At 48.0% G+C, this 113,552-nt stretch overlaps 1 protein-coding gene across 6 annotated transcripts; it reads right to left on the reverse strand.

The window, feature by feature from the left end:
* Positions 1-4,342: 4,342 nt before the first annotated feature.
* PDE4DIP (phosphodiesterase 4D interacting protein) lies at positions 4,343-107,232 on the reverse strand (the record flags this gene model as incomplete). 6 transcript variants are annotated; one of them, XM_082226637.1, is made up of 44 exons in its annotated part: positions 4,343-5,325; positions 6,258-6,304; positions 7,159-7,276; positions 8,532-8,663; positions 9,623-9,798; positions 11,425-11,549; positions 11,893-12,070; positions 12,855-12,986; positions 13,771-14,061; positions 15,280-15,468; positions 16,811-16,945; positions 18,177-18,415; positions 19,141-19,192; positions 20,420-20,655; positions 21,358-21,805; positions 23,326-23,442; positions 24,212-24,386; positions 24,810-25,182; positions 26,816-27,027; positions 27,611-27,699; positions 41,050-41,186; positions 42,704-42,816; positions 43,349-43,486; positions 43,841-43,957; positions 44,208-44,299; positions 45,170-45,251; positions 45,776-45,916; positions 47,133-47,327; positions 47,626-47,805; positions 48,496-48,633; positions 49,095-49,208; positions 52,089-52,247; positions 54,755-54,973; positions 55,405-55,497; positions 55,995-56,114; positions 57,726-57,845; positions 65,743-65,860; positions 66,791-66,966; positions 68,448-68,556; positions 70,367-70,443; positions 83,961-84,071; positions 85,295-85,533; positions 92,853-92,902; positions 107,217-107,232. In XM_082226637.1, 43 exons carry the CDS (start codon positions 92,881-92,883, stop codon positions 5,278-5,280), a joined length of 6,531 nt encoding a protein of 2,176 aa, XP_082082763.1. In that variant the 3' UTR covers positions 4,343-5,277. The 6 variants fall into 6 exon arrangements, with proteins under 6 accessions (XP_082082763.1, XP_082082764.1, XP_082082765.1 ...); XM_082226638.1 differs by lacking the exons at positions 47,626-47,805; positions 107,217-107,232 and having other exon boundaries at positions 92,853-92,895; XM_082226639.1 differs by lacking the exons at positions 15,280-15,468; positions 107,217-107,232 and having other exon boundaries at positions 92,853-92,894.
* Between the last annotated feature and the right edge of the window lie 6,320 nt (positions 107,233-113,552).

Consider the following 113,552-nt stretch of genomic DNA (forward strand, 5'->3'; position numbering starts at 1 on the left):
GCAGTGTTTCCCAGCCTTTTTTGGGCAAAGGCACACTTGTTTCATGAAAAAAATCTTGAGGCACACCACCATGCCAGATGGGGAAAGGTCACTTTTTACTTATGTAAAAAAAAAATTAAAAAATAGTAACAGCATAGAAGGTAATGGTTAGGCTAGCATCCCTCTTCCAAATATGCTAGGTTTTTATTTGCAGGGACTGTTCTACATGGGAATGGGGAAAGGAAAGTTAATAGAAGGAAAGGCGGGTGGGAGAGAAAGAGAAAGAAAGAGGGAAGGAAGGGGGGAAGAGAAGTGGAAAGGAGGGAGACCGAGGCGGGGGAGAAGCGTCTGGAGAGTTGCTCCGAAGTTTGGGGGGCTGCGGGGGTGGGCGCACGTCCCAGGAAGCAGAGGCCAGCCCGGGCTGGGAGCCGCGCCGCGGCCCGGGGGCGGAAGGCGGACCGCGGCTCCTAGGATGTGGAAAGGGGACGGCGGCGTAGGGGGAGGAGACCCGCAGGGCTAGGGCAGCGCACAGGGGGAGGGGAGCGGGCCGGAAGCGGGCGAGGGGGGCCGCGATGGGAATGGGGAAAGAAAAGTTAATAGAAGGAAAGGCGGGTGGGAGAGAAAGAGAAAGAAAGAGGGAAGGAAGGGGGGAAGAGAAGTGGAAAGGAGGGAGACCGAGGCGGGGGAGAAGCGTCTGGAGAGTTGCTCCGAAGTTTGGGGGCCGCGGGGGTGGGCGCACGTCCCAGGAAGCGGAGGCCAGCCCGGGCTGGGAGCCGCGCCGCGGCCCGGGGGCGGAAGGCGGACCGCGGCTCCTAGGATGTGGAAAGGGGACGGCGGCGCAGGGGGAGGAGACCCGCAGGGCTAGGGCAGAGCGCAGGGGGAGGGGAGCGGGCCGGAGGCGGGTGAGGGGGGCCGCGATCCCGCGCGCCGCGAACATGGCCTTCCCCGCGGGCCCCGCCGAGCCCCCCGGCCAGGGAGGGCGGCGCGCCCCCGCCGCCGGAGGAGAGCAGAGGCAGGAGGAGGAGGACGAAGGCGCTGCCGAGGAGGCGCGCCAACTTCTGCCAACTTCGGCGCCCGCCCCGTCGCCGCAGGCTCCTCCCGGCCGAGAGCCAGAGGACGGCGGCGGAGCAGGAGGAGGAGGATCGGGTTTGGCGACGGCTGCTGCGTCCTCTCCAAGTGCGGGGCTGGCCTCCGCCGCGCCCGATCCTCCGCGCTCGCCGCGCTTCTCGGCGGAGCAGGTCTCGTGCGTGTGCGAGGCGCTGCTGCAGGCGGGCGACCCCGGCCGGCTGGGCCGCTTCCTGGGCTCGCTGCCACCCGACGCCGAGGCGCCGTGCCTGGAGGCGCAGGCGGGCGAGAGCCTGGCCAAGGCGCGCGCGCTGCTGGCCTTCCAGCGCGGCGACTTCGCCGAGCTCTACCGCCTGGTGCAGAGCCGGCGATGGGATGTGGGAGGGAGCTCGCTCACTGCCCCACGTGTGCCTATGTGGGGCACGTTACAGCCCCGTGACGTCAGCGCCACGCAGGCAGCCAGGCAGGCAGACGGCGAGAGCCCCGCGCTGGGCGGCCTCTCCTCGCCGCCGCCGCCCCGCCTCTCGCCGCCCAACTCGCCCGCCTCCCTCCCACGGCACACCAGGCAACGTCTCGCGGCACACTAGTGTGCCTCGGAACACCGGTTGGGAAACACTGGTCTAGAGAAGCTGGGGGCACTGTTATACAATGTTTCCGCTCCTCCCTTCTGGGCCGTGTCCAGAAAGTGGTGTGGGGGATGAATGTTTGGACCCCTCGGCTCTCACTTGTGGGGTGCCTCAGAGTTCTGTCCTCTCCCCCATGCTTTTCAACATCTACATGCAGCCGCTGGGAGAGATCATCAGTGGGGTTGGGGATGATACCCAGCTCTACCTCTCTTTCAAATTGGAACCAGTGAAGGTGGTGAAGGTCCTGTGTGAGCGTCTGGGGGCAGTTGGAGGATGGATGGCGGCCAACAGATTGAGGTTGAATCCTGACAAGACAGAAGTACTGTTTTGGGGGGATGGGGTGGTCAGGTGTGGAGGACTCCTTGGTCCTGAATGGGGTAACTGTGTCCCTGAAGGAGCAGGTGCGCAGCCTGAGTCATTTTGGACTCACAGCTGTCCATGGAGGCGCAGGTCAATTCTGTATCCAGGTCAGCTGTCTACCAGCACCATCTGATACGCAGGCTGAGACCCTCCCTACCTGCGGACTGTCTCGCCAGAATGGTGCATGCTCTAGTTATCTCCCGCTTGGATTACTGCAATGCGCTCCATGTGGGGCTACCTTTGAAGGTGACCTGGAAACTACAACTAATCCATTATGTGGCAGCTAGACTGGTGACTGGGAGTGGCCACCGAGACAACACAACACCGGTCTGAGCACGTTTCTGAGCACAATTCAAAGTGTTGGTGCTGACCTTTAAAGCCCTAAACGGCCTCGGCCCAGTATACCTGAAGGAGCGTCTCCACCCCCATCGTTCTGCCCCAGACACAGGTCCAGCTCCAAGGGCCTTCTGGCAGCTCCCTCACTGCGAGAAGCGAAGTTACAGGGAGCCAGGCAGAGGGCCTTCTCAGTAGTGGCGCTTGCCCTGTGGAACGCCTTCCCATCAAATGCCAAAGAAATAAACAACTATGTGACATTTAGAAGACAACTGAAGGCAGCCCTGTTTAGGGAAGTTTTAAATGACTGATGTCTTGATGTATTTCTAATCATTTGCTGGAAGCCGCCCAGATGGGCAGGGTAGAAATTTGTTGTTGTTGTTGTTGTTCATTTCCACAACCTCTCCTGAATCTGATGAAAATAAGAAATGGAACTGAGTGTCATCAGCACTGTAAAAGGTAAAAGTACCCCTGCCCGTACGGGCCAGTCGTGTCCGACTCTAGGGTTGTGCGCCCATCTCACTTAAGAGGCCGGGGACCAGCGCTGTCCGAAGACACTTCCGGGTCACGTGGCCAGCGTGACAAGCTGCATCTGGTGAGCCAGCGCAGCACACGGAAACGCCGTTTACCTTCCCGCTAATAAGAAGAGTTTGGATATGTAAGTGGTCCCTATTTATCTACTTGCACCCGGGGGGGCCTTTGAACTGCTAGGTGGGCAGGAGCAGGGACTGAGCAACGGGAGCTCACCCCGCCGCGGGGATTCGAACCACCGACCTGACGATCAGCAAGTCCTAGGCACTGAGGTTTTACCCACAGTGCCACCCGCGTCCCGCATCAGCACTGTTCTGATACATTATTCCAGATTCTAAGATGACTCAAGTAGTTGTGGGTGGGTGCTAAAGTGGAGAGACCCCACAGGAGCTCATACCATGGGGGGGGGGCAGGCTGTAGTCTCCCAGCACCCTCTCCAAGTATCAGCTAGCCAAGAATGAACAGAACCACTTCCTTATGGCGCTTTCAGCTCCGTCTGGACATGGACATGTTTAGGGGAGCGTGATTGGAAGCACAGGCGGTGCCACAAGTATGATGCTGAATGGAAGGGAGGGAGGTGCTGAATTTTGGCATCGCACAAGATGCTGCTGAAATTTGACCACAAGGTCCACCACTGCTGGACAGCACATCCAGAAGGAAACTCATCGAAAGCTCCTGAGGTCCAGGTAAATCAATAAATTTCCTTTCTCCTGTACTGCCAGCAGATATCATCTATCCAGGTAGCCAAGGCACTTTGTGGCAAAACCAGACCAAAAGCACCAGGGCTGCTTAAGACATTTTTGCTGCATGAGGTGAACCAGAAAACGCCCATCCTGTCCCACTGCCATGCAACCTGACTAGGACCAAGTGACAAGTGACCAAGGTTTTATCTGAAATTTCTCTCTCTCTCCTGGGTAAGGCTGTTAGGATTGCAGCCCAGACCTCCCAACATCTGCATCTGCCTGAACTAAAGAGTGGTTGTGAACATGTGTAATAGTCCTCCTCAATGTCAGCTGAGAGCTGCCAGGTAAAACTCTGCAGTTGCACTCATAAAAAGACCTGTAGCAGCAGCCCAGTGCATGGAGCTGGTGGCCGAGTCATCAGGAAAGAAGGCTGCAATCCTGGGTGCAAGAGGGTCTTGGCAAGCAGCAGGGAGAGAGAAGGGCTGTGGAACAGGCAGGCGGTTTTGCCGGGACTCGGAGCAGCTAGAGTCACCCCTCTGTCTTCTCCCACTGCAGCGGCTGCCTCACCAAGTCTTCTGACAGCTCTGGTCCTGTGATGCCCAATTGACATCCAGCTCAGTAGCTATCCATTAGCTCCTGCAGGAAATAGAACTGAGGTAACTCTTTCATTTAGCGGCTCCTAGAAAAGGTTCAGGGACTGGCCCAGGCCCGTCTCGCACTGTGAGCAAAGATGCAACTTGCCGTTTCCATCATAGACAAACTCCATTCACTTTTAAAAAAAGTTTTATTGGGAATTCAAATAATACAAAGAAAACATGGTTCATGTTTTTCAATAAAATTAAGCAAAGCCAAATTTCATTTCTCCCCATCCTTTAGAGCCCTTCTTAACAGCATACAGACTATAGTAAGGACTCTTTAATCCTTTCACAATTAGTTGTTGTGTGCATTATATGTAAACTGGTGTTACCTGTTCCAGGTAAGCAACAGTCACAAGAAGTCTTGCAGAAGGTGACTTGAGATACACATCAGAAAACAGCCTGTGGGCTGATGGGGCTGGCTTTGAGTTCAGAAGTAACTTCAGAAGATGAAAATTAGTAGCTGAAGAGTCAAATGTTGCCGGGGCTAAGGGAGCCTTGCTCTCTCCCCTTTTCCCAATAACTCAGCATAATTACATTTTCAAATAATATATCTCAAGGCCGTACTTCTCTGGAGCAAGGAAAGCATTGCCTTACATTCTACACCCTGATTTACAGCAACATACACAGGAGAATGCTAGAAGCGGCTGAGACTCAGCCAGCCAGCCTCACAGAGTCAGACGAGCGCAGCTTCGGATGAAGCCACATTTAGAGCACTCCCTTTCCCCCCCAGACAGCAGCATTTATAGCAGTAGTCTATTTTTAGTATAGTATTGCACTTTTGGCTGGATCATTTCCAGGCAAATTGCAGCCTGATCCCTAGCAGCAGTCACTCCAGAGCACACACAGGCAGTGCCGCACCCTGAAGGAGATGGAGTTGGCAAGTCAGGCAGTGGTTGGGTTCCAGGACAAATCCTAAAAGTCAGGGCTTGCTGGACCACGAAGAGCTGCCGGTCTGGGGCAGGGTCATTTCCTGATGCCTGGGTTTGGGTGATGAACTGTAATTGAATTTCGTTTTCTTCCACCTGCTTCTGGGCACTTGAGCTGCTAGGTTTCCTTCTTCGCTCAGGCAAGAACATGCTCACAGGATGGAAGAGGCTGGGGGGAGATCCCCTAGAGAGGATAGTGCACAAAGCAGAGGTCTAAGAACGGGGTTAACTCCCTCCCTCTCATCCTTCTGCTTAACCCTACCCTACCATGCCGCGGGGACAAGGAGCTCGGAGGGCTCTAAAGGGCAGGAGTGGTGCACTGGTGCCATGGGACAGTATCTTTTGCAACACCAACTTTGACTTGAAATCCATGGCTGCAAATGGTGGGGAGTAAACACAACCCACTGCTGACTACAAAACTGGCTTGGGGCCCCCTATATTCTGGGTACAAGGCTGCTTAGCCCACATGAAAGCCAGGGACCAGCACTATCTCAGCGGGTGTGGAGAGCGGAACAGGACCGCCTCCCTCTCTAAGCTGGTGATAGTCTGGATTTGAAAGGCAATAAGGCATTTGTGCAGCAGGTTGGAGGTTAAAGGTGCTCCCCAACAGTCTGGAGAAGAGGCAGCGTTTCTCTTCCTTGGAGTAGCAGAAAAAGAAGCAGCACACGAGTGACAACCTGGTCTTAGGACTTTCTCAGCTGCTGTTCCTCACAGTTCTCTCCCAGCTTCTATGATTATCTTGGAGAATTTGCTGGCCTGGAGCAGGCAGGGAGGGTGGTAAACTGAACAAAAGCCCTTGAAAGTAGGAAAAAGTCTGAGTGTTTCTCTCCCCATTATGGGGATGCCTTTTTTCAAGAACATGAGCCTGGGGGGTGGTGACCCTGTGACCCAGGGGCCAACACCTGTGTGGGTAGTTAAGAAGTGTGAAAGGGTTTGTAGCCTTGCACAAGAAAGAGGGACAGCAGTGGAGTAAGGCCTTCGGAGCAAGCCCTGTGGTGCTCAACAGCAACGCCACCACGACTTCTGGCCAAGCGAACTCTGCCTAGCCAGGCCTGCACTCCTCTGTGGCCTCCTGGCTCACCTGTATCACTGTGCAGGTAAGTGGGCGGGACTTACCTCCAGGCTCATCCTTGCTTTCCTTAGCACATCGTATGTCCTTGTCACTGTAAGCAAAGTAACAATCAGGCTTGTCTCTGAACATTTCCTCCCTGACCCCTTCATCGCTTTTCCTTCATTGCCCAGGCACCTTGTGAGATTTCCCTTCGTGCAGTGGAGGGCAGTGGGGGGGCCGGCCAGCTACACAGAAGCCCAATGTGCCTCACCGCTTTTGGCAGCAGTGCTGTAAGTCAAAGAACCCAGTGCACTGATGGGGATGCATGCACCTGTATGTGCTCTGCATGCGTGTGCATGTGAGAATGCACAGGACAGTAGCCAGCCCACTGCTAGGATACAGCCCCAAGTCAAAGAAAACAATGTCTGTGACATGTAATAACAATAGCTTATGCAGTGGGGCTGGGAAGACTTTATCAAACATACCATTAGAACTAGGCAGGCATTTGAGTCCAGGCACTCCCTGAGCACCTCTGCTCCGATTACTGGGAAGAGAATAGAGGCCGGCACCCAGCCCAGGAGCAGGGGCCTCTGCCCCCTCTGCCCCATGACAAGCACCCAGATGTGGGAGGCCGTGGAGGAAAAGGCCCTCCAGACTTCTCAAGTCTTTGATTGTAATTTCCCGAAACCCCCCAAGTACTTCTGAGGCAAAAAGGAGGGCAATCACCCATTCCTATTTTTAATTACAAGGATGTAAACTTGTAGTGTAAACTTGCAGTTTTCTTCCTCTCCACTCCCTTCCTGCCCCAAAACAAGACCCAGCATTGTTTTCTGGTTGCTGTGGATTCAGCTGCAAAGAGGGCAGGAGGACCCTAAGTCTTTAGGCTGGATGAATGCCTTGAGGGCTGCACAGCCAAGCCACCCACCCCTGCCCAACCAACCACCTCACAGCTGGGAGGCAGCTCACAGTGGCTAAGGAGGACGCTCTCCATGCTCTCCTTCCCACGGCCGGCAGTCTGCAGGCGACTCTCTGGCTCAGCTAGTCTGGCTCTGAGCTCCTGGATCTCCTCCTTCCCAGATGGCTCCTGAGAAAGAAGCTGGTGGTTATTTTCCATGGCATCTCCAAGAGTGACGCAGTCCAGCCATGAAACAGAACGAGGCTATGGACTCCTGCAGGTAAAAGAATGCGCTGCACCTCTTCAAGCAACATATGAGTAAAAGACATTTTATAATTCTTCACTTTTCAAAAGTAAAACAGCATTGTAGCTCATGCGTTGGTAACCTCTAGGACAGACTACTGCAATGTGCTCTCTGTGGGGCTGCCCTTGGGTCTGGTCTGGAAGCTCCAGCTGGGGCAGAATGTGGGAGCCAGACTGTTGGTGGAAGCTTCTGACTGAGGACAGGTCACACCATTGCTAAAACTGCTGCTCTGGCTGCCCACCTGCTACTGAGCCAGGTTCAATATCCTTGTATTGATTTACAAAGCCCTGAACAACTTAGGTCCAGCGTACCTCAGGGGACACCGGAAGCCTTATAGTCCAGCTCGATCACTGAGATCATCTGCAGGAGTGTCTCTTGTCATTTCCTGAGTTGGTGAGGCTCATTTGGAAACAATGAAAAGTTGAGCCTTTAGGATCATCTGCCCAGTCCTGAGGAACTCCCTGCCAATAGAGATTCAGCAGGCATCTCCCTGTGCCAACCTTTAAATGCCTGCTGAAACCATTTCTGTTTCATTAGGTCTATGCGGGCAATTTAGAGTACTTTCCCCAAATGGTCTGATGATGTTTGCTTAATTTTTTATTTTATTTTATTTTTTGCTTTTAACTTGTTTTTACCATTCTATTATTTTATTGTCTGGTTTTATGTTTTTATATTCTTGTAAACAAACCTCTGTGATATATTTTTATGATACAGTGGTATATAAACGCGATTTTCTTTGCCGAATTGAATAGTCCATTCTAGCACTCATTCTGTTGCACATATAAATCAGTCCTAAGAGATTAAGTTAGGAATGCCTGCAGCATGACACAAAACTACTTGAGATGCCACTTCCTAAGAGCAGTCTCTCTCTCTCTCTCTCTCTCTCTCTCTCTCTCTCTCCCTGCACCACATAGAATACGCCGTCCTTTCTTATGTCTCCATCATCCCCTTTCCAACATGCAAAACAAAAACACCCGGCTGCATGAGGCAGACAGCGCACAAGGAAGATCTCTGGTACGTATTCTTAGCTCTTCTTTTGAAGTTGGCAGTGCCTGTGCATTCAAGGAATTTTGCTCCTAAAGGAAAGGAGGAGGATGCTTTGCATGGGAAGAGGAAGCGTCTCCCTGCTGCCTGTCATACTTGCGCAGAGATGTGAGGGCCGGGAAGGGTTGCTCTCCAGAATGTTGCCAGGAGCGAAGCGGACTTCTCCAGGATCTGGTGCAAAGAACTCATGTTGGCAAGCAGTTGCCTGATCCTTTCTTGGCAGAAGATCTACAGCAGCAGAGAGAAGAAACTTTTATCAACCTCTTGCACAACCTCAGCCACTTTGACGCCCCTGTTTAACTTTTGCATACTCTCAAACATTCCTCAGATGAAAATAGGGGACATTTCTCACTACCTGACAACTGGCCCTCCTTGACCCGCCCCCCCCCCATTTTTTGCATCCCCCGCCCTGCAGAGCATTTCCTGTCAGAAGAATGGTGAGGACCACCAGCACCACCCCAACGGGGCATGCCCCCCCCCACTGTCCTGAGAAAACCCCTCAATCCAGATTTTATTTTATTGGTAGACTTACAAAAAGAAAAGCACACGCCAATCAATAAATTTTAGAAAGCAGCAAGATTAAACACAGACACATAAAGCATTAAAAATCAAAATCAAGACTCCTTGTGCTCTGCTCCCACTTTCTCCCTGCCCTCTCCCTGCCCCTGGGAGCCAGTGCACCATGGGGCGCTGGGCCTCAGCAGCCAGAGCCTCTCCTCCCCCTTGGCTGCCCTTCAGCAGCCACTACAAGCTGCCCAAGGGAGGAGGCCAGCAGTGGCAGCCATTGAAAGGCCATGAAGAGGCAACCGCCACTCGGGACAAGCACCAGCTCACCCTCCTCCCTGAGCGTGGGGGCAATAGCACTGGCGGGCAAAATGGGGATATTCTGGGATCAAATCAGGAGCTGGGATGGTTTTTTAATTCTGGGACTGTAATTCTGGAGAGTATGCATTTGGTGGTCCTCAAGCTGTCTCAGTAAGTCCTCCCAGGAGCACCTCTGTCCTAACATGAGGGAGTAGCCTTTCTTCTCCCCATGGCCCAGGTGGGCTGGAAAGATACCCTGTGATAACTGTTGCAGTCCCAACGACCTGTGGCCATTCCTGGGCCTCGCAGTCTCGTGATGGTGTGGCTGAGAAAGATCACGTGGCTCCGGAGGAGTTTATATTTTCTGCATCTTCCCACTTTACCTTGGATTGCTGTAGTTCTTGGCCAGGATGCAGGAGAGAGGCCATTTTGTGGATCAGAGTCTTGCCTTCCAGAATCTGTTTCTTAAGGGTGCTGTAGTCCTTGAGGTGGCTGACCACATGGGACCCCTGGCTGCTGATATCGTCTAACAGCACCGGGTTCTCCTGCTTCTGTGTCCCTGAAAGCAAAGCACCAGACTGGAACCTAATTGGGTCAGCACCTCTTTGGAGTTCAGATCACACAGGCTTTGCTCTCTTCAGCTACAGCCAGATGCAGGACTGGCTCACCTATGAGGTGGGGGGAGGCAGCCACTTCAGGCAGCAAAAGCCCAAGAGCTGTTGCCCTCGTGGTCATACTGCCCCACCCACCACCACCAGTGGAGAAGCAGCGCCAACTTCTGGCAAGATCGCAGGAGATCTTGCTAAAACTTTGTGAGAGTTGGGTGAAATATGAAGATCTGCAATTTCTGGCTATTGCCTTGACCTGCATCCACACAGGTCAGGTGTGACTTTCCTTGCATGTGTGGAGAGAATTAGGCTTAGTGAAAATTCCAGGGAGGATCAAGGAAGACATCCACCCTAAAATAATCCACTGATGGTGTTGGCTGCTCTGTTTAGGTATATTAGTTGTCAGCTTTTGAGTTGCCAACTCAAAAGGTATATGAGGAAAGACTTAGTTGATTTATCTAGCATATTTATCTACAGGTTCCATTGGTCTGCAGCTAATCTTTTGAAAAGTCGCCCTTTTATGTCCATTTCCTAATCTTTTGGGATGTTGCAATACTTTATGATCATTATTATTGTAATCTTCTGACTATGCTAGACTTCTCACCCAATATTACACAATATTCTCATCCAATACCTGCTCTGATACTGCACAGCCCATCAAGCAATACTGTTCACAATGCATTGCAACTTCCCAAAAGATTAGGGAATAAATACATGCTTAATTAATTTCAGTCTGGTCATGATGAGAACAGGATCAAAGAGTCACACGAATCTTGAGGAGGAAGAGGAATGATACAAGAGTCACAAGGCAAATTACTCAAGCCAGCATTCTGCCAGCATCTAGGAGTGAAGGGAATTGCTAGTTCATTATTATGTTTTTACAGATACAAGCAAAAAAATTAGTACCAAACAACACTAATAAAATAATAAAGTGGAAGAGAATGACATGCCTTCTCTGAGAGCCCCCAATAACTGTTGCTGAGTTTATCTAAAAGATAAAGCAAGGATGGGGAACCTGTGGCTCTCCTGCTATTGCTGGACTCTCCTCCACCCTGATCCACCTGACCAGCGGCCAAAGGGTCTTCCGTGCACTGCAGAATGTGAGGCAGAAGCAGCGGCCAGCTTTAACCCCCCCCCCCTCATTCAGCAGGCATTCCTGGGCTCATGAGATTCATCATGTTGTTCTTTTTCATTACTTAATGATGTTGAACTGAATGTTTTGTTGATAGCTTCTCTGTTTTTACAGATATATTTGTATTTTTTGCTTAAATGTTGCATATGCATTCTTTTTAAATTATCTCACTGTGTTTTATGTAAAATGCTTACAGATTCTGCATATTAAGGGGTATACAAGTATTAATGATGGTGATGGTGAACAAAGTAAGCGGGGAACCCTATGGCCCCTGTGAAGACTTCCTAGGAGCTCCGGGATAGATCTGTTCCACTCCGGACTTCCCAGAGGCAGATCCGATGTCCTGCCCTCTCAGCCTCCACCTGCTTCTCCAGTGCTCAGGCCCAACCAGCCAGCGCCCCCAGGAGCATTCCAGGGGTGTCCCAGGAAGCAGCTTAGTACCCACCTGAGGCCACCTTCAACTGCGGGCCACACAGCAACTTATAGACCTGTAATTCAGCCTGCAGGGTCTGGAAGTGCAGCTGGTTTTGCTCGCACTGCTGCTGAAGCAGAGCCACTCTATGTTGAAGCCTGCAAGGAGAACCCCAAGAAATGAATGGAAGTTTGCCATGTCTGGCTGGGAAGTCAGAGGTCTCTGCAAGGCCCATCCTGAAGGGACAAGCAGAAGCAGAAAGCCTAAAGGCAGCTTCATCAGAGTTCCTTCTTGTTCTTCACGCCACACTAAACCTGTTAGTCTTTGCTGTGGAGATGCCTGCCGTTGTAGGGAACCTTGCGAATGGCTCCGAGAAAGCCCATCCCTCCACCCCAATTCCTAGTCATCCAGCCTCCACACCCAACAGCTCCCATCTCCATAAGACTTTGAGGGCAAGGAGATGCTCCATCTCCTTGACTTCTGCCATTCTGTTTGGCCTACCTGGAATTGTTCTTCTGCAGAGCCAGAAACTCCTCCTGGAGGTGCACAAAGTCTTGCTGCTTGCTTCGGATTTCCTCCTGTAACCGCTGCTGCTCAGCTAGCTGCTGGTGCAGCTCCATCTCGCCATCATGCCGTTTTGAGTGGGATGCCAGCAGAGCTTCCTGCAGCCGCTCCAGCTCTGGGGATGGGAGAGAGTCAGGGGTGCTTTTATCTTACTAAAAAGTCCTCAAACAGAATGCAACTACACTGCCATTATTTCTTTGATTAAAATAAAAATGTTAGTGCCTTTTCACATGTGACCATCAGAATCTCCAGCTGCTGTAGAAGGGAGGGTGGCCTTGACATGGAAAGGCCAGCTGTCCAAGCTGAGCTTTGATCTCCATCTCCTGCCAGCCTCAGAGCTTCTCCCTCCCCATATGGCACAGAGACTGGCAGAAAGGGAAATGACTTTGAAGGGTCTGCTTTCTGGGAGGCAAGCTGGACTTCACTTCTTTCCATTCGCCATCCAGGTACACCAGAAGACAGGGGAGGGGAGAGATCCCTTGCACTCTGAATGGCTGGATGCAAGGAAGGAAAAGTGAGGGGCATTTCCTACGAGCATTTTGTACTTGAGTATGATCTGAAAGTATGAAATATACAGAGAGCCCCTTAGAGCTTTTCAACTTGGAGCGGAATTAAACAGAACTTTAACATACTGCTATTTTACCCAATAACACTCTTCTGCATTTCCAAGATTATTCTGTAATGTCTAGTCACTCATGGTCCCATTCAGGAAAGGTCCCTTCTAAATTAAAGTCTTCCTGTATAATGCCTTCGGTCAATTTTTTTGCTTCCTCTGGATCCCAGCTGAGGGGGGGGTGTGACGGGTGTGATATCTAGACACCAACAGAGCACTTTGGGGTTGAGTGCCATCTGTGGCAGATCTCTCCCTGAGGAAAGGGTGAGGATGCCTTTCCTCTTACCATGACTTTTTGGCACCAGGGACAGGCGTTTTTCCAGTTGCTCCCGCAGGTGATCATTGGCAGAGATGGACTCTTCTAGGCGCTGGCGGAGAATCTGGATCTCAGAAAGGTGTTCCTCCAGCAGACCACCAGCTGTGCTCAAGCAGCAAGGAAGGGCACAGATGCAAGAGAGATGAGAGCCAAGGTAGGATGTGCCGAAAGTAATTCTGAAGCTCTGGGAATTTCCTGGCATAGGAAGGAGACCTGACCTGTGCAAGCTACTATCATCCTCAAATTTATAACCTGGCATGAAAAGGTGGAACTACACATCCAGTTCTACAAGAGCAATATTAAGGCAAAGGTAAAAGGTAAATGACCCCTGGATGGTTAAGTCCAGGCAAAGGTGACTATGGGGTGCAGCGCTCATCTCGCTTTCAGGCCAAGGGAGCCGGTGTTTGTCCACAGACAGCTTTCTGGGTCATGTGGCCAGCATGACTAAACCGCTTCCATCACAACGGGACACCATGACAGAAGCCAGAGTGCACAGAAATGCTGTTTACCTTCCTGCCGCAGCAGTACCTATTTATCTACTTGCACTGGCATACTTTTGAATTGCTAGGTTGGCAGGAGCTGGGACAGAGCAACAGGAGCTCACCCTGTCATGGAGATTCGAACCGCTGACCTTCTGATTTGCAAGCCCAAGAGGCTCAGTGGTTTAGACCACAGCGCCACCTGCGTAATACCAGTAATAGTAAGAGATGCTGGTGAATCTCACCAGACCTAGGCCCGGAAATGCCCGTTGATCCAGAGCAGGATGTCACTCATGATCCAAGGAATACTCAGTGGTTTCTTACACTGGAACCATGCAATCAAAGAAGGCTGGTAAGCATGGTTCCCATGACTCATGCAATGAAGAGGACAGGACCGCAGGGTTTACCTGAGAGCTTCTGGCTAGAAAGTGTTGCTAAAGAACATGATGGCAGGATTCCAGAGACACATCTCTCCTGTGGCTCTCTGAAGTTCAGGTGCATACAACAGGGGGGGTTGCTCTCCCCCACCCACCCCTCAGATTTCCTGTTCCATTCAGCAGAGTTTTGCATGGGAAGCCACTGGTCCACATGAGGGCAGGCCTGGAGGCAGGGCTTGGAAGAGACAGCAGGGAAGCCCGTAGAAAGGCAGCCAGCCGGTGACCCTGATGTCACAGGAGGTAGAGCTGGCAGCTGCACACCTAGGCAGAGGGGACAGCAGAAAGTCAGAAAGAGGAGGGCAGGACACCATGCTCACTTTTATGTGACACTGCAAGCTTTCCATGGGAGTGGGGACTGCTGCGGCTGTCTACTCCATTCAGCCAACTTCCCCACTTTCTGCCTACAGCATGTGTCCAGGTATTTGGCATCTGAAAACCAGAACACAACTCTATATTGGGTGCAATTCTAGAGAGAAAAATTAGGCACCTGCTTCTTGCTGGTGGAAGATTTGTTAGTATTCAGGAAAAATCCTGCTGTCTATGAAACCAGTCTGGGTTTTCTAGGCTACGACAGTGTTTAAGGGCAAAGAAAAGCAGATGCAATTCAGAGCGAAATAAAACAACATGACAGCTAGTAAGTGCAATAAATAACAACAACACATTGTTTCTTGATATCGCCCGCAAGTCCTTTCAGCTGTCAAGTTGCCAACAATAAGAAAGACTCAGAAAGCAAGGCAACTCAAACCACACTAGATGTAACATGGGAGATCTGTAATCAGAATCTCCTGTGGGAGATATAGATACACACAGAGAGAGAGAGAAAGGGAGGGAGCTATGGGTGCTCAACTCACACTGGGGATCAGGGAAGGGGGCTGACCCCTTTCTCCTCTATGTTCTCCTGATTAAAATCCTTCCAGAAGCTGGGGAGGGATGGGGAGAAATTGTTCTAATTTGGAATATGGTGCGGGGGGTAGGGTGGGGAGGATTACCTGTTAAAATTGATCTGGATCCTCTGAGATTAAAGATTCATTTAAAATACACACAGAGGGAGAAGATCCTAACTGGGGATCTATTGTGTGATGATGTGGCATCTCTGTTCCTCACTGTGGCCCAGAAATAAAGGTTGGCTGAGGGAAGCAAAGATGTTGAAGGATGACTGTATTCGGTTCTCATATTGTTTGAGAAGTGTGAATTCAGTGGCTTCACCTTTAAATGCAAACTGAATCCAATTTCCCCCTCAGTCCTGCTCTCGGCAGTGAGCACAGTCCATCCTGCAGCGTCAGCGTCCATTGCTTTTCTGGAACCCTCAAAATACCAGCCCCAAATGAACATACAAAAGTTGGTCTGCAATGGCCTCTGCTATCCTAGGAGGTGGTTCGTTTCCCTGCTCTAAGAGGTGAAGCCAGGCCGTGCAAAGATGGTTGTTCACCAAGCCATGCAAGCCGTGTGGGACGTTGGGGAGGGAGGCAAAGCGCTCACTTTCTCCCAGCTGATTCTGCAGCATCTGCAGCTCCTGCTGTGCCTCAGCCAGGGAGAAAACTGGCGCCCTGCAGCAGCCAAGGAGTGGAGCCGGGGCTGGAGGAGAAGGCCCCAAAGGCAGGAAGGAGCAGGGCCTGGAGGCAAATGAAACCAAACCAGCTGGCTTGGACAAAGAGTCTGGATGGAACCCTAGGAGGCACAGAATGAGAGAGAGAGAGAGAGAGAGAGAGAGAGAGAGGGTTAAGAGGGTGAGGTGACAGACAAACATATGAATGACTGATTCCACGAAAGAGCATCTCTCCCCCCCCCCAGCTATGTGGATAGTTTAGAACTTTCCCTAAAATGATCTGTCCATAAATGGGATGAGGCAGAGTAGTTTTTGTGCACAGGATGGACATACGCTGATCTATCCATCCCCACTTGACCTTGTGGCTTTGGTCAGGGACGCAGGTGGTGCTGTGGTCTAAACCACTGATTGCCGATTGGAAGGTCGGCAGTTCGAATCCTGAAACGGGGTGAGCTCTTGTTGCTTGGTCCCAGCTCCTGCCAACCTAGCAGTTTGAAAGCATGAAGTGCAAGTAGATAAATAGGTACTGCTCCAGCGGGAAGGTAAATGGCTTTTCTGTGTGCTGCTCTGGTTTCGCTAGAAGTGGCTTACTCATGCTGGCCACATGACCCGGAAAAACTGTCTGCGGACAAACGTTGGCTCCCTTGGCCAGTCAAGCGAGATGAGCGCCACAACCCCAGAGTCATTTGCGACTGGACTTAACTGTCAGGGGTCCTTTACCTTTACCCTCTGTATGTTATGTGTTATGCATGGGGCTGCCCTTGAAGACAGTTTGAAAATGGCAACTAGTGCAGAATTCTGCTATTAGGATTCTGAGCGGTTTTCCTAGATGCAGCCATATTGTGCCTGTTCTGAAGTCATGACATTGGCTCTCTGCTGGTTCCCAGGAAATTTTGACTGGGCCTACACCCCCAATGAAACACCTTTATAAAATAATATTTGTGGGGAAGAAAAATAAACATTTACAAAGATGTGGTGAAACTGGAAATATTCTCCCTCCTCACCAAAGGACTGATTCAGAAAAAAGGTGCAGGATGGCAGGCAGCCCAGCTGAGGGAAAGCTGTTGCTGCTGCTGCTGAGGGTTACGTTCTAAAAATAAGCAGTATAGGAATTCAAGCCATCTGGAAATCATTCTCTTCCATGGGAGTTTCCCCCACAAGTTGAAGATGCAGGGAAAAGGTTGTGGTTACATTTTGTCTTCAATATTATGACACATTTAAAGGCAGTGAGGCTTGAGCTGGAAACGCCTGGGTCATAGGCAGCCCCAAGGGGAGGAGGTGAATGAGATGCTTTAGCCCCTTGACAATTAAGATCCCTGAATATTCTTTACTGTATCCTCCTTTGCTCCTAACACGTCTATGTTGCATGTTGATCTTCATAACATCAATTAAGTTATAACTAAAGGTCCACACATGCCAACAATTTGCCCACCATTCCACTCTGCTTTATGTGGTCCACCATACCTCTGCAAGGCTGCTGGGTGGCTTGTGAAGGAGACAGAAGAAGGTTCCTTGGGGTGGGCTCCGCTGGAGCAGCAGGAGATGTGGCTGCAGCAGGTGGGGGAGATGGCTGCACAGAAGATTTGCTGGAATAACAGTCTAAAAGAAGACACAAAGAGAGGATGGGAAATGCTTTTGCATGTGGAGAGTATCATGGCTAAACTCTGGGGGCAAAGGAGCCCTGATCATATGACAATGGACGAGACAAGAGTGAGAGGAAATGTGGACAGTGATAATAATTTGTTTGTTTGTTGGCTAAATTTATACCCTACACATTAAGAAAACATGGTGCTCTCAAAGTGGCTCATATTAAGTGAGAAGAGACAAAATAAAAGCCGTCGTACAACCATTTCATTAAAAGTATAGCAAGCATCTGAACTGCAGGTATGATCTGCCTCCCACCTTCAGAAATGGTATTCAAATGCAACCAAGGCATGTTCCCATATACACAGCAATGGTGCAGACCCCTCCCAAGCCCTTGGGTGCCCCGTGAGGACCAGGTAGTTTGGTGATCTGAGCCTTCTTTTAACCTTACACCAGCTGAATATCTGGCGGACGAGTGGATACACACATTCAGAATATCTCACTTGCAAATCTAAATTGCTTTTAGACTCGTGCGGTGTGTGTGTGTCTCTTTGGTTTTGTGAATTCCTTGGGAACTTGGAAATGTCTGAACAAAACAACATTCACCAGACTTAGCATTATGTAACATGGATCGTCTGTGGTTCAACCTAAATCTTGTGCCCAGTTCTGAATATGTTTTCTCTTCTCCTATTAGTAACAGGAGGCATGTATTCAGTCCTTTTCTACAATGCTCTCCATCCTGCACCCCACCATACCTGTAATTCGGGTGTTATTCCTTTATAAAAGCAAGCAATCCCATTGTGTGGATATCTACTTGTTCACCTCTCACAAGCCCTTCATTCCAAATGGTTTGGCAACCTTTGCAATCTCTGACACATGAACCCCACTGTGGGTTTAGTTTTGACTTTCCATGCAAAGTTTTTAGCAAGACTGTACATATATCTGTGCATGGAAGCCCCCTAGGAGAAGCTCCCACCCTGTGGAGAAAGTCTGCAATGGAGCTTTTCCAAGTGTGAGCAAGAGCCTTAGAGAGGCTGGCTTGGGAGAGAAGGGACTACTGGATAGGCCTGGTCTGTTCTGTTCTCTCCTCCTTGCACCTTCGTGTAGAACTGGAGCAACTAGGATCCAGTCTCCGTTCCAGGTTCCCTGCTGCGTTGTCCTTGGAGGTCTCTGCGCCTGGCACAATTTATGCTACTCAGCAGTCCTGGAGAGAGAACATTCCTCCAGCAGGTCTTTCAGACTATACCTTTGTTTCGGAGGCTGTGGGGCTGGTTTTCACTAGGGTCCTCCTGGCAGAAAACACGCTCGCTGCCCTCATCCATGTCAGAGCAGCCATCCAGGCCGTCTGAGAGAAAGGAAGTGCTGCTGCCAGAACGGGGCGATTCAGAGATGGTGCGGCTGCTGGAAGGGGTCACTGAGCGCAGGTGGAGCTTCGCCTGGAGGCTCTGGATGGTTTGCTCCTTCTCCTGGAGCTCCTCACTCAGTCTGGGGAGGGACAAAGTATTTCCACAGAGAGACTTCCCATCTCCCCAAAGAAGACACATCACCTGGGGGGGGGGCAGGGCTCTCTGCTCTTTTAGTGGCTGTGCAGAACAAGGAATCTGAGCAGGTGAAATTGTTTCACACAAATGTTAAAGGTGTCTTCTTGTCACCTTAACATCATGCCGATCTCTTTCTTGTCCTCTGTGCCAACCAGCAAACTCACAAAGTCTACTTGTGGCACAAATTCTCCCTTGGAGATAACTTATTACAGGACAGGACATGTGTTGGCTACAAAGGATCCCACACTGCTAAGGGCCACCGGTTTGTTGTAGGAGGTGTCCCAGCCCTGAGCTAGAAGACCAGGCATCCCACTTCTAACACCAAATTGTTATGAAAATACTGGGGTTCAATACTGGGGTTCAGCCTGGAGTCTCCAGAGGCTAGTAAAGCAGGATGTCTTTATTAAAAGCATTGTGATGTGGCATGACCCAAGTGAGGGAGTGACACACACTTTTCAAGTAAAAAGGAAGCAGAGGGGTAGTTATGCCCATAGGGAGGACAGAAACTGGATACAGAAGTCCATGTACTAAGTGAAGAGCTGTATCACTCTGCCAAGTGGCAAAAATTTACCATACATAAGATGTGCAGTAAAACGGATGCGTAGACGTACCAAATTTGAAGTAAGTAATGTCAAAATAAGCCTGCAGCTAGGAATCTACTACAGTTACCTCAGAGTAAGCAGTTCATGACTAGATTTGTCCTCCATTTTTAGGTCATTCCCTGAAACAGAATTCAGAGGAACAGGGTTAGTCCATGATTTTGCAGTCCCCCTACTTTTTCTCCCTCTCCCTCTCTCTAATAGGGGACAAAACAGGAAGTCATGAGGAAAATGTGGGTTCCATACTGAGAAAAATTGATGTCACACCAAAGTCTCCAACAAGACCCTGCCCTTAAAAAAAAAAAAGCTTCTTAAAAACCTTGCCTATATGGTTTTCAGACTTTTTCGCAGACAATGTTAGGAAAGCCTAATTGTAAAACCTGTCTCAGTCAAAGATTCAATAAAGCATAAACACACTGTCTCTAAGCCTTAGCACTCAAGCTGTATGGTGGGAATAACTGCTTGTTGGAGAGAAGCAAAAACATTTCCTTCTCTTGAGCTTGTCGCTAATGAACATATTACTTTAAACCACATGAGGGAACTGTTTGTCTAGTGATCAAACCAACACTCATGGGTCTAAGTTAACTCCACCCGCAAAAGCTGAACCACTTTAGTCTGTTCTCTCTCCCAACTTGTTGAGACAAAACATCTGCTATGTTCTCTTTCTCCACTTGTCCTGTAAATAGTTTCTGCATGAATAAAGCCTTTGAACTCCAGAAACTGTAAGTGAACATTCTACTCTAACTCACTCAAGCTGCAAATGCTCCCAGTCAAAGGAATGCCCACAGCAGATAGTTAAGTAGTGTTACAGAAGTTGGGCACCACTCCCACTCTCTGCTGAGTGGTTGCAAGATTCCCAGGAGTTCCAGGTGCTCACCCAGGGTTTGTGTTCCTTTGGAGGATTGAAGACACAGCGGAGACTGTCATGGCTTGGTCATTTTAAGAGGGACTTGATCCCCACAGCAGAGCAGCACTGGAGTTCAAGGCATGTCTTCCAGCCAGCTCTGCATCCAGCCTCCCAAAGATGGATCTCTATCTATTCTCCCCTTCTTCTTCTTCTCAGTACACCCTGCTCTTTTCATGACACCTCAAACACCCCCCATCCCCATGGCCCAGGCCCAAGATGGGCCTTCAAGCCCTTTTGTCATGCCTCTATCCCATGCCTCTATCCCAGGTGAGGCCTTGGCTTGGAAGGAAGCTGAGCTTGTACTTCCCCACTGGCAAGGCTTTTTTTGCAGCTGGAACTTGCCGGAACTCAGTTCCAGCAGCTCTCAGGCGGGTGCCAGGGTCCCCATCTGCACCCCTACAAGACCTCAAACTCAAAGACTGTGAGAGCCGAGGAAACTCACTTCTGTTCAGTTTGCTGGCCAGCCGCTCTGCCCACTGACTCCCTTGTGCCAGCTGTTCACGGAAGCTTTGGCCCAAGAAGTAATCAAAGTCGGTGCCTCTCAGGAGCTCCTCAAAGGACTTGATGGTGTCCTGGAAGTGTTGCTTCAGCAGGTGACACACCCCTCGTCCCTCCCGAATCACCTGGCGCAAATGGGAGAGCTCCCGAGCCTGAGCCTGGACCAACGAATTGTATTTCCTGCAGGAGAAGAGAGGACTGTGAGAGGCAAGGCTCCCCCCTCGCCAAGTGATGGAGGAACACTCAGCCCCCAGCGAGGAAGAAGGGCACTGGACTTTTTTTGGGGGGGAAAGACACCTTGGAATGGATCCACAACTCTTGCTTGACTTTGCCAAATTAATTTCACAAGGTCAATGCTCTCCTCAGGGAGGTTATACACCTTTAGGTGCCAGGCGAGAACGCTCCTCTCCAACCAGGCCTTGGGCTGATTAACATGCGACACCCGTTTCCATGTCTTGTGGGAGGGAAGAAGGAGTTAACGTTTTATGGGTTTTTTTGTTCCTGTTTATATTATGTATTTTGTGCTTTTATCTTGTAATTTTATCTTGTGAATGGCCCTGGGATCTGCAAATTAAGTGGTGTATAAAAATTTGATTAATATTGATAATATTAATAATATTAATATTATTATTAATAATAATAATAATAGCACTAGTAATTATAATAATAAAATGTTGTTTGAATATTCTGCCATGCGGAAACGGCTCGTATATTGAATATACCAGAGGATATCCAGAAGACCAAGTGTATCTACAGAGCCTTTTAATGGGCTCCACCCCCCTGGCAAAGGAGGCACTGGAGGGGCTGCCTTGTGAAGGCCCGTCTCTCCCAGGCCCAGCAGATCAGTTCCCCCTGCCCCCCGGATCTCTGCCTCAGTCCTACCCCATGGATGCTGCAGGCTTCAGCTCCTCGGCCAGCAGCCACTTGGGCTTGCTCTCTCCCAGATGAGCCTCCAGCAGGGACACCCTCTGGATGAGCCTGGCCAGGTCTCGGCTGGGCTGGAGGCTGGTGGGGCAGAAGGAGCCCAGGCTGTCTGAGTACCAGCCTTCATCTTCCTCCGTCATGCTGTGCGAGGGGGAGCTGCCCAGGGCATAGCCCGGTTTCTGCTGGAGTGGGCGCTCGCCCCCAGAGCCATAGTCGCTTGTGGCAGATATGGAGCGCACATGACTCTGCAGCTTCTGGATGACTCTGTGGGAGCTCTGCAGCTGCAGCTGGAGGTCCCGCACTTGCTGGCGGAGAATGGCAGCATCGTCACATGGGCTGGGAGGGGAGCCCAGCATGTTCTTCCTAGGCCTCAACTCCTCATGGAACATATCATGTTCTTCACATTCTGGGGAAACAACTGAAAGGTGAGATATTAGGGCGGGGGGGGGGGACACGACCAATATTGCCCTGCCAGGGGGTGCAAGTTGGCCCACAAGGCCATTTCCCCCAAGCCACGCCCACCAGCTGACATAATTGGGATTTTAAGATTTTGTTCCAACAGACTTTGAGATTGGTTCATTAAGAAACCAGGAAATGAGCCCTTGACAAAGGTATTTGGGGCTGCAAATCCCTTTTCTTGGCAGCTTCAAAATATATTTCTCTCTTTTTTTGTATGGCATGATACGTGTTACATCAGCTGATGGGGTTCAGTCCTGCTGGTGAAGCAGACCCCCTTCTTGCACCCCTAGGAGCTCACCTATCAGTCACCTGACATTATCATAATGTCAGATGATTCACAGGTAGTCAAGATTAACGCACAGGGTGGAGGGAGATGAGGATCTGGTCCACCAGTCCAAAAAGGGTTTCCACCTGTGCATTAGGGTCCTTTCCACCAAACATTCACTCAATATGGAGTTGCTGCAAATCCCAACTTCCTGGCAGCTGTTCCTGGACCACAGTGTGGATTGAGAGCTCATGGGCTGCATTTACAATTTTTTAGATGTACGGCTAAAAATAACACAATGAACATATGAAATAGTCCCTAGACCAGTGGTTTTCAACCAGTTTGCTATGGCACCCTGGCCTCTGTCCCTCTTTCCTTCCCTCCCTCCTCTGAGGCTCTCTTGTGTCTCTGCCCCGCAAAGGCTGGCACAGCTGTTTGTGGCAGCAGCCCTGGTTGCAAGCTCCGTAGGTGAATGGTGCCTCTGGGGCTGGCCAGGGGGTGCTGGTTGCCAGGAACTGAGGCAGCCTTGGAGTAAGCCAGCAAGGGGGTGAGGGAGCCCAGCCAGCCAGTCCACTAACCCTTGCTGTTGGGAATGGGCAGACCAGTGAGAGGGCGGGCAGGCGCTGCCCTGGCCTTCCTGGAGCTTGCTGTGTGCAAGGCTTGCCTGGGAGGTGAGTGCCTGGTGCCGAAGGGGAGTCTTTCCGCCATGCAGACCCAGCAGCACCCACTGCTGCCTCTGCTGCCTCCCAAGGTGAGCAGGGGGCCACCGTCTTCCCAGGCAGGGTGAGGAAGCACCTCTCTTTTTGGCAGGGGGGCAGCTCAGAGACCGGGGCAGCGGCAGAGGCTGCTCAGAGGACACCCAAGGAGAGGGGAGGAGGCTGGGGGAACCGTCCACAAGAGAGGGTGTTCAAAAAAGGGTGAGAGGCTGCCAGCTTGGCAGACAAGGGGGGACATAACTGGGCTCCTGAGCCCCACAGGGGTGCTGCAGAAAGAATGTAATTGCTCAAGGGAGCCGGAGACTCAGAAAGGTTGAAAACCTCTGCCCTAGATATATCCCACTTTTAGAATCACTCTGGCATTGGGAGGCCTTTGCTTTAGGCCCCCCCCCCCTCGGTCACTTGCGGTGCAAGAGCTCAGCTGGAATTCCAAAAAGGCCTTGGGGGCAGCAACAGCCGGCTGGGGGGGGGGGGCTTCCATGTTACCAGGACTGGTTGCCTCTTCTCGGTCAGCCTCGTTTTCGCTTTTCCCGCAGGTCTCATAGCCCAGGTCCTGGAGATCCACTTGTATCTGCTTGGTGTCCTGCTGCACCGTGGGTTCACCTGTTACAAAGAAAGCCAAAAATACTAGCCTCTTGCCTTTGGCTGAAGGGCAAAGGCTACTAGAGAGCCTTGGGCACCTCTGCAAATTCCAGGACACAACCTCTCTGCCCCCCCCATGGGAACATAATCCTGAGGGAAAGACTGAGGAAGAGAACAGCAGTTGCAGAGCCCACACAAAACAGGGAGTCCCTTTCTTCCCTGCAGCCTTTGCACGCCATCCACAACACTTTCCTGTAGCATTTTTGGATTATTATCAATAATGGTGCGATTCTGGGTTAAATGGCTGCATCCCGTGAGAGGAAGCACTGTGCTCCCATGACCAAAATCTCCACTTCCAAAAAGGAAGATAACTCGGCCCACTGAAGCCTACATACAAGCTGAAATTAACTGAAGTGAACTGTTGATTGTTCAAGCTAAAATATATTTATTGTGTAAGAATGATGTAATTTTGCTTTAAAAACCAATGGAACCAACACCCAAAATGGGGGGAGCTGGAGCTGCTTACATTTCCTCCTTTTTAATGTTGGCATGCCCATTCCTCCCCCCGCCCCTGTAAGGCTACTTCAGCTCCCGGGTCAATGCTCAATGGGGAATCCTTCTTTGGGCATTTCAGCTCTTCCTCCACAGTTTGTGTTGTATTAGGACAGGAAATAAGACAGCAAAAGGTCACAATGAACTCTCTGCAGACAATCAACCAGCATCTTTTTTTGTTCCTTAGGATTTAAGTGTCCCTCATCCGTGTCCACACATCTGGTGCAACCGTACTCACTGAGCAGGGCCCGGTACTGCTCCAGCTGTGCCACCTGAGCCAGGTGGTTTGAAACCAGGAGTTTGCCCCGCAGCCTGTGACATTGTTTTTTGCACTGAGGCAGCTCTGAGGGGAGAAGATGGACTGGCTGCCTGAGCTGCTGCCAGGAGTTGCTTCCCAGTCTGACTTCACACACCTTTGGAGAAGAAATGAGGGGTTGTATCAGTCAACAGCAGAAAAGACATGTGAGTCTTCAGGGCAGACTTTAAACTGACCCATGAAATATCCCTCGTAGGTTACACTGCCCACACCCAGTCTTTTATTCTACCTTGATCTGCACTTGACTTGCACCAACCTGGTGAGACACATTTCGCAAAAAGACTACATGTATTACCCACTTAAACAGATGCTAAAGCTTACTACAAAGCGCATTAAGTTAACAGTTTGGAACAGTAAATCCTGCTGTTGCCCAACATCATTATGGAAGTTAATATCCTTTTAAAATCTGTTCTGCGCAGGAGACCAGAGAGCCATCGAACAGGAAGAACTATTGAGTAGAAATGGCAGCTGCTGCTAGCCTAGGCAAATCTTCCCCAGTTCTGAGGTAATCCAGAGTTACCTGAGTCTCTTTTAGGCTGGTGTCCACACTCTGGGGATGTGGGCAGTGCTGCTGTGGGGCACTGTCATGGGGAGCCCCCTTGAGGCTGCCTTGCGGCTGCACTTGCAGCTGCTCGGACTTCTGGGTCATACCAGCAGCGACCTGCTGCTGGAAGATGCTTCCACCTGCTTGGCTGCTCAGAGTCAGCTGTTCTTTCAGGAGGCCAATCACCATCTCCGAAGAGTGCAGCTTCTCCTGCAGCTTCCTGACTTCCAACTTCAGGTCCTCTTGCTCTTCCTTTTCATCCTCATTCTCCCAACCCTCAGATAACGTTGCTTCTCCAACTTGCTCCTTGAGCTCTGCATTTTCGAGACACAGACTCAGCAGGGCCTTCCTGTAGAGACATAGGAATCAGTACCCAGAGATTAAGCACTCTTGGTAACTGGCAAGTCTGGGGCAGCCAACATGGTGTCCTTCCAGGTGTTGTTGGTCCACTGTTGTTCGTGGCTGGGGGTTGCAGGAGATGTGGCCCAGCAACACCTGCAGAGCACTACCTGGGCCATCCCGGATTATCCCGCTTGCACCAGGCATTGCTCCTGGACTAGCTGGGTATTGAACCTTTCCTCCCAGCACTGGCCCAGGAAGTGTTTGAGACTCCACCAGCATTAGGATCATTCCCTTTGTTTAGCATAATCCAGAGGCGGGGAAAGGTGGTCGGAAAACAACATTTTAAAAGTACGGTAGCAGAGGAAGCGTTTGTCATCCTCACTGCTTACGCCTCAGGCTGAAAGAATGAAGAGTCGTTCTCACGGCCTGCGTAAAGGAGTTTTGACCTCAGAGGACCTCAGGGGACGAGGCATTCATCCTTGCACAGTTTTGCACTAGAAGCATGTCTTGGGAGCTGGCTGGAAGGCCTCTGCGCGTTCTGCTAGAGATCCAACCGGCAACTACAAGCTCTTTCCCCGGCCCATCACTAGCCATTGTGCAACTGGGACCTGCCAAAAGACCTATTCCTAACCCGCAACCTGGAACATGCTCCAAACATCTATATTTGAACCTTATCGGACATTTAACTTCTGTGGTTCTTGCCCCAAAGAAAAACATCACAAGGGTTCAGGACTTCTCATTTGCCTGGACACCTTTTATTTTGATTTCAGTTTCACTGGCTCATATCACAAACGCAAGGAAAGAGGAGGACTATCAGTCTTCATTGTAAGAGCACCCACCAACTTTTAGAAGGCCTCTGAAGGCAGCTCTTTATCGGGCAGTTTTTAATGTTTGATGTTTTATTATGTTTTTACATATCCTGAAAGCCGCCCAGAGTGGCTGGGGAAACCCAGCCAGATGGGCGGGGTATAAATAATAACATTATTATTATTAAAAAAGAACTACACTTCTCTCCATATGAACTGACTCAGACCCCGCAATTGCCCTCTGAGGCCATTCTTTGTGTGGCTCCCCATCTGTGGGATGCTCTCCCTAGGGAGTTTCTCCTGGCACCTTCATTACATATCTTTAGGCGCCAGGAGAAAACATTCATCTTCTTCCAGGTGTTTGACTAATTAAACAATGTATGGCCTTTTAAACTGTGGAAAGGGGTTATTGTTTCTTACTATGTTATGTATTTTTGTGTTTTTATACAGTGGTACCTCAGCTTACATACGCTTCAGGTTACATACGCGTCAGGTTACATATGCTTCAGGTTACAGACTCCGCTAACCCAGAAATAGTGCTTCAGGTTAAGAACTTTGCTTCAGGATGAGAACAGAAATCGTGCTCCGGCGGCGCAGTGGCAGCAGGAGGCCCCATTAGCTAAAGTGGTGCTTCAGGTTAAGAACAGTTTCAGGTTAAGTACGGACCTCCGGAACGAATTAAGTACTTAACCTGAGGTAGCACTGTATTGTAAACTACACTGTGATTCTTGGAAGGGCAGTATAGAAATTAAATTTAATTAAAAACAAACAAACACATTAGAACTGAGGTTGCTGCACTCCAGGAGGACATTTTCGGGAGCCACCCTAGCTTACCTGAGCTGAGATATTGAGGAGAACCCAGCTTCTTCAATCTGCCCCTTGAGATGCTGCAACTCCCCTTCCAGCTTCTTCTTCTGCTCTCGAAGCTGCTGAGTCTCAGATTTTGCAGAAAGCAGCTCGGCCTGCAGGCTCTTTTCTCTCTCCAGAGAGGGAGCGGGGAAACTGCTTTGGCCCACGAAGGTGCCATCGGCTCCTTCCTTGGCGTGCTAAAACATGTAATTGAAACAAGAGGAGATAACTCCTAAAAGTCCAGAACACCCAGTCTATGGAAGATGTGCCAGAGAATGAGTTGCTAAACAAGCAGAAGTGCACAGCTTCAGCAAGAAGACCGATACTGGGACTTCCAACATAATGACAACAATTTGCACACAGCAGTTCACACACACCAAAGCCTTGCCTACCGGGGTTATGTGGTTGTGGGTTCTGGCAGGATCTGATGAGAGCATCTTTCCAGAACCTGGAAGCTGCAGATGCTTCTCTGACAGGGACAGGGGGCAGGTGGGGCACTCCCCACACACACCATGAGAGAAGTGAGGAGCAGCAGTGGTGAGAGCTCCTCAAGATCTCTAGACTTCTGCAAGATCTCACCAGAAGTCTCCGCCAATTCTCCTTGCTTCTCTGGTGGTGATTGCAGGGATGGGTGGAATTTGGCTGCCTCGCTCAGCCTCCTGGGCAGAGCCTCCTCAAGCCAAGCCAAAGAAACAATGTCTCCACTGTTACACAGGACCACACTGCTCCCAGGAAGAAGCATCTGCCCCTTTGAGCATGATGCTTTGCTCTCTGATTCACCTGTTGGCGAGTGGTTCTCTGTGCCTCTTCTTCAATACTGTCTGTGAACTCTGTGCTGGCATCCTCAGCATCCTCCTCTGCCACTGGACCTGGGAATGACACCACAAAGTAGACCCTTGAGAGTTCTCCCTGGCCTGTATAAATTTCCATGCATAACTGCCAGCACAGACTCTGCAGCAACTTGATGCCAAATTGACTGCAGATTCCAACAAGGAAAATACTTCAGTACTTGCAGCTCTTCCCTTTACTGCAGGAGCAGCCTTCCCCTATGCAGCAGATACAGATACAGCCAGAAAGTTTGGCTACTGACACAGTGCATGTCCTGCTGCATGTGCCCCCCAGGCCCAAGCAAATGCCCCACAGTGCCTGAGCTTGGATTCCTCCGGTGTGGGTGTTTTGGAATGAACCGGCCTCAAGTAACCACCAAAATGTATAAAGGTAAAGCTAAAGGGACCCCTGACCATTAGGTCCAGTCATGACTGACTCTGGGGTTGCATCGCTCATCTCGCTTTATTGGCCGAGGGAGCCAGCGTACAGCTTCCGGGTCATGTGGCCAGTATGACTAAGCCGCTTCTGGCGAACCAGAGCAGTGCACGGAAACGCCGTTTACCTTCCTGTCGGAGCAGTACCTATTTATCTACTTGCACTTGACGTGCTTTCAAACTGCTAGGTTGGCAGGAGCAGGGACTGAGCAATGGGAGCTCACCCCGTCGTGGGAATTCGAACCACCGACCTTCTGATCGGCAAGCCCTAGGCTCAGTGGTTTAACCCACAGCGCCACCCGTATCCTTACCAAAATGTATAGAGCACCAGAATTAAGGACTACATTGCTAGATCTCGCTGGTCCATTCAGTAATCTGAAAGTTTGTCCTGAAGAAGAGCCGGTGGTAAAGGGGGAGCGGTTAATGGGGACCGAGAAGAAGGCAGGCACAAGGAAAGAATGAGGAAGTGTTTCTTAACGAAACTATCAGTTAAAATTGCACCAGATTTCCTCTCTTTGTAACGGAAGCAAGGTACAAAAGCTCCCTTCCCCAAGGATTTTGTGCCGAGAAAGAGAGATAGAAGAAGATAGAAGGAGGTAAAGCCATGCAATGCTAACAGATTAAGAAAGGGGAAAGAGAAACTGAAAAAGATCCAAAGATGTAAGGGAACGACCAGACACAAGAGGCTTATTCATTCATTAACCAGGTGCAATCTGTCTCTACCCAGGTCAAAGTGCTTGTGTGGAAGTGTGCACATTTGCACAGTTCAAGTATCGTGTCCACAAACTGTACACTTGTTGACTTTTACAAGTGAATAACTGAGTGTACGGCTCAACTATTTGTGTACGCAGGTATACTGATTGTACATTTGTTGAATGCCATGTGAGGCGTTAGGGGAAGAGTAGTACCTCTGGTGGGGGGCACGTCATGCTCCTTCTAGGGTAGTTTGGTCCCCCTCTGCACTCAGCTCTCACCTGTGGCTCCTAGCAGCTGTCAGCAGGCGACAGCGGCCACAATCCTAGGAATGGCTTTGACTGGCCGGCTTAAGCAGCTGAGGGGAGCCAATGGGTCTCAAATCCTCCATGAGTGAGGGACGTCCCCTACATGTGAAGACAGGCTCTGGTAGACTGAGCAGACATGACCAAAAGTGGGTCCAATGGTCAAGAAGGCGGTTTCTGTAGAGGAAAGTGAGGGCCAGATGGGGCTCACCTGCCTGAGAAGAGAGCCCATCTAGGAGAAGGAAATCTCTGATCCTAAACCTCTGCTGCCTTGCAGGATGCCTTTGGGAGAAGAAAGGCAAAGGAGCAACCCTCCTACACGCATCCAGCGTGGAGTCCCTAAGGCAGCTGGATGGGGCCTTGCATGCCTCTTCCTGGCAACTCCGCAGCCAAGCTGGTGCCAAATGTGTTGCTCTGCTTTCCTTTGGGCCACATCAGCAAGGCCAAGATGGTCTTGCCTGGGCAGCCCAGGACTCCCAGACACACTTGCCCAGCCTTGTGCCCCAGGGAGGTCACTTTGGTGTTGCTAAAGCAGCAGTTTGTCTTCACTCAAGACAGACAGGTGCCAACATAAGTGTAGTGTGAACACCCCTATGGCCAAGAAGAAGAGAATGAGAAGCAGAGAAAGTAGGAAAATTGGGGGAAACAGATTACATTAATTGAGGAGACCCTCCCACCTCCTCAAAACTGGGGTTCTTCAGCCAACACAACAACCTTTTTCTTTTTGCAAGCAGCAGCAATTCAGATTGAATTTAGCTTATCTTATTCTTAGGAGCTGGGTATTTAGTCTTGTGTAAAAAAGCAAGTCTGTACAACTTAGGGTTTGCCCTCAGTGGAGTTTACTGTGGGTCTGCAGCTTTTTGTGTCCCCATTAGTTTGTGTAGTCCACATGGTATTAGCTTCCGACAATACCAATCTCACTGCTTTCCCCCTATACATTCATGTTAAACGGGGGGAAATTAGGCTCTAAACAGCTTCACTCAGGGCTGCAGACAAACTATTTCTGGTGTGCTTCTGAACTCTGTGTGTGTTCACACACACACAGAGAGAGAGAGAGAGAGAGAGAGAGAGAGAGAGAGAGAATGTGCTTCCTATGTGTTTCAGCTATACAGTGTGCATTCAGCCTTGGTGTCCAGAGCAGTTTTCACATCTGTGGTGACGCCACCTCCTGGTCAGAAAGCAGATTTATTTTCTGATTTTACCAGAGGGTGGAGCTCCAACCCTTCAGAGCAGACTCTCACCCTGCTGGCTTATTGGTAGCAACTGAAAAACAAACTTGAGGGGTCTGAGGGCCAAAGCTAAAGGACAAAAGTATACATTGTGGCGCACAAGTCATTCTTGTTGGGCCCCATTCATTCCTCTCATGCCTGCCTATGAATAAGTTCCAGCAAAACCCAGTTGTGTGCATTAAGCAGCTGGATGGGTGGCCTTGAAGGATCCCTTCCACTCTGAATTTTTTAAGAAAAGTGAGCATCCATCTCAGATTGGATGCAGGCTCTTCTTGCCCCTGCAGTGAAGCGCCTCTCATGGCACCGGCACCTCTTTCTCTGCTATGTTGATATCCTGTTAGAACTTTCTGCAGAGCACCCTGCAAAAAGTCCAAGTCAGGCTTCGAATCAGCCTTGTCCAATGTATAATATCTCTTCTGCCACACTAGCTCATGGTGGCCTTGCATTATAAAAGGAGGACGGGCCTGGTAGGAAGAAGAGTAATCTGAACATGCTAACAGCTTACAGAGCTTGGCACTCACCCTATAGGTTGCTAGTTACAACAAATTCGGGTGTAGATATATTATAGAAATTTTGTGATAGGAAATCTGCTCTGAGAAAAGCAGGGTCTCCTTCGCAAAAAGAAGACGCCCCCAAGAGTACCTAGCTGATCTCAAATCAATTGCAGCACACATGCCCAAAGAGAAATCAGGCTAAATACATACAGAAATCCTTCTGGTGAGGTTACTGTAGGAACGCCAGTCTTGTATACTAAAGAACATGGGATGTGCTCCCACACAGACTGTATTCATCTGCTGCACTTTTGATACCACAGGAGCTCTGGAGGAAATTATCCTTATGCAATCCTTGATGGCCTCAGAATACTGTATTCAACTATCAAGAAATTGTCATTTAGAACAATTGAACAGCAGATTAGTGTCAGAAGCTCAAACTGCTACTTGGCTCCACTACTCAAGTGTTGCCTGAGTCCTGTGATCCTGGAAGCTCCTATCCTTCACCCGCTAGGACAAAAAAAGAGGGTGTCAAGATTGCTGCAATTGCATCTCCCTGAAAGCAGTCTATAAAAGAGGAAGACAAGGCAGTGTGTTTACTGACTTAGTTGGTCTCTTACCCTTGAATATGACCACTCCGGCTGCCATGGTAGCAAAAATAATAATTGGGGAGTTGGGGATGCCTCAATAGGTTTAGTGAGGAAACAGTTTGGGTCGATTTCCTTTATTCTGCAGCCCACTTTTGAATTATCATCTTAATGTTCTAGAGCAGGGATCTTAAGATGATAATGTATTTCGGCCCCCATTGGCCAATTGTCATGGATGATGGGAGCTGTAGTCAAATAACATCTAGAGGACCACAACTTCCCTGTTCTAAACTCGAGAGCTTTGGCAAAAGGTCTGTGGAAGAGCTCTGATGGAATCAGCCTGTCGCTCTGAGTGAACAGGGCTTCATTTCTGCCTGGGAAAACCCTTCTTGTCTCAGTGGGATTTTATTGATCCCAAGATAAGAGTAAAATCTCATGTATTGCAAACTATAGTACAGGAAAAAACCTAATGACTTTTCATGTTACTTATATTTAAGGGTTTTCTTTCATAATGAATTTTAATGTTGTCTTGGATATAAATAGTTTTAATTTTTAAAGAAACTTCCAACCCAGGTGATGTTAAGAATGCTGTGCAGATTCTGACTTCTAAGGGAGGTGACACACTCTGAAGGGGAATGATTTAACTCATATTCTCTTTTACAGTTGTGCCATTTTCTTAGTGGTGTCTGGTTCCATCATACAGTATATGTTTTCTGTATATAAAGCAGTTTACTCTTGGGTTTCATTATTCCCATAGCAGAATGTTTTTTCCTAATCATATTTGTCCCTGCACAACATTAAATTTTATTTACATGGCTGATGCATTTCTCTATAAAGTATGGGATTGAAAGGGCTGTTCGAGAGGGAGTGGTAAAGGTCTCTTTCCCAATTGATTTCTTGGTTTTGCTCAGCCTGGAGACACATACTTCCCGCATGCCCACCAAGGCTTCACAGATTTCTCAGATTCAAGCAGATTTCCATTTCCTTTCCCTTACCAAGCGGGACCTGCCACAGGAGTGCTAATGTTCAGAGTTCCACATTCCACCCAGCCAATCTTTTCTTGGAGACTCCACTGCATTCCCCCTCCTCCCATTTTCCATCCCACTCCCAACCAAAAAAAGGTCGGCATTCTGGTCCCACTGAGCTGTTTTTGAACAAACACCCCTTAGGGTTACAGATGCCTTTAGGCCTTCCACCTCCCCTTGTGTGCATTGATGGCACCATAACTTGTCATTTAATATTTGGCTGACTCTCAGGCTTTACTTTGCTTCACATGGTTTGGAAAACCTTGTGGGGGATTTGGGCTTGGCCTTCCACTTACCCAACAGGAGCTGCTCCCACCTCCCTGAAGAGTCTTGGCCCCATTCTTTCCGCAAGAGCCAGAGGTGTGCCAGTATCTCTTGAAGAACTATGCACCCTTGACTGCTGGGAACACAGGAGCCAACGACTGGGGGCCAAGGCCCCTTTACCCCCCCCCCCAATAAAATATCTGAGGTGGTCAGGGCCTCCCAAAGCTGAGGGGCATTGCCATTCAAATGGTCTTGTGATGATATGGGGCAGGGCTTACCTGACCCCCTCCAATATTTTATTCAAGTTGGCACCCCTTACTGGGAGCAACTAGGGAGCTCGGCAGGATTTTTCTCTGAGCAAACTTTTGTAGGATCAGGCATCACTGCTGTAATTCTCTGAGCATTTACAAGTAAATCCCACTGAAGCCACTGTTTTGTTTCAAGTAAACATGCACGGAATTGTACTGTAGACTATTCTAACAAAATAATAATAATAATAATAATAATAATAATAATAATAATAATAAGCCATGAGAAACCCATCAAAAGAATTCTTCTTTATTGCTACTTTATGCATAAATCTGAAATGAGATTGCTGGTATCTTGAGAAGTCTACTGTATCATTAGAAATTTATCAGGAGGAGTACTTTTTTAATGCAATAAAATACAGTTATTACCCCCGTATTCCCCAGATTTCTAGACACTGCCCCTCCTGAGAAGGACTGCTTTGTAATGAAGAGGCAGAAGAAAGAAACAATGTGTTATTTATGTTTGATTTAATTTAGGAAAGCTAGATGTCTTTGTATATATGATTGTATTGAAAGGGGGTGCTTCCATGGGGTCCCCCAGGTATGCAGAAGTATCTTGGTTTGTAGATCAGAAAGTAACCCAAAACATCAAATAATTTTTAGAAACTGCTGAATGGGGGTGGGGTGGGAATGCCCCCTTAACAGTTTATAGTAATCTGGAGATGAGGATTAAGGTCAGGAAGATGCCCAGGAAGAAGAGGGAAAACCTTCCCTTCCTTCACTGGACGTTTTGTGAGGGTAGAGATGGAAAGAGGACAGCCTTGCCCTTCCTTCCTCTCTAGACTCCTCTCCCCATTCCTCTACATAGCAAGAGATGTCTCACGTTCCCATTGGAAGCCAACCCTGAACCCGAGTCCTTTATCACTATATAGCACAATGCCAAAAAGCTTCGGAAGTGCTGGAGAATCCCCTTCCCCGGTCCTTTTTTGACACCCCCTCCCTGGCTCCTGCAGCATTATAATGTTCTTATTCCAGAGCGGCTAGAGACCGGAAGAAGAGTTCTCTGCTTAGGAGCTAGAAATACACTGCCCTGTTTCATTATCGGTGCCCATGCACAAAGGAGCAGCAGCTTGATTTCCAAGCAGACCTCCCTAGCAGCTCTGCCTGCGACATCTTTCTAACCCTGATCTGGGAAAATATAAATTCTTGCCCAAATAACACATTCACAACCAGTGTGACAATCATGCATGCGCACACATGCACTGGACAAAGCTCTATACTTCATTCAACAGAGGACTGCCACATTCTCAGGTTTTATTGAGGGATTTGCACTCCAAGCAAAGCCAAATCACCAACATTTTTCAGCCTTCAGCAGAGCTGCTAGCCTGCATTCTGCTCTATTCTACACCACACCACCTCCAGTCAAGTCTGGGGAAAAGACAAGTTGATACGAGAGACACTGGATGGCAGGGGGGGCGGCGGAAGTATTTGATCAACAAAGGGGTGGCTCAAGAAGAAGCACATTAAGATCCTGGAGTGGCCTAGCCAGTCTCCAGACCTTAATCCCATCAAAAATCTGTGGAGGGAGCTGAAGGTTTGAGTAGCTACACATCAGCCTTGAAATCTTACTGACTGGGAGAGGATCTGCAAAGAGGAGTGGAAAAAAATACCTCCTGAGATGTGTGCAAACCTGGTGGCCACGTACAAGAAACGCCTGACCTCTGTAATTGCCAACAAGGGTTTTGCCACCAATTACTGTCATCTTATGCAAAGGGATCAAATACTTATTTCACTCATTATAATGCACATCAATCTCTGACTTTTGTCTTCTGGGTTTCTGGGGGTTTCCCTGTTGTTATTCTGTCTCTCACAGCTACAATAAACCTACCATTAAAATTATGGACTGGTCATTTCTTCGTCAGAGGGCAAACGGGCAAATTTAGCAGGGGTTCAAATACTTCCCCCCTAACTATAGCTGAATAACTGGCAACTCTGATTTAGAGACTGTACAGACAGGAGAATTTGGGCACAGGCAACACAAACTTCCATTTCCTTGCAGTATCAGGAAGTCTCTTCCTGCCAAAGTTCTCCCCCCCTTACACTAAAAAGCAGGAGAGCCCTGTCCTTCCAGCTTCACAATGTTGCATTAGCTGGCAATGAGACTGAATGAAGGCTGCAGCCACCAATGGCAAACTAACACTGGGAGCTTTTATGTAGGGGGGTCATTCCACGCCAGATCACCTGATTTTAATACTCGACCGTGCTCTCACGGTAGGTTCAATAAGCCAAACGATAGGAATTTAAATAAGACAAAAATTAAGCAGAAGTAATAAATCTTTAAAAAGCCAGAAGGGGAAGTTGAGGGAAGTCATGGGGAGGGTTCCCCCCTTTTTTTGTTTATATGACAAATGTTACATTGTGTTACAGTGGTACCTCTAGATGCCAACGGGATCCGTGCCGGAGCCCCATTCGCATCTAGAAGCAACGGCACGTCTGCGTACGCGGGCGTCACTTTTCGCCGCTTCTGCGCATGCACGTGACGTTATTTTGAGCATCTGCACATGCGCAAGCGGCGAAACCCGGAAGTAATGCACTCCGTTACTTCCAGGTTGCCGCGGAGCGCAACTCGAACTTGCTCATCCTGAAACACATTCAACCCGAGGTGTGACTGTATTTGGTTGAATATTAAATTGTAAAATCCAATAAAATTTATAAAAAACAACAACAGCATCATTGACCATACTACATGTATGGGAAACAAAATAGCTTTGACCATATCATTGCACAATAAAATGAACAAGGGCTCTAAGACGAATTTTGTTTCTATTAATCAATAAAACTTAATTGTAAAAATATATCAGATGACATTATAACATAGGAGGGTACTATTTTAACTATTCTCACAAATGTGTGAGTTATTTCAAGCTCAGAGAGACCTTAAACCTGTACCAAAAAAAATTTTTTTTTGTAAACAATTTACTTCAAAATCAATTTATTTTATAATGACAAAAAACACCCTCCTTATTTTTAAAACATAACAAGTACATGGTTAACCCATTCTACAAAAAAAGTATGATACATGTGTTAGTTGTCGTTTGTGCTCTAGGGCTTATTGAACCTTCCGGGAATAAAATGACAAAAATTCACTTTGAATGGTCAGTGACCCTTTTTTGTGGCAGTTAATACCATTTTTATACCTTATTTTGAAGAGACCACAATTAGCTTTATTTTGATACCAAAATAAGCCCAATTGGTTGAAAAATAAGCGAAACAGGATATTTTTCTCTAAACGGACACAGAAATTGCATTACCCTAAATCGCGTGAAAATAAATAAAAAAATTTAAATTCTCCTGCACCCAATTTTGGACCAAAAAATCTTTAAAAATTAAATTTTTGTAGATATCATAGGTATCTACACATAATTTTTTTTGGAAGAAAATCTGAGTCGTAAGAGCACATGGCACCAGGTGATTTGGCGTGGAATGACCCCAGGATGACACTCCAAAGGTAAAGTTGTAGAAGTTCAAAGAAAGTAACAGGTAACTAGATGACTGGCGTAGGAGGCAGGGGGACAATTGCCGGGGTGGGGAGGTGTCTACATTAAGAGAGCCACTTTGTGGGAAATCATTCAAGCCAAAGCTCACCTCTCGCCTGAATCAGAGAGGACAAATCTGGGTTTGCCAGCCACAGTACATGCAACAGAAAGCCACAGCTAATTCTGCCTCGTAACGAATGGGTGTGGATGACACAAATATCTGCAAACTTAAGTTTGCTTCCCTGTGTTGTTAGTCAAAAACAATAAGCTTCCTGGGCAGAAGAAGTCTGCCCCTGTTCATAAAAAGCAGCCCAGTAAACAAATGGGAGGCATAACAAGTTTAGGCCCTGCCAGCCTGTAAATAGCTCTGAGGAAGGGGGGACACAGCAAGGCCAGGCAGCAGAAAACCAGGAGTGAGATGCAGTACAATCACCTCTTGTATGGGAATTAAGTTCTGGAGATGGCACACAGACACAAAATACACCCAAGTCAACGCGCCCCCTTAGAAATGCCCCCGCGCCAGCCATCTTGCCTTCCAGAGCTGGCACACCAAGCAGGTCTGCACCCCCCCAATAAGGCAGAGAGCTTAAAAGGCCCTCTCCACACCCGGAAAACCTGCACAAAAAGCACTTTTAAACTCTCCGCCTTTCAACCAGCCACACTTCAAACACATAAAGCTGAAACTGCACACAAGTAAATTGTGATTGTACTGTAAACAGAGAAACCTCCTGGCAAATACATATATTCACAAGTTAGCAATAGAATTGCCCTAGGATGGCAAATGAATCCAGAACTTAGGACAAAGCTAGGTGCCAGCATGGTTTAAAAACAAAATAGTAGGTATGGGAAAGTGATTACTGCCAGAACCGCTGTGTAAAGGGAGGAGAAGTTTAACTCTTTTCTCCCCGACTCTGGCCCTCATGGAAGTCTCACCCTTCCTCCCATGTCCTACTTTTTATTTTTATTTTAACCACTGGCTGATTCCCAATGTAACATCTACTTGTACAGAGCAGAAGGGCTCCCAGTTTCTTCTATAATTCCATGAATGAGAAAAACAGGTTTTCAATATTAGGCACGTTTTAATTAAAAGGCTTGGACTGACCTGGGGCCCCTTGCTTCACAACAAGGCTCTTGCCATAAGCTGAAGGAAGCCTGTGGTTTGGATCCTAAGGGAACTTAAGCTCAGAAAAAGGAAGTTTCCAGGCCCAGCTCCCTGCCCTGGTAGCCGACTTCTCCCCACGCCAAAGCCGCTCTGGAGGGTTGGACACAGTCCTTCCATAGACTTTAACTTACATTAGAATGCAAGTCCTATTGGGGCTTCTCCCCCTGCAGCCCCCACACCCACCCTATATTGTTCAGAAAGGGGCAAAGGGAAGGAAGAGGAAATTTCTCTTCTGTGAATTTCCATAAGTTAACTGCTCTCAGGATCCAAGCCTATTTTTCTTCCTCAACTAACCTAAAACGGAACAGCCCTTTCCAAAATGGTTTAGAAACTTCCTACTTCAAAGCACAAGATCTGAGCTTGTTTCCCTGACATCTTTAGCAAGATTTACTCTCATTTTTAGTCCTACTCCAGCAAGTATGAGGGCTAGGAACCTACTTCAATATAGAACATACAAAAAGCAAGTAAACACTCCATGATACACAAGGATTTAGGAGCACTCTCCCAACTCCTAGCTGAACACGGGACAATGACTGGCTGCTTGCATTCCACAGGTGGTGTGCTACCCAGTTACACTCACAATGGCAATGAGGAGCCACGGGCTCTTTGCCTAGTTAAGCACTGAAAAAGTACGATTCACCGCACAATCTGATACACATCCACTCAGACACAAGCACCAGTGAACCCAATGGCACGTATTCTTGGTAAGATTGCAGTCAGAGTTTCACCATCTGCTTCTCAAGTGAGACACAAAACAGCAGCAATAATAAATAATGCCAGCATTATGGTTGAGCGACAAAGAAAAGTTCCAAATCTAGTGGAATGATGAAGTGTCCACCTCTGTGGCCTCTGGGTCTGCCTTCAGTAATGAGAACTGATACCAAGAGAAATATTTGATCTAGTGTTTACATACCAGGAAGTTTTTGCTTTTTCTGGTGCTGAAGCAGAGCAATAAAGTCTGTCCATTTCCAGCATTTGCCAGCCAGATGCTCCTAGCAGCTGACAAGTAGAGCATAAAGGAAAGCATCTCTCCTCTGTTGTCTCCAGTAACTGGTAAACACGGGCCCTATACTGGGAATTTTCTAGTTTTCGCTGTCATAAAAAGTAGGCACAGAGAGGCTTAATCTTCTAACTCATTGCCCACACATTAAAGTACTGCGCCAAGGAACAGCAAAAGCAAAGCATCTTGGAAGTTGACTATTCCAAGTTGGAGGTATTAGCAACCTCATTACAAAGCATGAAGGGAGTTAATTCAGGGTCAGTAACATGTTGTCTTTATAGAATGCCACTTCAAAGCCAATACAGGCCTACCATTTCCCTTAGATCCATGGGTTCTTTGGGGGAAATGGAACATAATGTTTGCTGACTGACTGGGCAGGGCTTCATGTCCCCTTAGCCACCTGAATCCACAGCAATCTTTTCCAGCCATGTCAGTCTGGGGTTGAAGGCTTGCATTCCGTCTCTGTGAATGCACTCAGGATCTAGCTAAACTTAGGACCCACCAAAAGCCAAATTTGGGCTGAATCCTGCAAGTGAAGGTAACTCCTCACAGCTGTTCTGACAGGACTTTAAATGTGCATAGGCTGATGTTTTATGAAGCTGCCCTGGGTGAGACGCCTGTTCACAGGTCTTCTTTCGAAGACAGAGGTCCTTTGGCTGGCCAACTCCCATCCCTTGCAGGGGCGCAACTAGTGCCAGCGCCTTCCATCAAGTGTTTGGGTGTAATCTTCAATGCCTCCCTTTCCATGGAGGCGCAGGTTGCAGCTACAACCAAGGCAGCATTTTTTCATCTCTGCCAAGCTAAGCAGTTGGTCCCTTACCTCTCTCGCCCTGACCTCGCCACTGTGATCCATGCGACGGTCACCTCCAGGCTTAATTACTGTAACTCACTCTATGTGGGGCTGCCCTTGAAACCGACACAGAAACTCCAGCCGGTGCAGAATGTCGCGGCAAGACTCCTTACGGGGTCTTTGCTGCGGGATCACATTCACCCAGTGCTATACCAGCTGCACTGGCTCCCAGTAGAGTACAGGATCAGATTAAAGGTGCTGGTTTTAACCTTTAAAGCCCTATACGGCATAGGACCCTCATACCTACGGGACCACCTCTTCTTGTATGCCCCATGGAGGACCTTACGGTCTGCAAATAACAACACCTTGAAGATCCCGGGCCCTAGGGAAATTAGACTGGCCTTGACTAGAGCCAGGGCCTTTACGGCTGTGGCCCCGGCCTGGTAAAATGCTCTCCCACAAGAGACCAGGGCCCGGCAGGATTTGACATCTTTCCACAGGGCCTGCAAGATGGAGCTGTTCTGCAAGGCCTTTGGGCAGGATGTGGTTTGACTTACTTTCGTTTGTATAAAACAAGCCCGAAGGAGGCCTCCAACCCGCTCAAAGGTCCTTGTATGATCAGTGGAAACAGTTGCTCCTGGCAATTATTAACCACTCTCAATTGCCCGGATTTTAACTTGTCTGAATTAATTTTAAGATGTATTTTAATTAATTGTTGTCTGTTTTTATGCTTATTGTGTTGTTTTTATGATGTTAGCCACTCTGAGCCCAGCCTCGGCTGGGAATGGCAGGATATCTATCTATCTATCTATCTATCTATCTATCTATCTATCTATCCAGCTATCTATCTATCTATTTATTATTATTATTATTATTATTATTATTATTATTATTCCTGCTTGGCAAGGGGTTGGACTCGATGGCCCTTGTGGTCTATTCCAACTCTATGATTCTATTATTATTATTATTATTATTATTATTATTATTATTATTATTATTATTATTCCACTGTGCATTACTTAGCATGGCAGTACAGGAATTGTGCCAGAATTGGGATGCAAAATCAAGGTCCAAATAAGAGACTCCCCAAGGTTAGCCAGGGAACAATTCACATAAATCACCACAATGAAGCAACATGCAACTCCCCAGACTGGCCTGCCTCCATTGATGTTATGCTTATCCCTGTGAGTTGTTATGAGAAGTCTGCTTTTAAATAATTTAATTAATAAATAGCTTTGTGGAGTTAGTGGGTGAAAACACAGGGAACTGGGGCTTTTGAAAACAAAACAAAACAAAACAAAACCCTCTATGACAAATGCATGTTTGGTATGGCACAGAACAATTAACACAGATTCTGAGGGAGCAGGGATGGGAGAATCTTTATTCAGCCAAATGGGGGAAGAGGTGACGGGGAGCCACTAGAAAGGAATTATTGGCTGCCAAAATCTATTAAAAAATCTCCCTGGCAAGATTGTACCAGGAACATGAATGACGCATACATGGGTTCCAGCAAGCCCTTATCAGCCTCCCAGCGTCAAGACAGGCTTGCTCTGCGCTAGCGGCAGTGTGACGGCCAGAGCTCAGAAGGCATGCTTGGGCAGGACTGTCACACGCTCCTGTTCCCCACCTCCAATGCCATCCAGCGATTCCAGCCTGCTCAGGTGAGCCAGACTTCTTCCAAGAGCCTCTTCCAGTTGCCCACGGATGGCCTGCACCCGGTCCAGCTCCACCTGCAGTGTCTGTTCATGCTGAGAGCTGGCAAGGCTATGCAGAAAGGGAAGCAGATTAGGAGCAGTTTAGGAGTTGTTCTGCCAAGGTCTACCACCCTCTCTCTGCTCACCACTTACTCTCATTCCTTCAAAAGCACCAACCACCTCATTCCCTGCAGCTGCCTTTCAGCAATGCTCTCGCCAACAGAGAGAAAACAGGGGGAAGCTGTGGGTGCTGCAAGGTGGGTGCTCACTTCTGACAAGCTGGGTATACAAACAGTTCTTCCAAATAACACCTTGAGGGTTATGATTTACTAAACTAGCCTATAATCTTTGTAGATATGTCAAGAAAACAGCAAGAGGTGTGGGAAAGCAAGAGAACATGGTAAAATGCGGTCTTGACTATGCTACCACTCAGTGGATTTGTAACTGGCTGACTGACCGAACCCAAAGGGTGCTCATCAATGGTTCCTCTTCATCCTGGAGAAGAGTGACTAGTGGGGTGCCACAGGGTTCTGTCTTGGGCCCGGTCTTATTCAACATCTTTATCAACGACTTGGATGATGGACTCAAGGGCATCCTGATCAAATTTGCAGATGACACCAAACTGGGAGGGGTGGCTAACACCCCAGAGGACAGGATCACACTTCAAAACGACCTTGACAGATTAGAGAACTGGGCAAAAATAAACAAGATGAATTTTAACAGGGAGAAATGTAAAGTATTGCACTTGGGCAAAAAAAATGAGAGGCACAAATACAAGATGGGTGACACCTGGCTTGAGAGCAGTACATGTGAAAAGGATCTAGGAGTCTTGGTTGACCACAAACTTGACATGAGCCAACAGTGTGACGCGGCAGCTAAAAAAGCCAATGCAATTCTGGGCTGCATCAATAGGAGTATAGCATCTAGATCAAGGGAAGTAATAGTGCCACTGTATTCTGCTCTGGTCAGACCACACCTGGAGTACTGTGTCCAGTTCTGGGCACCACAATTCAAGAAGGACACTGACAAACTGGAACGTGTCCAGAGGAGGGCAACCAAAATGGTCAAAGGCCTGGAAACGATGCCTTATGAGGAACGGCTAAGGGAGCTGGGCATGTTTAGCCTGGAGAAGAGGAGGTTAAGGGGTGATATGATAGCCATGTTCAAATATATAAAAGGATGTCACATAGAGGAGGGAGAAAGGTTGTTTTCTGCTGCTCCGGAGAAGCGGACACGGAGCAATGGATCCAAACTACAAGAAAGAAGATTCCACCTAAACATTAGGAAGAACTTCCTGACAGTAAGAGCTGTTCGACAGTGGAATTTGCTGCCAAGGAGTGTGGTGGAGTCTCCTACTTTGGAGGTCTTTAAGCAGAGGCTTGACAACCATATGTCAGGAATGCTCTGATGGTGTTTCCTGCTTGGCAGGGGGTTGGACTCGATGGCCCTTGTGGTCTCTTCCAACTCTATGATTCTATGATTCTAACATAAGCAAAAGAGTTTCTAGTCGCAGCTACGCAGAAAACTCCAGCCTCTACCCATCAAATGCCTCAGCACTGGAGGCAGGGGAACAGAGCATCTCCTCACCTGTCAGGATGAGCTCGAAACTTCACCCAAGTGCTGTAGAGCTGCTTTTCGGCTTTCAGGGTTTCATTCAGCTGATTCTTCTCTGCTGCCAGTCCCTCCAACACCTGCAGCAGCTGAAAGCGCAAACATTTGCCTTCACTTTGTGCTTACGTGAGCGTTTTAATGCTATTTAACAGTCAAGCAAAAACAACCTTGTGCCAGATTGTGACCTGAGCTGCATTTATGCCGCTTGCTTCTCTTATTTCCTGAGGAAGATCTTGACCGAAGGCAGATGCAGGTGTACCACTCCACATACTTCAACCAAGCCTGCTTTTAATGGTGCTGATATCAGAGTTTTTTTGCAAAGGAGGAAAGCCTCCAATTTCCCACAGACAGAGAAATAGACCCCTTAATTTCAGTGGGTCTACTCTGAGTTTGTGAAGTGCAATCAACAGAGGGCTGCCCTTAGACTGCCGTTTGGGGATTAAATGCCTTCTCAGGAAGTTCACAGTCCTTTTCAGCCAGTCACCCTCTCACTGTAGTCTCACAGTGCTGTTGTGAGAAAAGCCTACATAGGTAACTCTGAGCAACTTTGAGGAGCAGGAAACAGACATAAACCCAACTAGCCTGTGTCCACCACATGGCTGCGACACTTTTCTGCCATACCTGCAGTCTTCTGTTTTCAGCAACTTCCTGTCCTTGCTGTTCCATCTTGGCTACCTTTTCCTGAAGCATCAACACTTCCTGGGAAAGTCGCTCAACTACTGGCATTTCTTCAGGGTCAACCAGCTGCATTTGCAAGTCCTGGAAGTCAAGGAGAGAGTGACTTGGAGAATGGAAAAGTGCAGTCATGGCCCTGGGCCATGCGTCCACCACCAGCTTCCAGTCAAGAGATCTTCCACATCATTAAAGTGTGGAGTACATCTGGAATGGGAGGCCCTGAATGAAAAACCCAACACAGGTCTTTCATTTGCACCATCCCAAAGGCCGCCTGCGACTAAACAAACCAAACCTGCTTCATATTAAAAGATTCTGCTGCTTCTTATAATTTTGCATTTAACCAAAGGTTTTCTGCTGCCAGTGTTAAATCATATACTAAACTATACACACAGATATCTGCAGCCAGAGAGAACCAGAGTCAGGGCCCTTTTGTCCCACCTTTATGAGTTCTTCTTTTATCTGGATGCTTCTCGTCAGAGATTCAACATCAGAAGCTTGAACCTGTAGCTCCTCTTCTTGGGAGACCAGGACAGACTGAAGAGCAGCAAGTTCCAACTGTGGAGAAGAGAAACGAGAGCCAGTAACAGCAAAGAGAAGGCAAGGGAGAGAAGTGCCACATGAGGATGTGGCAAATGTTTCTCATGCTGTCTTCGGCTGCTAGATCTGTCGGCTGGCACATGGCATCCTTCCCTAGGAGAACTGCCCAGAACTACAGCCCTTCCTTTCCCGCTCAGCAGGCAGCGCATGGGCATGCTGGTTGTGCTGCCAGGGGCCTCTCTTCCTCAATACCTTGACTCAGACTCACTCTGCTTTCCTTCTCCTTCTGTGTCAAAAGCTCAAGCTGTTCTTTGGCACCAGTAAGCTCTTCCTCAAGCCCAGCAGTTGCCTCCCAAGCTCCTGGAGAGAAAGCAGAACAATGTTAGGCTGGGATCGCATACCTCTTACCCCGTCTCACAACTTTAAAAATCAAAAGCGGTGCAATCCCTGTGGAGAGAAAAACCTGGAGGTGAAGGGGAACTTTCAGTTGAAAAACAACCAGAGTAAAAAGAGTTAAGGATCCCACTTTCCTCCCAAAAGTCTTTTAAAAAATGAATACACACAGAGAGAAAGATGCATGCAACTATATAATCACATGCTGATTCAGCTTTATTTATTTAGGGCATTCCCAAAGAAACTCCTAGATCAGCAGAGAACAGGAGACAAAGTAAATTAATAAAAATTAATAAGAACAAAGCAAAATAAAAAAATAATGGGAGAACAGAATCATGTTCATTATTAGCAACAGAGATTAACAGGTCAGCTGCTCCCCCTCCCCTCTCCCCAAAGAAACCCTGGACCAATAAAAAAGCTTCCCCCCCGGTGCCAGAAAGGCAGTCTCAAAGCCAGGTGACTTTCCTTCAGGGCACAGGAGGGTGCTGTGCACCAAATTAAACCTAGTGGATGGGGAACCTGTGGACTACAGCTGCCAACACTGGTCATGGTGGTCATGGGGCTGATGGGAGTTGCGAGTCCCAGCAACACCTGGAGGGCAAAAGGCCCCCCACCCCTGGACTACAATGACAGGCAGCAGCTGTCCAGGGTGCCCAGGCAGGGGCAGTTCCCTGGAGGAGCAAAGAGCCCCTGCAGGCAAAGCAAAGGGCTCCATCTCCCTGACAAGCAGCCGTGGGCTTAGAGGTCACGTGCAGCAGAAGCAGCTGAACTGTTCCTGCCAGCAAACGTTCTGGGTGGCCAAGGGTTAAACTGAATGGGAGCTGCTGATGGACCAACCTTTCTCCACGTTGAAATGGCCATCTCCCTTCTTAGATGTCATGGGAGCGGGGCTCTTGCCTGAGCTTCCTTGCCTCAGTGCCTAAGAACATAAATATACACATCATTTCACTGATATTTCATAGGCCTTGAGAGTTTGAATAAAGTTTTCAACTCCAAAGTTGAACAATGAGAAACTACAGTGTTTGCTCACAGTCTGTTTTCTCCCTCTGAGAAGCACCAATTCTGCTCACTCACTTCAACATTGCTCTCATTTCTTTCCTTTAGGAAAGACTTCAGGGCTCTGCTCTGAAAACACTTTGCTTTACAACTGCACACATAGGGCCAAGCTAGATGTGGTGCTAAATGCATCATTAGAAACCATTTCTCTCCATATGGTCCTGGGCTTGCAGGCCAGGCCACCATGCAACCATTTCCCCACTGAGCACAAGCGGCACTGGAGGCTGAGGCTGAGCACCGCTGAAGATGGAAGAGTCTGCTCAGGGCACAGATTATTGCAGCGTGGACCTCCATTTCCTCACCCCTTTTCTTTCCAAGCAGGCCTTCCCCTCCCCCTCTCAGGCCAACCTCTGGGGGGAATGTTCTCTCACAGAAGCACATTCTTACTTCCGAGTCATCCTTCTGTAGGAGATGGGCAGTGGAAGCTTCCATCTTCTCTTGTGAAAGCTGGCCCTGCAGTTGCTGACGTAAATCTTGCAGCTCACAACTTCTTTCTATTAAAGCCCGTGCCATTTTCTCAGAAGATATCTGATAATGATAATGATAATGATAATGATAATGATAATAGTAGTAGTAGTACCCTGCCCATCTGCTTGGGTTGTCCCAGCCACTCTGGGCAGTACTGATACATCACCCAGGACTGCTATGAGGGCCAACCATGAAGGCGGCTCTTCCTGGTGGTATATTGCGAGTGAAACCACTGCTGCTCCCGAGTCCCTCTGCCACTGAGGCAGAAACAAGCTGCAGCCAGGCACTGGCGGCAGAGGGACTCGGGAGAGGTGGCAGTTTCACCCAGCAGTGTAGACTCTAGATCAGCGTACTCCTGCCCAGATCAAAGTACACCACAGATCAAAAGCACACCCTGCCACATGGACTGAACCAGATATAATCTGAGGAAGGATTCCATGGGCTCTGGGGCAACTGCGAGCCTGAGCCACACCAGACAAGGCAGATTGGGTGTGGATGCCAAGCCTCCAACATCCCCTCAGAGACCACATCCAGCAACTCAGCAGGGCAGGGAGTGCGCTCACAGAATCCCTAGCCTGTAATGAGAGCCCAAGCGTGAGGCTTTCTGCTGCTCCAGAGAAGCGGACACGGAGCAATGGATCCAAACTACAAGAAAGAAGATTCCACCTAAACATTAGGAAGAACTTCCTGACAGTAAGAGCTGTTTGACAGTGGAATTTGCTGCCAAGGAGTGTGGTGGAGTCTCCTCCTTTGGAGGTCTTTAAGCAGAGGCTTGACAACCATATGTCAGGAGTGCTCTGATGGTGTTTCCTGCTTGGCAGGGGGTTGGACTCGATGGCCCTGGTGGTCTCTTCCAACTCTATGATTCTATGAAATATTTGATATGGAAAGACTCCTAAACAGAATACACAAAGAAGGAAACATACTAGACAGAAGAACCTGAGGGTATAAGAAAAATCCCGAGGGATGAGGCCAAAGGGCCATTCAGCACCCTCCTCTCGCGGAGACCCACCCGATGCCCATGGGAGGCCTGGAAACAGGGCCTGAGGGCAACAGCACCCTCCCCACTTCTGAGTCCCAGCATCTGGTTTCCAGAGACATATTACCTCCGGAAGCAGAGGAAGAATGTAGCCATTGCAGCCATACAGGAGCTCCACCTCCCCAAGCACCGAGTCTCTCTTGCTGAGACAGAGACGCCTGCAGATGCATCTGGGAGAGATTGGCATAGGAAGCCCAAGAGAAGAGTGCCAACCCCAGTGCACAGCTGCCCACTTACACAACTCTGCTGCTCTCTGGTGTGGACAGCTTGAAGCAACTCCTGAAGCTCAGCCATTTGCTCCACAGTCTGCCGGCTCTTGTCACTGAGGAGTTCCTCTATGATCTGCTCTTTCTGCTGAAGGCAGAGATACAGCTCTTCCACAAGCTCCCTCTGCCCAGGCCCCAGCTTGCATAGCAGTTTTGCTGACAGTGCCTAGGGAAATGGCAATGACAAGGATAATCAAGAGGGAGGAGGAAAGCAGGCCTTCCTATTTCAGACAGGGTGCTGAGATCAAGGAGAAGAGGAAATTTCAGAGGTTATTCAACTATGATTACCTGGGCACTATTTCTGGCAATGTACAATGATCAACACAACCAACAACTGCTTTCTGGTTTCTGGTTTAGTAACGATGTCGTACCTGCAGAATGACTGTGAACCTGGATCAATCACTGGCTGAGAGGATGGGGCAACAGTCCCACGGCCTCCCAACAGAGCTGCCTTTCTCACTTACTTCCACTTTCTTATTCCTGTCATGCAACGCCGCCTGCAGCTGCCGGATTGTTCCCTCTTGCTCTGCCTGCCACTTGAGAGATTTTGCTTCAACTTCCTCTTTCAGCCAGCGCAAATTCTGGTAGCTTGTCAACAGCTGCTCAAGTTCCAGGCCCTTTGCTTTCAGCAAGCTCTCCATTCCCTACGGGAGAGGGGAGAGAGTGGATAGCAAAGAGATCAACAGAAGGCCAAGCCAGACCTCCGTCTAGATTTCTCATGGTACAAAACAAGCAACATCTATTTCCATCAGGTCCTTCATGCAGGGGGGACACAGCTCTACAGTGGTATGCATACTTTGGACATTTTAAGGTTTTAAGGTCCAAGTTCAATTCCTGTGATCTCTGCTGCAGAAGAACCCAATTCAGGAGAGAAAAGCCCTTTGCAGAGACTTTGGAGAGCTACTACAAGTAAGAGCTGCTCAACAGTGGAACGGTCTCCCACAGGAGGCTGTGGACTTACTCTCCTTCCTTGGAGGGTTTAAAGCAGAGCTTGGATGGCCACCTGTCATGGATGCTTTAGCCGAGATTGCTGCATTGCAGGGGGCTGGACTAGAGGACCCTACTCTACGGTTCTATGATTCTATGTGAGGATAGAAATGTTGGGCTGGCTTGTTGGCACCATTAGGTATAATTAAGTTGTGCTGAGTGCTACTCTGAAACTCTGGATTAACCCTAACATAGCTCAAGTCAACCTAAAAGCAATGGCAAACGAATTGCTGCAAGAGTCGTCTTGAAGAGTGCTGCATTAATACAGTGTCAGTCTCAAGAGTGGGCAGGAAGCCACGGCAGACGGAAGGAATGGCATAAGCATTGCCCTTCCTGCTGCAACCCACCTGAATGGTAGCCTCATTATGGGAGAGGACCCTGCGCAGCTCTTCCAAGTCATGCTCTCGCTCTTTCACAGCCAAGCGAAGCTGCTGCAGCTCCTGCTCCTTGTCTTCAAGCACACAGAATTTCTCATCGACCGCTCGCTGCAACAAAAAAGGCCACGAGTGGGCAAAGAAGTAGCAAGCGTCACAAACTCAAGCAACCAAGATTATAATTTAATAAAATACATATAAACTATTTAAATGCTTTCCAAACATAGAAAAAGGGTTCCACAATATTGTGGAACTCACAACTCACACCCCACTCACGGTTAAGAGGGAGATTCAGCTCCCCTTCCCCTCTTCAATGCGCCAGACAAGAGAGAAAAGAGGACATCTGCTCTTGGCACTGCAAGGGCCGGTCCAAGACATTGGGCTGCCTGAGGGAAGGGGCAAGATGCAGCCCCACCCCCTACAGAAGCCACCCAGATGCCACCTCAGAGCAGCAGGGTGCTTTGTGCTCTGCAAAACCTACCAGCTGAGGAGACCTGGGACAGCAAAGGATGGCACCAGTGTGAACACAGAAAAAATACACAAGAGATTGTGTTGGACACCTCTGTAATTACCTCCAGGATGGCATCCCTGTCTTTGATTCGTTGTTGCAATTTCTTCACCATATTATCAGCTGATGTGGGGCTCTTGTCCAAGCTCTGGTGATACTGAATAAGTTCCTTAGATTCCTGCAGAAATGGAACATATTGACACCATCAATAACACCTGAGCAACTTCAGAAAGCTCCAAGAGAGAAGCAATGCTGGTGACAGATCCAAGTGTTCTTGGGAAGGCAAATGAAGCAGTTGTGAATAGGGACAAGGAGGCAACTTTTCTGACTCACATTTACCCAAGGTCAGGGCACAAGCCACAGCCAAGCATGGCCTTTTATCATGAGACAGCAAGGACTGGCCCAGCACCTTCGACTCCTTTAACCTTGACTGGCCAGTGCAATGTACTCTAGAGCCGCCTAGATAGGGCTTACCTTGAAAGCTTTCTGAAAAACCATTGCATGCCTGCTCACAGGATGGGGGTAGCCACAAGAAGTCCGAATCTGAGTGAATTTATCTGCAAAAAAAGCTTTGCACAATCATTGCAGGAGATCTTGGGGTCTATACCAGGCCCTGATGGCAAAGGTGGTTCCGTTAAATTATGAACCACCTGAAAGAGTCTCCTGCTGCTATTTTCTGCAGATGCAATAGAGGCAGTAAAGAAAGTCCTCTTCGCCATCTCTATCGACACTTGGTAGGCTCAGCGTTGAGCTCTAACCCATGTCCGGTCAGATTCAGAATGAGTTTTCTGCCACTGGCACCCTAACCGTCTCAGCGGTTGTTTCCGTGATTGGAGAAGGCAATGAACACATGCAAAGGGTAGGCAGTGGCTAGAGTGGGGAGGGAGGGAGGAGGCTTGTATTCGCAATATACTGCCAGGTTGGAAATTCTGAAATCCTTAACTGCGGTCAAGACCTCAAACTGCTTTGGGGCGATGTTTTGATACATCACCCAGCCCTACTATGTATCTGATCATAATGCAGTTATGTGGGGGCCATAACCTGGGGAAGGCTTCTGGTATCTGGTGTATTGATATGTCTTTACTTAATGATTAACATTTTGTTCAACCAAAGTGGGAAGAGACTATATAATATTTTGAACTGAACTAAGCAACAACCTTTGTGTGAAAGTCTGAATGGGAAGCGTACGAAGCACGTATCAGTGGACATATTATAGCACCTGCCTCCAATAAAAATCAGCTTAAAAAGGGAAAGAATAACTTGATGAATGAAAGAATCTTGGGCACAAATGATTAGAAATCCATCTACAAAATACAAAAAAGTATGAATTAAATAATATTCTTTCTCAACAGACAGAATTCATGCTTGCATGTACAAAGAAGAAATACTAGGAAAATGGTGAAAAAACAGCCATGATCTTGGCTAATTGTTTAAAACAAAAGAAAGATGGAGCATTGATTCCCAGTATTAGAGGGGCAACCAATGAATTATAAAATTCTCCAAGTGATATTAATACCCAGGTTTTTTAAATTTCATGCAGAATGGGCAACTCAATGAAAGTAGAAAAGGAAGATACATATGTCCTTTTTAAAAAAACAAACCACATTTAAACCGTATACAAAAACAATTTTAGCATCTCTAATTTTAAGATCTGGATTAGATGGATTCCCATCTGAATGATTTAAAACTGTGTGGATCTTCTAGCATCAAAACTATGTTTATTATATGAAGAGGGGAATTCTTTCAATGACATTCAATCAAGCATATATCGGTTATACCAAAACCAGACAATATCATTAACTAATGTAAATATAAAGATTTTAACAACCGTTTTGGCAAATAGAGTGCAACAAGGGATATTGCCAATAATAATGAGTGACCAGGCAGGATTCACTAAAACTAAACATGCTTCAGACAATATCAGGCTAGTGGCTGATCTAATAGATTTAAATAGAATAAGAAAGTAATCTTTATTTTTAGGATACTGAAAAAGCTTTTGATAAAATTTATAAACAGTATATGCAGGAAGTGCTGGCTAGATTAGGATTTCCTTTGATATTTGATGCATCCACATCCAAGACACAGGAAATACTCAAACACTTGACTGAATCCTTAGAAGCTAAAAAAAAAAAACCAGCTATTACTTTTTACAGAAGTTTAGTGTCAATCTGACACATAGACTTTGAGAAATGAATGGAATAAGGAATTAACAAGACTCATCTTAACTGAACAATGGGATAATGTTTTAGCCTGTTTCTAATGTGTTGTTAGATTCCTAGCAATGCACTGTAAGCCAAAAGCAGAATTAAATAAACCTTCCATTACTGAGCTTTTCCTTTGAGTACATCCCAATATGCTCTGTTGGCACCAACTGGTGTGAAATGGCTGCTGGGGTATTTGAGCCTCATTGTGGTGGGTGTCATTCCTTTTCTTTACTACAGTTTTCACATATTTTAGCCAAGTAAAAGTGAACAAAAATGCAGTTCCCCACAAATCTTATAATAAATGTGTGCTGAGGTTCATTTCCCCGTGCATCGTTACATGAAAGAGAAGCAGAGCTGGGTATCATCCGCATACTGATGAACACCCAGCCCAACCCCCCTGATGATCTCTCCCAGCGGCTGCATGTAGATGTTGAAAAGCACAGGGTAGAGGACAGAACCCTGAGGCACCCCACAAGTGATAGCCCAGGGGTCTGAACACTCATCCCCCACCACCACTTTCTGAACACGGCCCAGGAGGAAGGAGCGGAACCACTGTATAACGGCTCTACACCACTCCTCTGTTCTTTTGAAAATGTTATAGCCTTTGTGAGAAAAGACAGAACTACTGCAAAAAATGTACAGGATGACAGCATCATGCAGATGAACAAAGCTGGTTAATTCCAGGCTAGTGTGGAAGCTTCCCTTTAGCAACTGTATTTCCCAACCCAACACCAACAACTCTGGGAACTGTTTTGGTTTTATCTTTGGGCCTTCTCACCTGTTAAACACACACACCATGTGAAATAAGGTGTGTTTCTGCCCAAACAGAATTTAACAACCCATCTGTATCTCACCTGTAGAAGCTGTTCTCTGCAAGCCAGCCCGTGTTTCAAATGCTTCAGTTTCAGCTCTTGTTTCTGCATCTCTGACCATCTTTCTCTTTCCAAAGTACAACATTGCCAGTTTTTGTTCTGCAGCTCTGCTCTTACTTGTTGAAGAGCACAACGCAGCTCCTGGAAACCAAGACAACAATGTAGTCATTAGTCAGTCAGGCCTGGAAGCATCTCTGGAGCTCTCAAAAGGGCAGAAAGGTTGAACTGAGCTGCAACAGGGAAAGCGACAGGACTGCTCACACTCCCCAAAAGGCAAACTCTGGCCATTTCCACCACACTGCCACAAACCGGTTGTGTGAACCTTACTTTTACAGTTAGTAACGTGAGGCTTTTTATTTGTGACATGAAAACATTTTCTGGCCCTTGAAGTACAGCAAAGGACAATGCAAGACATTCAGCTGTTCAAGCTCCATTTAGGCCTGGTCCCTTACCTTTCTCACCCTGTTCTGGCCACAGCAATCCATGTGACGGTCACCTCCAGGCTTGATTATTGTAACTCGCTCTACGCAGAGCTGCCCTTGAAACTGACCCAGAAACTCCAGCGGGTGCAGAACGCCAGTGAGGCTCCTTACAAGGTCCTCACCCTGGGACCACATTCAGCAGTTCTTTACCAGCTGCACTGGCTCCCGGTGGAGTACAAGGTCAGCTTTAAGGTGCTGGTTTTAACCTCTAAAGCCCTACATGGCCTAAAGGTCTCGTACTTACAGGACCGCCTCCCCCGGTATGCCCCGCAGAGGACCTTACGGTCTGCAAACACTAATACTTTGGAGGTCCCGGGCCTCAAGGAGGCTAGACTGGTCCCGGCCTGGTGGAACGCTCTGCCGCAAGAGAGCAGGACCCTGCGGGATGTGACATCTTTCTGCAGGGCCTGCAAGACGGAGCTGTTCTGCCAGGCCTCTGGTCCGGGTGCAGCCTGACCCCCCTGTATGTAAGCGGCCTCCTTGGCTCTTTCCATGGGCCCATATGGGACCAGCACGGATGGCCGGGCCTGATGAATATTTAATATTCCTTACCACTATAGTTGTTGCCATTCAATTTCATTTTGATTTTGATGTGATTTTGAACTCTATTTTAATCAATCGTTTGTGTTTTTGTTGTATTATCTATTTCAGTGTTTCCCAACCGGTGTTCCGCGGCACACTAGTGTGCCGCGAGACGTTGCCTGGTGTGCCGTGGGAGGGAGGCGGGCGAGTCGGGCGGCGAGAGGCGGGGTGGCGGCAGCGAGGAGAGGCCGCCCAGCGCGGGGCTCTTGCCGGCTGCCTGCGTGGCGCTGACGTCACGGGGCTGTAACGTGCCCCACATAGGCACACGCGGGGCGGCGAGCTCCCTCCCTCCCACATCCCATCGCCGGCTCTGCACCAGGCGGTAGAGCTCGGCGAAGTCGCCGCGCTGGAAGGCCAGCAGCGTGCGCGCCTTGGCCAGGCTCTCGCCCGCCTGCGCCTCCAGGCACGGCGCCTCGGCGTCGGGCGGCAGCGAGCCCAGGAAGCGGCCCAGCCGGCCGGGGTCGCCCGCCTGCAGCAGCGCCTCGCACACGCACGAGACCTGCTCCGCCGATAAGCACGGCGAGCGCGGAGGATCGGGCGCGGCGGAGGCCAGACCCGCGCTTGGAGAGGACGCAGCAGCCGTCGCCAAACCCGATCCTCCTCCTCCTGCTCCGCCGCCGTCCTCTGGCTCTCGGCCGGGAGGAGCCTGTGGCGACGGGGCGGGCACCGAAGTTGGCAGAAGTTGGCGCGCCTCCTCGGCAGCGCCTTTGTCCTCCTCCTCCTGCCTCTGCTCTCCTCCGGCGGTGGGGGCGCGCCGCCCTCCCCGGCCGGGGGGGCTCGGCAGAGCCCGCGGGGAAGGAGGCCATGTTCGCGGCGCGCGGGATCGCGGCCCCCCTCGCCCGCCTCCGGCCCGCTCCCCTCCCCCTGCGCGCTGCCCTAGCCGTGCGGGTCTCCTCCCCCTGCGCCGCCGTCCCCTTTCCACATCCTAGGAGCCGCGGTCCGCCTACCGCCCCCGGGCCGCGGCGCGGCTCCCAGCCCGGGCTGGCCTCCGCCTCCTGGGACGCGCGCCCACCCCCGCGGCCCCCCAAACTTCGGAGCAACTCTCCAGACGCTTCTCCCCCGCCTCGGTCTCCCTCCTTTCAACTTCTCTTCCCCCCTTCCTTCCCTCTTCCTTTCTCTTTCTCTCCCACCCGCCTTTCCTTCTATTAACTTTCCTTTCCCCTTCCCATGTAGAACAGTCCCTGCAAATAAAAACCTAGCATATTTGGAAGAGGGATGCTAGCCTAACCATTACCTTCTATGCTGTTACTATTTTTGAATTTTATTTTTTACATAAGCAAAAAGTGACCTTTCCCCATCTGGCATGGTGGTGTGCTTTCATGAAACAAGTGTGCCTTTGCCCAAAAAAGGTTGGGAAACACTGATCTATTTGGTGTTAGCTGCCCTGAGCGTGGTCCTGGCCTGGGAGGGCGGGGTACAAATAAATAAATAAATAAATAAATAAATAAATAAATAAATAAATAAATAAATAAATAAATAAATAAATAAAATTATTATTATTATTATTATTATTATTATTATTATTATTATTATTATTATATTTTGATGGGTGAAAAGGGCTCAAGGAACGAATTCATGCCATACCTGGTTGTGTTTCCATGCAGCCTCTTTCTGCTGCTGCTCCTCTTGCAGCCATGTTTCTACAAGGCAGGAGGTCTTCCTGGCCTCAGCCAACTGGAGATCCTTTTTCTGCTGAGCCGTCTTCAGTTGCTGCACTTCCAGCTGAGTGGAGAAAAGTGTGTTCTGTACCTCCAGGAGTGCTACCGGCTGTGTCTGCTGCAACATGGAAGAGCCCCCTGGGATCTGCAGAAAGGTGAAAACAGAAAAGGGGGGGGGTTAAGACTGAAATCACTGCCCAGAAAAATACTGGAGCTTTTAAAAGTGCATTCCATGGTATATCATAGGCTCTTGCGGGCAGCCAATGCTGCAGGCAAAATTATTTAAGGGTGGAACATTTTCAGACAGCGAGGAAGTAGTTAGTGGCATCTGCATGTACACTACATAATCTGAATAGCTTGGTTGTGTATTTAGTCTCCTTGGAATCTAATGGGGATTATCTTTGTTTACTTATTATATTATCTTTGTTTACCATATATTACAATCTACAGTTAATTTTCTTGAAATACAGTACTCTAAACATCAGGGCAATATACTTTGAACCTCTAGTTCAAATGTCTGGGATAAGACAAGACATATTCGATATAAGACAAGAAATATCAAAATAAGATACATACCTGCAATTGCCCAAGTTGGGTTTTATGTAGTGTGTCTTGTAGTTTGGCTATTGTCTCATTCTGCCCTTCAATTACACGGTACAGTTCTTCAGACTACAGGACAGAATTGAGCAGTGAGAAATTAGCAAAGGCACCTATTACCCCCCCCCTCCCAAGACATAATCTGTAGTGGGGTAGTTGAGATAGTGGATTTCAACATTGCATTATTTCACATGTTCTCTCTGCAGAAGCGCTGCCACTTGCTACAAGGAGCAATCTCCCAACTCCTCCCCTGAGTGGTGTTCGGGGGGGGGGGATCCCCTGAATACCCGCCAGAGCCTATTTCAGGGCACTGAAATAGAGCACAAGACAGAGTCCTTCAGCTGGTGGGGCACATTCGGGAAATTCCGCCCCAAGGTGCAACAAGACTGTTAGAATTTCCTAAAATGCTGTACCAGAAAGGACAGCTCACCCCATTCTCTATAGAATTATCTTACCCAATTTCACATACTGGGAAGATTTCATATGCTACAAATAACAGTTAGTTGTAATTTTGAATCACTGGCTCTATATCAGCATTTACTGGACAAGGAGATGGCAACACTACAAACCTCTTTCTCTTTGCTCTTCAAGGTCTCATTCAAGGTCTGGATTTTGTGATCCTGTCTCTGGGATGTATGATGAACAGACTTCAGTTCAAAATCCATCTCATTCAGTTTCTCTTGCAGCTGCTAAATGTCGTAAACAAACACACACTTTGAACTCGACCATATAAGATACTCTTTTCCATTCTCAGTACAGGCACACCTCAGGGACTATACAGGTTTGGTTCCAGACCACCAAAATAAAGGGAATATTGCAATAAAGTGAGCCCACAATTTTCTTTGTTTCCCAGTGCATATAAGTTATGTTTACACTCTACTGCGGTTCAGGGAAGTTTTTAACGTGTGATATTTTAGTGCATTTTTGGTTTCTATGGAAGCCGCCCAGAGTGGCTGGGGAGGCCCAGCCAGATGGGCGGGGTATAAATATATATTATTATTATTATTATTATTATTATTATTATTATTATTATTACTGTGGTTTATTAAGCCAGGTCCCGCCGGCTGCAGGGGTGGAGTGGAGAGGGAGGCAGCTTCCTTTCCCTGGAAGCAGCTGTGCTGCCTACAGCTGTGCCCACATCCTCGTAAGGAGAAGTATCTGCAAAGTGCAATAAGAGGTATGCCTGTACAGCTTTAACCTACTGCTGAATTACTCAACTTTTCTACATATTTACATGAATTGCAATTTCCTAAGCCTCCAACATATATTGTATTATTGGAAAGTTTACTGCCCCATAATTTTGGGAAATTTTAGATGAAACCTGAGGATTTCAGCTTTCATTTTTAAAGTAAATGTGTAATACACAACCCCTAGCCTCACCCTAGTGTTAGGTTGCATTTTGTGATACTAGCAAACTGACTGCGACAGATCACACCCACAGGCAGAAATGACAATGTGTGCGTGTGTGTAACACACTGATGGCTCCAACTGGCCCAGAACAGTTTTTTAGGCTTGAGCACAAAAGTTTAAGCCCACATGCCCCAACCCATGGATTCAGTTGTCTCGACACAAATGCAGAGAGTATGGGAAACAAACAAGATGAAATGGTTCCAGTTACAGATAGGTAGCCGTATTGGTCTGCCATAGTCAAAATAAAAAAATTCCTTCCAGTAGCACCTTAAAGACCAACTAAGTTAGTTCTTGGTATGAGCTTTCGTGTGCATGCATGTGTATCTGAAGAAGTGTGCATGCACACGAAAGCTCATACCAAGAACTAACTTAGTTGGTCTTTAAGGTGCTACTGGAAGGAATTTTTTAAGATGAAATGGATTCAGGATGGCAAATATGGCCTGCTAGGTATTACTGAAACCTGATGGGATGAGACTCGTGACTGGAATGTAGGAATTGAGGGGTATAACCAGTTCAAAAGGAACAGACCAAGAAGGGAGGAAGAGTCCCCACCCCAGTCTTAGGAGGAAGTGCACAGCATCGAAAGTGCTGAGGCAATAGGACTGTGCCTGGTTGTCTCCAGCTCCGCATTTCCATGTCTTGGACAAAGTGTTTTTCATCTAACACACATCGCCTGAAGTATGGAATCTAAACCCTTCCAGCTTTTGAAAATAGGACCGAACCTATGCATTTTTGACTACGGGAACTGGCACCTGTAGATGTTATGACCACCATACAACTAGACATAGGCCAGGAAAAGGCTATAGATGTCTCACCATGTGTTGTGTTTACTCACACACTAGCCCCAAATCTATTTAAAGCAATTTTGACTTTTATTATTTAAAAAATACCTTGTTGGTAGCATCAAGGCAGCTGATTTTTTCCAGCAGTTCTACATTATTTAGTTCAGATGCTTGTTTGCCTTGTGATAAGTTGTTTGGAGTCAGTTGCTGCTGGTCTTCAAACAAATACTGAAAAGGGTGAGAAAAAAGTGACATTTGCTCAGATAAGGTTCCTTTTGCAGTTCACTTCCATTGTCATATAGCTCAGCAGGGAAATGGGCTGGTAAATGAAGGAGATTCACAGTGATTTGCTGGCCTTGGGACAATTTAACCCTTCCAATTCCACAGCTTTCAAGTTCCCTGACATTTCCATTTCCTACCCAAATATCTAATTTTCCATCAGTTACTAATTAAAGTATCATTAATTATCCCCTTCCCCTGCTCTTCTCAATTCAATTTCTTGCTATTCATTCAGATATGAGTGTATCTGAAGAAGTGTGCATGCACACGAAAGCTCATACCAAGAACTAACTTAGTTGGTCTTTAAGGTGCTACTGGAAGGATTTTTTTATTTTTGCTATTCATTCCTCATTCTTCCTCATTGTTCTAGCAAAACTAACCAGAACTCAAGTTACTTTGTTTCTGAAAGCTGTATTGGAGCTAATATGTCTAGTACAAGAAGTCTGTGTGAGTTTATTATTAAAATATTTCCTGCTGCCTTTCTGATACACAATGACATTCAAGGCAGCTCCAAAATATTTGTTCTCTGTTGCACAATTTCCCCTCATACTCCTTTAAGTCACTAAGCAAGGGGTCTGATTCATGTTCATCAGCACAAAGTTGCCTCAGCTCCATGACTTCCTACTGAGGTAATCTGTAGTCTTTATCACTTTCCCCATGGTGGCAAAAGCAAGGTCTGGCATTAACAACAATTGTGTCCTGTGCCTTGAAAGTCTGTACTGCAACCAGGCCCAGACTCACCGCTGAGCTTCAGGATCCAGAGGTGTCTCGTGAAATCACTGCCCAGGGACCATATGTCAGGAGTGCTCTGATGGTGTTTCCTGCTTGGCAGGGGGTTGGACTCGATGGCCCTTGTGGTCTCTTCCAACTCTAGGATTCTAGGATTCTATGACCTGTACCTTAAATAGCCCCACTCTGTGCTGCCCATGAGTTGTGGAGTAAAAATATTTCATGACCCTTTTGCTTCATCTGAGTGCCCTCCCAAATGCCATTGAAGGTCTGATGTATGGAATATCCTCTCTAGAGTGAACAGATTTAGATTCTGATATCTGAATCTGTCACAGTGACGTCAAACAAACATTTCCTGGGGGAAACCTGAATGGCTCCATCTTTCCCAGAGCACAGCCTTTTCTGAGTGAGGGCAATACACTACTGCTGACAGCTCTACTCAGACGTTTCTTGTCACAGCCTTACTAAACTGCGTCCAAATTAATGAGTTGTTGTTTTATAGGGAAGACCAGGATCTTTTTCTGCTGCAAGCTGCTGATCACTCCTCTGCAGGTAAAAAAACTGTGTATTCCTAATGAAGTATGTCTAAAACAACAATGCTACTAATGTCCCACATGCTCCAAAGCTGCACACACTTGCAGAAAAGTTGTGTACTGTATTAAGCTGCTTGGAAATTATTCTGTGTCACAGTAACAAAGAACAGAGAATGAATTCCAAGAGCTTTTCCTTGCTAGTGTTTCAAGGGGATGGTGGTATAATACGGCTCTTCTATCATTGCTTGTTACTTTATTGCCCTTAAAATTACCGTTTTCATTATTTTGTAGTGCTTTTTCCTATTTGACATTTCTTGGTGTTTTTAAGATGATTACTTTTATTTGTTAGTTTCAAATACTTGTACCCCACCATTCAGGACAATGGCATGACAAGGTGGCTTACCATCACAATTAAAAAGCAACAGATTTAATCAGCAGGTCAACATAAAACCATTAAAAGAAAAGCTACATGAGACAAGTCATTGGGGCTCATTTAAGGGAACCCAAAAGGAGCTTGCTGATTATTTTGAGAGGAGTTTCAAAGATCTACAGCCACTCCTTGGAGTAAAAATATATGTATTATTCAATGTATGGTGGAATTTTAAAACCAAGCCACTTAGCTCCTCTGTTTTTACCAACTAGTTTATTCCATCCTGTCTCCAAAAAAACAGTCATAATGTGCCGTACCTAGTTCTCACTCCAACTCCGTTTTATTACCAAACAAGTCTGTGAGGCAGGGTTCAGCTTAGGCAGGCTGACCCAAAGTGAAGCTCAAGGCTCAGTACAGATTTGATTCTAGGTTTCCTCAGAGTTAATCTGACATTCTAGCCCTTCATGCTGGGAGGCATCATCACCTTGGCATCCTAAAACTGCATCAGTGTCTTACTTCAGATGTTAAGCACAAAATATAATATCTGGCTCAAGTACCAGATATCAAGTTTTCTAGCAGACATGTAACTTGGCCCGTTTCTGATTTTCCACGTACAGCTTTAAAGCAAGCCGTATCTGGATTAAAAAGGCCTCCTCTGTTGCAGTTTGACAATGAAAGCAACCCTGGCTGGTGACAGTATTTTGTTGCCCTCAAAGATAAGAGTGTGGGTTTGTAAATTATCAAAACAGAAAATTGAATCCATTATCTTCTTAAAATTAAACATGGGTTATTCTCTGGCACAGTGGCCTTCAAACTCTTGCACACTCAACTCTTATGTTCAGCATGCACTTTTAATATTTTTCTCAAATATGATTTTACTACAACTGATCTGACCTTTTCTCTTTAGCTTGTGAGACCCAGCCCATGGGCACAATCCGATGCACACTTACCTGGGAGGAAATTCCATTGTACTTAATGGGACTTAATTCTGAGTAAACATGCATGGGATTGCCAGGTAGCCACTCAGGTTATGGGTCAAAAAGGCCACAAACCAGCTGAAGGCCAACAGATGTGGGGATCTTTTCAGTGCTACGACAACTGCAGTCTTGTCATACCTACTGACTTCAATTTAAGCCAAAGCTCTAGAAAAGGACCTACTTCTTTGCAATAGTGATAACCCCAAGGTTTAACAGAACAAGATTTTCTCAAGGTGTTACAAGCTGAATATAATCCTCAGCCGCAAAAGGCTTCGGAGGCTCAGCTCTTAATGCGAAGCTTCCACTACTGTGTTTAAAAGCAGTGCAGTGAGCTTCCCCTAATCAAAGCTGGATGATAACTAGATGAAAATGTCATTGTCACCAATCATTGGTATGCATTTTTTAAATTTTCTGCTCCTAGCTGAAATCAGCACTTATCACTGACGTGAATCCAATTCAGCTGACATGGATGTTCCTAAATTAAAGATGACAGAGGCACAATTTCTTAAATACAAAAAGAAGTTGAACTTAATGAGATTTCAAATTCTAGCAAAGCCAAGAGAATCCAAGACTCCATTGCATATGGTACCTAGAATGTTGGTGACTGCAGCTGACACAGTTCTAGGGGAGCTGCCATTAATTCAAGGTGACACACCAATTATTTAGAATATCTAAACTGCAGAAGTCTGTCTATAGGCAGCACAACCCCATATTAGATCCCATCTGTACAAGGTCACTAAGAGGAGAGAAAATTGTCACAATGCTGCCAGGTGTACACTCAGTTTACAAGACCACCCCCTCCTCAATCCATGCCTTTTGAGGGTTTCTCCTCCTTCAAAAATAATTTTGCCAACTTTGCAGTTTCACATTTTGTACTTAATTACATGACAGCGCAGAAAGCGGGATTTGGTTCTGCTGCCCTGATGCTCAACACATCCACTTGGGGGGAAAGCACTGCTTTGTTGCACGAAGTCCAATATACGTTTTGAATAAAATGCATTCTTAACGGTAAAACGAAAACAAGGATTTGTAGCCCATTTACATGCGCGGCCAGCCGCTCCTTCGGAAACCTAAAAAGGATCCGGCGGATCCGGCATCCCACGGCCGAGGGCCTCGCCGGAAAACAGGCTTCTCCTTCCCGCTCGGCTCCCTCCCGGCCCCCGACAGCAGCCCGGGAGGCGCTACCTTCGGCCGCAGCGGGACGTAGTCGGCGCACAGCTCTTCCCACAGCTCGCGCAGCTCGGGCGCCTCGCTCGGAGCCCCGGCCGCCCCCTCGGGGCTTCTCCGCGCTGGCACCGGCAGCCGGCTCCCGCGGGGGCTGCGCACGGGCTTGCAGCCGAAGCTCTTCAGCAGGCTCAGCGCCGCCGCCAGGCCGCCGCCCGCGGGCCCCGACGCCAGCGACTCCGGCGAGGACGAGCCGGCTTCCTCGGCGCGCCTCCGCCCGTCCGCCTCCTCGTCGTCCAGGCTCTCTCCGTCGCCGGGGCGCTGGGGCTGCCCGCCGCTCTTCGCCGCCGCCGCCCTCCGCGGCACCCGGCACACGGCCTCGTAGTCGGCGTCGGCCACGCGCAGCGCCGCGCAGCCCCGGCACCGTCGCGGGGCTCCGGGCGGCGGCTCGTCGGCGCGCGCCTCGCCCTCCGTCCAGCACTCGAGGCCCGAGAAGGCGAAGTCCTCCTGGAGCAGCGCCAGGTAGCGGGCGTCCCAGCCGCCCCCGCCCCCGCCGCCCGGCTGGCCCTCCGGCGGGGCCTCGGGGGCGCCGTTGGTCCTCCGGTAGAGGGCGGCCAGGCACAGCTTGAGGCGCTCCTTCTCCAGCAGCAGCCGCTGCAGCCGCTCCAGCGACAGCGCCTCCACGCGCGCGATGACCGTGTCGAAGCGGTAGACGCGCTCGAGCAGGAAGGCGCACTTGCCGCAGGCGAACTCGGCGCGCCCGTCGCGGGACACCTCGCGCCCCGTCGCGTGAGCCAGGAGCACCTGCAGGCTGGGCCGGGAGGGCGGCGGCGGCGGCGGCGCGGGGGGCGGCGGCGCCCCCGACGCCCCGTGGAAGAGCCAGCGCCGGTGGGTCCCGCACAGCGCCCGCCCGCACACGCGGCACCACTCCGAGCGCATCCCGGCGCGGCCCGAGCAGCCGCCCGCCGCCCGCCCGCCCAGAGATGCTCCGGCCGCGCCCGCGCCCGGTCCCCCGGCAAGATGGCGGCCGCCGCCGGCCCGCGGAGGCTTCTGGGAGTCGTAGTCCCCCGCCCCGCCCCGCCCCGGCAGCCCCCGCACCCGGCGAGGCAGGCGAAACCTTCCCGGGAAGGATGGAGCGAGCTTTTCCCTCCCACTGGAGGGCAGGACTTGAACCAATGGGCTCAGGTCAGTATGAGAAAGAACTTTCTGACGGGAAGAGCTGTTCTGCCGGGGAACGGTCTCCCTCTAGAGATTGTGGACTGGCCTTTCTTGGAGGCTTTTAAGCAGAGCTTGGATGGCCATCTGCCCCAGATGCTTCATTGCGGGGGTTGGACTAGATGACCGCTGAGGGTCCCTTCCAGCTCTACAGTTCTATGATTACGCCATCTAAAATGAACTTTCATGCAATCAGGATTTAAATACATAGAACACAGTGACTTACTAAAAACCAGAAAAATAAAGTTTTAGGCAAACCTTAAATGTACAGTCACATCAGATATGCAAATTCAGATGCTTTGAGCTTGCATTATGTATGTGAAAGGGAAGAATTATGTATCTGTGAGTAATACAATTGACAGAGCAGTGATGATGACACCGACTCAGTTTGCAGATAAAGCTAAGCCAAAGCATAGTATGAACTCACAGTCCTCATAGACTGGCATCACTGAACTCCTCCCCCAGCTCTCCTGCTGCCATGCTTAAACCATTACTCAGTTTAGGGTGCTGTCTGAACCTGATCTCCTGGTTTTGGGGGGCAAACCACATGCCCAGGTTTGGATGGCACACTTAGCCAAGCCACAGTGCAGGAGCAGGAGGACCAATAATATTAATTCATTATTTCTATGCCGCCCATCTGACCAGGTTTCCCCAGCCACTCTGGGCAGCTCCCATCAAAAAATTGTAAAAGCACAATACCACATCACACACTAAAAACTTCCCTTCAGATGTCTTTTAAAAATCACATAGCCACTTATCTGTTTGACATCTGCTGGCAGGGCATTCCACAGGGCGGGTGCCACCAACGAAAAGGCCCTCTGCCTGGTTCCCAAGGGAGGAGTACAGCTGCCAGGAACGTACCTGCTAGTGTTTTCCCCACTAAACAATAGTTTGGCTCAGCATTACATGTGAACTAAGCCATTGGCGATGTATGTTTGATTCCGCTAAACCATAGGAACACAAATCCCACATTAAATTAGTGCCTATGGAAAGAGGGTCATGGCCTTTCCAATAAATGATCCGCCTTTAAGACACAGGATAAAAAGCCATTAAGCTTTAGGAACAAAGAAAGGAGGAGTACACTGGCTCTAACACAAAGGAGAAGTAAGACAATTATTCTGCCATGAAATTATTACTGGAATGCTGCATTTAATTCTGTGACTTGCATGTTTTTTTTTGAAAGTTATTTGAAGACCAAAACATTTTTTATACTTTTAAAAGAGACTTAGACTGGAACCTAAGACAAATAATTGGCTTTCTTCCACCACAAGGAGAAGAAACACAGTTTCCTTCCACGTTAGCTATTTTCTCTGGAATCGCCTTCCTTTGAATACTCACCTTGATGGAGAATCCAGAGGACATTGTCAGATAACTGCAGTTGACTGTTGTTGTTGTTTTGTTAAAAAGTTAAAGGACCCCTGACAGTTAAGTCCAGTCACAGATGACCCTGGGGTTGTGGAGTTCATTTCACTTTACAGGCTGAGGGAGCCGAAGTTTGTCCACAGACAGGTATCCAGGTCATGTGGCCAGCTTGACCAAGCCGCTTCTGGTGCAACGGAATACCGAAACCAGAGCAGAACATGGAAACGCCATTTACCTTCCTGCCGGAGCGGTACCGATTTATCTGCTTGCACTTTTTGGCGTGCTTTCAAACTGCTAGGTTGGGAGGAGCTGGGACAGAGCAATGGGAGCTCACCCCATCGCTGGGATTCGAACTGCCAACCTTCTGATCGGCAAGCCCAAGAGGCTAAGTGGTTTAAACCACAGTGCCACCCACGTCCCTGTTTTATTTTGTAGGGACTACAAATTGCTCAAATGCAGTATTTTGTATGTAGAGAAATGCAGCTGTTTCCCCACTCCCCCATTATTTCCTCCTGTGATTTCAGTGCAGGATGAGCAGCTACTAGCTATTGCCTGATATTATAAGTAATTATTAACATAACTCCCTGGTCTTCCCATGTCACTGGACCATTTTATTAAGTACATTTGCAGCTCCATGCTTCAGGGGGCGATATTGCCTCAGTCCTGCTAACAGTCATCCAGGAATACACACATGTACAAAGAGAGAGAGAGAGAGGAATGCCACATAACAGCAAAGGCACCTTCTCACTCCTGGCAGCTTTGGGGCTTTTTATCTCTTTCTTTGTCTACTGGTGGCTTAGGTGGAACCATGCTGCTCCTCTGCCTGCATTCGCTGAAGCAGAAGCTTGCCTCTTTCAATTGACACTGCACATTAATGCCTCTGTAACAAGGGCTGTCGGCTCATCTGCTATGTGAGGACAGAATGGTCTTTCTATTTGGACTGCCGGGGGGGGGGGGGAGGTACTCAAAGTGTAATGTGTAGGTGAAAAGGCCCGTGGTATTTGTGAGGCTTGTTTCATTTTCAAAGCATGTCTGCTTTACTCTGTATTAGCAAAAATAATAATATTTGGAAGGTATCTGGGATCTTTGGGGGGATTCTGTTACGGGTCCAATGATGCTTGAGGATTAGATTGGGACTGAAGGGGTTCTTGTTGATGCAAGGAGGCCACATTGCCAATATCTGCACAGGTGGGAAGAGAAGTGGCAAAGGGAGGCAGCTTCCTGAAAACAATGATTCATGGCCTCTGAAGACCAGCTTAAACCCTTCCCAGGCAGAGGGAAACATCTTGTGTGGCTAGAGAAGGGACCACAAGGAATATATACCCAACAGCAGTATACATTTCCTGCTCTTCTCCAGCTTCCTTTCTAAGTTAATCTTTCCAATCCACTAATTCAGTGCCACATTGATTGACAGCAGGCCGTTTGGGCAGGCGGGATGCAAAAGAACCATTAGAAAAACAGTGCTTGCACGGGAGAAACTTCAGCTGCATTGTTACCTGCACTTTCATTTCCTCATGCTCCTGCAAACGTTGCAACAGGTTCTGCTTCTCTGTGGAGAGCTGCTCAAGGAGCTGCTCCTTGTCCCTCAGATTCCAAGGCAGCTCCTCAATCTTCCTGCAGAGGAAAAACATTCTGGTCACCATGGCTGGAAGCAAGGAAGACTACGAGATACAGAGATACAGAGATACAGGGCAGGATGGCCATTTGGCACAACTGTGGGCAGTTAGTTAGACCAGGTCAGGACATCATGGAGGCGAATACAATGAGCTACGGGTGGCTTTGTCAGCCTGTCAGTCAGAGGAGCACCTCCTCCACCAACGAAGCACAAAACCAAACAAGCCAGGAGACTTCCAGTTCACCTCTGCCCCCAAAAGAGAGATACAAAGTTTGCGCAGACCTCTTCAACTTGTCATGAATTCTACTCAATATTGATCCTGAGCAGATTCCAGCATACAGTTAGAATAAAAAATTAAACACATTGCAGGATTCCCCAAAAATAGACCAGAGGCAATTTTATTTCATCCAGCAGAGCTTTACTGCTACTGAAGGCAAATGAGCATAATGGTCAAATCTATACATTTAGGATTGGCAGCAGACTTAACTTAACTTAAAGTTACAAATAATAAGACTAAACCTTAACACTAAGCATACTGTGTACAGAACACCACACCAGAAAGAAAGAAAGAAAGAAAGAAAGAAAGAAAGAGAGCAAATCCAGGCTGCTTCTGGCCTATTATTATAGTCAGCATGACCTTGAGAGAAAGAGATAACAGGACCACTTTTAAGCCAGCTGTACTCAGCTTCTCTGAAGTGATAACTAAATATAATGAACCTTCTGCTTGTTTCTTTCATACAAAGAAGCTTCCAGAACCCTCTTGAATTAATTAAAATAGGAAAGATCTCTACCTTCTGCACTAAGAAATGCAAACTGACACAACTTTGGGGAAAATAAAAAAACCCTATCCCCCAAATTTCTCAGAAGATTTAACATTCCGGGTGGCAGACACAAACCGAATCAGTGGAACTAAACCCATAGAAACATACTTATTTTTCTCAGCCAACATAGCACTGTAGGTTTCCAAAACAGCCTGGCTTTTCCTGGTCTCATCCTGCAGCTTGGTGAACTTCATCAGCTCCTTGGTGAGTTTCAGACAGCGATCCTTTTCAACCTCTGCCATAGTTGTCATCCTCTCTGCTTTGGTCTTTGCCGACTGGGCTTCCTAAAGGAAGAATCAGAGATGAAATCAGCCAAAGGAATCCTGAAAGAGGAGGTGGCTCCAGTTTGGATGTCTCCTGTTGTGTCCAAACCAAAGAGACCTCAGTCTTTCTCTTCAGAAGAAATCAGGAGGCGGCCAGCAGAAGACTGTGATGGATATTTACATGAGCCCTGTAAAAGTTTTCCCAAGTGTCACCTGAAAACTGATCTAGAGGAGGCACCTGGTATTTTCATCCTACTTGGCAGGCCACAAATGTCTTGGGAAGGCTCACAGGCAGGATGGATGGCTCTGAGAGGGGCTTGGACTGCTTGTAACACCTCACTAAAGTCATTCTCTCACTTGACATTGAGAATGAACGCATTCGTGAAATCTACAGTCAACATTCAGTATGGAATGTCAGTACAGTTAGTCTGTCAAAACCACATCATAGAATGAGACCCCTTCACCCCACCTAAATCAACTTGGATATACATCGCTTCCTCTGTTTTGCACCTACAGATTCTGACTCTGATACAGAGTCTGCATCCATCACAAATGGTGACCAGGAGCGGTCAGAGTTCACATGTACACCATTCTCTAGCCGTAAGTACATTGAAGTAATGGTTTTCATTAAGCTCCTAGGCTGCAAGCATATTTACTCCAGAAAACAAATATTCCTCATCATTTAACTGAATTAGGGTTAGACAGCAAGTTCCATGTCAATGCAGGACCACTCCTAAGGTTACATAGCTCTTCCGTTTGAGAGGGGATCCTGATGAGATCAGGCTCTTCCAGCATGTGGAGGATTCTACACACATCTCTTGTTGCGTTCATTGCACCTTTTTGATGCACTTGGGACGGCCAGCCAGAGATGGCACTTACGCATGCAGCCCCTCATGTGCTATTTAAACATGGAGGGGGCATATAAACTCCCTTTGATGGGAGCACTTCTTGGAGCAAGGGTGAACAGAATCCACAAGTGAGAGCCACGGAACTCCCAAATCTCACACCTGAATAAACTGATACCCAACACTAGAACTGAACTTCCTCATTTCCCAACTGTCTTTTTCCAGGATAGTTACCCTCAGTGAGGCTTTGTAAAATGCTGTCCAAGAGCTTAGCTTGCTCTACATGCTAATTATCTTTAAACAGACTTGAGTGGCTAATCTAAACAGAGCTCATTATAAGATTTAAGCTTTTGGAATTTTTTTATTGAATTATTATGCAAATACAAATGAAACAAAGAAGACAAACATTTCTACTGAATACACAAAGAACGAAAAGAAAAACAAAACAAACGCAAACAAAACGTAAAAAACATAAGTATAATATAGCATAACTGTAACAGTCATTCCAGAATGCCATTTCTTTACCTGAATACTGACCCTTCTGGGGCGAATCTATTTCTATTATACTTTTTGTGTTTGCATGATCTCATGATTGTGCCCTACTAAAATGGTCAGCAAAACACACACACATAAATCCCTGTAAGGGAATTTCCTCACCTCCTGCAGAAGGTGGATTTTCTTCTCCAGGATCTCATAGGCATGTTCATTCTGTTGATGGTGAGAGATCTTAGCCTCATTCTGACTACCCAGGTTCCCAGCTGCTGCCCTGAAATTCATAGCACTAGTTGGCAAGATGGAAAAAAACACTCCTGGTACATGGCAGAAGGAATACTAACAAGAAAAGGAGGAGCCATGGGTCTGTGGAGACTGACAGCTTTGCTTGCAGAAAGAGCAAGGTTCAGATCCTCACTGGCACCTTCTGTGAAATGGGTGCCAAGCAGCAGGGCTGGAAGTGGCCTCTGCCTGAGAACCTAGAGAGCAACCGGCAGGCAGAGCAGAGACAACATGAGGCTTGATGGACAAGCCCAGCCCAAGGGAACTTGGTGCGCTCAAAGCGAGAGATCAAAGTGACGAGGGACAAACGTTTTTGCACATACTTAAAACTCCTTAGGCCAGGGTTGAGGAACCTGTCAATTTGGGGTTATAGCCCAATCCTAACGACAGATACACAGAAGAAAATTACATTTATTTCACTGAATTTTACTTCCATGCAAACCTAACACAAGCTTACTCAGAGTAGGATCCATCCACCAAGCTCAATGCAGCAATGTCACCAAAAGTTGTAGCAGCATAGTTTGGAACACAAGCGTTCCTCGTACATTAATGCTTGGAAGAAATCAAACATGAGTCCACTTTAAAGTATGACTACATATGGATCCAACCCAAAGTTCTTCTGCAGCTTGGTAAAAGAAAATGTGCTTTTGAACAGAAAGTGCATTTATCTTAGACCTATTTAGTCAAACTCCAGGGCACCAATGCCAACTCAAACAGAACAGAGCAACCCCCAGAAAGCATGTTTTTAGGGTTCAGTTGCTCCCTCTGCTCCCCAGCCTTGCGAAGAGAAGCAATGGAGTCCCAGAGCCTGCTTGTTTCACCCAGTGACATAATCAAAGGCTTTCACCCTAGTGACTGCAAACTGTCCCCAGAGACTGGACGAGAGAACTTAAGAAATGAATATACATGTCTCATTGTACCTTACAAGATTTGTATTTTTCCTATGGATCCCCCTCTAGGAATAAACCACAATGTAAGTTGTTGACTATGCTTGTCTGTTGTGTATATGTCAATGATAGTAAGAAATGCATTTAAAATGAAAATTGTCCCCAGAGCTTATGTCTTATTGACCTCTTTAAAAACAAAGGGTGGAATTCAATGTTGCACTAAGGCTGCTTACCAGGAGGGGGAAAGATTTACCCTCTTCTCCCCGCAAAGCTGATTTGGGGGGAGGGGGCCAGGGGGAGCAGAGCAGGGAAGCCCTGCCATGCTAACACAACTATTTAGTTGAACCCAGTCCAAAGAAACCTTCTCCCAATTGCCTGGGATTCAATAGAAATGGCAACATTCTGAATACCTGAGGCATCTGACTCTGACTGTTTAGCTCTACATGAGCAATAACAGGCATCTTGGGACTCAGCTACATTAGTAAAGAAACAGCCATTTGAATGTGCTATAAACATGCAACACCAGATGGCACCAGAGAGCAGGAAATTTTAAAACACAATTTTCCATAGAGATTTTTTTCTTTTGTTGAAACAATCTGATTTCTGACTTTTTAATAGCATTTTCACCCCCATGTTTAGATCCACCCTTAGTGACAAAGCAAGAAACTTGGTTTGCATTCTAAATTAAAGAAAATCCAGATCTGGATTTTCTTTTCAATGGGAACTCAAATGTGAACACAGGATTGTGACCTTGGTGTAATGCAGAAGATAAACAGAAGGGCCCAGTAAACTCTCTTTGTGTACATGCACAAATACACACACACACACACACACACACACACACACGTGTGTGCATTCCTAAGGGCGGGATGTGTGTGAACCGGGCTCTGCAGATCCATCTGTCCCACCTCTTACCGGGCTTGGTCCAAGCTTTGTTGCTTCTCCTGGAGCTCTTGCTTCAGGCTTTCCACTTCCACCTTCAGCTCGATGTTCTGAAAGGTACAAACAGGCATGAAGGATCATAATCTGCTCAGCTGTGGATCTCTCCTGCTGCACCAGTATTCCAGTCTGGAAGCAGGTCTGTCTCCTTTTGACTTCAAATACTGAGGTACCTGGTAGCAGCACACAAAGAGCTTCCCTTTTTTGAAGACATGGTGAAATATAAACAGAGAGAAATCTCCACAAACTATTGCAGTTGCATTACTCTGGTGCTCTATCAGGAGCCTAACTGGGTGGGCATGTTGTTGTTGTTGTTGATACACCAAAAAAGGAAAAAACAAAACAAAAATGCAAATAAAAACAGTGATAAAGACAATATTAATTACAAATCAATAAAGCAAAAAGTGGTCCTTGAACTACAGACCTGACCTCCCGTCTATTCCTTATTTCAATTATATATTATTTGTTGCCAATACACACTTTTATCATAGATTAACTAATTATTGGTTTATCTTAGGTCTCATATCTTTCTTAAAGCTACTACCGAAGTTATTCAAATGCTGCGACAGAGTTTAAACTTAGTTGCTTTGAAGACTTCCCATTTTGAGACAAATTCCTGATTTGGGTTGTTCTTTATTTTTTCTGATAGACTGTCTAACTCTGCATATTCTGTTAGCTTTTGGATCCATTCATGAATAGAGGGGATTTCATCACTCTTCCATTTTGTAGCGATAAGAACTCTTGCTGCCACTGTGGCATATAAAAAAATACCTTTCATTTTTTGTGGAATATCCAAATCTGTAATCCCCAGAAGATAAGCTTCTGGTTTTCTCATAAAGGAAATATTTATCATTTTTTGTAGTTCTAAGTGGATACTCTCCCAAAATGCCTGGATTTTCTTACACAGCCACCACATGTGATAGAAAGTGTTTCCACACCTCCAACAGTTGCTTGGGACACTTTTGTACATCTTCGACAGTTTCCAAGGTGTTAGATACCATTGGTGTTGCATTTTTAGAAAATTCTCTCTTAAGACATAACAATTTGTAAATTTCCAATTTCCAATGATTTTCCGCACAAATTTTCCCACTGTGGCATGGCTATTGAATATCCAAAGTCTTGTGTCCACTTAACCATGGCCACTGTGACCTCCTCCTCTGCCTTGACTTGGGCATTTTGAAGCCATTCAGCTCTTTTGTGCAGCAGCTCCTCCCCACCTTAAGATTAGCCAACATGCAGCTTTGGTCAGGGCATTGCATGTGGAGAGGTCTGAAGACAAGAAGCAGCAGCAGCAGCTCCAGACTGATCAAATTGCTGTCACAACAAACTATTTTTTATCTTTAAAATTCTACCTCTTCAGGCAGCTCCATCAGCTTCTGGTGAAGTTGAACTTGAGGAGAACAAGCAACTATGATATGGTGTCAAAAGGAGTGGGGAGAGGGGTGGGGAGAGAAAGAAAAAAGCAAGCAGGAAGAGATAGTGCAGTGGTTTCTAAAACCCCTCCTTAGGTTATCTACCTTAACGCACTTTTAGAAATCATCTTAGTAAAGTTGAAACTTGCACAATTGCTTTGCTGTCTATTTGTATTGTTATGGGTTGGTGGGGGGGGGGACAGGGGTAAGAAGAACTCATATGCAGCATTGGCGCCCAGAGACCAGGGACCATGGCTGGAGGCTGCTTTAGACCCAAGCTGGATGAAGCAATGAGAGGGGCAACACTGAAGGCTCTAGGTCTAAAGTTGTGTCAATTAAACCATACTTCTTAAAGACACTCATCTCTGCTGTGCCTTGAAACACAACCCTGCCCAGAATCCCTGGAATCTTGCACCGCTTGTGGCGTGTGCCAGTCTGGTTGCACTTTCCGCTCTCAAAATGGGAAGGAAAGAATGCCATCAAAAATTGCCCCAAACTGTTTTAAAGGAGAGAAGCTGCATGACCTAACTATCTGGCTTGGGGGCGGGGGGCGGAATCTAGATTCCCATTTGAATTAAAAGGACTACCCCCTTTTTTATTTTTATTTTTATTTTTACTGTCAACAGAATCAACAACATGCCTCCGCCTCTGGTCCAATAAAGAAAGCTTTGGCTAAGCAGGAGTGGATTATTGTGCTCCATTAAGTCCCAGTACTCAAAATAAATTCCTGAGTTTCCAAGTAAAAACAACAAAGAGTCCCATATAGCATGTTAAAGACTAACAAATTTATGATGGCAGAAATGTTCATGGACTTGAGCCCACTCTTAGTTTGCAAGAATATAAAGGAGATTATAAAGTACAGATAGACACACACACACGGCCGGATTTAGATTTGATGAGGCCCTCAGCTACTGAAGGTAATGGGGCCCTTTATATGTCCAGCTGTCCTTGTCAACAACAAATTGTTGCTGCTTTTTGTGTTGAATATATGCTATATGGTAATTTATGGACCTAATAGGTATCTAAAGCCATTTGCACATAACATATAGGAGCCTACACAACACAAAACACTGTTGCTGTATGTAGGTTTTATTTTATTTGTTTTTTATCTTATATTTTGGAAATGTACATCCAGGTTTTTTTCCCTTTAATTTTTTTGGTGGGCCCCAAGAGAGTGGGGCCCTCAGCTAGAGCTTGTTTAGTTTATACATAAATCTGGCACTGCACACACACACACACACACAGTGCATACCAACAAGGTCATGGAGCCCAGCCTATTGCCAAGACAGGAAAGTCACCCCTCAAAACATCACTGAGAGTTGGCCATGCAGCCTCTGCTTATAAAATCCCTAACCAAGAAAAAATCCACCAAGAACCAGCGCCCAAGAAGAGGAGATTGGCAGCTGGCCAGTAGTGAGATTTTCTGAATCCAGGAGGTTGCCCCCTGGATACATCCTGACAAAGAGCACATGACTGCTTCATCCCATGCTCAACCCAACATGGGTCCCTGCCACCTCTCCATTCACCGTGTCACTGTGGTCACATAAAATTGCTCTTTGTGCAAATATGGCATGAAGACAGGCGGCTCCACTGGGGGTTCCAGCTGTCAAGCAGGTAAAGCACCAGCACAACTGCCCACAAATCCCCACACAAGCTGCTCCATGAAACTCCGCGTCACTTGCCACTTTTGTATTCCCCTTGTGCCAATTTAAGCCAAGGAGCAGAAGTTGTATTATTCAGTAGCCTGTGAATAGCATGGCCAGAAGCCAGCAGACCCATGTGATGCTTGCCTCTCCTGGAACAGAATGTCCCGACTTCAGTTGCCTGCTTTAGAGGACACAGATCATCTGCTTCGGACAGAGAATCTGAGCTGCCCATCCACAATTGGATCCCTCGCCCACATGCTCAACAGCCACCTTCTGACTTGTCTGGTGCCCTCAGGTTCAACCCACACTTTTCCTGGTACTATTGTTTCCTGCCTGCTCATGAAGCACTTGAAGACCCACAGCCCAAACAATAATAATACAGTGGTACCTCAGGTTAAGAACTTAATTTGTTCCGGAGGTCCGTTCTTAACCTGAAACTGTTCTTAACCTGAAGCACCACTTTAGCTAATGGGGCCTCCTGCTGCCTCCGTGCCACCAGAGCCCAATTTCTGTTCTCATCCTGAAGCAAAGTTCTTAACCTGAAGCACTATTTCTGGGTTAGTGGAGTGTGTAACCTGAAGCGTATGTAACCTGAAGCATATGTAACCTGAGGTACCATTGTACGGCCACTTTTGCTCATTTATTCCATTGTTCTTTGTACTTCTTTTGTGCCAATTTCTTTTTACTGGCTGCATTTCTCTTTCTCTGTGGATTTTCATGTGAACCAGTGATGTGCAGTTGTTACTATTACCACAGAAATAGTTCCAATCTTGCAGAATCAATTTGGTGCCCTTTACCCCCACCTTCCTTGACTTTTAACTTCAAAGAGCTGGAATCTATAGGAATGAAGTTTTATCCTCCATTTTACTTTCCTGATGGTCATATTTTGCATGTTTTGTGGACGCTGCTTCTTGTTGTGTTCACTTGCACTTGTGCCTTCCTCCCAAACCTTCGCATTTCATTTTTTTGGTGGAGGAATTAAATTTGCGGCTGTGGTAGGAACATGATTGTGGTGGTATATTAATCCCAACACATGCCAAGGAGCCTTTTGCCCCAATAAATCTTGGTGGGGCTTCTCACCCCACCCCAACCGCTGGGGATCTAACCAAGTCTTTCTTTTCCATCAACTTAAATTGGGATCAAGAGCCTGGTTCCCCCAAAATGGCGAGGCGGAGTAAAAGGGTCCTTGGTAGACAGAATATTTCTCCCACAGGTCATTTCTGGGGAATTAGCCAGTCAATGGGGAGATCACACTCTTTATTAACTTGCATGATTAGTTTGCGCAGACGTGGAGGAGCACATGCAGGTAAATGATTTAATTTTTTTTAAAGTGACCTTTCAGGCACCACCCACTTGATTTTGTGTGCATTACTTAAGACCCTGACACTTTTCATTGCATATTGCAGTGGCATGCAACAGTGTTACAAACAGGGGAGACACAGGGTGCATCCACACAAATCTTTTGTCCTGGGCTTTCTAGACAAAGGCCCACACTTTCTCAGTCCATTTCTAAGCGCTTTTTTTGTCCTCCACTGTTTTCCCCAGGAAAACCTGCTCTTTACTGCTGAATCAGAGCAAACAGCCATGGGAGTTTTTCCATGGGTTGCCATTTGCTCTGATTCAGCAATAAAGAGTGGTTTTTGTGGGGAAAGCACTGGCAGGGGGGGGGAGGTGCTTGGACACAGAGCTTTACAGCCTGGACCTGTTCCTAGAAACATGGCACAAAAGGAAGCCCAGGCATGTTCCGTTGCATGTGTCCTATGAGCAGCAGTTGCGTTGGCAAAAAATGCCAGTCCAGCGATGCACCACAAATAAAGGGGACTTCTGTGTGGATGGCCCCTGGGTTAGGAAGCTGATGGCTCAAATGTCACCTTTCCAGCCATTGCTAGTTTCCCTGTATGGTGTGCTCTACTCTCCTAGTGCCACGGCCTCCATTTTTCCAGTCAGAGAGAAAGTTGGGAGTGCTTTTCAAGCAACTGCAATTTACTTTCTCCAGCAATGTTCCCTGGCTGGCATAAACAGCTGCCTGGGGCTTGGCATCAACTCTCGAAAGCCAGGAGATCTAAACCGAGCAGAATGCTGCGTCCAATATTTGTCCAATATTTAGGGCACCTCTCTAGTTTGCTAGATGTGCCACTCCTTACTGACTGAACTGTTTCCCAGTTTGTGATGTGAGTTTGTGACGGGTCTGGTACAGCAAGGGAGCAGTTGGCAAATGTTTGACAAACTAAAATTGGCACATCAGGTTCTCCCCTCTCTTTTCCTGCTGCAAAGCCACCCTGTCTGATCAGGCCCTGCCAGTTCTGCTGCCTCACTTGTTCTCCCTCCCACAGCAAGAAGCAGAACAAACCTCGCAATCATTTCCCCCAGTAACCAGGCTATTTATAACTTCCCTCTCTGAGAAGAAGCTATTGGCTGGCAGTTCTGTGACATGTCAGCTGCCTGCACTTGCTTTTCACAATTTTGAGGGCACCTGTCAACACCAGGGTGACATTTCTCTTGCAGTGCACTGACTATAAACCTCTTGGCTCCAAGTGCTTAGTATGAATGTGTTTGTACAAAGTCAGAAGATGGGTCCATCAAGCCTAGTATTTTCTGCTCTGGTTGGTGGTAGCTCACGAGCACCTCGGGTCTCTTCCAGACTCTCCCCCTGAGATTGTTCTAACCAGAGATGATGGAGGCCTGGTGGACCCGAGGACATTGCAAGCAGAACAGGCCTTCTGCCATGGAGCTCTGGCCAGCCCCTCCCCTCCTTTCGTACAGGGCTATGGATACACAGCCAGGTGGTGGACAGATGTTTATACCACCCATCCCCACAATGCACATCTATGTGACCCTGTGGGTAAAGCACATTTGTGGCATATTCTGCTACTTATGGGAGGCAGCATGTGTGCACCCACATTTGTGCTCATGGGAGTTGAAAGATGCTACTCAACTCAGCACAAATTATTTACTGACCACTTTTACCTCTCTATTTTGTTCCTGATCAGGAGGGATGAACTTTAGCAACCTTTCAGAGCCAAAAAATTGGCACTCATAACTCCTCACCATATCCACATTCATGTCCTTTTATTTCATGACTGCTGGTTTTCTCAGGAGCCTTTGATGAGAGACTTTGTCAAAAGCCTTTTTCAAGTCCAGATATATAATCTGGACATCACCTTATATCTAAGAGTCTCCAAACACTTTAAAAGGATAGTGAGGCAGAGCTCCTTCTCCTGCAGAGTCCGGGCTGATTCTTCCTGGGCAGGGTGGGCAGCAGCCTGAGCCCTGCTAGTCTTGCTGGTCCTGGCAATGAACAAAAGCCCCAAGTAAACACACTCCTGGGAACCCGAGGAGTACAAGAAGCCATGGCACAGGTCCCACAGCCCTCCACTCGCATGCACTGCTGGTCAAACTGGGGTCTGCATTGTGTGTGGTACTATCCTTGAGGTGGCCTTCAATCCTGGGCAGTGGCATGAGCCTCGCCCACCTCCATAACCCAGGCCGTCGATTGCGCAAATGCTCCAGCTGAGGAGGGGAGCAGCTCTGCTGTGGGCTGGCTCTTCCTCACCTGTTGGGGTTCTTCTTGGTTTGCTCACTGGAACTCCCTCCCACTGGAGATGAGACTACTGAACGTGTTCACTGTTTTTAGATGTCAGGCAAAGATGCCTTTCTTCCATCAGGCCATGGAGGTGGTTGGTTTAAAAACTGGCTTCTTTTGAAGCTGGACTGCTGTGATGTTAATTATTTTTATGTAATATTGCTGTATTGTATTTTAATTCATTGTGTGCCACCCTGCGAACCTTCTGGTTAAGATAATGATACTATTTTTTATTTTTAGCTATGTAGAAGTCGTTCTGAAGCATGAAATTACAGTGAACTGGGGAAGAAGAGGAATGCTAATTGTGTGCTTGGGAACCAAAGGAATTCACATGACTGTCTAAAGGGAGAGCCCTCAGTCCCATTTTGCTGCTTGAGGCGAAACAGGGAGGTGCTGCCCATGGCCACTGCAGGACCCTGGCGGGGGCACCCACCTGCGGGGACACCACCCTGTGGATTCTGACACCTGAGGTGACCCCTCCAGTCATCCTTATGACTGGGCTGGCCCTGGGGCCCTGCAAAATCTTTAAGTCCGGGGTCTTAAATTGCCTAACTGTATCGTGGAATCCCAGTCCTGGGCCAGGGCTGCAATATCTTAAAGAATCAGGGGAACAAGAGTTGCTGTCCAGACTCCCAGCATGTTCATTCAAATGAACTGCCACATGCGGTGTGATAACAGAGAAGGCCCTACTCTGCCCTGTTGCACAGTAAACTTTGGCTGTTGATGGAACTGCTAGCAGGCCCAAAGAGTTGCTTCTCATAGACAAGCTGCCCTTTAATGTTTGGATTTAATTTTAATATATGAAGTCCAAATATCTGAGTACTTGAAAATATGAGGAATCTTAAGTTCATTTTCATATTCAGCAGAAATATCCTGGCATGATATTACTGGAGAAATAAGTGGATCATCATCATTAGTTGGTCCAACCTTTTTTTGCATCTCTCGATGTAAATATTGAGTCTGAAAGACAAGGCCACTTCCAATTTTAATATCAACTTTAAAGTGCAGTTGTTGTATAAGAAGCAGCAGTCAAATGAAGTAACTGATAGTTTTCCCCCCAGAGATGCGGTCAGTCAATGGAGTCAAAGGCAGATGAAAGACCAACACATGTGACATGCAGGTTTTTATAAACAAGATAATTTAAAAACAAAAGAGGGGTCAATTGTGCTATGTCCCTTGTGAAAGTCAGCTTTCATGGGGATAGAACCTGTTTCTCTTCAGTCCATGCTGAAGAACATTGTGTTGAGGGGACATCAAAAAAACATACTGGGTCAGCATGTGGGCAGCTATCCCAGACATTTTTCTTAAAGATGGGGAATTATACTATAGGTCCAGCAGTCAGCTGTCAACATTTCACTTGAATTAATTGTCATACATGAAGGGACCATAACTGGCACCTATCAATCTGCGTCAATATAGGAAAAAACCAGGCAATATCCTGTCTCCCCTTCCACTTTGCCTTGGTAAGTCTCTTAGTCAGAGTCGTAGCTGGGTGATCTTGCGCCCCTGGCAGAACCGCACAGATTGCGCCCCTCCCCAGTCACTGACAAATGAACTCTTCTTTCCGCCTCTCCTCTAACCCCCACCCCCACCCATTCAATTCACCCTCTATTTAAAACCTTTTCTTATGAGGCAATAATTGATATTTTTATTTTTAGGTATATTTATGGACATATTTCTAAGTCGTTTTTTTTGGGGGGGGCTCGCCTGCACCCATGGCAGGGGCCCACCTCACCTCCCCCCCCCAACTACAGCCCTGCTCTTAATAAGACATTCTACTTGTATTTCTATTTACTGCTTCATGAATCACAACAGGTGCTACCTGGGCCTCTTAAAGAGTGCCATTAAGCATATTTTCAAAATGTTAGCTCCATTTTGACATTGGAATTTGACCTCCATAGCTGGCTTTGTTTTCCAAAGTCCCTGCGTATCTGTCACCATGTATGTGCCTAGCTAACTGCCTCCTTGCTGTAAGATACTTAAAAAACTGAAATGAGAGAAAGGATGCTGTGAAAACCAGCCTCCTCCGCCCTGGTGAGACTTGTCCTCCTTGTGGTGGTCCAGAGGCCAGGTGCCAGGCAGATTTTGGCCCCAGGCTCTGGTCCTCATTGCACCCCTGTTGGGACTAGAACTAGGAGAGCACCGTGAATGCCATCTTAGGTTTAAGTGTCGTAGGTTTCAATCTTAGATTTAAGTGGGCAGAGGGTCCCAACCTACCTAGTCTCCAATTTACTGCCTGCAAAGTTTCTGAGATGGAATAATATATGGCACTTTCAAGCTGCCTCCAACCAGGCTCCATCTCCGTCTGAAGAGTGTGAATCCCCCACAACATCTGACACGTCCACACAGGCTTCTCTCATGCACCGCCTTCATTCCATTACAACTTTCCACATCCATTTCTATCAAGTTCTCTGGCAAACTAAACAGATATGTACACTTGCTTTGAGTGAACACCCTTTTGTGGGTAGTGAGTAAGTCAAACACCACTCCCTTAGAGTCTGGTGACATGCCTGACTAAGTTGCTCTAAATGCTGGTTTTTAAAGTTTTCCACCTCCAAGGAATTTTTTCCTGTTGACTCTTCTGCTGAGGAATCACAGCACATGGCAGAAGATTGGGGGTATGTTGTAGGCTAGGGTACACCATTGGTTAATCCGGAGCACTGGCGAGGCTCCCTGGCCCTTGCCGCCACACCAAACAAATGGAGCGTGTGCACTAGAAAGTCATCACATTCTCCTGCAGCTGCACATTGCAAAAGAAGGTTGATAGTGGTCAGTAAGCTGCTTTTCAGATAAGCTTCCCACCATTTCTGACACTCACTCTGAGAAAACCCTGGCAAACTTCAGAGAACCACCAAGTCTTCCTTCAAACACAATTTGAAAACCACAGTTTAAAAATATTGTTGCATATTCCCCTCTTCTCTGAGTAGTAGAGAAGTTTACAGGGTTGGGGGAAAGTACTGGAAGTGGACCTAAAAGTTTATTATGAGGCATCTTGTTTTTGCTGGTTGAGAGATTGGATAACATTGGATAATACAGATGTATTGGATTTAGAGGGATGTGACGCGTATTTGTGGTACGATAAGGGATGCGGGTGGCGCTGTGGGTAAAACCTCAGCGCCTAAGACTTGCCGATTGCATGGTCGGCGGTTCAAATCCCCGCGGCGGGGTGCGCTCCCGTTGCTCGGTCCCAGTGCCTGCCAACGTAGCACTTCGAAAGCACCCCTGGGTGCAAGTAGATAAATAGGGACCGCTTACTGGCGGGAAGGTAAACGGCGTTTCCGTGTGCTGCGCTGGCTCACCAGATGCAGCTTTGTCACGCTGGCCACGTGACCCGGAGGTGTCTGCGGACAGCGCTGGCTCCCGGCCTCTAGAGTGAGATGAGTTCACAACCCTAGAGTCTGTCAAGACTGGCCCGTACGGGCAGGGGTACCTTTACATTTACCTAAGGTTAAAATACATAGAGGTTTTTTAAAGCACACTATTGGCGCTGTGGGTTAAACCACAGAGCCTAGGACTTGCCAATCAGAAGGTCAGCAGTTCGAATCCCCGCGACGGGGTGAGCTCCCGTTGCTCGGTCCCAGCTGCTGCCAACCTAGCAGTATGAAAGCACGTCAAAGTGCAAGTAGTCCCGCTCTGGCGGGAAGGTAAACGGCGTTTCCGTGCGCTGCTCTGGTTCGCCAGAAGCGGCTTAGTCCTCCTGGCCACATGACCCAGAAGCTGTATGCCGGCTCCCTCGGCCAATAAAGCAAGATGAGCGCTGCAACCCCAGAGTCAGCCATGACTGGACCTAATGGCCAGGGGTCCCTTTACCTTTAAAGGTAAAGGTACCCCTGCCCGAACAGGCCAGTCTTGACAGACTCTGGGGTTTGTGCGCCCATCTCACTCAAGAGGCCGGGGGCCAGCGCTGTCCGGAGACGCTTCCAGGTCACGTGGCCAGCGTGACAAAGCTGCATCTGGCGAGCCAGCGCAGCACACGGAACGCCGTTTACCTTCCCGCTGGTAAGCGGTACCTATTTATCTACTTGCACCCGGGGGTGCTTTCGAACTGCTAGGTTGGCAGGTGCTGGGACCGAGCAGCGGGAGCGCACCCCGCCGCGGGGATTCGAACCGCCGACCTTTCGATCGGCAAGCCCTAGGCGCTGAGGCTTTTACCCACAGCGCCACCCGCGTCCCTGATCCCTTTACCTTTACCTATTAGGAAATCATTATATGAGGTTTGGAGTAGATATAAAATATTGTTAGAATGCAAAACTCTGTGATGGCTTTCTCCATTGTAAGCCTTTGTAGTAAAAAAGAAAAACATGGGAAGTGAATGGGAAACATACGAAGACCTGTTAATCGAAGTGGATAATAAACTAAAGGTAAAGCCATTTGAAGAACTGAGAGAAAAACTAACTGATTGGTTGCAGTATCACCAATTGCAGGATGTATTCAGAGAAGATAGCAAAAGAACTGGGTTTGGTAGCACAAAATCAAAAATAGAGACTGAAATGCTGAGTAGTAAAAGGAAAATATTGTCAAAAATGTATAAGCTATTACTGGAGTGGCACACAAAGGATGAGGAGGTAAAAAGTGTTATGATTAAATGGGCCCAGGATCTGGGACATAATATTGATTTTGAAAAATGGGGAAAATTATGGACCAAAACAATTAAATTTACAGCATGTATGTCACTCAAAAAAAACTTATTGAAGATGATGTATCGATGGTACATGACACCAGCCAAACTTGCAAAAATGTATAGAAATCAAGATAGAAATTGTTGGAAATGTAAGGAGAAGGAGAGGATTTCCTCCATATGTGGTGGACGTGTACTGAGGTGAAAACTTATTGGCACATAATTTACAATGAATTAAAAAAGATCTTTAAATATAATTTCAGTAAAAAACCAGAGTTATTTTTGCTAGGTCTAATTGGAGATGATTTTTTTTTTTTTAAGATGTGAATACTTTTATGTATGCCACAACGGCCGCAAGGATACTTTTGGCTCAGAAATGGAAATCACAGGAGATTCCAACATTGGAAGAATGGCGGAGTAAGATGGTGGAATATGTTGAGTTAGCAAAGCTGACAGGGAAGATCCGGAATCAGCACGACGAACTGTTTCAAAAGGATTGGAGCAAATTTATATTATATTATATATGAAAGAATATTGTAAACATCTGAAAACGTTTGTAGCTTTGAGTTGAAATGTTTTGTAACGACAATATAAGGAACTGATTTACATTTAACAAGGGGAAATATAAAAATTAGAGAAGGTAAAAAAGTGGTTATAGAAATGCTAGATTAAAGTAAATATATATTGAAGTCCAGAAGAGGGGTGGGAGGAGGTCGATGCTCTGGTAAGAACGAGGTTTGAGTTTATTGATGTATGTATGGATATTGTGATTACAAAAATTGAAAATGCAATATTTTTTTTAAAAAAGGAAACAGATATCATTTTTGAAACACTTGCTGATTTACAAATATATGGGTGACAAGTAGCAGTACTTCTCTGTACATCAGCATCATAGAATCATAGAATCATAGAGTTGGAAGAGACCACAAGGGCCATCGAGTCCAACCCCCTGCCAAGCAGGAAACACCATCAGAGCACTCCTGACATATGGTTGTCAAGCCTCTGCTTAAAGACCTCCAAAGGAGGAGACTCCACCACACTCCTTGGCAGCAAATTCCACTGTCGAACAGCTCTTACTGTCAGGAAGTTCTTCCTAATGTTTAGGTGGAATCTTCTTTCTTGTAGTTTGGATCCATTGCTCCGTGTCCGCTTCTCTGGAGCAGCAGAAAACAACCTTTCTCCCTCCTCTATGTGACATCCTTTTATATATTTGAACATGGCTATCATATTACCCCTTAACCTCCTCTTCTCCAGGCTAAACATGCCCAGCTCCCTTAGCCGTTCCTTCCTCATAAGGCATCGTTTCCAGGCCTTTGACCATTTTGGTTGCCCTCCTCTGGACACGTTCCAGTTTGTCAGTGTCCTTCTTGAATTGTGGTGCCCAGAACTGGACACAGTACTCCAGGTGTGGTCTGACCAGAGCAGAATACAGTGGCACTATTACTTCCCTTGATCTAGATGCTATACTCCTAGAAAACTGTTTGCATCCCATTCCCCAAAGCAGCAGCAGACCCTTCAAATCCTTCCTCCTCTGATATTTCTGACCAACAACCAAAAGTCACACTTTCCTCTCCTTTGGATACATTCCAATGTCCAAACTTTCTTTCAGCATCCGCTCATGCAGGCGGAATTGACCCATTAGCCAGGAACCCCCAAAAATCAAATCCATAAATCAAGCACCTTCCACAAACAAATCTTTTAGAGAAACCCATTTGCTTGCAACTATTATCCTCACAAGATGAGTTTCAATTGCCCAGATACTGCATTTTTATATTTCGATGCTATACATTCTGTTCTGTTGTCACAGTGTTTTATTCTCCAATGCTCATGTTTTCAGAATTCTAAGTTTGGTGCACATTAACAAAGTTGTCTGATTGAATTACCAAGAAGAACATAAAAGACTATTATACTTAGTGCTGCAGTTTGTTCCCAAAGTGAAAAAACACAAACTCTGCAGGTTCAACAGCTATCTCTGGAGGGTACGTGCAAATTTCTCACCTCTTCTCGTGTTTTCCACGAGGCTCCCCACACCCCCCATATTTCAAAACCCTCGTCCAGGCAGTGATAACTAGCAGTGAACCCCAGACGACTCCTGTCAGAAGGACAGACTCCAGCCAGAGCCCAACTTCTAAGTGACACCATGGCAGAACTGCCAGCCTAGGCAGCAGCCCAATGCACTGAAGCATCGTTAGCTCCATGAAGTGACTTTTCTTCAGTTAAGTAGTATAGAAAACTCTTGCCCAGCTCTGCCTACAGGGCCAAACGAGCTCAGACTCTGCAGTCCCCAGGCCCTGCAGGGCTGTTTGCTCACCCGTCTGTGGACGTCCTCCCCGCTGGCCTCATACTTCTGCTGCATGCGCTCCTCCAAGAAGTAGATGCGCAGCTTGAGGCTGAAGTTCTCCTTCTTCAAGTCATTGAGGTGCTGAGACAGAGTACGGTAGCCATTAGACATGGTGGGCGATCCATGGGGTGGAAATCTCCTCTCACCCCTTTTACTGCAGTAACATTGTGAAGCCGAGAAAAGAGGGGAAGCCCAAAGAAATGGGCTACAGCCACAAGGCCTGGGATGCCTATGGAGACATTGGGATGAGCTCAAAGCTCTGGGCGTCAGCTGCCTTTCAGCTCTGCGGCTGCTGCTCAACTCTGGGGCAGAGTGCAGTTCCATTTCTTTTTTTACCTCCAGGAGGTATTTGAGGAATCCTTGGCAGGCGCTCATCCTGCATGAACCCCTTCGCAAGTGGTGTAATCTGAGACAGGCTGTGGAGGCTGTGGAGGGATCTGCAACCGTCCCTCGCCAACTGCAGGAGATTAGCAGCTCCGAGGGAAACAGGGCGACTAGGGCAGCCCCACTCGCTGCAGAGGGAGACAGAGAGATTGTGCCTGGGCCAGGTGTGGGATGAGTAACATGATCAAGGCACAGCACGGCGGGGAAGGAGAGGAGAACCCCCTCAAATGCCACTGGAGATCTGGTTCCATCACATAATCCTGCATCTGAGGAAAGGAAAGAACTCTCCGCTCCCTTCCCTTCATGGGCCTAGTGAGCCCTGACATTCCCAAGGCTCAGGTGGACCTCCAAACAAGGCCTGTGAGCAGGGTTGCAAACCTTGCCAGAATTTCAGTGGCCCAGCAACTAATATAAACTGTCAGGTGAGCAGCAGTGAGGCCTGAAGAGCCAGAAAATCTGCAGTTTCCTTGGTTCCCACTCAGATACATCAATATTGTTCCACCCTTCCAGGTTAAGATTCATTCCACAAGGTATGGGGTGGGGGGCAGAAATTATTAAAGCTTCCTCTAGGCTGCTGCTATACTTCTCCCCACCTGGCAGTCAAACCATGCTGACCTCTCTGCAAACTTGGCAGACATTCTATTAGAAATTTGCAGGAGGATTGTACATTTGGGAAAGGACTGTGATGTATTTCACAGGATAGCTCAAATCACAATAGATTCTGCTTGTTGCATAAGAATCCCATCGTCCCATTAATCAGTGCTGGAAAAATGCAGTATCTTCAAAACAAAAGCACTTCTACCTGGAGGGGAGAGGGATTTTTAGTCTTGCTGTTTCAGTCCCAGTACAGGGAATTTCCAACAGACTCAGGGACAATATGTGGTTTGACTGTTTGGGGGCCATGCTTACAGTCTGCTTACCTTTTCAAAATCCCGCAGCGTTTGGGTCTGTGCTGTGGTGCTCTCGTCAAAGGCTCCTGGGAGGTGGCTCTCGACAAGGGCTGTCTCCAAGCCACTCAGAACTTTGGGCTGCACCTGCACCATGGAGCAAGCCACATCCAAGTCCTCGGTGCTGGGCGTCTGTAGCAAAGGACCCGTGTTGAAGAAGCTCAAGATCTGTGGCTGGATCTGGCATCTCTGCTGCGTGGTATCAACAAAGGCTGGGGAGCAGCAAGGAGAGAGGTGCATTCAGACCATGGGGATCTCTGCATCACAGCAAAACTTCATCACAACACCAGACAAAACCCTAGAGCACTGGCACTAGAAAGCCAGGAGATCAGAAGCGCATTCTCCTGCAAGTTCCTCTCTCATGCAGTCTACTTAAAACAGAAGGTACTTTCTGGCCAAGGCAGGGGTTACACGGGAGTAGGGTCAAGGGTTGGCATGGCTGGGCATCTGCCAACGAAGAGTCCCCTGAACCTGCTGCCATGAGAAGGAGCCAACATTTGTTTCACACTTGCATTACAAAGACAGGAAAACAAAGAAAGAACTCACAGGAATGGAGGATGGAGACAGCACAGTGCTGAACAAGGTATGAAAAATGGCAGTAGATATGATCCAAGCCACACAGCACCTTCCCTTTAAGTGGTGGTGGTGAGGGTCATCAGGGGAGAAATATAACTAATGGGGAACATGATAGAGATCCATGAAAAGTATGTCTGTTGATAAGGTGAAAAAAGTATCTGTAGAACTCTTGAGTTTCCCAAAGAAATAGAATCAGATTAAGGGCTGACAAAACAAAGTCATTTGTTTCTTTTTTACATAATGCATTAGTAATTTATGGGATCTGCTGCCACAAAATGGCTTTAAAATTTACTAGACACTGAGGCTGACAAATGCACAGAGGTCAATTGTGATCCTGGCTAAAGCCACCAAGTTTGGTGTCCATGTACCAGGGAATTCCAGGGGGTGGGGGCAGGACTGCTGTCATCATGCCATCCTGGTCCAATTCCCAAAATCATTTGGTTGGCCACTGCTGGAAAAGGATCTTAGATCACTTGATTCATCCTGCAAGCATGTTCTCCTATAGAGACAGGGAGGCAGGAAAGGAGCTACAGGGCCTTTTTAGGGATGTCCTGTTCCACAGAGTGGTCCACTGGCCTGGAATGCTTTTCCTACAATATGTTGCATGTTCTTCAAAACCCTCATTCCTATAATGAAGTAAAAGCTCCCTTTGAGGAGCAGTTTATTCTCCGCGTCGGCTGGGGTGTGCTGTCTTATAGGAAGCCATAGATGGCAGGCTTCCGGGTTTAGCGCCATCGGTAATGGCGGAATCCTTCTGACTAGGAGGGATTTGCCTTGGGGAAATCGGGTCTTGCCACTACGGCGAAAGCGGAGACCCTCCAAAAATCACAGGCGGGTGAAGCCTGTGAGCGTGGGATTCAGCGGGCACCTTTTGCGCCCCCCAAATTCACAGGGAATCTTATCTATGGGTTCCGGAGCGAAGCGGGTGAGCGGCGCAGTGCTGTGAATGACTGCTTCTCCCCCAGAGTGAAGCCGCACAGCCGTTACCGGAGAGTGCTGACTTCTTCTTGTGAAAATTTGACTACAAAAGTAATTACCGTATTTTTCGCACCATTGGACGCACCGGACAATAGGATGCACTTTGTTTTAGAGGGGGGAGAACAAGGGGGAAAAAAATCTCCCCCTCTCTGCCCAGCGCCCCTTCAGTGAAGCGGCAGGAGGCGCTGCACAGAGAGGGGGAGAACTTTCCCCTCTTGTTTTCCCACTCTAAAACAAGGTGTCGTTTAAGGTGCATTCAGTCGCCTTCAGGCGGCTACCTTGGAAGCCTGGAGAGGGATCGGTGTGCACTGACCCCTCTCGCTCTCCAGGCTTCAGGTTCCTTTCGACCTGCTCTTTGGGGCTGGCGGGGGGAAGCCCACCACCAGCCCCAAAGAGCAGGCCAGGGAGCAGCGGAAAGGCGCAGCGGACAGGCTCCTGCCATAGCCACGCATCACCTCTCCAGCCGGGAGAACGTGCGCGGGGCTAAAGAAGGACCTGCGACCCTCTCCTGGCTGGGGAGGTGACGCGCTGCTATAGAGGCTCCTGCCATAGCTGCGTGTCACCTTTCCAGCTGGGAGAGGGTCGCGGGAGGCTGCTTTAGCCCCGCGCACGCTCTCCTAGCTGGGGAGGTGACGCGCTGCTATGGCAGGAGCCTCTATAGCAGCGGGAGAGGGTCGCAGGTGCTTCTTTAGCCCCGCGTGCGCTCTCCCGGCTGGAGAGGTGACGTGGAGCTGTAGAGGCTCCTGCCATAGCCGCGCTTCACCTCTCCAGCCGGGAGAGGGTCGCGGGGCTACGGCGTCTTCGCTCCATAGGACGCACACACATTTCCCCTTCATTTTTGAAGGAGAAAAAGTGCGTCCTATAGAGCGAAAAATACGGTACTCGTGAGTAGGGAAAATTTGGAAATACAAAAGAGACTTAATTTGATACCGAAGCGGGGAAGGTTTAAACAGGAAGTCCACCTCCCGCTTCTGTAAACAGATCAAAGCAAAGAGAAAGCAAGCTAAAGCCTGGAGAAATTGATTGGAAAGGACTAAATTTCTAACACCAAAATATCGTACCCCCCCCCAAGGAAGTAGGGGCAGGAGGGGGGAAGTTGTGGACTGTATATATCTGCAAGACAGAGGGAAAAAACTTTAAAATCCACCGCTCTAAACTTGGGAATGGCTGCCAACAGACAAAGACTGCTGTGCTTTGAACTGAGCTTTGATTGCAAACAGGAGACTTGCTGACAGTTAGTTCAGTAAGAGAGATACATTGTGGCCAGCTTCCTCTGCTGTTGCCAGGAAAGAGGGAAAGTAACTGTAAAGTAACAAAAATTGGAATTGTTTATTGACTGAGTTTAAAAGAGTTTTTTCTGGACTATTGCAACTGTTTCCCCCTAGAGGGAGATTTTGATACTGCTAAATTGTTACCAGGGGAATTTTCCACTTGTGAAGACAAACTGCGTAGCTGGGACTGACCTTGGCTTCTCTATTGTTTAAGTGTTATGGCAGATGGGAGAGAAAAAGTAGATTCACAATTCCCAAACAAAACAACAAGGTCTGGGAAGATCTGGGCGCGAAGACAATCAGTTGCTGGCCTTCCTACTTCATCAGTGACTGTACCATCACAACCTAAACCTAGTGGAATGTCATCAGAAGATACTCTGGCGGCTGCTTTGGCCAAGATTAATGAATCTTTGGAGAAACTTAATAAAAGGGCTGAAGAGACAAATAAAAGGGTCGAAGAGACAAAGGTGATAGTCGATGAGACAAAATCGAAGGTAGATGCAGCAACTACTAAAATTGACCTAAATACAGAAAGTTTAAACAGTTTGGGACAAAAGGTGAACACCAATATGGAATCTATTCAGAAACTGCTGCACTTTGACCCGACAGACAGCAGAGGAAGCCAATAAGAAAGCTGATGCCGTGGAATTCAAGACAACCCAATTGGAAACAGAGAAAGTCCCAGATTTGGAGAGGCAAATTAAGGAACAGAAATTGACACTTTCTATGATTGAATTAAAAGAAAAACAGACGAATTTAAGGATTAGAGCAGTACCCGAATTGGAGAAGGGCAGTTTGATAGACTTTTTGACACAGGAATTTGCAGAGTTTTGGAAGTCGGATTTGAAACAAGAAGATTTTAAAATCGTGAGGGCCTTCAGACTGGGAAGAGGAGGAAAGAAGATCAAAATAAGAGATTGTCTGATTACTCTCCAATCTAAGGAAGAGAGAGATAAAATTTTGGGATTGCACTTTCAGACTCCTTTGATAATTCTGCAGTCAAGAGTGGAAATCTTTAAAGATATACCGAAACATCTTTTGGATCTTAGGTCCAACTTTGGAGATTTGGTTGCCCTTCTGAGAAGGAACAAAATTATCTTCAGGTGGGAATTCCCTCAAGGTTTATCCTTTAGCTTTAAAGGAAGGAAGATAAAAATAAGATCAGTGGAGGAAAAAGACAAGTTTTTGAGAGACCACGGAGAAGATCTGCAGAAAGAACTTGGAAAAGAGCCAGGAGCTTTGGACAGAAGTTCACCAAAAAGAGGGAAACCGACACCATTGACAGAATTAAAACACGTACTGGGTGCCGAAGGAGGAGTAGCAGAGTAACTACATCATGGCACTGCAAGTATTAAGCTGGAATGTGAATGGACTCAACTCCCCGGAAAAGAGACGGCGAGTCTTTCATTTATTAAAAAAAGAACAATTGGACTTGATTTGTTTACAAGAAACACATGTGATAAGGCTACATAGGAAGATTCTAAGTAATAAAAGATTAGGACATGAATTTATCTCATCAGATAAAGTAAAGAAAAGAGGAGGAGTACTTTATGCAAAGAAGAGCCTATCACCAAAATTCTTATTTAAAGATGATCAAGGAAGATTTGTTGCAATTGAAATTCAATCACAAGGAGAGAAATTTTTGATATTAGGTATTTATGCACCAAATGAGGGGAAATCGGAATTTTTTAAGAAGCTACACGAGATTCTGATGGACTATTTGGACTATAATATGATTTTGATGGGAGACATGAATGGAGTAGTGTCTACTAATATGGACAAGGCACAGAGACAGGTAGTCACCAAAGATGGTAGACTACCAAAGACGTTCTTTGATATGACTGACAATATGGACTTAGTTGATATTTGGAGAACTAAGAACCCCCTGGGAAGAGAAGGAACTTTCCATTCTGAGGCCAAAATGACATGGACAAGAATCGACCAAATTTGGGTAACTAGGGGGCTGGCTCCGAAGACTAGAAAAGTGAAAATTTGTCCTAAAACCTGCTCCGACCACAATGCGGTGAAGATGGAAATGAAACTATTACCAATTGGTTCCTTTAGATGGAGGATGAATGATACTTTGTTTAGGAATGAAGAAGTGACTAAAAAGGCTCAAAAGAACTTGAGAGACTATTTTGAGATAAATTTGAACACCATAGTTGAAAAAAGAGTAATCTGGGACGCAAGTAAAGCAGTCATGAGAGGGTTTTTGATACAGCAGAATGCAATTAAGAAAAAAATTCAAAATGAAAAAAAGGATAGAATTCTGGAGAAAATAAAGGAAGGAGAAAAGAGACTGAGAGCAAAACCGAAATCACAGGAGATCCTGAAAGAGATAAAGTTATATCAAGTACAATACACGAAATTGATCAATCATGAAATTGAATGGAAGATCAAACAGATGAGACAAAAGACATTTGAATCGGCAAATAAATGTGGGAAATTGCTGGCTTGGCAAATGAAAAAAAGACAAAAGCTTAATACTACAGTGGTGCCCCGCAAGACGAACGCCTCGCAAGACGGAAAACCCGCTAGACGAAAGGGTTTTCTGTTTTGGAGGCGCTTCGCAAGACGAATTTCCCTATGGGCTTGCTTCGCAAGACGAAAGCCCATAGGGAAATCTCCGAGACAGCGGGGAAGCGCAGCGCGTCTTCCCCACTGTCCTCGGACCTCCTCCGAAGGCTGGCGGTGGGGCGGAAAGACCTCCTCCTGCCGCCAGGCTTCGGAAGGATGCTCCGAAGGCTGGCGGTGGGGCGGAAATACCTCCTCCTGCCGCCAGGCTTCGGAAGGATGCTCCGAAGGCTGGCGGTGGGGCGGAAAGACCTCCTCCTGCCGCCAGGCTTCGGAAGGATGCTCCGAAGGCTGGCGGTGGGGCGGAAAGACCTCCTCCTGCCGCCAGGCTTCGGAAGGATGCTCCGAAGGCTGGCGGTGGGGCGGAAAGACCTCCTCCTGCCGCCAGGCTTCGGAAGGATGCTCCGAAGGCTGGCGGTGGGGCGGAAAGACCTCCTCCAGCCGCCAGGCTTCGGAAGGATGCTCCGAAGGCTGGCGGCGGGAGGAGGGCTCTCCGCCCCACCGCCAGCCTTCAGAAGGCTGTCCTGAAGACTTGCGGTGGGAGGAGCGTTTTCACAGACATTTTGGATTTAGAAGGTTTTAATAACGTATTTGGGTGGCATGCATATCTGTGGTATGATAAGGTCAAAGCACATAAAGCATTTAAAAACCATATTGTCAGGAAAGCTTTGTTTAATGTTTGGACAAGATACAAGGATCTGCTTGAAAACAAAACTCCTAGGTGGTTGTCACCATTGGAAGCTAAGGCTCTGAAAAAGCTCAATATGGAGGCCAATTGGCCGAAATATTGGGAGATATTGGAACAAGAAGGAGACAGATTAAAGCTGCAGAGCTTTGAAAAACTAAAAAACAAAGTACGGGATTGGCTTCATTATTATCAAATAATGGAGGTTTATAATTTGGATAAGAAAATTGGGTTTCAGGTGGAGAAATCAAAATTGGAAACAGAATTGTTAGATCCAAAAACTAAGAATTTGTCGAGAATGTATAACTTGCTGTTGAAATGGAATACTCAGGATGAAACGGTGAAATCAGTTATGATTAAATGGGCTCAAGATGTTGGACATAACATCATGATGGCAGACTCGGAACAGTTATGGACCACAGGTATTAAGTTTACGGCATGTAATGCCTTAAGAGAGAATATAATGAAAATGATATACAGGTGGTACATAACACCAGTTAAGCTTGCAAAAATCTATCATTTGCCCAATAATAAATGTTGGAAATGTAAAGAGACTGAAGGTACATTCTTTCACCTTTGGTGGATGTGCCCAAGGATTAAGGCTTTCTGGGAGATGATCTATAATGAAATGAAAAAGGTACTTAAATATACCTTCCAGAAGAAACCAGAGGCCTTTCTCCTGGGCATGGTCGGCCAATTGGTGCCAAAGAAGGATAGAACTTTTTTTATGTATGCAACAACAGCAGCAAGAATACTCATCGCAAAATACTGGAAGACACAAGATTTACCCACTCGGGAAGAATGGCAGATGAAAGCAATGGACTATATGGAACTGGCGGAGATGACTGGCAGAATCCAAGACGAAGGTGAAGAGTTGGTGGAAGAAGATTGGAAAAAAATTAAAATTTATTTACAGAAACATTGAAAGATCCAGGAATGCTAGAAGGATGTTGGAATGAAACAATGTTGTTTTAGCAGAAATGATGTAAAATATTAGGTAAAAATTGATTTTTTTAAGTGGTGAAACGAGAATGTAAAATTATAGTACACTAAGATAAATTATTAGGATAAAAACCAAGCGGAAAGGATTTGCTGAAATACTTAATTGAACTAGAATACAAAAAAGGGAGGTGTGAGGAGGTCAGGGAAACAAGTAAATGAAAGGTAAGACATGGAAAGATGGAATTGTTTTTAATTGTTTATAGTTTCTTGTATTTTGTATTTTCTGCTCTCCTTTTTTCCACTTTTCTTTTTCTTTTTTTTAACTTCTTTGAAACTCTAATAAATATTATTTTTTAAAAAAATAGATGGCAGGCTTCCACAGGTCTCACCAGGCCAGAAAGGGTGTGAGTACCAGTAAACGGCACTGGCAAGTCTGGCTCTATGCTTAACCCCACAGAGCAAGAACCAGCAGATCAAAGCATAGCCCAAGAGGGGCAGACCTTACCCATCATCACGTGTCCAGTTCTAGGAACCATCTTGCCCTTGGACTCCTCCCTGCACAGAAAATGCATTGGCAAATGTACATGAACAGTGTTCAAGCTCATGGAAGCACCAACAGAGCAAAATTTCCCTTCTTGCAAAGTTTGCTCACAAATCACATTAATTCAAGAAATCCCCTCACATTTTATCCTAAGTGTTCAAACATTACGGCCGTGATAGCTCATTGGCCATTTTGTTGCTCCAGTTCCTTCCCTTTGGGCTAATAGGCTGCATTTGAAGACTAATTTTGCCCCTGGGATGGTGATGGGGAGCAGTCCTGCTCGGGAAAAACTCTGGTTTCTCTTCAGATCGTATAAATCTTTCGCCTTTTCAATCAGCTGGGGAAAAACTTCTGGAAAATGGCACATGAAGAGGAACAGCCTCGTGCGCCAGAGATTCCAAACCAGCAGCTAAGAGAGACAGAAAGCATTCGGATGGCCAGAAACGTTCATCATGGAGTGGGTGTTGTCTGCCTCTCACCTGCATTCAGGGCTGACCCACAAATGCCCTCGTGTCAAGGAAAGTGTGTCCAGACCCCTCTGCCGCTGGAGTCTCACCAGAAACAGGACGTACTGTTGAGAGTTCATGTTTCAAGGCAAAACTATCCAATTATCACTTTCTGGAACTATTTGAGAACTGGGACAGAGGCATCTTTGGAAATTCATCTTTATCTAAATTTTGCTAATGCAATTTCTACTACTGCCAAACTTTACATGTCTACCTAGAAGTAAGCCCCATCAAGCTCAGTGGGACTTACTCACAAGTAAGTGGGTATCCGATTGCAGCCTAAATAGCACTACCTTGGACAAGCATAACTTCTCATTTTCAAATTAAGTTCGTTAGTGATTACCATAGACCAGGGGTCGGCAAGGCTTACTGGGCATGGGCTGGATCACTCCTGCGGAGATCCTCCGTGGGCCGGGCCAGCACAGCATGATGCCAGGAGAATCCTGGAATTAGCCAATCACGTGGGGCCCATTATGTAAATAATGTATATAAAGCAGACATTCTGGGGGAAACTCCATTCCTCCTCACCACTATGAGCTGAATAAAGAGCATGAAATCCACTCTTGACTCCAAGTATATTTCACTGGCAATGAAAGTGGGATCCCGCTGAGCTGACCGCCACACACAGCACTGCAGCACCGCCACCTGCTGCGTCCCTGCCTTGCACCGTGTATCCAGGCTTCAGCTCTGGGCCCCAAGGAATTCAGCATGGCAACCAACAGCAGCTTCTCGCTGTTCAACCCAGCATTCGGAGACTGGGAAGCGTATGCCTCCCGTTTCACCTTCCTCTTAGAAGCCAAAGGGGTCACCACTGAAGAAGACGCCAAAAAGAGGGCGATATTCTTAAGCGTCTGAGGAGAGGAGACATTCAAAATCGCCTGGGCTCTCCTTGTGCCTGAAGACGTCGCTACTGTTCCTTACAAAACAATAATGGAACAGCTGAAGGGGCACTTCTTGCCGCAGCCCTCGGTGGTGGCTTGTTGAAATGCCTTTTATGCAAAGCGGCAAGCCCCTGGGAAACCATAACTGGGTTTGTGACCTCTCTCCGCCAAGCCGCCCGGTTCTGCAACTTCTCAGAGCTGGAGAACATGCTTCATGACTGCCTCATTAGTGGCCTGAAGGATGAGAAGCTGCAATGACGCCTCTACGCCAAGAAGCACCTAACGTTCCAGGTTGCTCTGGAGGAGGCCCTGGCAACTGAATCTGCCGAGAGGACGACGCAAGAGGCACGGCCGAGCCTGCCATCCCAACCGAGGGTCCACTACAAAAACTTTGCCGACGACTCAGGATCCAACAGGAAGGAGGTGCACCAAGTTCTGGGGCGCACTCAAGCAGCGCACAGACCGCAGCTGCCTCGACGAGAAGGAGGGAACTGTGCAAGCTGCGGGGAGAGTCACAAGAGGAGGACCTGCCATTTCCGCAACTCAGAGTGCAGGCAGTGCAGAAAATTGGGACACATTGCCTGGGTGTGTCGGGCTTGGCCCACCCGACGCCAGGCATCGGATGACCGATCCAAGAGCCCAGGTCCCGGGGCCCAACACACCAAGGCAACTCACAGAGATCACGGACTGCCAGGTATACCAGTTGCCCCACCCCAACGTAGAGAAAATTTATGTAGAGGTACAGATGGAGGGGGGCCCGTGCCGCATAGAGCTTGACACGGGTTCAACTCTATCCACCATCTTGGCAAGGAACTTAAGAAAACTGTGCCCTACTGGGGGTCCCAAACTCAGGCCGGCCCCATTCACCCTCCGGGAATTCCAGAAACGTAAGGCCCCCACAATGGGGGTGGGGACCTTTAGGGTGCAATATCGAGGGCAGATGCGGCAACTGAACTTGCTTGTGGTCAAGGGCACCTATGTTAGCTTACTGGGATTGGCATGGTTTGGACCACTGGGGCTCGTCGTCACTGGGGTGAACCGCACTAGCTTACCAGTTGACGTGGACACCACATGCAAGGAATTTACGGGGGTTTTCGATGGGAAATTGGGACAGTATACAGGCCATTGCCCTACAGCTGGACCCCGCAGTACGACCTGTCAGGCTCAAGGCCTGCCGGGTCCCGTTCACCCTGAAACCCTGTATAGACGAAGAATTGACCGGCTCGTGGAGCAAGGAGTGCTAGAGCCTAATGCCCCCTGGGAAACCCCGATCGTCACACCCGTCAAGCCTAATGGTTTGGTCTGCATCTGCGCAGACTACAAATGTACCATAAACAAGGCCCTCACGGCCCACGCATACCCAGTGCCAGTGGTCAGCCATGTCCTGGCCACCCTGGCTGGGTCAAAATTTTTTGGCAAGCTGGACTTGGCCCAAGCATATCAACAGTTGCCAGTAGATGAGGCCACAGCAGAAGCACAGACGATTGTGACACACAGAGGAGCGTTCAAGGTAAAGCGGCTGCTTTGCATAAGGTCAAACAGATTCCTCACTGGCCTTGCAGACAACTTCATTGTCCAGAAAGTGGGAGAAGCAACAAGAGGAACAGCCATTTTAGATCTGGTCCTAACCAATGTTGATGACCTGGTTAGTGGGGTAGAAGTGGAAGGATCATTAGGCGCGAGTGATCATGCTCTTCTGAAGTTTACTATACAGCGGAAAGGAGCAGCCAAGCATACTAGGACTCAATTTCTTGACTTTAAGAAAGCCGACTTCATAAAACTTAGGGAAGTGCTGGGTGAGATCCCATGGACAACAATACTAAAAGGAAAGGGAGTTCATGATGGCTGGGAGTTTGTTAAGAGGGAGATAGTAAAAGCACAACGTCAGGCAATACCAATGAGACGGAAACATGGAAGGTGCCTAAAGAAGCCAGGGTGGCTATCTAAAGAACTTTTAACTGAATTAAGATTAAAAAAGGATGTGTACAAAAAATGGAAAAGGGGGGAAACCACCAAAGAGGAATTCAAACAAATAGCCAGCACGTGTAGACACAAAGTCAGAAAAGCTAAAGCACAGAATGAACTCAGGCTTGCTAGAGAGGTTAAAAGCAACAAAAAAGGCTTTTATGGGTATGTTCGTAGCAAAAGGAAGAACAAAGAAACAATGGGGTCACTCAGAGGAGAAGATGGTGAAATGCAAACAGGGGACACAGAAAGGGCTGAACTACTCAATGCCTTCTTTGCCTCAGTCTTCTCCGATAAAGAAAACAATGCCCGACCTGAAGAATTTGGAGCAAATGATTCAGCAAAGGAAACACAGCCCAGAATAACTAAGGAGATAGTACAAGAATATTTGGCTAGTTTAGATGTATTCAAGTCTCCAGGGCCAGATGAACTGCATCCAAGAGTATTAAAAGAACTGGCAGATGTGATCTCAGAACCACTGGCAGTCATCTTTGAGAATTCCTGGAGAACAGGCGAAGTCCCGGCAGACTGGAGGAGGGCAAATGTTGTCCCTATTTTCAAAAAGGGGAAAAGAGAGGACCCAAATAATTACCGCCCAGTCAGTCTGACATCAATAGCAGGGAAGATTCTGGAGCAGATCATTAAGCAAACAGTCTGTGAGCACCTAGAAAGGAATGCTGTGATCACCAATAGTCAGCATGGATTTCTGAAAAATAAGTCATGTCAGACTAACCTGATCTCGTTTTTTGACAGAATTACAAGCCTGGTAGATGAAGGGAACGTAGTGGATGTAGCCTACCTTGATTTCAGCAAGGCATTTGACAAGGTGCCCCATGATATTCTTGTAAAGAAGCTGGTAAAATGCGGTCTTGACTATGCTACCACTCAGTGGATTTGTAACTGGCTGACTGACCGAACCCAAAGGGTGCTCATCAATGGTTCCTCTTCATCCTGGAGAAGAGTGACTAGTGGGGTGCCACAGGGTTCTGTCTTGGGCCCGGTCTTATTCAACATCTTTATCAACGACTTGGATGATGGACTCAAGGGCATCCTGATCAAATTTGCAGATGACACCAAACTGGGAGGGGTGGCTAACACCCCAGAGGACAGGATCACACTTCAAAACGACCTTGACAGATTAGAGAACTGGGCAAAAACAAACAAGATGAATTTTAACAGGGAGAAATGTAAAGTATTGCACTTGGGCAAAAAAAATGAGAGGCACAAATACAAGATGGGGGACACCTGGCTTGAGAGCAGTACATGTGAAAAGGATCTAGGAGTCTTGGTTGACCACAAACTTGACATGAGCCAACAGTGTGACGCGGCAGCTAAAAAAGCCAATGCAATTCTGGGCTGCATCAATAGGAGTATAGCATCTAGATCAAGGGAAGTAATAGTGCCACTGTATTCTGCTCTGGTCAGACCACACCTGGAGTACTGTGTCCAGTTCTGGGCACCACAATTCAAGAAGGACACTGACAAACTGGAACGTGTCCAGAGGAGGGCAACCAAAATGGTCCAAGGCCTGGAAACGATGCCTTATGAGGAACGGCTAAGGGAGCTGGGCATGTTTAGCCTGGAGAAGAGGAGGTTAAGGGGTGATATGATAGCCATGTTCAAATATATAAAAGGATGTCACATAGAGGAGGGAGAAAGGTTGTTTTCTGCTGCTCCAGAGAAGCGGACACGGAGCAATGGATCCAAACTACAAGAAAGAAGATTCCACCTAAACATTAGGAAGAACTTCCTGACAGTAAGAGCTGTTGGACAGTGGAATTTGCTGCCAAGGAGTGTGGTGGAGTCTCCTACTTTGGAGGTCTTTAAGCAGAGGCTTGACAACCATATGTCAGGAGTGCTCTGATGGTGTTTCCTGCTTGGCAGGGGGTTGGACTCGATGGCCCTTGTGGTCTCTTCCAACTCTATGATTCTATGATTCTATGATTCTATGATTCTATGAATTTGGTGTCAGTGTGGCACCAGGCATATTCCAGAATCTAATGGACTCTCTCCTTAAAGGGATTCCTGGCGTCACCCCCTTCTTCGATGATGTGTTGATTGCCAGGCCCACACCAGAGGAGTTTGAGGACCGCCTCCACACCGTTCTGCACCGTTTCCAGACGGCGGGTCTCAAGGTGAAGCGGGAAAAGTGTATACTAGGAGTGCCTCAGGTGGACTTTCTGGGATTTATGGTGGGTGCAGAAGGGGTCCACCCGACTGGGGACAAGGTACAGGCCATTTCTGATGCCCCAGCACCCAAGGGCAAGACTGAACTTCAGGCCTTCTTGGGACTATTGAACTTTTATCATGCCTCCCCCCCCCCATAAGGCAGTGGTAGTGGAGCCCCTACACAGACTCCTGGACAAGCGGGCCCCTTGGGTGTGGGGCCAGTGCCAGGAAGCCACATTCGAGGCAGTCAAGGACTTGCTCATCTTAACCTTGGTCTTGGCACACTTTGATGAGAGGCTGCCGGTGGTGCTGTCCTGGGACACCAGCTCCCGGATGGAAGAGAGGTGCCGGTAGCATACTTTTCCCAGACACTCGCTGCAGCGGAGCGGAACTACTCGCAAATCGACAAGGAGGGTCTGGCAATCGTGAAGGGAGTAAAAAAATTCCATGATTTCTTGTATGGGCAGCCCCTTACCGTGGTGACTGACCACAAGCTGTTGCTTGGTTTGTTTGCCCCCGAAAAGCAGACCCCCCCAAGTGCTGTCTCCTCGCGTCCTCAGGTGGTCAATTTTCCTTGCCGGCTACCAGTATGCACTGATTCACCGACCTGGGAAGGCGATGGGCCATGCGGACGCCCTCAGCAGGCTACCACTACCGGAAACAGGCCCCAACCCAGCACCCGCGCAAGAGGTTATGAGCCTGGAGCTGCTTCCCAACCGCCCCATTCAGGCACAAAAAGTTGTGCACCATTCCAAGAAAGATAAAGTCATCTCCCGGGTCCTGGACTGGGTGTGGAGGGGATGGCCCAGCAGCAGCCCCGGGCCAGAATTCGCAGGCTACGCAACCCATAAACATGAACTGTCAGCCTACAAGAGGTGCCTGTTATGGGGAAGCAGGGTTGTCATTCCCCATCCCCTCTGCAAAAGGGTCCTCACAGCCCTACACGAGACACATCCAGGGGTAGTAAGAATGAAGGCCCTTGCCAGGAGTTATGTGTGGTGGCCAGGGATCAACGGAGAGATAGAGGCCTGGGTCAAACACTGCCAGGCCTGCCAAGAATCCCGCCCAGATCCCCCAAGGGCCCCAGTCCAGTCCTGGGAGTCCGCCCGAGCACCATGGTCACGCCTGCATGTGGACTTCGCTGGCCCCTTTCAGGGGAAAACATTCTTCATAGTGGTGGACTCCTACACCAAATGGCTGGAAGTCACACTGGTACTGTCCACTTCCACGTCCGCAGCCATCCGGGTACTACACAGGCTGTTTGCAACCCATGGGCTCCCTGACACTCTTGTCTCAGACAACAGAACCGCATTTATGTCAGGAGAATTGCAGACCTTCACAGCGCAGAACGCCATCTGCCACATCCACTCAGTGCCATTCCACCCTGCCACCAATGGCCAAGCAGAGCGCATGGTGTGGACCACCAAGGACACCCTCTGCCGCATGATGCAAGGGGATTGGGAATATCACATTGCCACATTCCTTCTAGCACAGCACAGCACCCCCAGCTCAACGACTGGCCAGAGCCCCACTGAACTATTAATGGGCTGGCGCCTTGGAATCAGACTGAACCGTCTTCACCCCAACAGAGCTCAGGATGAGGTGGTGGTTGGGGAAGGCAGGAACCCCCAGACTTTCGTGGCCCAGGACCCAGCGTAAACAAAGAATTTTGGGGCAGGCCCGGAATGGGTACTTGCCACAGTCACCGGGGTCACTGGCCCCGTGTCGTACGAGGTGCTAATGGAGAGGGGGCTATGCTGCCACTGCCACTGCCACTGCCACCAGCTACAGCAACGATTCCAGGGAGAAAACCAGGAGGAGGACAGGTCAGAGGAGTCCCAAGGAAACAGTGGGGCAGTGAGGCCCATAGAGCAGGAGGGGCCAGCAGGAGAGGCAGAATCAGTAAATACAGAGAGGACCCGCGAGGCCGAAAGGACACCGGAACCAGAGCCATGACTGAGCGAGCCGGTTGCGCCAGACCAAACGGCCCCACTGCAGCCAGCATCCTCGGAAAACGAGCCAGAACCCGAACCCCTGACCAGGGAACACCCCAGGCCGCAACACACACGTAGGCAGCCGGCATACCTTGAGGACTATGAATGCAACCTCCTGGGCAGGACTGGAACTTAGAGGGGAGGAGTTCAATAGGATCCAAAATGCAGCAGTCTGATTGGTCCTAGAACAATAGGATCCAGAATGCAGCAGTCTGATTGGTCCACAGGAGCCACCCAATCCAGCTCCAGGTGGAAGTTAATCTGCAACCTGATTGGCCTACAGGAGAATCCCGGAATTAGCCAATTATGTGGGGCCCATTGTGTAAATAATGTATATAAAGCAGACATTCTGTGGGAAACTGCATTCCTCCTCACCACTATGAGCTGAGCATGAAATCCACTCTTGTCTCCGAGTATATTTCAGCTGCCAAAAGGTCAGCAGCCAGATGAGAAAGTCAGGATGGCACCTTCTGCAGAATCAAATTAGCTCCGTTAGATGCTCAATTTCCCTGCTTTTCACAGAAGAGCCGTGAGCTGCCAAGGAAGCAGGAGAAATCCCTGGGGAGAGATGCTCCAATGAGGTCGGGTTGCAATCAATAGGGACATCTCTTGTGAAGCAGGGCAGGGAGAAGCCCTTAAACCATGATCTGAATACTTCACCCTTTTCTAGATGACTCTGTGCAACCCAGTGGCCAGGCTTCCCTTATCGTAAGGTGACGGAGGGCAGAAGGACTCCTTCTTGCAGAGGAAATTAAACTACGGAGTTGGCATGAGCAAAGAAGTCAGGAAGGCTGACTGTTATGGGATAGCTCCATAAAACACACCCCCTGCAACTGTGATACATTACACAAATAGGGAAGTGTTGATTTATGCAGTTTCACAATTTTATTTTGAAACAAAATTTAAAAAATTCCTTCCAGTAGCACCTTAGAGACCAACTAAGTTTGTTATTGGTATGAGCTTCCGTGTGCATGCACACTTCTTCAGATACCTGCCAACCTAGCAATTCGAAAGCACGTCAAAGTGCAAGTAGATAAATAGGTACCACTCCGACGGAAAGATAAATGGCATTTCCGTGTGCTGCTCTGGTTCGCCAGAAGCGGCTTAGTCACGCTGGCCACATGACCCGGAAGCTGTACGCCGGCTCCCTCAGCCAATAAAGCGAGATGAGCACCGCAACCTCAGAGTCGGCCATGACTGGACCTAACGGTCAGGGGTCCCTTTACCTTTACCTTTAAGGTGCTACTGGAAGGATTTTTTTTTACTTTGTTTTGACTATGACAAACCAACACAGCTACCTACCTGTAACTAATTTTATTTTGTTATGCTGCAGAATCTGGAATTATGTGTATTTTGTATTTCAATACTTTAAAAATATTAGATGTTACAGGAAAGCACAGAGGTAATAGGAAAATGAAGAATCATTGAGGGCTTTATTTTGTACAAAGAGGCTTTCCTTTTTATCTTTCTCACATCCTCTGAAATTCTTGTGCAGAGCTGCCCTCTTTTCCACGTATCAGGAAGACCAATCCTATCCTTCTGCTACAAGCCATTATGTCAGGACTAACATCAGCACCACACAAATGCCGTCCTATGGCCAACTAGTGGCAGAGCCATCACCTCAATCGCTGCAGAAACCAAAGCAAGTGTAGCAAAGACAACAGAGAGTCCCTTCCTGACGTCGAGGTCCCTGCATACCAACCAAGCCTCCATTAGCCTTCTATGGAAGACACCAACGGACATGTGGCAACGGCAGAATGCCAGAATGACATCACCCTTCCCAGCTCACATCCTGTATTCCTTTCTTACATATAAGGCGCAAGCACATTCCCAGGAATGGGCAACAGGACCTCCCACATCAGAGGCCTCCCATGACCCTCTGGCCACTTCCCTTCTTTTGGAAAATTGCCTGTTTATTCCTACCTTCTACTTCCTCTATTTAACCTGCTCTAGGACCACAGGAGGACTTGAACACTTATCCTGCAGTTGCCAAGTTGACTCAAGAGCCATCAGTGAGGGATCTTGCTCCCAGCTTCTTTGGAATCTCAAGTGTGTAATGTCTACCAGGCCATCCTTAATCATGTGCTTGTTAATATAATCAAAGAACTCTTATTAATATACCGTAATCGGAGTACTGAGGCAGAAGCTACTTTTGCAGAAGCCATACTGATTCTTCTTCAGCAAAGGTTTGTTCTATATACTTAATATATATATATATTAAAATGCACCCCTTATTTTCAACTTTGGGGGGAGCAAAGTTTATACTCCTTTTTGTTCTCTTTATTTGGACAATACTTCCATTTTCTGAAAGACCTTTTACAGGGGCTGCAAACAGCTTCCTTGACTCTTCTTATTAACTACACTGACATCTTTGATATATACTGCAGCTAAGTTTCTTTTATCATTGTTTTGAAAAACCTGCAAGCATCCTGGAGAAAATGTGACACTTTTGAAAAATCACAGAGAAGAAATACAATTAACCTACAGGATAACCAGACATAAAGAATAAAGAGGTTCTTACCAGTTGTAGAAGAGGGAATTTGGGGTGGGGTGGCTTGTCATACACCTGTCCCAAACCCCTCTTTCATATAACTGTTCTAAGCACAAGGCCCAGATCTTCTTCTCCTTTGCACATGAGAACTGTAACCAATGCCCTCCCCCCGGCCCCAAATATGATCCCATCAGACTTTACTGGGTCAGTCCCAATTTTGATGTCATTCCATGTTTACATGAATGAATCACTTTAATAAAGGAGGAGCCAAGACATTATTGTAAGTTATTATAAGTTGTTATTATTATAAGTTATTATAAAATATAAAATAAGCATGGGGATGGAGTTGACAGGCAAAAAAAAACATATTTATCATAGAATGAAGAATTGGAATGACAATAAGATAAGATTAAATTAAACTGAAAAAGAACAGGACTGATTTATTACTTATAGATGAGAATCAAATACATAAATATAGCATGGAGGCTAAACAGTTCAGCAAAAAAAAGTTGCCAAGAAGGATTTAAAGCTTATGGCACATAATAAAATGAACATCCTTTACAGTTTACTTGATAAAATCCTGCCTGCCATTTGAACAGTATTTAATTATTATTTTAGCATTTCCAACTACTTTCCACTTAAATGTCTACAAGTCAGCTCACAACAATATACATACACTAAAAACAATGGGTAAGCACAGAAAACAAAATTTAGAGCAGCTGAGAGTGCTAAGCAGCATCCAAGCCGCCTTCCTGCCTTTGGGGGTCACTGAATGGGCCCCTGCTTCACAGGTGAAGGTTTTTTTGGGGGTCACAAATAAGCTTTTTCATTCTGTGCCTTCACTGTGAGGAGGGAGTTTCACCCTGGGTGGGGCTGGTGAATCTTTCTCCCTGAAGAAATGGGGAAAGCACCCCTGGAAGAAAAGCCTTGCCTCCAGCTGGGCTCCTTCACTTGGTTCAAAGGACGCCTCTGACGCCTCCTCATCCCCCAGCAAATGGGGCCCTTCTCCAGCAGAGCCCAGCCCAACGCCTCCTCTCTGGGGTGCAAGCCCTCCCTGGGTGATCCCTGCCGCTGTTCCAGGGGGCTTGAAATGCAGCCTTTCCGAGGGATGGGCTGCGCCAGGGCAAAGAAGAGTACAAGCCAGCTGTCCCAAGGCAGCCTCTTCTGCAGATGCTCTTCTGTGACTGTCGGGCATGAAGAGTCACAGCACCAGCAGCTCAGGCCACAAGGGAAGAGAGCTGTGCAACCCAGTAAGAGATGCCCACTCACTGCAGGGAACCCTTAAAGGCACAAGCAGGAAGAAGCCCACAAAGCACACCAACGTCTATTATCACAAATGGGGAAAGCCCTACTTACCCCTTCTGCCAGCCCCCTTTGGCTCAGGTCATGGACTGGTGATGAGCGAGGAAGAAGACATGAAGAAAGGGCTTCCCGCCAGACCTGCCTGGCTCACCGTGAGGCCCTCCCTTTGCACAGGACTTTCTTCTTGCAAGAAAGAAAGAAACTAAACGGGAGGGAAGCCTGAAGCAACAACTGCCCCCTTCAGCAACACACACAGGCATGCAGCCTGGAAGGGAAGGAAGTGCTGCCTGCAGAATCCAGAGGCTGAGCCTCCCCAGTGACTGCCTGGCACCGTGAAGTCAGCAGCCCCATGGAGCCTGGGGAGCCCAGGCAGGCGGAGGTGGAAAAAGCAGCAGGCACCTCCTTGGGTCAGGCTGAGGAAAATAAGAAAAAGGCTCTTCCTGCTTTATCTAAGCCCAAACGGCTGGGCACTGACTGGCCAAGGGGCTTTTGACCACTTTAACATCACAGAAAGCCCTGGGTGAGCAGGCTGAATTATTCGGCTCCTGGTAGATTCAGCTTTAAAGACTGCTGCCAAGAGCCCCAGTGTGGAGAGGATCCTTTTAGAAAATATTGGGTGAAGCCTGCCACTGCTCTTTCCCTGCCCTCTTGTGCTCTGCAGAGAGACAGCTGCTCCTCTGGACTCTTCTCAGTCTCAGCTGCATTTATGGCTCCTGTGGTCCCGCCCTGAACCTCAGAAGCATTACAGGCTAAGTGAGATTTCAAAGGGCAGAAGACCATTAGTGAAGTTGCATCCTCAGAAAGTGACTGGGGGGCACAAAATAGCTGCTCCATGGGAGAAGATAAGTGAATCAGTCTCCCTGAAAATTAGCAGCACAGGCTGAAATTCGGGGTGGAGGGACTATGAGGGCGGGGTTGCTTAACCCTTTCCTTCCTGAAAAGAGCAGCCTTCTGGCTTAAAAGGGGAAATAACAGCGGCAGCTGGTGGATGCTGGACCTGGTAGGGCAACTAGGAGGTCATATAGGCAGGGGGGGGGTGGAAAGGGGAAAGTTGCCACCCAGAACTGTTAACAAGGGTCGCCATAAACGTCCAGAGCTATGAGAAAAGGTCCTCCTGCTTCTTCACTGCTAGACCTACTTTCCAGAATATGGAGTAACACTGTGGGACATTTATTGGATCTGGGAGAACAGGGTAAAAGCCACGGCTTGGCCCTCAAGTGAGGCCTTTGGCCAGTCATTGTCTCTCAGCCTCACCTACCTCACAGGGTGAGGATAACATGGGAAATGGGAAACCAGGAGGGCCACCTTGAGCACTTGGGAGGAAAGGTGGGGTATAAGGGGAAAGGAGTCATAGAATCATAGAATTGTCACGTGGGAGGGGATCCCAAGCAGCTCAGCTGTCCAACCCTCTGTGATGCAGGCATCTCAACTACAGGAGAGCCCACAACCTCTGAACAGTACCACCAGAAAGCTCTTCCGGATGTTCAGTTGGACTCTCCTTTCTTGTATAGAGCATTGCAACAATCTATTCTGGAAGTTACCAGAGCATGGCGTCACCACAGCCACGTCTTTCTAAAAGGGGTCCATGACCGGATGTCTCTCCACTTCCTGGGACACTAAAGACCTCCATCTTTTCCGGATTCAGCTTCAACATATTGCCCACATCCAGGACATCAATGCCTCCAAGCACTGGTCTGATTTGTTTGCACAAAGTCTGCAGAGAGTTTGTCCACCTTTGGTGCCCACCCAGCACTCAACCCTCACCTGTGGTTCCTAGAAGCTGTTGGCACGAGACAGCGGACACACCCCGGGAAATGGCATTGACTGGCCAGCTGAAGCAGTTGAGGGGAGTTGGGGGGTCTGAAACCCTTGGTGAGTTAGGGATTTCCATGAAGGCCAAGAGAGGACCCAACAGTCAAGAAGGCGGTTTCTGCACATGCTGTAGAGGGAAGTGAGGAGCAGATGGGGCTTGTCAACCTGGGAAGGGAGCCCATCTAGGAGAAAGAACACTCTGACCTTAAACCTTTGCTGCCTTGCAGGACATCTCCAGGAGAAGAAACGCTCAGGGGTCAAGCCTACACAAAACTGGAGCGGAGGCCCTAAGATGGTTAGATGGCTCCCTGTACGCCTCCTTCCAGCAACCCCTGCAGTCCACCTGGTGCCAAACATCTTGCTCCGCTTTCCTTTGGGCCCCATCAGCGAGGCTGAGAGAGGGGGTTTGCCATCCGGGCAGCCCAGGACCTCCAGACACTGTCCCCAGGCTTGCACCCCAGGGAGGTCGCACTCCCTTGTCTCTCCAGACAGATGGATGCCAACAACACTCTGATTGGTTTGCAGGGAGGTCAGATCCTGCCTTGAGCAACTATTACCCCGCACTTTCCAGGGCATTTTCTCCTCCATCTCCTTACTGCAAAAAGCCTGATTTTGAGGGGAAGGGGGTTTGTTGTTGTTTGTTGTTGTTGCCTGCAGTCAACTTCCACTGTGCCGGGATGTGGGTGAATTCCACCCCAAACCAGCAGCCATCTGGCTGTGCCTGTGAAACGCGGTCATGAAGCCGGGGACCAGCTTGGGCGCTTCCTGGGATTTTCTTTCAGGTTCACACGCCGCCGCCCGGGAGCAGAAGCCCCGGGAAGAGGCCGAGCGGGGTAAGAGGCCAGCCACCATCCCCGCGCGCCCCTCTCGGGATCCGCCTCGCGCGCGGGCGCAGCAAAGAGCCTCCGCGGAAAGGGAGCGCGCAGCAGCCCGAGAAGAAGAGGCGGGCGGGGGGGGGGGAGTGCCGCTGGCAATGACCATTGTACCACACGACCCTCCGGGCGGCGCCAGGCCGAGGCTGCCCAAGGCCGCCCGCTTCCTCCCCGGGGCGCCCTCTGCCCTTGAGCAAGGCCCCCGGGGCAGCGCTGTCTGGCCCGCTGCGCGCTGGAGCTGCGCCGCCCCAGGCCCGGGGCGCCTTCCCTCCGCGGCCGGGCAGGCACCCTCCGGCGCGCCGCCACCCCGAGCCGCCTCCCCGCGACGGCGCGTACCTGCTCCCTCCGGGATGCCGTCGCCTCCCCGCGCGCTCCCGGAGCCGCCTCCAGCTGACCCGCGCGCAGCCGCGGCGCCGTCTCGGCGGAAGGAAGGGGCTGCCGCAAGGAGGACCGCGAAAAGGAGCGCATCTCTTGCGAGAGACAGAGGAAACCTTCGGAGCAGCCGCAGAAAAGGAGCCGGGCCTTTGCCAGGTCGGCGGGATGCGAAGCGCCTTGCGCTGCCTCCGTCCCGGGGCGCCTCCAGAAAGGAGTTTCCTGGGCCAGCAGCCACGTGAGGGCATGAAAATACAACAAACAAACAAAACACATTTATGGTTTTGGTTTTTGATACATTTAATACGATTTCCCACCTGAGAAGTAAAAAATAACCATTTTACATCTGCAGCCACTGCTGGTATAGAAGCTTGCCAGCACATTTGTCTGTGTCTGAATCATGGCATCAGAGAATGGTAGAATTGGAAGGGACCCTGCGGGTCATCTAGTCCAACCCCCTGCAAGGCCGGAATCTCAGCTAAAGCGACCCTGACGGAGGGCCATCCAAGCTCTGCTTCCAGGAAGGGGAGTCCACCGCCTTCCATCCCACTGGTAAACAACCCTTACAGACAAAAAGTTCTTCCTGATGTTGAGTCGGAATCTCCTTTCTTGTCACTTGAAGCCATGGGTTCGAGTCCTACGCACCAGAGAAGGAGAAAACAAGCATGTTCCCTCTTCCATGTGACAGCCCTTCAGATACAGTATTGGAAGGTGGCTCTCCTATCTCCTCTCAGTCTCCTCCAGGCTGAGCATGTCCAGCTCCTTCAACCGTTCCTCATCAGGCTTGATCATCTTGGCCGCCCTTCTCTACATACGTTCCAGCTTGTCAACATCCATGGGTGTAAGTGGGGGGGGGGCAGCTGCCCCTCATCAAGTAAATAAATAAAAATACTGAATTAACTGAACAATTGTGTCACAGATAACTCGGTTCTGCCCCCTCCCAACATAAATCCTGGCTACACCCATGTAGCAGCCTTCTTAAATTGTGGTGTCCAGAACTGATCACAGTATTCCAGGTGTGGTCTGACCAAGGCAGAATCGAGTGGTACTATTACTTCCCTTGATCTGGACTCTTCATTTCTGTTGATGCAGCCTAGAATAGCATTTGCTTTTTTTGCTGCTGTATCACACTGTGGACTCATGTTCAGCTTGTAGTCCACCAAGACCCCAAGGTCCTTTTCACATATACTGCTAGTCAGCCAGGTGTCCCCTGGCTGCCCCAATAGACCCCCCCCCCGCGGCATTGTTGTGAGAAGATAAGTGACAATGGCTTGCTCTCCTTTTGCCAAGTTTCAGCAAGGGGGGGGGCAGGAGGCACATTCCTGTTTCACTTCAGGTGGCAAAGTGGAGTGGGCAGGCCCTGGAGGCATGGGAGAAGACAGAGGAGCCTGGGAGATGTGGCTCAGTAGATTGTGCTCCTTTTCTTCGTATCGCAGTGTCTTGGATTCTCATGCCACGTTCCTACATGTGACTCTTCTGAGCATTCTAAACTTTCCCAGTATAGCCTGGGATTATTTAGTAGGCGATGCTGGGGACTGGAACTGGGAATTCCACCGTCTGCAGACAAAATGGGGAGATCCTCCTGGAAGGCATGGAGAGTGAAGAGGTAGCTTTGTTGCCTTCGGTCCCAACCACTAGGTCAGGGGTCAGCAACATTTTTCAGCCGTGGGCCGGTCCACTGTCTCTCCACTGACCATGTGGTGGGCCAGACTATATTTTTTTTTTTGGGGGGGGTGAACGAATTCCTATGCCCCACAAATAACCCGGAGATGCATTTTAAATAAAAGGACACATTCTACTCATGTAAAAACACGCTGATTCCCGTCCCGTCCCTGGGCCAGATTGAGAAGGTGATTCAGCCGCATCCGGCCCACGGGCCTTAGGCTGCCTACCCCTGTACTGTACTAGGTATTCTGCACCCTACTTTCGTCCATGGATCTGTTCGGGTGGAGATGTTAAAGCCGTAACTGGGGTGTATCTGGGGAGTTAGCGGAGGGCTGGGGCCTGTGGTGGGGACACCTTGTGCTCCTTCTGCAACAGTTTGCCCACCTTGGATCCCCCTTCTGCACGCAGCTCCTAGAAGCGTCTGCAGCCACAGCAGCCACACCCCGGGACGGCTCCCTTGTCCCCGTTGTCTCTCGAAGGAGGACAGCAAATCCCTCTTCATCTCGGATGATGAACTGCCTCTCCTACTAAACCTTTACTGCCACCTAGCGGCTGACTCTGTTATGTAAGCAGACATGTTCAGAATTGGGCTATTATTTTATCATTAAAAACTTTGTAATAAGATTAATAAACATTTTAGATTCAGACGACATCTACTGAAGGACATGCACAACTCAGTTAGATGTTAGAGGCAAAGGAGACCATTTTCCAACTTTCTCTCCTTCTGTCTGTCTGTCTGTCTGTCTCTCTGTCTCTGTCCCTTTGGGTTGAGTTACTACCCTGTTTCAAATATTCTCTTTCATGTCAAGGTTTAATTTATTAATTGATATCTCAACTTTATGATATCTCAACCTACGGGACCGCCTCTCCTGGTATGCCCCACAGAGAAACCTACGGTCTTCAAATAAAAACATCTTGAAGGTCCCAGGCCACAGAGAAGTTAGGCTGGCCTCAACTAGAGCCAGGGCTTTTTCGGCTGTGGCTCCGATCTGGTGGAACACTCTGTCACAAGAGACCAGGGCCCTGCGGGACTTGACATCCTTCCGCAGGGCCTGCAAGACAGAGCTGTTCCACCAGGCCTTTGGCCAGGGCACAGCCTGACTCCCTCCCTCGGCAATCTTCGCAGAGCTCTGGCCCAATGGTTGCTAGTGGCTTGAATTAATTAATTTCTATAATGAATGATTTTAGAATGTTGTTTATGTTGTACCTTTGTACTGTTTTATTGTTGTTAGCCGCCCTGAGCCCGGCTTCGGCTGGGGAGGGCGGGATATAAATAAAATTTATTATTATTATTATTATTTATTATTTATGCATAGAGTACAATCAATGAGGCTTACAACATATAAGATACAAACACAGTAAAGCATTAAAAAACAATAAGAAGGAATGATTATGGATGGACTCTATGGGGCTGCCTTTGAGTCTTCTGCTAGTGCAGAATGACACAGGCTAGCAAAGTTTCCCCAACAATTGAAATCAGGAGGGGGGATAAAAATCCTGGGGGTGAGTACTGAGGAGTGAGAGGGTAGGCTCTGGATTGGGAGGGAGCCTTCAGCAGAGAGCCCCCCCCCGCTCTCCTCCTTTGTGGGTAACGGTGGGCCTGCGCTCCAGGGGTGGGCATCCAAAACACCTCCCCTAGCACCCTTTCTCCAGCACTCCTTTTTGGCCCGGAAACTTTTAAAAAATATTTTTAAGACAAGGATCAATATAGTTTGAGATTTTCTTTAACCTGCAGCAGTTGTACAGAAAAACAATCTCCCCCCCCCCCATCCTAGTGCAGCACTGGGGCACTGAAAAAACCCAAATGGGAGGTGGAAACCATGGATATTTTCAGGGGTGCCATGGCCTCAGAAGTGGTGAGAAGCTCAAAGATTTCAGAAGCTACTCGATGTTCTGCCTGATCACCCCATGAGGAGTCTGCTAGAGTTCAGAAGAGAACGTTTTTATGAGAAAACCAGCCAAGCTACTGCATAACCTACTTAGTTAACATTAATGGCTTCTCTATGACAGAGAGTGAGTGACAGATGTTCTTCAACAGCCCTGTACTCCCTCACCTATACTACAGCCTCCATTGATTTCATTGGGGAGACGGCATGGGAACCTGCCTGTGGCAGAATAACCCACTGGGTAAATAGGCAGGAAACTGGACCCTCTGGCCTGTGTGTGTGTGAAGAACTGAAGCCAGATGAAAACATGCTTGTTTGAGGCTGAGCTTTGTCCCACTGTCTGTTTGCAGTTACCTTGGACTTTCTCCTGACTCTGTCGTCATCATGTTCATCTGGAGCAGCTGCCAATGTTTGCAGAGCAGCAGTGATCCTTCCCCCGAGGAACAGAACATGCCAGATTGCCCTTACACAGCATTTCTAAAAAGGCGGAGAGCCCTCACTTTCCCAGGGCCTGCACTGGCAGTTACTTCTCTTTAGGCTGAATGCTTTGAAACTCAGTGAGCAGCACTGCTACTCCTGCCCATGCAAAATGTCGTTCCTTGTTTATATGCTTTGCATCTGCTGCAATGCTCTCAATGCCTCTGGGTCTTATTGTACCAGTCTTTCATCTCCCTTCCTCTGAGAATCTGGCAGAACTCGGGCTCTGCAGCTGCAGCACAATGAGCCCACAACTGATGGGGGGGGTCACGTTCTAGGGAATCACACCTAAAGTCAAAACTGCATCACACCTAAAGTCAAAACACACACTGGGCTCAAGGGCACATAGGCAGGCCAAAGTCTTTTTCCCTGGATGCTTGTCCTCTGTTTAATTCTTTTGCCAGGCATGTAAAACTGAATGTGCACAAGTTAGATGTGCCTAAGCTTATTGTATTCAACTGACGTGCCCCCATAACCACTCAGGCGACACTTTCACAGCAATTCATTCTTCGGTTCAGTTCCCAACATGGTCCGCCAGCAAATCTATCACAGAAAATAGAACAGGAGTCTCTATGGGAAAGAATAAATGGGTCCAAGTCTGAGATCAAGAGAAAGCCCTGCAGCATTGAGCTTTGGTGAAACAGCAGCAAGAAGAGTTGGTCTTTAAGGTGCTACTCCCCTGTGGTGAGTGCCTGAGGGCCCTGCTCTTGCCACTTACCATCTGGCTTGGGGCGGGGCCTGGGGCCTCACAAGGACTGCTCTGCTGCCCAGGAAGACTCCCCTGTGGTGAGTGCCTGAGGGCCCTGCTCCTTCTTGCCACTTACCATCTGGCTTGGGGTGGGGCCTGGGGCCTCACAAGGACTGCTCTGCTGCCCAGGAAGACTCCCCTGTGTGAGTGCCTGAGGGCCCTGCTCCTTCTTGCCACTTACCATCTGGCTTGGGGCGGGGCCTGGGGCCTCACAAGGACTGCTCCTGCCACTTACTATTTGGCCCAGGGTGGGGGCTCCCAAGGATGGTTGTTGCCATTGATGCTGCTACTGCCCAGGAGGACCCGGAGGAGTGCAGAGCTCTTTTTAACATGTTCTGTTTTGTTTTTGTTTTTTAATATTTCCCTTTCCCTTTCGATTCTATATATGGGGGTGGGATGGATGTTTGGGTGGGCTGGGGAATTTGTTAGATTTTGATGAATTTGTAATTTTTGCAGTTTTTGCTTGTATTGTTTTATTGTTTTCTGGGTTGTTTTTGTTTTTTGTTTTTATTGTTTTAAGGTTTTATTGTTCTAGGCTGCGAAAGAATAACATTAATTGCCATCAATGGAGGCCACTATGAGGCCTGGGATTGCTACCGTGGAGGGGCGAGGGAGGTATGGCGGTGGGGGCAGATGTTACAGGCGAAGGGGATCGAGATATGGATACGCTCGTACCCTTTCCAATCTGCGCCCCATCCCGAGGGACGAGGGTAGGGTGAGCAAGGATTACTCACCTCCGTCACTGGTGCTGTGCAATGCCAGGTCTATAGGCAATAAAACCGCCACCCTGAGAGATTTCTTTATCTCGCAGGGGGTCGACCTGGCTTGTGTGACGGAGACCTGGGTGTGCGAAGGGGCAACAGTTACCTTACAAGAGATGGCGCCCCCGGGTTTCTCTGTCCTCCACCAGTCGCGGACTGTGGGCCGGGGGGGAGGGGTGGCATTATTAATCCGGGAAGATTGTCCTTTCAGGGCTCTACCATCGCCATCGATCCCCGGCATCGAATGTGTTGGCCTAGTGTGGGGCTCCGAGGAGAGCTTGGCTGTCTGGCTGGTGTACCGGCCACCTAGCGCACCAGCAGCCACCCTGTCAGGCCTGCTGGAGGCGGTGGCTGGCTGGGCCTTGGAGTTCCCTAACCTATTGGTATTGGGGGACTTCAACATCCATGCTGATGCCACTCCCTCCTCACAGGCTCTGGACCTGGTGTCTTCCATGGCGACACTAGGGCTCTCCCAGTTTGTTTCGGGCCCCACACATCAAGCAGGCCACACGCTGGATTTGATCTTTGGCGTCGGTATAGATGTGATCATGTCTCCTTCGATGAAGGTGCCATGGTCTGATCACTACGCTCTGAAAGCCAGGATTGACTTTCCACCCCCACCCTGCTTAGGTGGCGAGCCAATTTGGGCTCGCCCGCAGAGGCTGATGGACCCTGAGAGATTCCGCCAAGCCTTGCGGGACCTTGCTCCCCCTGGCGACTCATTGACTGAGCTTGTTGAGGGCTGGAATACCCAGCTCCTGGC

This window comes from Podarcis vaucheri, assembly GCF_965113315.1.
Source record: "Podarcis vaucheri genome assembly, chromosome: 6".
Taxonomy (NCBI): Eukaryota; Metazoa; Chordata; class Lepidosauria; order Squamata; family Lacertidae; genus Podarcis; species Podarcis vaucheri.